Source organism: Cupressus sempervirens, chromosome 3, assembly GCF_028749045.1.
Source record: "Cupressus sempervirens isolate cs-2001-9-10 chromosome 3, ASM2874904v1, whole genome shotgun sequence".
NCBI lineage: Eukaryota > Viridiplantae > Streptophyta > Pinopsida > Cupressales > Cupressaceae > Cupressus > Cupressus sempervirens.
The window spans coordinates 880,399,184-880,543,362 of NC_143120.1; the positions used below are offsets into that span (position 1 = coordinate 880,399,184).

General features: G+C 33.9%; 1 protein-coding gene across 3 annotated transcripts; it reads left to right on the top strand.

Moving 5' to 3' along the window:
- Window positions 1-57,225: 57,225 nt before the first annotated feature.
- Window positions 57,226-118,380, top strand: LOC149569604 (HSP20-like chaperones superfamily protein). 3 transcript variants are annotated; one of them, XM_089822286.1, is made up of 7 exons: window positions 57,334-57,640; window positions 57,732-57,947; window positions 110,534-110,717; window positions 111,119-111,281; window positions 117,494-117,531; window positions 117,655-117,703; window positions 117,852-118,380. In XM_089822286.1, the coding sequence occupies exons 2-7, from the start codon at window positions 57,943-57,945 to the stop codon at window positions 117,884-117,886; spliced, it is 474 nt and encodes a 157-aa protein (XP_089678412.1). In that variant the 5' UTR covers window positions 57,334-57,640; window positions 57,732-57,942; the 3' UTR covers window positions 117,887-118,380. The 3 variants fall into 3 exon arrangements, with proteins under 3 accessions (XP_089678411.1, XP_089678412.1, XP_089678410.1); XM_089822284.1 differs by adding an exon at window positions 72,668-72,744 and having other exon boundaries at window positions 57,568-57,947; XM_089822285.1 differs by having other exon boundaries at window positions 57,226-57,947.
- The last annotated feature ends 25,799 nt before the right edge of the window (window positions 118,381-144,179 follow it).

The following is a 144,179-nucleotide window of genomic DNA, read 5'->3' on the forward strand; positions in this document are numbered from 1 at the left end:
TCTTAAACTTTTGAGCGTAACTATCTTCAAATTCTTGTCAAACTTGAAAAATTATTAATTTTTGGAAAAAAAGAAAAAAATAAAAAAAAAGTGGCCACTTATACCCCCCTTTTGGCACCACAACTTTGTGCACTTACCCAGATAGTGTGTCAATTCCTCCCATACTTTAGATTTTTTGGGTGAGGAGATTGGTCCATAAACATTAATGATAGTGAAGGACATATAATAATTTATACTTGGCCACTCATCTAGTGAGACTGATTTGAGTTTGATGTAAAATGAATTATTTTAGGGTTTCAAATACAAACAAGTCCTCTATAAGCTAGAATGATCAGATGAACCCACACTCTCCAAAGTCCCAATTTCCTATCCAATCGAGCAAGTTCGTCAAAATATAGTTTAGATTCTTGTAGAAGGATAAAGTCAAACTCAAAAGACTTGAGAGGACACTTTAAAAGTTGTTGTTTTATAAGAGTATTGCAACCCCTGATATTCCAAGATGTAATCTTAATAGTGAGAGTGGAAGGCTCTTCCCCTTCCCATTATTGAAGATAGAAGTGATTTTTTCTTGGTTGCCAGCTTCACCAACTCTTTTCCTTAAGTCAGACTTAGATTTGAGCCCTCTTTTCCCAGATATCTTAACATAGTTGGGGGATTTACCACACACAATATTCTCAACTAATCTAAGGGTATCCTAGAAAGGTTGGAGTGCTAGCTCCCATGATTTAGAGCATGGATATAATTTAGAGGAATGATCCAAGATTTGATTACAAACTTCCAGATTTGGGCTCGAGGGAGAATTGACTAGCAAGTTGTTTTCCATATTAGACATCTGGTTCAACTTGATCATGTCATAGATCGCTTCTAGCTCATATGAATTATTTCAAAAGAGATATTGACATCCTAGTTTCTTTGGGGGGAAGAGTCTAAGATGTCAGGGAATTGATCTTGGATTTCCTTCCATCTAAGTAATTATTTTTGTGCTTCCTCATGAGTGTAGGTTAATTCTTTGATTAGGTCACCAATATGATGCATTTTGGTTTTAAGAGTGTTTATAATAGTTGCAACTTCTTTCTAGCTAACATGATCTAATCTATTAAGGGGAGAAGTTGAATGGATGAGAGGATGTACCAAGGGAGTAGGGGATATGAGATCCATATCTAAGAGTAACAAACCACATGGGAGAACTAGAGGTTGGATATATAGACGAAGTGGTAATATCACTACCATCTAGATCAATGAGAGGAGGGGGAGAGAATACAAATTTGTTTAGGTTTGAATTTGAGATAATAACTAAGTGAAGGTTTGGATAGGGAGGAGGAGATACTAAATTTCCATTAGGAAACACAAGAGCCAAGGGAGAATGTGCAATCATATTTTCATGACCAAAGATGATAGGGAGTTTCTGAGTTGAAAGATCATGGGCAAGAGGGTATAGATTCAAAGACTATAATATTGCTTGAGGGGAAGAGAATTATTTCAAAAGCCAAACCCTACTTTCATTAATTACTCTGTGATAAAGGATTGGAGAAATTTTGAAAGAAGTATTGTCATTTTATTGCGAATCATGCAAGGGTTGGACAATAGAAGAATTTTTCATTCTTTAGTCGGAGATGAGGGATTTTTGTAACCCAAGAAGAACCAAGGAAATTCCTAATACCTTGGATAATTTCCTTTTTCTGGAGAGAGATCAAGAGGAATCCTAGGTTGAACCAATTTACAATTCTAAGCAAATTGCAAGAATAGGGGTTGGAATTAGTAAGAAGGTCAAAAAAAAGGAGTGGATATCCTTCAAAGAAAATTGTGCCTTCTTTTATAAGATAATTCCAAAGTGATACTAAATAATATTCGATGTAAAGAAAGTTACATTAGGAAGGACTAATACTTACTTGGCCCATGAATGAGAGTTTCTCCATTCTATTAATCTTGAAGGATCCATACCATTCCAAAATGCTAATAATCTAAAGGAGCTTGAAGATGCACTTAAGCCTAAATGTGACAATGGTTTTGGTTCCTTAGTTCTACGAATGGGGGGGATAAGGGTTTTGGGGAGGATATTTATTTATTGAGTTAATGGATTTTCCATTGGATTCCAGTGATCCACCTAGAGGAATCTTGTTAACACCTGATGCAATTGGGGAAAGAAAGAAGACAATGGGATTTTCCAAATCTCTTCAACTCTCCTTGGGAGGGACTAGTTTAGGGGAATGGGGGACTTGGGGGGACTTAGTTCACCTCTTGGAGCTATTATTCTTCTCTTTCCTTGACATAATTGGAGGGTTGGGCTTTTTATTGGACCAAATTGATTGCACAATGGTGCTCCTTGTGTTGTAGAAGAAAGATTTCTTCCACCATTTACTGATAACTTGGAACCAAGGAAGTTCTTTCGTAGAGGGCAGCAAGGGGTAATTTGAGGGAAAAACAAAGATCTTCATCCTCCATATAGAGGATGAATACTTGAACTAAGGGAGAGGATTTGATACAAGTCTTCAATTGACATTGAATTGAGTAGCTAATTTGCAGAGAAAGTTTGCATATTAAGGATAATTAATTTTAATTCACAGCAATGACTTTGTATGTGGTTGATTTCATGCTTTAATTCAAAGAATTAATTAAAATTCTTGAATATTCACTATAGATTTATAGGATTATATTTAAGGATTTTAAGTAGTGTAGCCCATAATTTAGTTAAATACCTTGCAACGCAATCTGTTTCAAATCACAAACTTATTCATCAACAACCTTGCTGTAAGATGCTAACATACATCAAATTATGAGAAGGCCAATGGATAGGGTATTGATTGAATACTGAGTTTTATTTGGTTCCCATGTGTTCACTCACATGATTTCACACCAAATTTTAATTAATCATGAAATAGTTGAAAATCTAATGGGAAAGTGAGATATTGGGTTGGGGGGGTGGGTGAATCAAGATCTTTAAAAAATTTCCAACTTCAATCATGAATGATTCTCAAACATGATTCACCACACATATCAACCTTAAAGCTTAATCATGCATTATCATGAAATAACATGTTCTATTAGATCTACCATCTAATAACATAAATAACACGTACAAGCAATAGATCAACACATAACACAAGATATGGTAATGCAAAAACCCTCTAGGGTGAAGGTAAAATTGCGGTGGGGATGAAATCCACAAAATCTTCACTACTACAACAATAAAGTATGCATGTTAGGGTTGCAATTTTGATCACTTCTAAAAATCTACCCTGAGAGGGGTTTTTCTTGCTAGGAGCTTACAAGACTATTAAGTTTTCCTTGATCAAAGGAATTTTAGATGACAATAAAGTGAGCACTCTGTTAGGAGATTTATAATAGGTCTATTAGGACCACTTTGTTAAGATATTCACCAGATACAATGTTTAGAATGTAATTAGTTCCATGATCCTTTAGTTTTCATTTGATTGCTGATGGCATATCTTCTCTTTCCAATATTTAATTACCTTTGTGTGATAGATATGCAATATTTCCTCTCTACACTTCTTGGTCGCCATAGTCTTTTAACCTCTGATTCATATTCAACTACACAATCCTCTCTCTAACAACTTCAAAAACATGAATTAGGTCTTAAACCTTTCTTAAAGAGTCATCTATAGAGGTTTCTAGATCTTGATCAATACTTAGGATTCATCATTTTTTCTTCTTAGTCATTCCATTTTTCAAATTAGTTGATCTCATTGCATAGGGATTAGTGATCAATAATTACAAGCATAATTACCTCCATGATTAACTCCTTAATCATAAAAATACACATCATGTTCAAAAAATGGTTTACATAAGAGTTTGTGCCATTTCAAACTCATATACCAAAACTATGTTACTCGGCACTTATACCTCCTGGCACTTGCCTTTGCTTGTTCTTTCATGTTATCCCTCAACATGAAGTTGTCTCGGCCATAATTGAAGCTAATTTTTGAATTGATTGCCACATGTTGCCTCCTAAATCACTCGACAACCATTGAAATGCTCAGTGACAATGGATTTTTCAGCAACACTTATGTGCACTTGACAACTATAACTACCTTGACACATATTGATGGCTTGACATGTATGATGGCTCATTCGTAGTGATGACCAACTAATATTGCCTAGTAAATGACTAAGTGTTTTGTACTAATATACAAACCTTTAAGATCAACAATCTCCCCCTTAGGCATTAGTGGAGAAAACACCTATCATTATAAAAAAAATTATATAATAGAACTTCAACCAAAACTTCAAACTGGAACTCCCACTTTGGGTGTGCTTCATACCTTAGCTCGGTAACTATATACATTTCCATGTTTCTCGGTAAACAAATATTTCTCCCTTGTGATCTCTGTACAATATTATTTCCCTCTTTTTTTGTCACAGTTTCCTTCTAATAGTAAGTTGGGGACCAGGAACTATACTGAACTTGGCTAAAATGATGCCATTTACTTACAATATATAATATAGTATCCCAATTTATATTTACTGTTTCAAGAACATGGTGGTCAATATCTAATCTAGTAGCTAAGTCCACCATATTATCTACAACAGATAAATTTTGATTACTCTAAATCAAATCCTTAGCAATTTGCAAATGTTTTTGCATTACCTCCAAATGAGGTGTCAACAAAGCTTGAATTGTTGTAATCTCTGCCTTTATTTTGCACTCTTCTTGTATCAAATCAAATTATTTTCATTGAAAAAAATTCAACTTGGAATAATGTACTAAGCTTGAACTTGCATCCAATGTCAATGTGTCTCCAATTTGTTGCAAATCATCATCAATAGTGTCCATTTGATCTCTTATTTCTTTTGTAAATGATGGGACATGATATAGTTTCATAAATAATGTATTTACATTTTAAACTATTTTTTCAAAATATTTTATAAGGGTAGAAAGTTCAACTTGTTTTACTCCAATTTATGTTGCAACTTTCTCCATTACCTTGTTTACAAATTTCCTCTCTGACCTCTGCAATATTTTTTCTCTTGTATTTATATTAGGATCATTTCAATTCTCCACAATTTGAGCTAATTGTTCAATAATAGGGATGTGTTAATTAAAGTTTTCAATATCAACACTTTCAAAAAATATAGCCTTGATGTCATATAATACATATTTTTGTCGATGATCTCTCCTCATCTCTACTTGCTTAGCCTTTCTTACTAAAAAATCACTCAGTATTATCATATACTCTTCACTCAAATTTGTTGTGTCCCAATTAGGAATTCTAATTTCCTCATCCAATGTAACAAGTTTACCTTGAATTACCATTGGAGACTTTTTATTTTTATTTTTTATTCTCTTCCCCTTTAAGTTAGGGGTGTTGGAGCTCGACATTGTCATTTGTAGACCTTCAGTTTGTACATTTATGTTTGGTCTTTGTATCTCCTCAGTATGAGTATGCTCCACATTTGTTGTTTTCTCCTCAGTAGTAGTCACATGTTATTCAGTTGCATTCTTCTTTTCCTTTTCAAAATTAGTAGTGAGTTCACTTGTGGAACCTGGTAATACAACCTCATTTGTTCCCTCAATCTGAGGTCCTGAGGCACTCGGTCTCTCACCTAAAATAGACTAATCCACTTGATCATTCTTTTCTTCTTCAATATTGACATTAGTATTTCCCTTATTGGCATCATTAGATTATTGTGGTACTTGTGTATTTTTTCTCTTTAGTGGCTAACACATTCTGTTGCTCGACATGACCAACACTTACATCTCCTTGTCCTTGACCTTGATTATCGGTAATAACATGTAAATTAGAGGTAAAATGTGCAGATTCTACCTATTGTGTGGACTCTTGTGCACCAATCTTGGGGTAGTCTTTGACTTTCATGGTCATAGGATTAGGGTCCATCAATTTATCATGAGCTGACATCTCTCTGGCTCAGCTGTGACATTCTCCTCACTCAACACATTTAGATTTGGGCTCATTTTAGATTTAGCTGTGACAATTATGTTTGAATACCCTTCACTTTGTTGTACCATATTGTGAATTGTATCAACAAGATTCTATTTTCCATCATAAATGTCTTCTATGTTGTCCAATTATATATGTTCATGTTCATCCTTTCCTTCCTCATCTTTCTTTTCATCATCAGAAATTAGTCCATATATCTTTTTTCATATCACTTTGCTCTCCTCTATAATATTTTCCACTTTATTCTTCAAAATCAAGAAAACCCTCTTAGGAAAAAAACTATTATTATACTCTTTCACTACTTTCGAAATTTGTTTCTTGTTCAATACATGCATCACTTGAGCAACTATGCCTTCTCCATTTTATCTTTTAGTCATTAATGAAAACTTCCATTTCTCATATAATCTGCCATAGAGCTTGTTAGGTATCATGTTTCCTAGCTCTAATGGTGTGTATTTCAAGTTTTCCATCATGTCTAATAATGCTTCTTCTACTTTATTCTTTTCCTCCTTACTTAATTGATCAAACTTTATAAAATGAAATCTGGATAATCCTATACTCCCCCCTAATGTTTTCACATAACTCTTCTATTGTTTGGGGTTTTTTGTTCACATCAACCCTAAACTGGCTTGTATCCTTGGATTCAATTATTTCTTTATCATCATCTTCCTTTGCAACTACAAGCCTTCTCCTTGGTTTCTTCATAGGCTTTCTTGTCTTGGCTTTATCTGGAGTATCTTTTCTCTTTGCTAAACTCTTGCCTTGAGTTGGTCATTTGACTTCAACCACTCCCTTATTTAGTGGCTCGGTAACTGTAGTAGTAGTTTCCCTTGTTCTATGTCTGGTTGTTCTCTGAGTATTAGGGTAAGGCTTTGAATCTTTCTTCTTTCCTTTCCTAGTCAGTGGCTCAGCCACAACTATCTCTTTCCCTTTGACTTTAGCTTCCTCTTCCCAATGACCTTTTTCTTCTCCATTTCCTTCTTCTTCCTCATCATCATCAGATAGATCTTCACCTTTTCCTTCATTAATTTGCAGGTGTGCCTCTTGCTCGGCTCCTTCACCTAGAACTCTCCCCAAATTCTCTATCATTCCTTTTCTTTCTTCTGCATCTTAGGGACCTTTATTTCCATCATGATTTTTACTTTGGAAATTTCATATGTGTCGAATGGTTGAGCATCCTTATCTATGGGTTCATCAAGCAATGTTGTGATTGTTGCAACTTCTTCATCAATATTAATTTCATAACCTAATGGCTTTAGCCATGTAATCCTAGGTATGAAAAATTGGATATAGGTCCTATGTGTGTCTATCAGAAAAAAAATGTTCTTATATTACTTGTCAACCAATGACTTGGGTATCCTTGACCTATTCTTCATTTTCTATTTAAATTCTTCAAAATAACCATCCATGACAGACTCAAAGTTATCTCCCAACTAACTAATAAACTCATTAATTTTTTGGGTAACCGACTTCTTCTTACTCCAAGTGATGTTGCCTTTGGTAGGAAAATAATTATGTACATAAAAGAACAAGAAAACTAATAGTGAACAAAATTTACACATTGTATTCTTGGCCTTTCTAATGCTTCTCAAGTTTTCATCCAACTATTGTAATTTCAAGTCAAAAAGGTCATAGGTATGTCCTTTCTTCATGGTATTCCAAGCAACATCAACTACAACACAGAGGATGCTATCTAGTCAGCTTGATTGATAGAACTTGTGAGCTACAAGCCTCACTACAAAGTTTGTCTTGATGTCCTTGATGGTGGAAATCCTAATTCGATGCTTATTCCATATTATCATAGTGTTCACTTCATTACATCCTTGCTTTGACATTGAATATTCTTAACTTTATCTTTCATAGAGTAACCAATCAATTAATGAATAATTTGTTTTGTGATCTCCACTAGTCCATCCTCTAGCCACAACTTCATCTCATGCACTCATCTTAGAATGATCTTAATCCATTCTACTTTGAAAACCTTTAGAAAATCTAGGGTACACTTGAGTCTGGCCTCAACAATATGATTGTGCTCCTCTTTCAGTTTCCCATCAATGCACAACCTTTCATATGTATTCCTTAGTTCAAAATCACCTACTTCACTAATCTTGCACATATAGCATGACCTAACATCATGAACCATGATAAACCTGGGTGGGATTGATCACAGGGCATAGAAAGAGTCACCCTTCATTGCAATCTTTGGATATGCCTTAAACTTCAAGGGTTTAAGAGCTTTATTACAAATCAGTTGCACATCACTAACCTTTGATGCTTTACCCTTATTGACAGTCAAACTCAGTGGCATTTTTACATTTAGGGTTTGAAACTTGAACTCTGCTTTGCTCAGTGTCAACACAACCTTCAAATCACTCCTAATTATTGATGATACAATATAAGATCTTCACACAGATCACTCAACTTCACTGTGAATTCACTCTAACTCTACTAGCTCTTAAAAAATCAAATGCAAGGCATTCTAAATGATTTCCAAAATTCATTATAAGGGTTAAAAATTCAGTTTTAGGGCCTCATAAATGTTTTGTAAACATAGTGGATGCATAACAATTATCTTGGCCTTCTCTACAAAACTCAGCAGCCACACTTCTTTCAGTCTTCAACTTTGCTAATATGCTAACTTGGTCAATACTAGTAATTTTTCTTGACCACTTAACTCTTTCATCCTCTAATGTCGACACTCAACAATTATTAACTTTTCAACTCAGCTTCCACACACATTACTCGGTTCACACTTCAAATCTTTCCTAATACATTTGATCATATGCTCATTTGGACTTTTGCACTTTTAATATTAGGAATTGATGTGGAATTTAGCAATTTAAAATACAATTCCATACATACCTCCTTATTGAGTTTGTGATGGGGGATCACTGAATCCATTAGTTTGGGTGATCACAACTTCACCATTTCAACTGTTGTCTTCATCAATTTTCTTCTTCTAGAATTGATCCATTTGGGTTCTCACTCTTTCATCATTAACCTTTTCTTTGCTATTATTTTCTTCATTTTTGGATGTTGGTGCTAAGTTCATAAAATTTTTGCTTAGGTGATCAACCTTCTGATAGACAAAACATACTAGACCAAAATTTCTTCAATTTCTTGATCTTCCTTCGAGGTGTATCCTTGCACAATTTTCTAGAATATGTCCATACTTACCACATAACTAACAATTGACCCAAGTATTGTAATCCCAATTTATAGTATTGCCTTGCCTAGTTGCTTTGCCTTGAACTTCAGGTGTTGAACTATGTTTTGCATTAGATCTACAATCTTGTGCTTTGTGACCATACTTCTGACATGTGTAGCAATAACCTTCTAATCTAGGTGTAGATTGTGCCTTGCTAGTCTTTGATCGACATTCATGTTGCTAGTCTTTGATCTACATTCATGCTCTTGGTATGTCCATGCTTGTTTCAATTGAAACAATTACCATTGAATTTAGGCTTAGGATTTGGCTTACCAATTTTACTCCTGCAAAAATTTGTTGTATTTCCTAGTTTTCCATAGTGATAACATGTAGACTTCTTGTTCTTTGGTTTTTCATTCCTTTTTTCTCCATGCTTTGATTACTCTCCTTGCTCAGTAGATGATATGAACTCAGTCTATCCTAATCCACTAGTGTCATGAGGTCTTCTTCGTGCCTTTGACTGTTCATCAAGTTGTCTCATGGCCTCTCTAGATCTGTTCACTCTTTCAATGATTTTCTTTTCATCTGAACTCATTTTTCAATTGATTGTTCTCAGATCTCATATTTGTAATCTCTTCCACCTTCCTTGTAATCTCATGATTGATACTTAATAACTAATTGACCATGTCAAGTTGATTGTGTGTCAACCTTTTTACTTCATTGATCCTCTCATTGATATTTGTAGTCATTTGTTGTTCATCTTCATTAGCCATTACATTGTCTTCTTCAACCTTTTTCTTTTGTTTAGTATCTTCACACAGCCTCATTGATTCTATTTCATGTTCTCTTTTTACTACTCTTACTTCTTCATTCAGAATGTTGTTCTTCTCCAATAGATCTATTATTGTTACATTAGTTTCACTTGATCTGTCTTCATCAAATAAGTCCTCAATGCTTCCTTTCCAGTATTGTGTGTCATTTTGTTGGATTTTCATCTCCTTCCTTCTCTTCAAGGATTTCTTCAATTCCTCCTTTGCAGTCTTAACTTATTCTAATCCAAGTTGCACATCAAGCTTATGATTCTCAATCGTCTTTCCCAGTTTGTAGGCTGCCATCTCTAAGATCTCTAACTCTCAAGTGGTTAGACTTCTTCTTAGAGAACTTGACTCTGATACCAATTGTTGGAAATATAATAGGAAAGTGAGAAGTTGAGAGGGAGGGGGGGGGGGGGGGGGTGTGGTAAATCAAAAACTACAAAACTTTTACCACTTCAATAATGGACCACTCTCAAACTTGATTCACCACACATCTCAACCTTAAACCTTAATCATGTATTATCATGAAACACATAATATTAGATCTAGAATATAATAAAATGAATGACACATATAAGAAATAGATCAACACATAACACAAGATATGGTAACATAGAAACCCTCCAAGGTGAAGGTAAACCTGCGGTGGGGATGACATCTAAAAAATCTTCACTACTACAGCAATAAATTATGCCTGTTAGAGCTACAATTTTGATCACTTATAATGATCTACCCTATGAGGGTCTACCATGATAAGAGCTTACAAGATTGTTAAGTCCACCTTGATTAAATGGTTTTTATATCACAATAAAGTGAGCACTCTATTAGGAGATTTACAATAGGCCTATTATGACCACTTTATTAAGAGATTCACCAGATAAAATGGTTAGAATGTAATCAATACCATGATGCTTTGGTATGCACATGATTCTTGATGACATATCTTCTCTTTCTAATATGTAATCACCTCTATGTGACAAATATGAAATATCTCCTCTCTGCACTGCTTTGTTGCCTTAGTCTTTCAACCTCTGATTCACCTTCAACTGTGCAATCCTCTCTCTAACAACTTCAACAACAAAAATTAGGTCTTAGACCCTTCTTAAACAACCATCTACAAAGGTTTCTAAATCTTGATCAATGATTAGGATTCATCCTTTTTGCCACTTAGTTATTCCATTTTCTTATTGGTTGATCTCATTGCACATGGATTAATGATCCACAATTACAAGCGTAATTACCTCCACGATTAACTCCTCAATCATAAAAACATTCTTCATGTTAGGAAAAATAGTTTACATAAGATTTTGTGCTATTTCAAACTCATATGTGAGAACAATGTTACTTGACACGTATACCTCCTAGTGCTCAGCTCAGCTTGTTCTTTCATATTGTCCCTCAACATGAACTTGTTTTGGCCATAACTAAAGCTACCTTCAGAATTTCTCAGTGCATGTTGCCTCCTGAATCACTTGATAACCATTGAAATTCTCGACGACTATGGACTGCTCGTCGATGCTTATGTGCACTTGAAAACTATAATTGCCTTCACACACACACACACACACACACACACACACACACACACACATATCAACCTAGATGATGACTTGGTTGTAGTGATGAACGACCAACATTTCATGGTAAATGACTAAGTATTTTACACTGATAGACAAACCTTTAGGGTCAACATAAATCTCATAAAGTTTGTATGGTGTGTTTTGAAGAGAATCAATAACCTCCATCTCATGCTCTAATTCAAGATGTAGATCAATGAATAATTAGCTATTATTTAGAATATTCTTAATTGTGTTGAGTTTTTTGTGAGGTGATATGCTTAAATGTTTATGGATTAAAGTTTGGCATAGAGATTATGTAGGAATTATAGGAATACCCTCCTTGTGTTGTAGAGCCAAAAGTGTAGAAGGGGTTGAGAGTGTCTTGTTAGTTGGTTTAAGACCATTAGTTCACAGAGCATATAATTGAGATCTTATTAGATAAATAAGTGAATGGTTTGATTTCATTAATATAAATAAACCCTATTTTTCAAGAATCAACAAAAGGAATGGTTCACTAAAGAAGTGTGTTCAATTGAAGTAAACCCTTGGTAAGATGATTGTTAGTCCTTCCTATAAATAGGTAGAGACCAATTTTTTTGTATCTTTCTTAACAATTAATTCATTTCTTGAAAACTATGTGCAGTTCTTTTATCCTATGTTCTGTAAAAACATTTCATTAAAATGAAATTTTTTTATTTAATTCTTATATTGTGATTGGTCAGTGCTAATTTTTCTAGTGATCTTTTTTATTTTTGATTGAAAACATATAAGAAATTTTATTTAGAAACATTTAGACATCTATTGAACTGTACACATACCATGAATCATTTTACCCATGGTAACTTTTTGTTAGCTCCTTTGTTTGATATTTTTCAAAAAATTTAAACAATCCACATAGCTAAATATCATGGGCAGGTGGCAACCTTATAACACTTCACGTGGTTACGTTCTCTTCCACATTTTGCATGGAAACCATATCAATGGAACCTTGTAAAGTAGCGCAATGTTGGGCATAATTTAGATGGTGAAACAATTGAATGACTTTTGTAGAAGGGAAAATCATTGCCAATGGATTAGAAACACCATTTATGGACTGGCTATGTGCAAGTGAACACTTAATTCTAGTAGCTACACCCTATGTCTGCAGAATGTTATCAAGATCATAAAAGAGTGAAGTGCTTTTCACCACAAGATGGAAGGGCTCTTAAAGTCAGTTGCTATCGTTGCTTTCTTCTCCAACACTTCAATGTGTAATTCATTGCAATATTTTTAGTTCTTTTAAATCATATTTTATTCCAAGTTTGTCAAATTGCCCTAATTTTTGAAATTTTCATGAAAACACTTGAAAATGAAAAATTTAGAAATAATGAGGATATTAGGCTGTGGAAATCCATAATCTTTTAAGTTTATTTTTTAATTATGTTACATGTTTGATAACATTTGGCTTTGATTGTTGCTACTATAAGCCCTTTGAAGACATTGATCATCTTGATAAGAACCTGGGGGGTGGGGCTCTCCATTACTGTATTGTGGTTATTGTTTATATTGAGACATTGTCTCCTAAAGTGATGCACTAAAATCTCGTCTAATGGAAGGCAACATGAAGAAGTAGGTAAAGGAATATTGTTCTTCCACAAATTAATGGGCTTGTCAAAGCTTTAGATTACGATTCATATTTTATTACATTTTAAATAATTCTATTTCAGGAAGCTTTGTAGTACCAATTGTATAGTAATGATTCAAAGAGTTCTATTTTTTTAAAAAAATTGAGAATCTTATTAATAGGATTCTATCCTAAAATGATTAGTAGAATTTTATATTTGTCATAAATTGATGAATTCAAGAAGTTTTACAATTTTTTTAATTTTTTTTATCGATAAATGGCTAGGGCCTTGATTAATTTTATTAAAATAAATAAATAAATTATAATAGCTTTACTTTGTTCAAACCAGCATTGGTATGAAAGAACGGAGAAGAAAACCTCTAGTCTAGCCCGAGACAAATGTCCTATATTATTACATCTTAAAAGGGGCATACCCTAGTCAAATCACAACATATATATACATTTTTAAAAAAATTACAACATTTGAGGGGGCAAACCCCTAATAGTTAACATCATATTAGATTACATTTTGTCAATAAATTTTTCAAGCTCTATCTGATCTAGAAATGAATACTGCCTTTGAGCAAGTATACCTCCCACACCAAACAATCATTCCTCTAATTAAGCTTTATCAAACAACAAGGTTATAAAATGAACTAAACAAAAAATAGAATTAGTCTGCCGTCCAGGGTTACCACAAGAAACTAGTTTCCAATCCTAGATAATAATTATTTACCTATATTATAAAATCCATAAAACTATACTTAACATGGTGAATAATCAAAAATGAAAAGAAACCCTAAAATAACTCCTACAAAAATAAGTTTAAAAAAAAACCTCTATTTCCTCTAGAATCTAACCACATTATCTACATCATGATAAGATTGAGAGCTAAGAGAAGACATTGAACTGCATCATATAGTACCATCCTTTAAATTTAGACCATGCTAAATAACTAACCATATTCTGGTTTCAAAATTACGAATAGAATTAAGATATGATAAATCATATAGAAAAATAGGCATACTCTGTCAGGGCCAAAACCTTTACATACTCCAAATCAGAGCATTCAAAATGGATGAAAGTAATAGATCCACAGAAAACAACCCAATTGAGATACTTATCTCAAGCTAATGCTCCATGATTGACAAAACACACTAAAAGCCAATGATTGAACTCAATCAACTACTAATAGAGCAATACTCATAAGAAATGGAATGAAATGCGTCAAACCTTATCATAAAATATGATTGAATTTCAAACTTAAAGAGATCTACGATCGCTATAATACATTGAAATGACATATTGCTTAATTAGATTACGAACAAGTCTCTTATTTAAGTCATCTAAAAAGTAGAGATAATACAAAGTCATGAAGGAAATAAAATATGTATAAAAACTACATAAACTACTAACAGTAGAAAAATCTACAATGAACATACCACAATTCAAATACAGATCATCTCAATAACACTGAACAAACAATAAGAAACTAATCCAGGAATACCAATCTAGTAAACCATAGACATCACTATTAGTAACAAAAATGAAGCTATAAGCCTAAACCCTAACAAAGGAATGACTTTTGATAACAGTCCATTTACAAAAATAAATCCCAATAATTGGAACAATCATCAATACATAATAATGACCTAAAAATGGTGAAGATGAAAATTGTTACCATCCAACCCGATTTAACATCCCAAGTATGAATTAGCTATGAATACGACAAAATATTTCCCTTAATCAAATTCAAAACAACAATCTCCATTTGTCTGGGTGATTTCGATGACGAAGTAATTCTGAGAATCCAAGCTAAACTATAGTCTATCTCATTAATTTTCTATTGTGAAGCAGATGCATATAATCGAAAAAACTCCATAGTCTTGAACAATGTTGACATCCAGTAACTTATAGAATTTTCAGCAATAAAACTTATTTACTATCATTCAATGGTTGGTAGACTAAACTAATGAACATGGGTCCTAATACATTCGAATCAAAAAATCTGATTTAAATATATCAAGAATTTAAATAGAACCAGAGCCATCAATCAATACTAAAACCAATATATATATATATATATATATATATATATATATATATATATATATATAAAGATAATATGTCAATTTAAAAGTAAGTAATAAGGAGAATAAATTGCTAATTTCCTATGAGATCCTGTTACTTAAAACAAAGTACTTTAAACAACTAAATACACTGATTTAGAACCCAAATTGACAATAACACAAATCCCCCAAAAATAGGGTACTTGCCCAAAAAATCAAAACTATGAACTTGTGAACCTACCTGCTTCTAGCAACCCTACTTTAGGAAAACCATAACAATCTCAGAGATGTCATTAGGGTTTTCAACCTAAAAGTTGGGGGAAGTTCAAACTCAGCTTTAAACCTACTAGTCTTTTTCGCGTTGGGAGTGCAGAAGATCAGAGTGTCCAAATTATCAAATGATACTCCTGAATGAATGTATGCATGAAAAAAATAAAGATAATCTGTGAGCCAAACCCTATTTACCTTTTCCACTATGCCCCTCCAATGTAGTAGGAACTGGATACTCACTGCCATTTTTGGCCACTTTTTGTAAAATGCAAGATTCTCATGAATAATCAAGGAAGGACAATGATATGCCATATCCAACTCTAGGGACCTTGGTGGGAAAGCCATGAACTTTTTTGGTAGCGTAATTCATAGGTTATCATCAATACTCCTAACTGCATGTTCAAGGCCCTTTCCCCATGTTGGTTGGAAGATGTCACAACAAAGTTGTATGATTATCCCATGCTCTACCTTAGCTCTCACCAGGCAACCAATCAAGGATCTGATGATATTGTTGTTTTTCCTCCAAGTATACTTATAATCAAAGACTTCTTCCTCAACAAACCTCCCCACAACAATCCTCAACATATCATCTAGTGGATTTGGTAATATGTTCCAATGTTTTGGTTTTATTGTTCCATGAAAAGCCATCATGCAAGATTCCTTGGACTGGAACACATAAATGTTGGTTTCCATTATCATAAAAGGAAAAAGACAAAATCACAAAAAGAGACAGCAACATAAAAAACAAAACACTAGAAGCATCTAGATGGAGTCTGATGTGCCTATTAATGATGATGACAACATCAAACCGAGGCATGAGAAAAATGAAAGAAGAGAAAATGGTAAAAAATCTACTAAGAACCCATCATGGCTCAGTCAGATTGGGAACTAATCATCATAGAAAGACCCCTAACACTATGATAAACTTTAAATGAGACATAAAAATCAAATACCTTCACTAAATGCACCAAAATCTTATATAAGGAGTTCTACCTAATAAAGGGCAAACATGTAATAAAAACTAAAAGCTATAACAAAGACAAATAGAACATAAGACAAAGGAGAGAAGAATCAACCACTATTAATGTGATATATCTTTAGATAAAAGAAACCTCATTAACGAGATGGAGAGTAACACCATCAGTGCCTCTATTTGCTAGAAGATCCACTTTTTGATTAGCTTCATGATAAATGTGATGAATTTGACTATCGTTGAAATAATCTAGAAGATCAAGGACTTCACCTAGACAGGAATTGAGGACCCAGTTGGGGGTAGAACATTTCCTAATCACATTTAAGATGATATGAGAATCACCTTCTATGACAATTTTTGTCACCCCTACCTCCTGACATAAATGCAACCCCTTTTCCAATGCTTCTAATTCAACCAGATTGTTGGAGGTTGGTTGAATAGACATAGCCTTTTTCGCTATTCATTTACCAAAGTCATTTTTAATGATACATCCAATACTATTGTACCTAGATTGCCTCTGGCAGCCCCGTCAAAATTGAGTTTAAACCATCCCTTCGGAGGGGGAGACCATTTACAATTCAGTCTATTTCTTTTCTTTTTTTGTGATATATAAGAGGGGGATTGATCAGATTGGCCCAATTCTTTTTCACGAGGCCATCCCAGATAGAAAAGGATCCTTCTTCCTTCATACACTTTCTGAGATGGGAATTAGTAACTTCCACAATGCTCACCTCAATTTTTAAGATTATCTACTCAATCCTTAGTCTGGAATCTTGAAAAATGCACCTATTCCTCTCCTTCCAAATTTCCCAAGAAATGATTGAAGGGAAAATGTTCCAAAGTTTACTATAAACACACTTGACTGAATTAGTAGGCCAACGTATAACGAGGTCACAAAAAGTTTTTGGTAATGGTGTGGACCATCCCAACCTAAGTCTAAGCCATTCCCAACATATTTGTGAAAAAGGACATCTATATAGTAGATGGTCCAAATCTTCATTATTTTGTTTACATAACACACATCTGGATGGAACTTGAACTCCAAACTTGCCAAGCCTATTTGCAGTCAAAATCCTATTATGGAAGGCTAACCATAAGAAGAATCCTACTTTAGGAATACATGCTACATCCCAGCATAGCTTGAGTGGGATATCAACTATGTTCCAACTTTGAGAGCGTAATAAGGCTTTGTAGCCATCTTTCACTCTATAATTACCATCATTTCTAACAACCCAGATAAGTACATCTTTCTTCTCTGACTGCTTAACAACCCTATAAGACAAAATCTTATCATAAGCTTCTACTTCTATTGGATCTACTTCCATCCCTTCCATCGATTTCCAAACCCATTTAACAACACCTTTCATTGTGATTTTTGTTTTATAGTGTGTTGGATACATTTTTGAAAGAAGAAAGCCTGAAAACCTATTGGATACAATTGTTCAATTGTGTTTTCTCTTTGATATCACACAAATGTCATATCAGTCATCAAACAGTGTCTACCAAGCTCAGAAGATCAGTAAGGCAATAGAGAGTGTCTACCGAGCTCAGAAGGTCAGCAGGGCAATAGATAGTGTCTATCGAGCCCAAAAGGTTAGTAAAGATAGATTGCAGTGTCTACCAAGTAGACAGTTGGTTACCAAGCCTTCAAGGTAATCAAATAAATTTAGTTCTTATCAAGCTCACTCGGTAATCGAAGAAAATATGACAAAATCAGTTCTTACCAAGCTCACTCGGTAATCGAAGAAAATATGACAGAAACAGTTCTTACCGAGTTCACTCAGTCATCAAAGGTAATTTGGTAAAAGTAGTTCTTACCAAGTAAACTCGGCAGCCAAAGGATTTTAAGATATTGTAATGTTAACCAAGTCAAGAAGGTTAACTCTGGAAATTCTTGGAAGCAGTATTTATCGAGCAGGGTCAGCCAGTAACGGACATTTATTTGTTTAAATAATAATATCTATAGCCAACTGTTGAATGGTTTATTGGTAAATGTAACATGTAAATGAGTTGACTTGAAAATCTGAATGGTATAAGTAAGAAGTCAAGTTGCGAATTCAAAGATGTATGGTATGGAGATATGAGAAGTTAATGTGATATGAAGACTGATTATTGTGGAAGCAAAATTGAAGAATGATCAAAGATCATTGAGGAACACCAGAGTCATATCTGATCAAGAAGGATCTAATGATGCTGAACAGAGACCTGTATTCAGAAAATTCAGTTGCATCTTGTTTAGGTCAATTCATTGTTGCTTTCTAACCATTGTAGCAGTGATTTAAAATCTCTTAACAGAGTTCGTTTAACAACCATTTTGTAAATCCTCTAACAAGGTAATAGTTCAGTTGAATTGTTCTAAAGACCTCTAGCAAGGCCACTCCTAACAGGGTGATTAAATCCTCTAACAAAGTCACACCTAATAGTGTGTATTGTAACCTTTAACAAGGTTGGCTCCTAACAGGGATCACTTCAAAAGAGTGAAAAATTGATGACTAGTTACTTGGTGATTTTTCCCATATTGGGTTTCCACGTTAAATCTGGTGTCTCTTGTGTTCACTTTATTTTTAGTTACATGCATGATTGTAATAGTTTAATTTACCTAGTAACAGCAGTTATTTATCAAGTAAAAGTAGTACCTAGATCATTAAGACATCTAAGGGATTTGTGGATTAATTTTTGTAAGTAACTAATTCACCCCCCTCTTAGTTACTTTATCTTTAATTCCAACAATTGGTATCAGAGCTTTTGGTGCTTATAGGAAAAGATTTCAAGGATCTAAGCTAAAGATCAAGATGTCTTACAAAAGGGAAATTCCAAGACTTAACAGGGACAACTTCTTAGCATGGCAAGGATTGATGAGGCTTCATCTGGCTTCCATTGGTGATACAGGGCTGCAGTACCTTGATGAAAAATATGAAGAACCTTCTGGTACATTATCTGTCAATGATATTGCTGAAAAGAAGACTCACAATAACATGATGATAGATATAGCATCTGCTTTGAGTTATGAAGAATTTGATGACATCAAGGATTGCAAAACTGCCTTTGAAATGTGGAACAAGCTGAAAGAAATCTATGGAGGAGATGATAATGTGAGAAGAGCCAAAGTAGAAAGTTTGAGAGGGCAATTTGATCAAATGAGGATGAGAGAGGATGAAAACATTGCAAAATATGTTGAAAGAGTTAAAGCATGTGTTAGTGCAATCAAAGCATATGGAGGAGATATCAATGAGGAGACAATTATAAGTAAAGTTCTTAGAACTCTACTTCCTATTTATGCAATCAGAGTTTTTGCAATTCAAGAAAGGAGATGTGAGGTAAATCATAAAATAAATCTAGAGGCCATAGTTGGAAGATTGACTGCATTTGAGCTAGACAACTATGACAACTATGTTCTAGCAGTCAAGAATGTTGAATCAACATTTGAAGCCAAGCTTTCACTCAAAGAAAAAGGGAAAAAGATGAAGGAACCACAATTAGAAAGTGATGAAGAATCAAAATAGAGTTTAGACAGTGATCTTGAAGTGGTTGAAGCTCTACTAGCAAGAAAATATTCAAGAGGCAAAGGAAAATACAAAGGTAAAGTTCCTCTAATCTGTTTCTCTTGTGAAAAAATTGGACATATTGCTGCTAGGTGCCCAAATAAGCAGAACAAAGATGAAAAAAAAGGTCACAAGTACAATGGTAAGAAAGACTTCAAATCATTCAAAGATAAAGGTAAGAAAACATGTTTTATGGCAAAAGATTCCAATGATTCTGATGATGAAGAAGAAGATGAGATTGTCTACATTGTTGTAAAAGATGAATTTGATAATGATGAGGAAATGGCACTAATTTTTCATATGAGCAAAAATGATACATGGATCATAGATAGTGGTTGTTCTCATCACATGACTTGTGATAAAACTAAGTTTGAATACTTTGAATATTATGATGGTGGCAGTGTAAGATTTGGTAACAATGAACCTTGTTGTATAAAAGGAAAAGGAAGAATCTCACTATCCAAGGAACTTGTATGTAATAATGCATATTGGGTAGAAGGACTAAAGCACAATTTGTTGAGTGTAGCATAGCTACTCAATAATGGATTCAAAGTAGAATTCATGCATGGAAAAGAAAGATTGTTGGATGGCAAAGGAAAGCTGATTAGATCTGGCACTCAAACAAAAGGTAACTTATTTTATCTTGAACTTGGTGAATGTTCATATTTCATTGCTCAAATTGAAGAAAGTTGGTTATGGCATAGGAGGTTGTGTCATGTAAACTTTGACAACTTAACAAAGATCAATAAATTTAAGAAAGTGAGAGGTATTCCTGACATTAAAAAACCTGAGGTTGGTCTATGCAAGAATTCTCAAATTGGTAAAATGGGAAAGACTAGTTTTAAAAGCAAGAACTATCTAACTGAAGAAGTTCTAGAAATTATGCATACTAATTTGTGTCGACCTATTGGCATTGAAAGTTAAACTGGTGAAAAATTCTTCATTTTGTTTGTTGATGATTATTCAAGAATGATGACTATCATGTACGTTAGAGAGAAATCAGAAGCATTTGAAAAGTTCAAATGGTAGTTGGCCAAAGTAGAAAAGGAAACAGGCAAAAGGCTGAAATTCTTAAGGTCTAATAGAGGTGGTGAATTCATTTCACATGAATTCAATAACTTTTGCATTGAAAGGGGAATCAAAAGACAGGTTTTAGCACCTAGAACTCCTGAACAAAATGGAATAGTAGAAAGAAGGAACAAATCTATAATGGATTGTGCAAGAATCTTAATGATTGAGAAAGGCATTGCTATCAAATACTGGAAGGAAGCTATCAGCACTGCAGTTCATACCTTGAATCGAGTACAGTTGAAAAAGGACTCATTCAAAACACCCTATGAGTTGTGGTATGGCTACAAACCCAATGTAAGTTATCTAAAGGTATTTGGAAGCAAATGTTACATTTTGAAAGAATCTAGAAAAAGTAAATTTGATGTTAAAAGTGATGAAGGAATATTTTGCGATACTCTTGCAAAAGCAAAGCATATAGATGTTTGAACTTATCCACTCACAAATTTATAGAAAGTGCACATGTGAAAGTTGATGAATTTGCAAAAAGAACAAAAGAAGAAAGCAAAAAGGAACCTGATACAATACCAAGTATACCAATCAATCAGAAATCCTCAACTCCAGAGTCTTCATTAATCGAGTCACAAGAAGTTCAAACCGAGTCAACATCTACCGAGCTGCAAGAACCCGAGCTGCAAATAGAAGCTATTGAGTTAGCATCTACCGAGCCCGAGCAACCTGAAGATGAGAGATAGAAGGATAACAATGCAAGTCATTCAAAAGGCAAGGAGCCCATGTTAGCCAAATATGTCAGAAAGCATCATACACCAAATCAGATCATTGGTGATAAATCAGAAGGAACAATGACAAGAAGTTAAAAGGCACTTGTTTACTTGCTGATTTTGAACCTAAAAATATCAAAGATGCACTAGACAATGAAAGTTCGATTGAAGCTATGAATGAAAAGATAGAACAAATAGAGAAAAACAAAACATGGACTCTTGTATCGAGACCCAAAGACAAGAATGTGATTGGAACAAAGTGGGTATTCAGAAACAAACTAAATGAAGATGGTAAGGTATCAAGGAACAAAGCTATACTAGTATGCAAAGGATACTCTCAAGAAGAAGGTGTAGACTATGGAGAAACTTTTACTCCTATTGCAAGATTGGAAGGTGTCAGAACCTTACTTGCATATGCTGCATTCAAAGGATACAAAGTTTATTAGATGGATGTCAAGTCAACATTTCTCAATGGCATATTAGAGGAAGAGGTTTACATTGAGAAACCTAAAGGTTTTGTTGATCCATACAAGAAGGACATGGTCTGTAAGTTGCATAAAGCATTATATGGTCTGAAACAAGCCCTTAGAGCATGGTATGAAAGTTTGCATAACTATTTTATTTAGATTGGTTTTCAAAGAACTAATGACAATAGCAGTTTGTACAAAAAGGAAGGACCAGATAATAAGATTGTTTTGGTAGAAATATTTGTAGATGATACTTTGTTCATAGGTGTTAGTGTAGTTTTTTTATTTTTCCTATTTTGCTAGGTTTTTCCTACACTTTTAATAATCTCGCTTAGGTTAATAAAGCATGTTTTATTAGGTGAATGGTTATGAGGTGTCACCTTCCTACATGTGAGCATCCATTAGCTATCTTGGGAAGATACTTTGCTATCTTTAGTCCAATAGATGGTTGCTCCTCATTGGTTGGTGTTGCCACCTCCTCCCTCTTCCTAGCCTATATAAGCATGCTACCTGGCTTGTATTTGTATCTCTTCTTTTTGCATCCTCTTAATGCTATTTTGCTTCCAGCATTTGCATTACTCTCTTGGAGACTAACTCTATGATGCTATTTTGATTTTGTATCATTTGCATTCATAGTTTAGATATTTACTTTTTGCACTAGTTTTCTGGGTTATTAATCTTTTCAGATTCTAACATGGTATCAGAGCTTTTCTATGTGCAAGAGTAGATTTTAGTTTCCTTATTTGAGAGATTCGGGGGGGGGGCTAATAAACTTTATTGTAGTTTTTTAAAAAATGAAGTATGTTCTTCTCTTGCATCTTTGGATGATCTTGAGAATCAGAAAAGTTTTGACAAAAACAGTTTTTCTCTGGAGTTTCAATCTCAAATCTGACAACCAACTTGCATATTTGGAGTTTTCAATCAGTATTGCAGGTTCCAGCATGCCATTGATGGACTTAGGAAGCTGATCCAGCATTTGCATGTCATATTCTGGTTGCTGGGGTCATTTTTTGATTTTTGGAGCCATTTTTTACTGTTAAAGGCGTCTGATTTACACTACAGCAACATCTTCTGTACATCAGCAAGAAAAATGTTTTTCTGAGTTTTGTTCACAGCCCCAAAAAACCATTTGGGTATCTTTTAGATTTTGCATGCAAGCTGTATATTTTGCAGAATCGAGCATGCAAAGCTACAGCCATACCCCTCTCCGTTGGCAGTCGCAGATTTGAACGCAGTTTTCAAATGTCTCATTCTTGCTCATATGGACTCCGATTTTGATGATTCTTGTTATGAACTTCGCTATTTTTTTGTGCTCTATCCACTAGTGGAGTTGTTTTATGATTTTCATGCATGAATTCTTCAGAAATTGCAAATTCTCAGCCGTGACTATGCACAGTTCTCGTTTTGGAAACTTCGAAGGATCATAACTTTCTCATAAGACCTCATATCGAGGTGATTCTCTTTTTGAAAGTGCATGATTTTTTGAGTAGATCACAGTGGTGCTATTTGTTTCCTTGATTATTGTGCCCAAGTTTCACTTTTAGCATATGGTCTTCATGAGGAAGCCCTGTCAGTTTTTCTTCCGTAACTTGAGCATATGGACGTATTTTTTCAATCTGAAAAATGAATTGGAAAGCTGGTTCTGAGATGGAGATAATGGTACAAGTTTTTTTGATTTTTTCTACAATCTAGTTGCCTATTTTGGCAGTCAAAGCCAGATGTTCTATTTTGTCTTCCAAGAGCCATATCTCGCTCATTCAGACTCTTTTCTGGGCTCGCCAGATATCGTTGGAAAGCTGTTTATGTGAGTTATTCAGTTGCAGAGGTCTTTTATCCAGATTCTACTCCAGGTTCTTTCTCCTTTGAGTTTTGCACTTTCGCACTCTGGCGGATTACTTGGATTCTACAGGTCCTGGAATCTCTTCTTCTGTTCTTTTGGCTCACTTTTCTTTCTGACTTCTGAGCATTGTATGCTTCTATTCTGTTGCATTCCTTTTTCTGTAAACGCACTGAAATAAAGTACCTTCTTTTACATATCTGGGATCTTGTACACCTTGTGTTTGTTTGTACTCGCACTCAGTTATAAAGTGCCATGGGGGGTCATGATGTTTTGCCATTTTGTGCTCATCCACCTTTGTCAAGTGAATTTTTCTTCCATGACATTAGCCCATGCAGTGTGTCAGTGACACCGCCCTTTATCCTGTGCTTGTACTTCTATTGCACTATTGGTGTTCCTGATTCTTCTTCTTGCAGATGTTTTTGGCATTGCATTTCAGTGTTCTTGTCACCCCTCTCCCTGTTCAGCATTATTGGGGGGGGGGGGGGGGGTTCACTTGTTGTTCTATGCTTCTTTGGCTGATGGTTCGTGCCTTCTATTTCCATGGAGGTTCTATAGATCAGCATTTTGACAGAGTTTGCAGCTTCATGCTTCAGAGATGCTTCATGCTCTTTTTTGTTCCTCTCTTTGGGACATTTCCTAGATTGGAGGCTTACTTTCCTTCATCTAGTTCTTTTTCTTGTATTGGGTACCTGATCAGGCCTTGTTGCCGGGACCCATTTTCTTCCTTTCATAGCTTTGCTAGGTTAGCATCCACCTAAGCTTTGCTTATGGGGGGGTGTTAGTGTAGTTTTTTTATTTTTCCTATTTTGCTAAGTTTTTTCTACACTTTTAATAATCTCGCTTAGGTTAATAAAGCATGTCTTATTAGGTGAATGGTTGTGAGGTGTCACCTTCCTACATGTGAGCATCCATTAGCTATCTTGGGAAGATACTTTGCTATCTTTAGTCCAATAGATGGTTGCTCCTCATTGGTTGGTGTTGCCACCTCCTCCCTCTTCCTAGCCTATATAAGCATGCTACCTGGCTTGTATTTGTATCTCTTATTTTTGCATCCTCTTAATGCTATTTTGCTTCCAGCATTTGCATTACTCTCTTGGAGAATCTGAAAAGATTAATAACCTAGAAAACTAGTGCAAAGAGTAAATATCTAAACTATGAATGCACATGATACAAAATCAAAATAGCATCATAGAGTTAGTCTCCAAGAGAGTAATGCAAATGCTAGAAGCAAAATAGCATTAAGAGGATGCAAAAATAAGAGATACAAATACAAGCCAGGTAGCATGCTTATATAGGCTAGGAAGAGGGAGGAGGTGGCAACACCAACCAATGAGGAGCAACCATCTATTGGACTAAAGATAGCAAAGTATCTTCCCAAGATAGCTAATGGATGCTCACATGTAGGAAGGTGACACCTCACAACCATTCACCTAATAAGACATGCTTTATTAACCTAAGCGAGATTATTAAAAGTGTAGGAAAAACCTAGCAAAATAGGAAAAATAAAAAAACTACACTAACAATAGGAAATGATGATCTTTGCAAGGAATTTTCAGAACAAATGAACAAAGAATTTGAAATGTCAATGTTTGGTGAAATAAAATTCTTTGTTGGTCTTCAAATTCAATAGAACAAGAATGGCATCTAAATCACTCAATCTAAATACATCAAGGAGATACTGAAAAAGTTTGGTATGGAAGATTGCAAACCAGTTGGGACTCCTATGTGTACTAGATTAAAACTTAGTAAGGATGATGAATCAAAGGAAGTGGATCAGACACTGTATAGATCTATGATTGGAAAGTTGCAATATGTAGTGCAACAAGACCAGACATTGCACTTGCAATAGGGATTGTAGCAAGATTCTCAACAAAACCAAAAGAAAATCACATGATGGCAATCAAAAGGATCATGAGATAGTTGAAAGGAACTGAAGATTATGGATTATGGTATAAACTTGGAGGAAAATTGGATTTAAAAGTGCTTACTGATGCAGATTGGGCAAGAAATATTGATGACAGAAAGAGCACAAGTGGAGGAGCTTTCTTTCTCGAAAAAAAGGTTGGTTTCTTAGACAAGCAAAAAGCAGAATTGTACATCTCAATCCACATCAGAAGCTAAATATGTTGCAGCAGCAATAAATTGCTCAAACATTGTGTGGTTTAAACAATTATTGAAAGGTATGAAGCAAGAAATCATAGAACCAATTGTTATGTTTTGTGATAACACCAGTGCAATTAACATCTCCAAGAATCCAGTGATGCATTCAAAAACCAAACATATCGCCATAAAGTATCACTTTGTTAGAGAATTGGTGCAAGAAAAGGAAATAAGATTAGAATATGTGCATACAAAGGAACAAATTGCTGACATATTCACAAAGCCCTTACCTAAGGATGCATTCTTGTATCTAAGAGGTAAGTTAGGGGTCATTCCCCTATTTGAAGTTCACTAAAATATAGTTTTAGTGATGCACCAATAGGAACAGAATTGAAGATCTATCAGCTGATGCAGCAAACCAATGAAGACATTGCATATGAATTAGTACATCAGGTACAATGCTATTTAGTTATTTTGAGCTATCTTTTTCATGTGTTGTTAAAGAGGGAGAATATATATTTTCATATCTTTCTGAAATTTGCAAATAATAAGAGTTTGTGTAAGAGGGAGAGATTATATGAAAGAGGGAGTTTTGTGATTAAAAAGGCTTGTTTTCAAATTTCATTCTGCTATGACATGTTGTGTTGCCATCAATGCCAAAGAGGGAGATTGTTGGATACAATTGTTCAATTGTGCATTGTCTTTGATGTCACACAAATGTCATATCAGTCATCAGATAGTGTCTACCGAGCTCAGAAGGTCAACAAGGCAATAGACAATGTCTACAGAGTTTAGAAGGTCAGCAAGACAATAGACAGTGTCTACCGAGCCCAAAAGGTTAGTAAAGATAGATTGCAGTGTCTACCAAGTAGACAGTTGGTTACCAAGCCTTCAAGGTAATCAAAGAAATTTAGTTCTTATCAAGCTCACTCGGTAATCGAAGAAAATATGACAAAATCAGTTCTTACTGAGCTCCCTCGGTAATCGAAAAAAATATGACAGAAACAGTTCTTACCGAGTTCACTTGGTCATCAAAGGTAATTTGGTAAAAGTAGTTCTTACCAAGTAAACTCGACAGCCAAAGGATTTTAAGATATTGTAATGTTAATCGAGTCAAGAAGGTTAACTCTAAAAATTCTTGGAAGCAGTATTTACCAAGCAGGGTCGGCCAGTAAAGGACGTTTATTTGTTTAAAGAATAATATTTGTAGCTGACTATTGAATGGTTTATTGGTAAATGTAACATGTAAATGAGCCGACTTGACAATCTGAATGGTATAAGTAAGAAGTCAAGTTGTGAATTCAAAGATGTATGGTATGGAGATATGAGAAGTTAATGTGATATGAAGATTGATTATTGTGGAAGCAAAATTGAAGAATGATTAGAGATCATTGAGGAACAACAGAGTCATATCTGATCAAGAAGGATCTAATGATGCTGAACAGAGACCTGTATTCAGAAAATTCAGTTGCATCTTGTTCAGATCAATTCATTGTTGCTTTCTAACCATTGTAGTAGTGATTTCAAATCTCTTAATAGAGTTGGTTTAATTGTAAATCCTCTAACAAGGTAACAGTTCAGTTGAATTGTTCTAAAGACCTCTCGCAAGACCACTCCTAATAGGGTGATTAAATCCTCTAACAAGGTCACACCTAACAGTGTGTATTGTAACCTTTAACAGGGTTGGCTCCTAATAGGGCTCACTTCAGAAGAGTGAAAAATTGGTGACTAGTTACTTGGTGGTTTTTCCCATATTGGGTTTCCACGTTAAATCTGGTGTCTCTTGTGTTCACTTTATTTTCAGTTACATGCATGATTGTAATAGTTTAATTTGCCGAGTAACAGTAGTTGTTTACCGAGTAAAATTAGTACCTAGATCATTAAGACATCTAAGGGATTTGTGGATTAATTTTTGTAAGTAACTGATTCACCCCCCTCTTAGTTACTTTATCTTTAATTCCAACAAAACCATCAGGGCTAGGAGATTTATCTAAGTTCATATTAAATACCACCGATTTCATCTCTTCCAAGGAAAACCTTATTATCCTCTGATGAGATTAATTTAGGGATAAATTTGAGCAGCTTAACTTGTGCCTCTCTATTTGACCCTTCGTAATTATTTAGAATTTCCTAAAAGTGAGCTACGAAGGTATCCGCAATTTCACTTGGTTTCTCAACCCGTCTACCCAGATGGTTTTTAATACTAACTATTTTGCTCTTTGATCTATTATATAAAGTAGAATTATGGAAAAATTTGGTGTTCCAATCCCCTTCGTCTAACCATTTTTCTCTAGATTTCTATCGTAAAAAAAATATTTCTTCTTTGGATAGTATATCCTCTGTTTAGCATGTAATTCTTTTTCTAGCAAATAACTTTCTTTATTCATCCCTTTCTTAATAATTTCTAGATTTAGATTTCTTAGTCGGTTTTCTATATCTATTTTTTCTTTGAAAATATTATTAAAATGTTCTTTATTCCATCTTAAAATACACTCTTTTAACAACTTCATTTTGGATACGAAAACAAACATCTTGGAACCTTCAAACTTGTCTAACACCCACCAATCTTTAATGTTCTTAATAAAAACATGATCTAAGAACCACATTTTTTTAGATTTAAATGGATTCCTTATAGGTTTTATAGGTTCTATAAGTTCTAAATGAACTAGGTAGTGGTCAAACCCAATGATTGGCAGAATAGAAGATTGAAAATTAAAATTGTTATCATCTAGATCACCTATAATAAAAAACCTATCCAATTTCTCTACAATATATGCAGAATCTTTCCTCCTATTATTCCAAGTAAACTTCCCATTAATGATAGGAACATTAATCATGTTGTGCTTTTCTAACCATACTTTGAAATCTAAAGATGATTGTGAAAGATGATGAATACCACCTGCTTTTTCTAATAAATCTAAAATAGTGTTAAAATCTCCTCCTACCAAGAAAGAATTATCCTTATAGTTAGCGATAAAACTACTAATTTCATCCCAAACATCTTTTTTACCCATATAACTAATTGGACCATATACGTTAATTAGAATGAATTGTAAATTTGACTTAAGAGTTTGGACACTAATACTAATCCAATTGGTGCTACATTTTAGATAACTTATGGATACCTTCCTAGGATTCCAAAATACTCCTAAACCCTCTGATGCACCTACAAATTCTTGGAGAATGGAACCCCAAAAACCTAAAATTTTATCTAATTTCATTCCTTCTTCCATCCTTAGTTTCTTGTACTATTATAATTTTTGAATCAAATGATTTAAAATTTTGTTTTAATAACCTTTTCTTGCTATGGGCGTTTAAGCCCCTAGTGTTCCACGTTGTGATCTTCATGTCTCTTTAGGAAGACACTTCCCCTTCCCAATATTAAGTAGTTGATCTATCTTCTGTCATTCTTTGTTGAGTCCATCTACTTCCCTTTTTTGCTTCAATGATCTTCTGGCTCTTTTACCCTTCATTTTGCCATATTTAGGTGAGCTCAAACCTTCCTGATTCATTTGAATCCCAAGGTGCTCTAGATCTTTTCCTGAATTTTGAATACTGGTAATTTTCTTGTCAATTTTTCCTTCCAAATCTTCAATTTTGAGTTCTCTAATGATTTGGTTAATTATACAAGGCTGAAAATTCACTTTAGTCTCATTACCTTTCATATCATCAGGGTTGATCCCATTATCTTTTGACTTTGGACTCATTACATTTCCATTGGTCTGAGTCTATCTCATAGTATTATCTTCTACCTCTATACACATCAGATCTCTTCTTAGATCTTCGCATGAATAATTTTTACCTCCTAGTTTGAGAATTCTCTGAATCAGTTCTGCCTTCTGAGCCTCTATACTATTATCAATATCCTCAAAACAGAATACCTGGACTAATTCATCTATTAACTATTCTAGATCCTCATCTCTTGCGTTCAGGTTATTTAAATCTGACTCCATATTACCTTCTTTATTTATGAAGTCTTGCACCTCTTTTAACAGGGATCTCTCTACCCTATAACAATCCACTTTATTTGGATTGTTTATTGGAGTGAATGGGGAACTTTTGGCAACTGATGGGGTTTGCCAAAACTTGGAAGACTTGGTAAAACCTTCTTTGCTCATGGTTATCTCTAATGAGTCTTGTTTCTAACATTGTTTCACTTTAGGTGTTTCCTTTGGATATTTGAGAGACTCACTTATATTTGACTTTGCTTCAAATAACAAGAAATTCTCTAAGTCCTCTATATTGTCCTTTTTAGAACCCCATGAATCCTTATTTTGTTGAGGAGTATGAAACAAACTGTCTGGATCTTTTTTACCTATGAAATTTATTTGCATATCTTTAGAAACTTTGTCAAGATCATCTTTCAATTCTTATTGATTACTTCCTTTAGAGCTTGTTAATCTCAGATCCCTCGCATTAATGTCTGATTTTTCTTGAACCTGTTGTGGAACAATCCCATTTGTTTCCATATCTTTGTCTTCTTCAAATGATGGTCTCTGCTCTGAGTTATTCTTGAGAACTTCTTGCTTACCTTTCTTTCTCTACTTTACTGCTACATCATTTCCAGTTAAGGAGTCTGACCTCTTCATGTGTTCATCCACAATAACAGATTTAAGCCTTCCCTCAGACTTCGAGTTAACTTCATTGATAGACTTACTACCATTTCGAGGATCTAATTGAATCTTGCATTGTTCAACATCTGAATCAGAAGAATTCAAATTAAGAGATCTTACCCTCAACTTCTTTCTCTGAGCTCTAATCCTTGGGAACTTGTTCACAAAGTCTAATATAAGGGGTAAAGTTTCGAAACTTGTTTTCTTGCCCTTCTCAATCTTTATAATTTATGCTATCTCTCCTTCGAATTATTGCAGATTACAGTCATATGTCGTTTTAGTAACCAGTTTCCTTTGCCCTTGAAGTGATTGATTATATTTTGTTCTTATGAGCAATTTAACATTATTATAATAATAAAAAGATGAATCTATGCCTATAAGCTCTCCCAAACCAAACCCTAGTGATTTAAGAATCTCTATATGATTAAGCTTTGGTGGCAGAGATTGAATATTGACCCAAATTGGACACATGAAATCTAAACTGTCTAATTTGAAATTTAGACGCCATTCAATGAATTTAACAACAGGACCATTAAAAAAACATTTGGATACATTAATGAATTCTCTTTTAATAACCTCATCTCTATAATGTAAATAAAGAACAATATCCAAAAAGTAAGAGATACTTACCTGTGATCCGCAATTTTCTCCTAGCCAATTTGAGAGAAATAGCACATCATCCTTACAGCCACACCAGATTGCGAAGATTCCAAATTTTTGGTAGTCATTCCAAACATCTTTGATTTCTTCAATATGTAGGGAGATGGAATGATCTGCAAATTTTGGAGAAGCCTAATGTTCAATAATGCCCTTGGGATTTGTTGAAACCATTGAAGCTGCAACCTTAGGACGATGGTGCAGAGGGATATACGAACAAGGATGACCATAGCCAGGAGAAGAGACAGGGCTAGATCTAATGGAGGGTAGAAAGGATGAAATTTTAGTCCTATTAGACTTTGTAAGATGAATAGATGGCTTGCAAATGTTGGGAATGGGCACATTTCGTTAGGTTAAAAACCCTAAATTGCTCCTCCAAACTATCGATAGTGAAAAATGATAGATAGCGATGGTAGCTTATCAAATCTAAAACATTATTTGTGGATTTTCCCTGAAACATATTTGAAAACATCAACCTATGATTTGGAACATTCTGCTGATGATTCGCTTTGTGATGACAATGCTGATTGCACCTTTCTCTGTCTTCCAGATTCTCCAAAATGGAGAATTTGTTTGAAATTTTAACCTCATAGCCAGATTTGGATCTATTCTGATAGCTCTTCAAGGATGGTCTGCAACATTTCTTTGAGGCGCCTTTGGATTTTTTACCAACATTCGACCAAGGGTTTGATTCCTTGGTTTGATAATCTGTATTCTACTCTGAGTTTTTTGCTTTTTCGCTGCTATTCACCATTTTTTTGTGGATCATTTTTTCTTAGAAGTTTTACAATATGACTCATATTTAGAAATTTTATTTTGAGAGTAGGATTTTGTATTTTAGAATGATTTTAGGAATATTAGTTTCTTTTTAAAATGATTTAAAGAATATAATTTTCTCAAAAATGGATGAAGTTCAAGATGGCCTATAATAATTTTTTTAATCTAAAATAATAGAGAGAAATGTTGTTTTCTCAAAATTTGATGAGATTTATGAAATTTATAGTAAGCTTCCTATGTAAAATTACTCATAGAATGTCATTCACAAATTGATAAATTTGAAGATGCTTTACACTATGTTTCATATTGTAAAATGATTTAATGAAACTAGCTTGATTAAAGACGTTGTTGTTTGAATATATAATGTGTGCAATTGGTTTTAGCAGAGGTGTACTTCATTGCCAAAGAATATTATAAGTAAATCAATATTTCTTTAGTTACAATTCACTTCAACCTTCAACTAGAAAATTCTATTCAAATATGAAGATTGGTGAAGGAGGATTTAGAAAAGTTTATGAGGTATTCAGATTATATGTCTTTTAAATCTAAAGAGGAGTCTAAATCCTATTTTCTAAATTGTTTACTACTTAGACAAGTCTATTAAAATATTGAAAGTAATCAAGGAAAATGAAAACCTTGTTGGTTATGTATTTATCTCCTACTCTTGCTTAGTCTGTTATGTCAACTCTTCTATCTATGTTCAGACTGATCTATTTTTCCCATTTCATTATGTTACTTGGAGCTTAATGTAGCTATTTGTAATATTATTCTTTTGTCCAATTAAAAATATACACGTCTTTAGAAGAAAGATAATAAATCAACCTTAAACAATAGATCCAAGCATTACTCAAAATATAAATACCTTTACACTCAAGAAAGAAGATTCATAGTTGTTGTGGAGCATTATTTCTTCAGATATGGTTATATCGAGGATTGATACACTCAAAAAAAAAAAAAGTTTCATTTAGAATACACTTTAAAAAATCTACATTGGTAGTGATGTAAATTCAGTACCCAATTCAATCTAGGCTCCATGAAAACACCAAACCTGGCAATAGAAGAAATTACATCACAACAACTTTTTGCGAAGGAAGGCAATTTAAATTTCAATAATATGCCATCAACAAGCATTGCATTTGTTATTGTGATTGACAATATATATACATTAATTTCTTGTGAAGTTAGAAGCTTGCAAAATATACTTTATTTTTCTATCACTTTGATTTGACTAAGATACCATCAGATCCAACAATTATGACAACTATAGCCATGTTGAGAAAAATACCGTGCTCCACAGCACCCTCAAATCCTAAAATTAAATAGTTGACATCCCTAGAATCCTTAATTGGGGTCTTGAAATTCAAATCTATAATATAATTTGAATTATCTATCATATAAGGCTTTTCACCATCCATACGCAACTTGGCCTGCCATCAAAAAGTGCTTGGAGCCACTGAGCATTGTACTTCCAACAAAAGGGCACCATTTGTACAATCTCATTGTGTATTAGGCACTTGATATACATTAATAACTAAATTTAGTGAGACAATCTTCAAACATGAAGAAAAAACATTCATTAGACAGAAAAGAATCCTCTATTTTCCTATCAGAGCTAGGTTGTTTAAAGTAAAGTCAGTTTGATGGCTTGCACACAAGGTGGTATTCCTTTGTATAAAATAGCTCACCCAACTATTGCAAGACAACAATTATTATGCAAATTGAGATTACATAGTTAACTGCATTTAGGAGAGGAATAGAATGAGTGTTTCGACATATTTGAACATCTAAATCCTGTATAAATATTAATGTTGTAAAATCAGTGTGAAGTAAGATTGTAATGACCCCTTTTGCTAAGCCAATGCATGAGACCCATGTGCTTCTCAATGGGCAACAGATAATTGCTAGAGAAGTATATATTGGTGAGGATTGGTTTTATTCCTTTGTCCCTTGTATTCTTAGGAGTTTTGGAGTACTTCCTATTAATTAGAGGCATTTACTAAGTCCTAGAAGGTATTTTAATGAGTTTTGGACCATTAATCTCCTCGTGTGGAGTCTATCCTGAGGAGAACTCTTTATTGTTAACATTTTTCATGTACTATTTGTGATGTTTCTATTTTGTGGATTCAACTACTTGGGTGCCATTGAATACTGGGTAAAGAAGTTTTTGCATGTATTTTTTCCTACTTTGGTGAGATGATTGTAGTGGATTCACAATATTATGCATGAAAGTCTCCCAATTGGCTACTATTTACCAAGTGTCACCATGTTGAATTCTATATGGGGAGCTTGAAAGGAAAAAATTTGATATGGAATCTAGCCATTTTAAATTTATGTTCTAGTAAAAGAATGACAAGGAAATGGACACTACAACATGCCCATGTTAAATTTATTCTCACTAATTGTATGTACAATGGCTGATCTATGACTATAACCCTTAGGGATTAGTTGAGGTGTTGAAACTTGTATAAGCCTTAGAATGACACAACTGAACATATGTGATTACTTTTACATGAAAACATTTGATCTTGTATGGCCAATTCAAGCATAATTATTTTTATTATATTAATCTTGTAATCCATAATATGGATAATGCTTTTTATAAGATACCATTTTTCTCGCCCCTTGAACCATTTTTTCCATGCCCATTCCCAAAAATTTATGTGTGTGTTGAAGTTGATTTATCTTATGATCTCAAGGAGACCATTGATATTCAAGTGGGTGGTCAATGCTTCCCTAACAAATGTTTTATTTGAACTTACCCAAAACCTACTATTGTAATCAATCCTCAAAGCATAAGATTAAGGATTGTCCTTTAGCCATTCCTAGAAAAAATTAAAAAATTCTTATATATTTTTTATTTATAAACATTTAATATAGTTATTTGAAACTTATTGTTGTCAATATTAAGTATCTATTATTAGTTCCCGCCATGGCAGGAAACTTATGCATTCGTTAAAAGCGAATGATCTTATTAGTTTGTCCAATCAGGAGCCTTTATTTATTTTTATCCATTTTCCACTATAGACATATCTTTTTCTTGACATTTTTGCAAACTTAGTCAAGCTTATTTTCATGCAATTTGATTGGTCTATGTGTGCTACAGTCATGAGTTTGAAAGTTTTTATTATTATTATTGTTTTGTGCACACAAAATAATTTTTTTTTTTTGCAAACTTTAGATATCAATACTAGTATTGTCAAATATTTTTAGATTGTGGTTACAGTTGTATTTAATTTCTCAAAAATCAATATAAACAAACAAAACAAGACAACATGATAAGGATTTATAGAGATGACATTTCTTGTTGTTTATTATTGTGGTGGTTACAGTTGTATTCCATTTCTAAGAAATCAACACAAACAAACAAAACAATATAACATGATAAGCAATTAGAGAGATGACATATCTTGTCATTTATGATTGTAGTGTTGCATAAGTTTCTTTGGAAAAGATGTTTCTTTATAGTTGTGGCTTATAAATTATTTATAGGTCAACATTTGTCCTGTGAGCATTGATTATGGATGTCAAGGAATATATTTCTTTATAGTTGTGGCTTATAAATTATTTTTCGGTCAACATTTTTCCTGTGAGAATTGATTATGGATGTCAGGGAATATATTTCTTTATAGTTGTGGCTTATAAATGATTTTTAAGTCAACATTTGTCATGTGTGAGCATTGATTATGGAATCTTCTAGAATTGTTATTTGCTTATTTATAGCATTGGTTGATTACTTTTAATTCACATTTCTAAAGGCTTGGCTTTCGTCTCTTTCTACTAGAGTACAAGGTATGTCAGAGATTTCTCTATTCTTTTTATTTGAGATTATATTGTGTTCTAGTTGTATTGTTTTATGTGATGATCATGTTTACATGGAATCTTGTCCAAATCTATTGTTTAGAACATATTGTGTTGTAGTTGTATTATTTTTTCTGATCATCATATTTATATGAAATCTATCTATGGAAGCTTGTCCTAGTCTATTGTTTAGAATCGATTTTTTGTAAAAGAATTGAGTTTTTTGTTTGAAAATTTGAGATCCATTGGTCAAAATTTGAAATCGATGATTTATTGTGTAGAATCAAATTTGTTGTAAAAAATTGAGTTTTTTTTTGCGAAGATCTGTGCAGATATGTTAGATCACAATACTTTTGTGCATGAAATGTTATTAGATTTTTTATGTTTGATGGTGTTTTTGTAACTTTGTTGTGTTGGTAGAAAAAGCCTTGAAGCTTTTGAAATATATGAGCTTGGCTACTATAGAATGAACCTTGGTAATCTTCAGATGCATATTCCCAACAATTTCTATAATTTAATCTACAAAATGCTTCAGGAGTTTATCAAAATACAATCACAAAACATGGATCTTGTCAAGTTGTTGGGGAAAGTCCCCTGAGAAAGGGTGTAAAGCCAAACTCAATGAACTAATATAGCATCACTAGTAGTTTATTGTGATTCCAACTTTCATCCCAGCTTTCACCTGCAACCTACTTACAGATAAATTAGATGCTGGCGAGAAAGGATCCCAACTGAATCCTCCATTTTCAATTTCAATTATTATTCCACTTGTTCAACTGCTTGATATATTTGCACAATTAAAACAATTGTGTATCAATGTGCTCTGCACATTGATAGGGAGCCACGGTCCTGGCCCTCTGTGATAGGGAGCGAATAAAATATATCATCGACTTTAGAGTAGAAGGCAACCAAATTTGGTAAGTAGACACAAGTAATTAAATGTTCCACAAGTATACTAGATAAGCTAGGTCAAAAGTTTAACGATATGATCCTTCGAATGTTTATAGAGTAGATCATTTTGTAGAGGATAGAGAAGTGATACAGGCATGTCTATAGAGTTTTGTAATCGAATAAATATGAAATACATGATTTTTCATATAAAATACATAAATAAATAAAAAATGAGGAATAAAATTGAAATTAGAAATGAATTTTAGAACCTTTAAACATAAAATGGTTTAAATATTTCATAATGTTCTATTTGTTTAAAAAAGAATTTGGATTATGTATTTTGAAGTATGAATTTTTATTTTTATTCAAATAAGAGATTTTCAAGTAAAAGGTGATAATAATATATTATATCATGTAATATATTATTACTTTTATTTTGATTTAAATAAGAGATTTTCAAATAAAAGGTGATAATAATATATTATATTATTTAATATAGTATTACTTTCGATTACTCATTAAGATTTTCCAATGTTTTATTAGATTCATATATTTAATCTATTATTGTTGATGACATCACAATTATAGCAAAAGAACCAAGCTATGACTTGCCAATAGTAACATTCTACATTCCACTACTTAATGTTTGTTTCATTAAAATATGTTGACTTGAGAATAGACAAATGCTACATTCCACTACTAGTATAACAAATAAATGAGAACCAATGGTTGTGAATACATCATGACTAGAAGAGTAGTGCGATTACTCATTAAGATTTTCCAATGTTTTATTAGATTCATATATTTAATCTATTATTGTTGATGACATTACAATTATAGCAAAAGAACCAAGCTAGGACTTGCCAATAGTAGCATTCTACATTCCACTACTTAATGTTTGTTCCATTAAAATATGTTGACTTGAGAATAGACAGATTCTACATTTCACTACTACTATAACAAAAAAATGAGAACCAATGGTTGTGGATACATCATGACTAGAAGAGTAGTGCGGCTTAAGTGTGACCTATAGTAAAGGTCGCTTTTAAAAGAGGACTTTATGCAATTGAAAATCGAATACATTGCTTATTGACTCATTCCCAATAAGTTCTCCCTTCTTCATTTTCCTCTCCAATATCCAATAGTAAGATTCTACATTCCACTACTTAATGTTAGTTCCATTAAAATATGTTGACTTGAGAATAGACATATTCTACATTCCACTACTAGTATAGCAAACAAATGAGAACCAATGGTTGTGAATACATCATGACTAGAAGAGTAGTGCTCCATAAGTGTGACCTATAATGAAGATCACTTTTAAAAGAGGGCTTTACAATGGTTCTAAATACATCATGACTAGAAGAGTAATGCGCCTTAAGTGTGACCAATAATGAAGATCACCTTTAAAAGAGGGCTTTATGCAATTGAAAACCTTATACGTTGCTTATTGAGTCCTTCCCAACAAGTTGTCCCTTCTTTATTTGCCTCTCTAATATTTCTTGTAAGTCCATAACTTTTTTTGCTTTCAAAATAAATTTAGTTATTGCTTTTGTTTCTTTGATAGTTGGGAAAAGCTTGAAGTATAGATTGAGTGGAGGTTCTTTGTTTTGAGGTTAGAAATTTTTAGGTGTATAAGACTTTGGGGAGTTTTTTTAGCAAAGGGTTTATAGTGTTCAAATATACTTGTGGTGAGTAATTTTATGGGTATCAGTAATTTTTACATAATGTTAGGTCTATTATGCTTCTGTTTTGTTAGTGTTTCGCATATGCTTTACACTTGGATGTTTACTTGGATGCTTTTTTAATCTTTTGATAAATCTAGAATTGAATCTGTTAGGAATCTTATTTGACTAGTTGTATCTACTATCAAAAACCTCTCTTTAATTTTTACCTCAAGATATATTTATGTTTAGAAAGTAAACTTGCTTTTAGTTTTTCATTCAAATGGATTCCTTTTCATCATAACTTGATTTTTGTTTTAATTTCACCACTTTGAATTTTTTTGTAAAATTATATTATATATTCATGAAGGTTTCCGGTTGGGTAGTGTTTGGCTAATATTCTACACTTGGATGCTTCTTTAAAATTTATTTCCTGAGATGAATATAAACTAATCTATTTTTCTGGGATCGGTGCCCAATTTGTTTATATAAACTCCTATCCAATGCCTCCCATAAATGATTCATAATGCCTTCTTATATCTTTTATCTGGAGTGATGAATCCTGTCATATAATTCATGACTCTCCTTAATCACTTATCTTTCTTATGCTTAAAAGTTAAATGCATTGTTTCATGACAATATTACTAATCGCTGCATATGTAATCCAGGTGGGTTTATTATCTCTATTACCATGCTTCATACCTTTTTATTTATTATCTCTATCAATTACCATGCTTCATACCTTTTCATAATTCAATAGGTAAATAATAAACTCTCATTGATAAGTTGAGTTGTAGCTGTGACTCATGGTATTATTAATCAATTTATCACATATCTCTTTTAATTGTCAATTAGCTAGTCATCTCCACTAAAATTAATAGCCTTCTTCTATCCATAAGATCTTCGATATTTGTTGTATACAAAACACAGCTCTAGTAAGATCGATATTGTTGTTAATTAGTCTGCTTATATTTCAAGCCTTTAGAATGGCAATGGCAGCTTTATATATTTTCCATCTCTATTATGCATTTTATATTGTTTCCTTAAGATTATATAGTCAATGCTAAGATTCTTCCACAGCAACCATAGGTTTTAACATTTTCTTAAAATTCTCCCTATTTGGCCTGAATTCCATTACCAATATAGGTCTGCGCCTGATTCCTCTTGCAATTCATCCACATCCTTCCCAGGAAAATAGATTCCCTAAGGATTCTGCTAGCTGGACCCAGTGGAATTCTGAGAGGACTCTAGAGCAATCCATATAAATCGACAGGGACCCATGACCATGGATGCTATAATATGAGGACCTTAATGATTTTGATAATGATTTAAATCTGATTCTTTCTCCTTTAATGCTTGCCTTGATTATATGAGTGTACTAACATATGGATGCTATAATATGAGGACCTTAATGATTTTGATAATCTGAAAACACACACACACACACACACATTTGCAGCATAATTGACTTTTGAGCAATTAAATTCACATTACGAGATGATGTTCTGATTGGAATGTGGATTTAGATACTATAATAATGTGCTCATGAGAAGTTGGGACTAAAACATGATGAAACTAACATTTTTCTTTTACCATTTATGTATGAATTAGATCAATTCCAAAAATTAAAGCTTCATTTGTGCTTGGGCTCAGCATCCATAACCATATATCCTGGTGGATATTTTTATATATAAACCAGCTATGCACTCATTCATAGAATCATATACAAACAATACATCCATATTGGAATTTGAAGAAAAAGATCTGAATTATATATATTGATCGATGCGCCTGATATCTTCCTTTAAGTGATTGATGTTGATTGGTCTTCTACAGAGCTTAACGAATGTTTTGTTTGCTTGTTTAATAGAATATCTTTTATAGTGACTATGTTCAATGATGGTCTAATCCAAAATCTACTATGTTTTTTTCAAACATATTATTCAATGTTTTTGTGAGGATTAGATCACTAATCATTATTTTTATCGTTGTGCTTATGGTTCTTGTTTTCGGACTTCCACTAATGTCCATAAGTCATAGAGTAATATAATTCTCAATGCCTACCTTTATCATTATCGTCAACCTTATGTTCTTGGATAAGTATAAACAGTTCCAGGGCTTCAATAATATATTTTGTAAATAATATGTCCTTGATATAAACACTCTTCCTTATAAGATGTGCTGATATTAGTCATTGGATATTGCATCTTATCACTCTCCTTAATATTAAGGTATGCCTTGGAGATAATAGTACTTAGACCAATGAAATATCTTGATATTAATTGCTGATTGGATATTTGTTGTTGACTGAGTATGAAGGGCTGTCTGAACCGGTTTTGAATGTTGATTATCTTTTCAAGTTTGATTCCATGTTTTGTTTCTGATTCAACTTCATGATTATATGTGCCTAGCTCGATGACCAGAGAAATTGAATGGAATGTATTTGTAACGTCCCCACTTCCACATTGAGTATTTAATGCTAAACCTGTTATGATTGTCAGTAGATTATAATGATAAATATAAATGTGTGTGAATAATAAATCAACCAATTGTCTGAACATGTAATAATTTTGATCAGTTATGAATGTAATCATTGACCAATGATCGAATTCTAAATGAATTTCTTTGATTTTTCTATGAATACCTTCATTGGAGGATGATACTGTATGACAAGTCAAATAACATCCGTTCACAGAGGAATAATAGATGATGATCATAGAAATGCTAAGTTGTGTCGAAGACAATATTTTAATGTATGGCATTGACTTTTACTAATGCGATGTGACTTTGAATATGCGATTAACTAGCAACTTTCTGAATAATACAGCTGACTTTCTTAATGTGCAGCGATGACAATCAATGACTCATATTAGGAAGACTTAAACCAGAAAATATAAATATTTGTGTTAGATAAGAATAGCTACCATATTAGTCTTTGATATGTCAAAAACCTAAGAATAGCTTTGGCAATAGAATTAAAACTCACAGCTACAATATAAAACTTACCATACTTTTATTTCTTGAATTTTGTTTTCCAATTAATGCTCTTCGTCGTAGGTTGCAATTTAATGGCTATTCATTCTCAGCTGTCTCCATGTGAGACTAGTCAATGTGATGTAGTCCTACTAGGCTCCAAAATATCCTACCTTTTGTTTTTGGTTGGTTGGTGCGTTGTCTATTTAATGAATGCTTGAAATAGAGATTATTTGCAACAGATTGTGTGGCTGGAATTTCTTTAGATGGTGATTGGCATTGGAGCGAATACTTTCAAGTTATATTTTAATCACAATGTTTGTGTTTGTTGATAATACATCGAGTTCTCTTTTGAGTTTTCAAGTCGAATATTATAGGCAAGAATATGTTTTTATTTGCATAATATGAGTTTTATCAAATGATTGTAATTTGCTTAAAAACATATATGTTATCTATTGAATCTTGTTGAATCTATTTTTTAAAAATGCCGATTAAGGATTAAACTTGGTAAATCTTTGAGGAACATTGAGTGGTTTCTACACGAAATGTAAAGAATCGTTTAGAAACATGACAATTACCGAAATGTTCTATTTAAATTCAAGGTAGAACCACAAACAATTCACGATCAGAATGGAAAAAATGGATTGCAGGAAAGTGTAGATTTAGCGGATCTAAGAAAATTCCTCAGTAGATCAATATTTTTTAATGAAAATATACTATTGCTATTAAGAGTTGCATTGTTATATATATATATAGATTTAGTAAATATTATATAAAAAATTTAAAATAATTAATTTTGAAATTTAACTTATGTATTAAAATTTTAAAAATCTTAAATTTCTTGATTAAAAATCTATTAATTTAAATATTGTGATTTTACAATGCATTACATTAAGTTCAATATTATTTTTATAAAAAATTTAAAAATTAAATTCCAAATGTAACTTTTATATTCTACATTTAATAATTTATAATAAGATTTATGACAAAATTACTTTTAGTTTTATTGACTATTTTCATATTATATTTTTATATCATGTTTAAATTATTAATCAATAACATATATGATATAAATTGATTTAATATTGTACAATAATTCATACGTTAACTTGGTATTCTCTTCAATTACTCATTTATCAGTTAAATATAATCATGTAGTAATAAAGATATACTATTCATTTTAACTAATAATGATGTAAAAAGCCCCACAAGAGAACTTGAAATAGCACTCACAGAAGAGTGGCAATTTGTAGTAGTGAAACTTATATATTATTATTATTATTAGGTATTTGTGTTGTTTTATTTTAACTGCACTATGTATAATATATTATTATTATTATATATATAACTACATTTCATTATGATACCTATTTAAGATGTTTTAATAATAATGATTCACTAAAAACAAAGAAAATTAAATAAGTTTTCAAGTATTGTTTTTGGATTTTTATATAAATTTTTTTAAAATGTTATAATTCGTTTCTATGTTTCTATGTTAATTGATTGCTATAATAAATAAAACATAACAAAATAACAGAAAAATAAATAGTATTATTGTGCATCTTGTTGATTTTTCTTTTAAATCAAAAAAACTTGTGCTATAGACAATACTTGCAACATGTTTTTCAAAATCTTGAACAATTACTTTCTCTACTAGGAGAATTATACTAGTGACTAATATAACTAGCTTTAGAAATTCAAAGCACTATAGAATCTGATAATTGAAAAGTTGATAACAGACTTGACAACTTGAAAATGGATAAGCCAGTATGTATTCCAAGGCCGCAGTGGGACTATCCTATTATAGGACCAATTGAATCAACCACAATGCGACATGTCTTCATATTTGACTGTTCATGTGTCGAGCAATCTCTAAGGACACTGATAGGCAAGGACTTTCTGAAAAATGCTTCAGGAAAAATTTTCTATGCTAATATTGTTTCACGATTCTTATCTAATTGTATGGACTTCGTACAAGAAGCAACAATCGTTGAAAAAGTAGCAAATGCTTATGTACGAGAGTACTTTGTACCACCGACAAGATACCATGAAGCAATTTGTGCATATCGAGGAACTCCATATGCATCTATCACTGGCAGCCTCTTTTCTTATAAAGCAGTTGAAGAGTGTGAGGTTGCATCATGCATTTATAGTGTTGTGCGTTTAGCTATTACTAATGAATGTGGTCTTGTTCTAGTTCATGCGTTAAATGCACACGCTACTCATTTGGGTGAACGTCTTGTGACAAGAGTGACAAATTTGTACAATGCATTCATGTCTTTGTACACAAATCTACCCAAGGAAACTAGTGTTCCATGTGAATAGAAGCATCCAAGTGACAAACAACTCCCAACTGAAGCAAATCTCACTGCTCCAACTATAGATTTGACTGCTCCAACTCCTTCAACTGCAAGCTCTTCATGAACTGTTTGATTGTCTAGTAGTACTATAAACTGACTTTTGCTCATAAATTGGAAGTACTAATGTCAAAGTTCAATTACCACATCGTCCTTGTCCTATGGTTACATGTATGTATGAAGTGTGAAAAATAACACATAGACTATTGTGCTTTGTGTATTGTTACATGTATCTACAAAGTATGAGAATACTGTAGAGACTAGGTGCTCTATCTAGGTACTTTATGCTATGAATGAACAAGTATGTACAAGTAATGTGAATATTATATCGATATATGAATAAAAAGATTATTAAAGTAATGTCTCTTCGAGCTTTGTTATGAATATAATTGGTTCTAAACTTATGATACTATTATTACTATAGTGAAGTTTAGAACTTGAATACTAATTATACTATTAAGATGCAATGAATAGTGGAATTTATTGATGAAAAATTAAACATTGTAATTGATTGTCATCAGTTGCACATTTATTGAAAAGTATACTATTAACATGCAATGAATAGTGGAAACCATTGATGGAAAATGAAACATTGTAATTGATAGTCATCCGTTGCATATTTTTTCAATAGTATGTATGGAATCGTTTATATTAATGATATTTGTATGATTATTGCCATAAAAAGTATATCCATGAAAGAATGACACTAAGTTCAACATATATCTTAGAACTAACTGATGCTCAATAAATTCTAAGAAATGTTCCTCATTGAAAACAGGTTTTTCATCTCCATATTACACAAGAATGGATTTTCTTGATGCATTTGTTTCATTGGAACGTGATACACATCACCTCTCTAAAAGTCCAATATCTAGTATTCTTGAAAAAATTCTAGAACTTCCAGAGGAATGCCAAAGGAAAATATTGGAAAGATATTTTTATGATAAGCATGTTGTCATGTTCAGATATGATGGATGGGGAGACATTCAGCCAATACCACACACTAATCAAATTTGTGTTCTATCCCCATTCATGACTAATGGTGAATTGATTTACTTAAAACATCTGGTGCGGCAATATAGGGAAGCTCATATCATAGTTCATTGTGAAGATATCATAAGACATTTCCCTCCTAGAAATCACACTGCACAAGAATTAACAGCCATTTTCAATCCAGCATGCAAGACACTATTCTGTGAACTATCACCATTTAGCACGGTTGTTGAAGATGAAACACTTTTGTCCATAATAAACCTTGTGGTAACATATCCAATGTTTTCACTTGAATGGATTATAAGACATGACAACATAGAAATTATTGGGCAATGGTATGATAATGATACAGGAGCGTTGGCAGCTAAGATCATAAAGCATCATTACTCATGTCATTTTTTGTTTGTATTTGAGAATAGTTTTGAGCCACTTGGCATTCATCTTGTAGCAGATATTGGGAGATGGCGCTTTCTTTATTGATGAACTAATGATTACAAGATGACAATTACCACAAGAATATAGTGATGATGTATAAGTTTATGCTTACTATGAATGAAAGTTCACAACTTGCATGTAAAAGCTATAATATTTTTTACTATGATATAGTATAATATGTATTTGGTAATTTCAATGTCATTTTCTTCTTAGTGAAGTATCCCTTGAGGCTTCAAAAAATATATTACAATATGTATCTAGTAACTTCCATCTCACTTTATAATATATTAGAAGTCGTTTTGAACTTTGATTGTTGCAAACATGCAGATAGCTTTATTTAGCTAATCATTTTTTTACAAAGTTGACTACGAACTAGTAAAAGTTTGATCTACTGTGTTTAATTTGTGCACAATGATTATGCCACACAATACATTATTTTTCACATATGTAGAATAAGAACTAGTGACCTAATTAATTACATCTAATTTTGTGAAGGTTTGATTATGCTTTTCTTAATACGAAATTTTGATTGCAAAGCAGGAAAATCAACAAGGACCAAATACACAAGCTTGGCAGTTGAGTGAAGAAAAAAATAGTAAGTAAAGTTATACATTTGATTAGAATCTAGAAATTTCAAAGTTACAAGTTTCCAAAATTTGCTTGTTTCTTTGTGTATTATTCCCTTAAGATCCATGTTAGCATTTCATAAGATCTCTATTGGCATAAGTTTCTGTCTTCAAAGTAATGATTGCCAACAAAAGAAGTCAAAGACACAGTGTGCTTGAATAGATCTCAAAGATGCAAAATTACTAATTGTATTGTCTTCTTGACTACAAAATCTATAATCAAAACCTCATAGAATAGATTAAAACGCATATATACATTTGTAAGTTGAGACCACCCACAGTCAAACAATTTGTTTTCCACTTTTTAAACAATGTCTCTGGATTGCTGACCCCCTTGCAGTGAATGGAGCATACCCACAGAACATGATGACTAAGTTGGCTGAGAACAAAATTGAGCATGTGCCTACCTATGAAGAACTTGTAATAAAAGCATGGATGACACTAATCTTGATAACATTAGTAGGTTTTACACTATTCTTCACAGTGGACAATACTCCATGGTTTGTAACGTTAATTGTACTATGTACGGTAGCCATATTGTATGCATTTGGCATGTAACCAAGCAACATACAATAATAGTAGTTTCACTAGTCATGACAGTAGTAATAAAAATTAGTATTTATCGGTTGGTAGTGTTCTAATTGATCATAGTATGGAAATAATGTTTATAATGGAGATAAGCTACAAGTAACTACTGACAAAAGATGATTATGAACAATATTACAACAGTCATGTTTGACCTACTATTTTCTGGAATTGCATATCATTTTCATTTTGTTATAATTGAAATTTTTGTTTGAGAGGATTGGTCATTTGTAGTGTAATGTAAACATGTGTGTATTGAGACATGTCTTAACAAAAGTTTAATTGTGCCATAGAAACACAAAAGAAGAAATGGAGAAGACATACAGGGGTGTTCGCAAGAAAGCATCTGGTCGATTTTCAGCAGAGATAACATTTCCCAAGCTACGAAGACAAAAATAGCTAGGAACATTTGACACAACAGAACAAGCAACCTTTGCCTATGATATGGCCAGCATGTCAATGAGAGGCAGTAATGCATACACCAACTTTTTCCATGTCAACTATACACCTCATAATCAATCTTCCAATGTGCAGAGCACTCAGATCTCAAATGTAATGAGATCAAACAGGAAGAAAACTAAATACATGAAATTGTCTAAATTGCAAGAACGTTCTAAAAAAGTTGAAGAAAAAAAAGGACATATGTCATTTTGCAATGGATCTAAAATCTATCCAAAAGAAAAGTCATATCGAGGTGTATGGAAACGTTCAAGTGGTCGTTATGTTGCACAAGTGTGGAATCCTATACAACAAAAGCAAAAATGGCTAGGAACATTTGATACCAAAGAGGAAGCTGATATTGCATATGATCTAGCTGCAATATCCTTCAAAGGATACAAATCCATTACAAATATTGTGCATCCAAATACAGAGATACATGAAACAAAAAGTATCTCTCACTTTGAGAAAGATCAACTTCGATTGACCGTTCAAGTTGAACGATGTCCAATAGAAATAGATAAAAATGGTCCAATGTCAATGGTCTATACAAATGATCATTTTGGTCAAACAATACCCATCACTGAGAACCAACACTATCTAACCATGATGCACATGAAACCTAACATTCTTGTAAGTTTTCATAGAAATCTAGTACAAGATCTTCCATCGAAAGAACATATCAATTCCATATATGCTACTAGCATAGATAGCATGTATTCTTCAGAAAGTGACACAACAATTCACTATCCATTATTTCAATCAACCTATCCTACTGCAATTCGACTACCCAATTTTGAAACAAGTTATCAGAATATACATCCCTCAAATTTGATAAACTCATGCCCATTGCAACAACTGGAACAAGTTGTTTCCCCCATGCACTTGTCTCATGAAAAATGGAATTCTGCAATTCTCAACATGGATCCAATTATAGAAAAATATGATAGTAATGTTCCCAGTGAAAATGTTCCTTCATTTCTAGACAATCTTGCTGCCAATCCTAACAATATAGATATGCGTCGTGTTAACCATGACACATTTGACTTCTCCAGTTTCCATGTGACATCAGAGAATAATGTCATTGAGTTTCACCATTGAATTTATGATTCAAATGGTACAAACATAGAGCAATCTCAACATTATTTCTATTGCTTGATGATATAGTCAACATATCATATTTGATGTGGAGATGTGAAGAGAAGGTGGAAAAAGCAAAAAATATAATATGGAGGCATGATTGAAGAAAAGCATAGTAGCAATTTGTGTATTCACTACTTGTGTTTTGTATTAGCATTTTTCTTTACTTCATCAATGACTATTTAATATTGAGGTCACAATGTGAAGAGGAAACATGAAAAAAAACATAAAGATAACATGGAGACATGACCAAAAAACAAGAGTATCAATGTTTGTACTTGCTACTTGTGTTTTCTATTAGCATTATGTTTTTTGAATATTTCATCAAGGAATTCTAATGATGCAATATGTTATGTGTGTTTTAGTTTAGTATCATAATATATCTTTTTCTAATATGCTATAGTAGAAGAGATAAGAAGTATAAGTTTTTGTACTACCTCGTCTTCAAGTTACATTTATCATTGTGAAATAGTGCATGCAATTATTCCTCTATAAAAATATTAGCATGTTGTTTTTTGAATATTTCATCAAGGAATTCTAATGATGCAACATGTTATGTGTTTTCTATTCTAGTATCATAATATATCTTTTTTTACTATGCAATAGTAGAAAGAAGTACAAGTTTTTGTATGGCCTACATGTCTTCAAGTTACATTTATCATTGTGAGATAGTGTATGAAATTATTTGTCTATAAAAATATCAATGTGGAAGTACACTTTCTTGTCATGACAACCATAGTGCAAATCTAAATCATTCTATGAAAGTTGAATTGTTCCATACTAGATACTTCTGAAAAAATGGGACTACATATTGCAATGTATAGTATAGTTTCTTATGGCAAGTGTAATTTTAAAGAATAGAAAAATCAAAGTAAATAATCCAAGATAACTAAAAATAGTATATTGAAAAGATGCATCTTGTAATGCAGGAAAGCAATATCCACATGTAGAAAAGAATCATAGTGTAAGTATACAAGTGACAAGAAAACCAAGGTGGTACTAGTCCTTCCTGAAACATAAAATGATACAAAATCAAATAGAAATTATAGACCTAGAGCATTACAAGCCAACACGTCAAGATAGAACTTGCAATATTGACATTGCACTAGAGAATGAAGGACTATGCAGAGTACCAACATTCAAGTACAACATAGGAGACTTCTTATTTGATGCCTTGGAATTCCTACTAAATTATAGATATACATCACTTGAGCTAAGAAATGGAACCATTGATTACTTCTTACAATGCAAACAAGAAGGTGAATCAGAAGCATTGCATTCGTATAGTACAGAACTTCATCCACAAACTCTATATGAATTGCACCGAGTACATGATCCAGAAACATATTTGCGTAGAATGCAACTTTTTGCAAAGCAAAACATACACAATGGAGAAGTCGGACTATGGGGAGATATATTCTACATTCACTGGTTATCGAAGTGGTTAAAAATACAAATATGCATTTGGTCAACAACAACAACAAGAAAGTACTTGCACTTCAATGAATCAATAGAAGAAGAAGCATACTCAATCCTCTTTCATGATACAAATCCTACTACTGGTCACTTTGAACCACTACTAAGATTACAGTCAGAAAGAGTCATTCATCGAGCACAAATGCGATACAACAAACTGAAGAGATTTATAAAAGAGCATAACGCACAACACATTGTAGAAGTTGCAAACAAAAATAATATAGGACATTACAAGGTGCACATTAAAAATATCAAACTAGAGAGCCCTAATAGAAAGCATGTACTTCGACTATGTCACCTCAAGAGATTTATCAGAGATTCTCCAAGTAATACTGGAAAAAATACAACAAATGCACTTCGACTATGTCATCTTAAGAAATTTATTAGAGATATGCAAAATAATACAACGAATAATGCAAATCAGAGCAAGAACACTCAAAATAAGTCAACATGGACATCTAGAATCCAAAGAACAAAAAAAAGAGGCAGGACAGTGTCATCTGGTAAAAAAATAAAAATTGGATTGTCACCAATAGAGATATTTGAAACAACAGTCCAGGATACACCAAAACACACATGCTCAATTTCTCAACTATTGTGTTTCATGAAAGACATTAGACCAATGAAACAAAAGGAAAAGAACAACTATTATACTCTGACGCAAATAAAATATGAATTGCCAAATAATTTCATCTGTCGAACATGCTTGTTTGCATTGAAACACTTCAAGCTCCCAACATATAGTACACCAAAAAATATTAGAATTAATGAACCAATAGAAGATGTGCAAATATTGTCACAACTAGAAGAACGACTAGTGTCAGTGAGAATTGCATTTGCTCAAATATGGGAATTAGGATACAAAAGATCACAAGTGGGATTGACAGGTTCTGTTATCAATGTTCCTGTGAACATGAATATCATACAAAATGCACTACCACAAACAACCAATAGCACAACAACTATTGCCGTTGCTCTCAAAAGGCGACTAGAATACAAAAATGCATTTCAAATAGGAATGGTGTGGCCAAATGTAGTCATGCAAGCACTCTCAAAACTCACAAGTAAACCACTATACATAATGGAAAATGTTAAAATAAAAGAAGATTGGAAAGAAGATCTTGAGATTAATGTTGAGAACGAAAGGACATATGCAAGTTGCGAAGATGAAACATCCTCTCTATTCAGTGAAAATGCAACATAGTCAGACGATGACGAAGAACATAATGAGCCTTCAGAAACCTTGGTACATGGATTCACTGAATCTAGATCGATACATAAAATGCAAGACAAGATAATTGACGTCGCACCTGCACAAGAGCACCACCCAATTGGAATATTCAAAGACAAATATGCTGAGGAAATGAATTTTCCCACATTATTCTTTGGTAAACCACATGACAAAGACATCATTCAAAGATTTTCTTACCAAAAGAGTGCACAATGGGAACTCCTACAATCAAAAAGGTACTTTGCATAGCACACAACAAATATATTCTTCAAGACTATCAAGATATTGGTGCAATAGGTACTCTCTACAATGTGGATAAGAATACGAAAGGGACAATTGAAAGGACGCAAATTACAAGCAAAAGATGTTAAGCAAAAACCCAACTTGGAAAGAATTCTCAAATTAGACATTGGATACGTTGACTTTAAAAGAATAAGAATATCACCAGACTACGTACACCAACTTAAGAAGAATGTTTTTGCAATGATACGCCAACTAGGGCCTCCAACTTTTTTTGTTACTTTTACTAGTGCAAAACAAAATTGGGATCCACTATTAACTGTACTCGAACAATTGCACAATGTGCATCAGTCAAAAATTGAACAACAAAAAGAGTATGAAAAAAAAGGTGACAAATTCAATCTGATAAAGAAAGACCTAGTGACTTGTGCACGATACTATAGGCATAGAATAGATGCAATGAAGAAATTAATTTTAACTGATGAATCGTTCTTTGGAAATGTTGTGGATTACTTCTCTGTAACTGAATTCCAAAATTGAAGAAATGAACATGATCATTTCCTACTCTGGGTAAAAAATGCACCAATATATGGAACAGATAGCAATACATCCATCATAGACTTTATTGACAAGTACATTACTTGTGCAACTGAACATATAGAGCCTAGTCTTCGTACAATTCACAAGCACCACCACACAAAGCGATGTAGAAGACTAAGAAAGATTTCATGCAGATATAATTTTCCTTTTTCACCCCTCCAAAGGACAATAATACTTGAACCATTGTCAGAGAAGAATGAAGCAATAAGTTCAAAAGCAACAAGTATCTTTGCAATATTAGAAAAGGCAAACTATGACCTGTCATACACATTTCAAATGTTCTTAGATGAAATTGGAACGAATGAAGAAGAATATATCTTGGCTCTAAGATCAACTCTACAATGATCAACGCTCTTTTTGCGATGAAAGGCATCAAAAATTTGGAACAACTTTGCGAAGAGAATTCCACAACTATGGAGAGCCAATACTGATGCACAATTTGTACTGAACGCATATGTTGCAGCAATGTATTGTAGCTCATACATGACAAAAGTGGACAAAACAATGACAAATACATTTAAAAGAATACGTAATGACCACAAACAAGATAGTATTGATGCAATACGAATGATAACAAAGCTAGGAAATGCACTACTAAATTTACAACAAATGTCATCACAACAAGAAGTACACATAGCTCTATCACTGCTACTAAATCATAGCTCAAGAAAGTGCATATTCATAGACACAAGAGATGATCACAATTGCACATTTATACTGAAAAGCAATAAAGATTTACTTAAAGAGCCTGATGAGTCAGAAAATGTCCTCTTAAAATCCTTAGTGGACTACTATTTAAGTCAATCTCCAATCCTTCATAGCATATGCCTTGCAGAATTTGTCTCCAAGTATAGCAAAAAGGGCACAAAATACACACAAAAAGCAAAACCGGGTATAATACAATTTATCAACTTCACCAAACACATAGACCTAGAAAATTACTGTAGAGAACAATTAATACTATATGTTCCATTTACAATCAATGAGAGCACATTGAAACAAAGTTTTACATCATGGGAACAAGCACATTTATACTATCAGCAAATAATCATAATGAATCAAGCAAAGTTTAACCATAACACAGCTCCTGCATGGGGTGACATGGAAAAAGCAATCAAGGATCTAGATACTGAAAATGACAAAATGGATAGCCAAACCCTCATAGTCAACAAACACGAGAAAATTGAGCAATATGACATCCAACACAAGGTACAGAAGATACAAAGCAACATATGTTATAACACTTTTGAAATAAGCCACCATCCACAAATTATGGACAACGATGAGTACTACAAATTGAGGCAAATGCTAAATAGAGAACAACAAGCAATTCTCAAAGATATTGTTAAAAAAAAAATTAAAAACAACAAGAACCCATTGCATCTATTCTTGACAGGCGGAGCCGGAACTGGAAAGACTTTCACTGCAAAAGTTATATACCAAGCTCTCCTTTGGATCTAAAATAAGTACATTGATAGTGATCCCAACAAACCAAAAGGCCTAATAACGGCTTACACAGGAAAGGTGGCACACAATGTAGGTGGACTCACATTAGATTCAGCATTCCACATACCTTTTATCACATCTGACTTCTTGCCACTCAATAGCGACATACTAGATGCAATGTCAAAGCACTATGATCAGTTACATGTACTTCTCATTGATGAGATATCATTAGTTGGTGCAACATTCCTACGTTACATTGACAAATGATTGCGTGAGATAATGCAAATGCCTACCATACACTTTGGAAATGTCGATATAATTTTTTGTGGAGACTTGTACCAAGCACAACCAGTACTTGATGCAGTCGTATTTCAAAATAAAGAAACTATGTTAGAATTGATGCCTTATAATTTTTGGATAGACAACGTTAAATGTTATTCGTTAACACGCACAGTAAAGCAAAACGATGAAAAATTCATTAATGTTCTCAACAAAATACGAATAGGCATGCAAACAAATGAAGATTTGCACTATATCAATGAACAATGCATGAGAAAACCACCATTGGACCCAACACTGCCATTCCTTTTCTATAGAAGAATCAATGTCGATGCTCATAATACAAAAATGCTTGCAATAGTTCCTGGTGAAATGATTGTCCTCGATGCCATTGATGAACATGATGAAAATAACAATGCATTACGTCTACACACACGAACAATTTCACTCCCACATCAAATTCATCTCAAACCAAATAAATTGGTAGAACTATATGCAGGAAACTACAACACAAAAGATGGCCTAGTAAATGGATTAGATGGAATATTCAAAGCATACACAAAATATAATGATTTTGACATAGTTTGGATAAGATTTAACGACAATACAATTGGACAACAACAACGCAAGAAACTCGTACAATGCTATATAGAAAAAATTGAAAATGACTGGGTACCGATACTACGCATTATTTGACCTATCCAAAAGGCATCGGTAAAAAATAAAATTATTGTACGAAAACAATTCCCTATATAGATAGCATGTGCAAGAACAATACATAGGTCACAAGGACTTACAATGGAGGCAATGGCTTTCGACCCCACAAGCGTTAGACAATGTGGATTAACATACACAACACTATCATGAACTAAAACAATTGACTCATTATTCCTTTTAAAACCTCTAACACCAAAAAAATTTAAAATCAAAGAGAGAATACATCTCAAAATGTCCTGCCTAGAATCGAGTGCAAAATGGCAATTCGAGAATGATGATACATGTTGTCATAACACACCATCCATGCTATTATGCACACTAAACACATGTAGTTTAAAGCCTCACATAAATTATATAACTAATGACTATGATTTAATGTCATCTGACATCATGTGCATTCAAGAAGTACACATGCAAATCCCTAAAATAAATGATGAATTCCAACATTTCAACAACTTCAATGCCTACCACATACATGGTATAATGACACTAGCCAACAAAAACCTAGTCATTTCAAAGATAAAGCAATATAACACAACAAATATAGAACCTATTACAATAACAACTTTGATCAAAAGCAATGAACTAAATATATGTAATGTTTATGCAAGACCTAACACACCCATTGAAGAATATGCCACTATTATTCAACAAGTCACCGCATATGTCAAACCAATGACTAATCTATACATTGTAGGTGATTTCAATATTGATATGTCAACAAGAAATGCTAAGAAAGAAAATCTTCAAAAATATATGCAATACCACAAAATGAATTACATCACAAAAAAAACACAAAATGTATACAATTCATCAATTGATCACATCTAGACAAACTCAAGTAATATATGTTGTTGTTACAAAGCAGAAGCATACTGGACTGATCACCTTGCTACATTCATAAGGTTCCATACTCCACTCTAGATTTCTAATACATAGACAACCAAACACAAAATTAAATAGAAGAACACATACAAGAATGCAAATACATCTTACACCTAAGAGTTTTATGTATCAAAGATAATAACTCTAATATAATAGTATATATTTCAATGTTCTACATTTTTGTGTAGCACAATAATGGAAGGAAGCAAAAGAATAGGAAAGGGAACACATGTCAAGCAAGAGCAAACAACAAAAAGGTACTGAGCTTTTCTCATTTCCAATAACATGAATTCCAACATGAAAAATACCAAATCAATACATGAATTTCTAGTATTTGAAGAAATGTTAAATATCAAACCACTACAATACTAGACTAACACCATAATACTTTGTGCAGGTCAAAACTAGGAAACCCCAATGCAATATCAATTGAAGACTTGAATGCAAGAAAATCAGGAAACATTTTTGAAGGAGACATACTTGTCGTATATACAACAACACTGTATAGAGAAAACAAAACATGAGAGGTGCTACGTGTAGACTTGACAGACTCTAAAGGAGAAATGATAATAACTTTGAATGTGACAGGGAACTTAGTACAAGAGTACAAACACAAGATAGTTCCAGGAGCATCCATTATAGTGTCATGATTTCAACTAGGACACAAAACAACCTTTGACTATGGAGATTCAAATTGCATCTTGAAGCTCCAAGATTCAAGAACAATTGAAACTATACCGCGACTTTGCCAAGAATACAAATTCATACCAAGCTCCACAATCAAACATCTACTCACAAGCACAAGTACCTATGCCATTGGTACAATAGGTGCATTAGTAGTTGCAGGACGACAGACTGGCTCCCAATATGTTGTTGACATAAAAGACGAAAATAATGATGATGACAAAGTATAGGTAAAAAACACACTAAATACTTCTTTTTATGCAACATGTATAGTAGTCATGTTTCTATTAAGTATAGAGTTCTAAAAGTAGAAGATAAAATTGTTTTGTCAATTACTAGCTACAAATCAACTCTGCATTCCAAGAAGAATCCATGCAAATAGCAATCCAATTACAACGAGGTGAGACTCCTGCAATGTTGTTTAGAAACATTGTTTGACGAAATGACATGGATAGAACATTTCGCACAAGGGTTGCTATATACATCTGTACACTAAAAGACAAGAGAACATTGGATGCCTTGAATGCATTGCTACAAACAATACTACAGGTAAGCAAACTCAGATAATTCAACACTTCAACTATTAATTAATTCTTACACAAGCTAAATTAATATCGAAACATATCTTGCAGGTTGATGGAGTTCTCAAAGTAGCCAACGCATTCACAAATCCATTTCATGCATTTTGTTCCCAATGCAACTTAAAATTTGAGAATTATGGAATGTTAGAAGACAAAACAACGCATTGCAATAGATGCAATCAAGAGGTTCCATATGTATATTCATTATACCTAAAGACTATCATCACAACTGAAAACAAACAAATTATCCAGTCTTCAATAGACAACTGCATTGTTGAACGACTACTACCAAGCCTAAAAGACACAAAAGTTGAGGACTACAGACAAGACAAATCAAAGTTCATTTTTATCCTTCGAGATTTCATCGTCAAAGGTCAATTCACATTAAACCAGAACAATGCCATCAATCATGTTGTGACAAATGGAGATTGAACAATTTCTCAGAACAAAAGGTAAACATGACTAGTCACTAATTAGCATTTATTTAAAATATTAAAATCAACTTATTATGAGACATAATCACAATATACTAACATGCACGAAATGAAATTTGCAGGTATCATGGATAGCTATAATGACATATCAAGCTATAATTAATGGTAGTTACAAAAGACACTAGTCAATACAAAGAAAGGTGTGCAATCAAACAATGTATACGCATGAGTTTCATACCCAAGTACACTCTCTGTGTCATATATGTATAATGAAATAATGTGTATACATTGATATGCTATAAGACATAGTTTTTCTCTATCAAGTTGCATAGCATAATTGAGTACATGTTTTGCTAATGTAAATTATTATTGAAATACAATAAAAATTGCATAGTTTGCTTTATCCTATTGCATATCCAATGTATAAAACACTATCTAAACTGCTACATGTCATAAGCAAAAACTATACTAAGGCAAGAACTTTAACGCTTTGCGTCCTTGTTATAATTCATAAAAATCACAAAACTATTATATTGTTGATTGATGCACATATTTCTCAATCCCAATTATTTATTCCATTAAGGGGGACTCTAGCTCTTGTTTCATAAGGAGACATCTAAAGCTTCCCTTAAAAAGCGGTGTAAAATCACTTTATCCCTGTGTGGAAATGTGAGCCATGGCTCCTATAGATAGGTTGTACTAGCTTCGATGTTCTAAACACATGCAGTGTGTGGTATCCGACTGTTCACCACCATTGCTCTTTCAAATCTGTTATAATATTACTTAATACGGCCCTTAATGGGCCTAGGAAAGAGGAGCCCTGTTTTAGGCGGGCCTAGGAAAGAGGATCTTGAAAAGTTGCCCTTAATAGGCCTAGGAAGTAGGAACGAGGAAAGAGGAACTTGTAGGGAGCAAAGCAGTAGTATTTGTCCAAAGCCAAAGTACATGGAACAATGATTCAAATGCACATTAAGTACCGACAAAGCAGAGGTGTCCTTAGGGGAAATATGCATAGAACAACATTCTGTAAGTACAACATTCTAACCACTTTGTATGATCCTATGTTGTTATCAGTAAGGTAAACATCCCCCAATCATCAACCTCTTGTTTTACATAGAAATGGAATAATGGCCTGACGACAACAAGAAATAAAGTTTAGGCACACTTCAATCCCCCGTGCCTTTTTCAGATACCGTACCCTGCGTGTCTCTGCTTGCAAAAAGATTCCTGGGAAACAGCTGCAAAAGAGTGTAGTAAACTTTGGTTGAGAGAAGGCAGTTGTAGATTCTTTTGAAACGGGAAAAAAAAAAACATTCTTCTGTGCCACAATGAGGTACCCACTTTGCTCTGATTGCATTTTGCCTTTCGTAATGATCAGTTGTTGTAGTGGTCTCTGCGAAAATTACGTTTAATAGTCTTTGAAAGTTTCAGTTATTTTGTACTTGTTAATAAGAGTTTGTTGACTTTGGCAGCCTCCATTGATCTCATGTTTATGCAGTAGTCCAGTGCTTCAAAATTTGCAGCCCTCTTTTGAGTCTTTTATGGGTGTTTTTTCCATTGATCTAGGATTATAATGCGGTTTGGTGTTTTTAGACATAACATACTAGGATAGTGGTAGGCTAGTGAAATTAGTTTTATTTGTAACTTTGACATAAATTATCTGGTTGGAGCTTATCAAATAAACTAGATTAAAGAAAACATGAGGCTAAAATAATTGACGACGCCCCTCTTAGTTTCTCTGGATCGTATGTCCTTATTGAGTTCAAGAGATAGGAAATAGTGGACTATGGTTTAAACAGTACAGTCTTGTAGAAGTCACCAAGGTTGAATTCTTCTGGAAATGCAATGTATAATTAATACGTTCCTCTCTGCTCCCCTCCCCAGTCCTCAATAAAGTGGGTTACAAGTTAAGATTTATTTGAGTACTAACTGTGCGCGTGGATTGTAAGGTTGGGTATACTTCCAAACTTGGTCAGAGGTCTAAATTCAGGGGTTTAAAATTCGGACAACACAAAAGGTAAATGGGAAAAAGTTAAAATAAAATTAAAAATAACCTCGCTAGCTTCAGGTGGGCTAAATCAACAGAGGTTGACTGGGACCTTAAAAACTGTCGATTTGCGCAGTTGTAGTAGGAGTGAAATTCAAGTATGCCCTGTGCATGTTATGTTGCTTTTGTTAAGATGAATCAGTTGACAGGATGAAATCTGAAGATGGGAATAAAGGAGATCTCTGTGACTTATTCTATTGTTACAGTTCTAAAAATTTGCCCATGTGGGTGGTGTATTATGAGGGTTTATTTTTGAATTTGACAAGCACAAGGCTTAACCACAAACCGAACCATGCCTTAATCTAATGCCTAACTTCAAAGCTTGTTGCAGACCATTTGTCAGCAGCCAGTTGCACTAGTTCTCAGAATTCAGATGTCCCTAGTGACCATCGGATCACATCTATTGCATTAGGAATTATCTCAGCTTTACTAACAATAAACCCACTATTGTCATCTCTCTGTACATTGGAAGAGATCTAAACCATGTTTTTGAATGAAAATTCAAGGTGTTTCAAATTAACATAACGTCCACTTCAATTGTGTCCAGCCCTAATTCAATTTAGATTCTAGAATCTGGGGTTCCCTTGTTTATATCATGTTTTTAATTTTCCAATATTAACCTAGTTTTGACTTGTTTTCATTGAGTTGGCTATAGTTTATTAAACATATCAATTCTCCACAATCCATCATGTATAGCAGCAATTTCTGGAAGAGATTGTGTTAGAGTTTTTTGTGTTAGAATCTATTCTTACTCATCCTTTAGCTCTCTTTTGTCCTGATGATGGATCACAGAGTGTGATCCGAAATGTTGACATAAAAAACTCTAACACAATCTCTTCCAGAAATTGCTGCTATATAGTTTATTTCTTTGTTCTGGTTTATTTCCCAAGTACCCAAAATTCAAATAAATTTTTTTTCAAATTTCCAAGTTACTTTTTGTCAGGTTGGCTTGGTGATTTTTCTAGTTTCATTTGACCTCTTCATTTATTTTATCTAGGAGAAGTTTGTTTAAATTAAAAACTAGGTGTTACATCCTGTTTTATTATTTTGAGTGAAACATGGGACATGTTGCGCCCCCACCCTGGCCCCCTTGACCCCCATTTTTCCTAGATGGGGATGTCTTTGAGATGTACGGATGTGGATGGGACGTCCCCTGCTTTCCTGCCACCACCACGAGGACGTTTGGAGATGGTGGAGACGGCTAGGTGTCTTTAGGACATCTAGGAATCTCCTGTCCCCAGATGTCTCAAAAGGGTTTTTTTTGGGGCGTGGGGGGGTTTAGGGTTGAACCTATGTTGTTTTCAATCTTAGGTTTCTATTCTTCCGCTGCTCAGAGGAATCAGTCTACCTATAGCTCCATTCATAGTACTTTGTGTCCCATTGATCTTAAGACACTTGTATACAAAGAGAGTCCAGCAACACGATGGGATGTAGAGCCAGAGGAGCCATCAAAGATTGATGAAGATGCCACAATTTTAGATGCAAGGCTGGTTGGTGTTAATTTAGCGAATCTTGACTACGAGTCTAGTAGTTGCAGTGATGAGGAGTTTGGGAATGAGTGGAGGATTCCTTTCACTGTATTATGACATCTTGTTCTTTTTTATCACGTACTCATTGTAGTTATCTTTATGATATTTTCAACAATAACATCATTTTTAAAATATTATTTAGCATTAAGTATTTTCTAATTAAAATGGAAATCTTATACCTTAGTATTTAGTATTTGCAGTTTTGCTATTTTACTATTTTGCCAAAGTTTCATTTGAAATGTAATTCTTGTAGATCTTTTCATATCCAGTTTTTCAAGTAAAATCCCTGAACTTAGGCCCTTTCCCCCCCATCCCTGAAATCCATCCCCCTCATCCCTCCATCCTGGATTTTTGTGGAACATTGATTGTTTCCCTGTTTTTCCTTAATTTTGGATTTCACAAAGAATTATCTAGGTTCAAATAAAGATTGCCCCCGGTTTTTGGCCTCATAGGAAAATCCTTCCCTTTCTTATGTTTTGTCTAAGGTGCTCTTTTGGATCTGAGCTGGTTTTAGATTCTAATTTGTTTGCCTTACACATCTAGTATCTCATGACTTTACCTGGGTTTCTTTATTTGTGAAATTGAAATCTGTTGCAAGTCCAGATTTATGTTTTTTCTAGTCTTGAACCTTGGTTTAATCTGATTGTATCTTGACTTTGCATTCAACTTAGCTTCACATTACTAAGTTTCTCATTTTTCAGCTTTGTTTAACTTGAGCACTGTTTGGACCCAAGGTTTATAGTTCAGTAAATTTCAAATTTGCCTTTTCCCTTTGTTTTCCACTGTCTTATTAGAGGGTGTTAAAATGTCGCCCCATCTCCTTCTCAAAGACTCTGAAATCTTTACATTAGCCATCTGGACTACTATAGTGAAAACCCAGGCCCAAGGTTTAATACAGAATGGTTATCCAAAGTTCCCATCTAATTCCATCATGCATCACAAGGATCTTTGGAGAGCATTTTTGAGTGTGAAAAGCTAGGCGGTGCAGAATGCAAACACTTGCCACCTCAATGATCCCCTATAGTTAACAAGATGTTGCCAAATGTCACCATCAAACTTCACTTGTATCTAGAGCCTTATGCTTGATGTAAAGCTCAGCCTCAAATGAAAATTAAAATCAGATTTTGGATGGCTTCACATCTAGATTTTCTTATCTCCTTGATGGCCAATTATTAACATAGTTACACCACCTTGGGGGACGGGGGGACGGCGAAACGGGGGGACAAGTTTCTAGGACGGGGGGACAAAGGGGCCTTAATTTGGGGACGGCGGGGGGACGGTGGGGGGACGGTGGTAGGGGGCAAGAGGGGTGTATATATCTATGCATATGGTATTTAAAAATGTTAGTTATGAAAATATGTATTGCAATATAGGATGTAAAGATGTAAAAGAGTGAATACTTGAAACATTGCATTGAATTGGAACATCGAACATTAAACATAAATAGTTGAATTTGCAAATAGTGAATAGTAGGATGTCCCCCATCCTCGGTGGAGGTGGTGGAATCTAGTGGCACCGCTGGGGACGGGGAGACGGAGTCCCCAAGTCTCCGGTGCGTTGAAGTCTCCGAGACGTCGGGCAAAAAGGGGGGGGACGCGTCCCCATGTTACTATGATTATTAATTACTTTCTCCTTTGAGCTCTCTTCGATTCAAATTAGATTTAAACCAGATTTATTTTTAAAAAAGTTTGCTTTCAATTGTTTGTTTTCAATTGCAAGAATTGGGTAGCCCCCTATAACCTACAGTGTGCTATGTAAACTTTCTAACATGATTGGTGATTGTTTATGTATTTTTAGCATCATTGTTTCAGATCATAGTCCATGATCCCTCATCATGATGTGATCCCCGAAATGTTGATGCTAAAAATACATATCAATCAACGGCAGAAGCTAATGAATTGAATTCAAATGGATTGTGGAAATCTGATAAATTTGATGACTGGTGGTGCTGGCACGACATGACTTTTGTTAATACATAGGTGTGGGTGAATTGGACCTCGTTCCTATCACAAGAAGCTCATGCCCATTGAGCCAGATCTCAGCCCCTGCATCCAATTTTAAAGAAGAAATGCATGTTTAGCCCATTTATGGACCATGACCATATTGAAATATTTTAATATTGTCTTTTGATGTCAAAACATTTTTAAAAAGATCAACTAATATTGCTAAGGCTTTAAATTACTAATGAGAGGCAGTGATAAATATAGGTGGATTAGTTACCATTCATAAACAGCAGCAATCACTGTTAGAAAGAAGAAATGGATTAGTAGGTAGTGATGTCATTGTTGAAAATATCTGAATTTGTTATGAAAAGTAATTTTTATATTTGATAATTACAAAACAGTGACTACACTTTATTAAGCAATGTTTATTTTCACTGACTTCATAGTACAAATCAGTGTTCCTTCAAGAAGACAAATTTGACTTATTCATCTTGTCTCATTCACAAAAGTGCAGTGATTAATAAAGTGAATAGCTGCGATCTAATTTGAGTTTGATTTAATTTCTATTTGTGAAGAGGAGCAATCGTTTTATTGAAAGGTATTAATCATAATAAAATATCATCGGTTGTATTAAATGTTTCCAGAAGGGAAGCAATTAGTAAAAAGAAGGAAGCCTCTCTTGTAAAGTAATGCATCTTCTATGAAGAGTTGTATCCTTTCCTAAGACATGTAGATACAAAATGATCACTGTATGAGAGTTGGAGGTGTGTGTAAGTGAAAAAATAGATAGATCAAATACATACACCAGGTCTAGAGAAAGCATTATATAAGACAATAATTTCCGACTTGAAGAGAAGGATATGAGGATTTTGTAGAAGATTTTGAGGAGGTTGCGGTCACCTTGTGGCAAACTCATAATCAATTCATGGCAGATTTGTAGAATAGATTATAGAAGATTTGTGAAAGAGATTATAGCACTTTGAAGCAAGATTCGTAGCAAAAATTGTGGAGAAAAAAGTTATCCATCATCTGTTATAGAAGCAACATTGATTAGGTGTAAATTTGAAAGAGGTGTCAGTTTCTCTAAGTGGATGAGGGGTTGGCACTTCTAGTGTGCTGGTGCTCATACATTGAATAAGGGGTTGGTGCCTCTACAACTTGTAATAAGAGATTAATACAAATCAAATTTTCATAGTACTTTTCTCCCACTAGGCTCTACATATAAACCCTGCACTACCCTCAGTGCCCATCATGGGGAGTTGAGGGGATGGGGAAATTAATTTTTGCCATTTTAAGGGACGAAGGAGTCGGCAAAGGGGGGCAGCTATATAAAAAGTGGTGAAAATTTAATCTATATAGGGAAATTTGTAATTTCAAATATATTCATATGTTAACATTCTTAAATCTAAAATCATTCATCATAAACATATACATTATACATAACAATTGAGTTGAAATTTGAAATGAGAGTTCGAAATTCAATTTCATACATTCATACTCATAGATATAATTCATTGAGTCTGGAATCACTGTTGATATGCATGAATAATGAAGATCAAAATGCCCAAAGGCTGCAAGTTTCAACAAATTGGAAAGTTCATACCATATATCATTGCTTCAGTAATAATGTCAAAAGTATCAAAGACTCAAAAGTAAAAACTTAAATATAATTCATTGAATCTGGAATCACTGCCAATATGCAGGAATAATGAAGATCAAAATACCCAAAGGCTGCAAGTTCCAACATATTAGAAAGTTCATATCATATATCATTGCTTCAGTAATAATGTCAAAAGCATCAAAGACTCAAAAGTAAAACAAAGATAGTATGCTGCTGCCCCTAATTCTGAGATTTCTGTTTTTCCCTCTAATTCTAGACATTAATAGGAATCACAATAATTTTTATCAACCAAAATATTTGTACCATTTAATATTTATGATTAATATTTACAATTCAGAGATGTAGACTAAAAAGTGAAAACAGATTGAAGTTGCCATGAGCTTTTCAAAACAGAATGATATCTTCTCTGTAAACTAATCATGCTATACCAAGCATCAAAAGATAACTTTATTTATAGGAAAGATGAATAATTATAGTGAATGCCATGAATGACCAAGAAAGTAATCATAGGATATCAAATACATTATTCTATATGATACACATGTTCCGACTTAAGCCTTCATATAACCATAGACTAGTGAATATATTATTTTGAAGTTGGGTATTTTATTTTACAAAATGGCATTGGCTTTTTCTAGGGACCGTTGGTCATCTCTAAGATGGTTCGGGAATGTCTCAGACATCCCTGGCTGTCCTAGAGATGGTTTGTTGTCCCCTACAAAACTCAATCGTGTCCCTGAGTACCAGAGATGTTCCATTTATTTGTCTGATTGAGGATGGGTTGGAAACAAGTTTATTTCTAACATGTTAGGGTTTTTGCAGCTTTTTGAATAAATCATTTGTTTTAAATTAGATAAAGACCCTACCTATCTCTAGATTGGCCGGTTGTAAGTTGTGTCAATCAAAAACTGATAAGAATGCACATAAAATCTAGAACTGTTTTGGGAATGATTTAGTCCTAGTTAAATCCGATTCAAAAACATTTCAACAAGGAAAAATCAGTTGACAATTGTTAACCATGATCATTTTAGGGAAAGAATTGCCAATGGTCGCAATTCCTTCTTAATTATGCTTATTCATGATTTTTTGGTAATATTTTTTTTTGAAGTTGCTTTGTACATGCAAACACATAGGATAGATACTAGTATGACCATTTTGTATGCCTATATACATGTCCTTGTGTTGTTCTTTCACCATGGCTAAAAAGCTTAGAAAAACATGTTGAATACTAAGATCTACTTGTGGATGTGTCTCTTTAATTTTTCCTTTCAGGACCTATTTGAGGTCTTCACATCACCCCATTGCAAATGGGGACCCCTTCTTTACACTTGTAGTTGTAGGGTTTTGGCAGTTGATGTGTTGTCTCAGAGATCAAAAAGTTAAGCATTTAAGTTGTCAAAATTCCAAATGCAAACAAGAGAATAGGCTTAGGATCCTTAGGGTCAAGTTGTGACAGTTTGAAAGAACATTTCTAAGTATTGGAATATTTTGGCTAGTGAATTGGTCTGAAATATGTTATAATGACTTGTTAATGACAAAAGGACTTCACAATCCTTATGGAAATTGATTTTGCTCACTTAAAATGTTCAAAATTCTTGTGAAAATCAATTCTCCATGCCGAAAATGAACCCTGTCCCTGTGAATGATGACTTTCCACTCCAAAAATGAGCAAAGTCCCTATGAAAAGTGAATTTCTAATTTCAAAATGCTAAGTTACTAGTTTGAGTTCAGGTCGAAGGACTAGTTCACCACTAGGACAAATTTTGAAAAGGGGTTTGGATCTTTTTGGGTTCATTCATACAAAAACATGTAAAAATCATATATATACATATTTATGAAGCCTAGAAACATCAATTAAAATTAGAATGTCACATAGTGTCATAAAATCATATGATTTAAAGCAAAAAAAACCATGAACTTTAAAACTTGGAATCCTAGCATCATGCATCGTGATCATACCATCATATATTTCAAGTTCAACATAAAAGACTCAAAACATCAAAATTAAATCATAACAACAAGTTCAAGTATCATTGTTTCAAGTTCAACTAATGGATTAAAAATTCATTAATATTATTCTTCTTCGGCATTAGTTGACTCAAAAATAGAGCTAAGGCCAATGAGATCAGCAGTAGCAATAATAGTATTGGCATCAAAATCTTCAAAACCATCAATTACAAACCACAAATGAGAATTAGAAGCCAACATAACCCTTTCATTTCCATCTTTTAGGATTAAGGGTGTCAAAACTTTATGAAATTTGCAAAAAAATGTCACTTAAATGAGGAAAGTTCCCATGGATAGGAAGTTTCCATTTGACCATATCCTTGTGGAATTTTTACACTGTCCTTGAAAGGCCATGTTTTCCACTTGAAGATTTAGAATCATAAATTGTCCTTGTACCCATGAGATTTTCTTTTGTCCCCAAGGAGGTCATTTTTCACCTTGAGGAGTAATGTGAGTGAATGAGAGAATAAAGAGTAGGTATCTAATTTGTCCTTGCACGGGTCGAATTTCCTTTGGACTTGGCTAAGCTGTGACAAAGATTAGTCCTTGTATATATCGATTTTCATTATTCATGAGAGTTCCTTTTGTCCCTAAGGAATTATTATATCCCCCTTTAGGAGTAATGTGGGTGAATGAGAGAATGAAGTGTGGGAATCTGATTTGTCCTTGAACAGTTCAAATTTCTGCTAAGTTGTGACAAGGATTAGTCCTTGAATGGATCAATCTTCCCTATTTGAGAGTTAATGGACTGGAATTAAACTAATTTGAGGGATCTCTCAAGTCCCTATGTGGTTTGAAATTCCCTTTGGAAACAAATAAACAGTATGGATGAAATGCTAAAAGGGGATGACTAGTTCCTGTGCTGGTCGAGTTTCCACAAGCTAAGGAAGGTAAATTCGAAGGCAAAAATGTCTGTGGTGATGTGAGGGGATTTTCCACTAGAGGGGAAATTCTAAAGAAGTCGAAACTTTGCAGGGATTAATTAGTGTCTACTCACATCAAATTCCCACCAAGCTGAAAATGAAGAGTTCTGAATAGGTCATGGTATGGGTCAAATTCGCATTTGATGGACTTGGAAAATAAATTTAATGTTGGCTGATATTATGCTTGAGGCCTTCGAACTTACCTATTGAGGCCATAAACTGAAATTCAATGAAATTTTAAGAGAAATTATTGAAATTCAACTTGCACGAATTCCACAACTTTAAGAGGCAAAAAAACTTCTATCCCACATTGGCTGTGTGAGTACAATGCAAAGTGGAAACTACTCTAAAAGACCTCCTAGCAGAAACAATAAAATAGAATACAAGGAGTTGACAAAGTTTAAAGTCAAAATATGACAAAAGGGAGCTGGGCGGTCATGAAGATTGGCAGTCCTTGACTTGAGGAAGGCTGAAAGTAGACCAAAAGTTGTGCACACCACAGTCCAACCACAACTACCATAGGGGCGGCCACCATTAAAGAAGCAATCTGAATTTTGAAAATGCTAGAAGGAGGATGATTCAGACCTTGAAGCTGAAGTCTGATTCATTTTTTTATTTTATCAGGACATATGAAATTATAAGAAGGTCAAAAACAAGTATCAAAAGGCTACCGAATACCTAGTTTGAACTGCAGATCTGTGCTGTGATTTGCAAATAAAAACCAGAGGTTCCAAGAAGCATGTGACGAGTATTTGAAAAACAAAATCAGATTCAGACCCAGGTCTGAGACAAAACCCAAGCAATTAAGACCCTGTAAGTTTATGATTTGCAGACTTAAATCTGAGAAATTTTTAGAAGGCACGACATTTTTAAAACCTTTAAGGGAAACATTTTTTTCAAACAAGGAAACCCTTCGATTTTAAGGAAAGAAATAACCAGGTAGGCTGACTGCTGGGGATGCCTTCAGAAAATGAGAAATTGGTGTATCCAGAAAAAAGTTTGATTTTTGCTTGTAGGTCTAAGTCATGTTTTTCAATGTTTTATCACCCTGATCACTTCATATCTGCAGAACTTTGTCCTCAGACTTTGGTTTCGGATGTGTGTCCTCAATTTTTTTTCAGGTTACATGACTTCAGGCATTCTGGTTCTTCTAAGTTTATGGTGGCAAGGGAGTAATTCTGTTCTCTTAAATGCTAGTGTCTTTATACTTGTCTTTGGACAAGTCTCCAGACTTAGTTTTTTCAGCCTTGTCCTCAGAAATTCAAACTCTTGCATTTGGTTCTAGATTTGACTTGCAACCTTGAGCGCTTGATTTTTTAAGGTTTAGAGGTCCAAGTTAATAATGAAACCAAGGGAATGGGGATCTAAAGTTAGTTTTCAATATTAATTTTCTTATTACCATGCTAACTTTGAGTTTCCAAATAAGATCATGACTGAGAATAAAGGAGCAGCAACTGTGAAGATACAGATGAAGAGGCTGATGGAAGGTTACTATCCTGAGTCTCAGATCTCTTCCAAGCGGAAGAAAGTTGGTGACACCAATCTTTAACACTTCAACATAAGGAAGATGGAGTGGAGAATGTTTGAAACTAAGGACCAATTGCATTCTCCTATGGTAGTTAATGTCACGAGGAATGGTATTCATAATGCAGCTGGGTTCCTACCAGCCATCCATTGCAATGAACTTATGGTGGAGTGTGCAAATATTACAATCCACAATTTAGGACAGTTAATTTTAAAGAAAGAGTGCTTGAATTCCTAGGGGAGGAGGTAGCAAGGGAAAACTTTGGAATTCTTTATTATCCAAGGATGAAAATACAGACTATGAGGCACAATCCAAGTTTGAGAGGAAACCTAAGCTTGTATGGACATCATCAACAAGGGTTGATCAATGAACCAAGAAGATGTCACTCCATGTTGCCCAAAAAGCTTATATGGATTTTAAAGATGAATATAGTGACATGATTTTGATGCTAAACAGGGTTATAAGAACACTCCAAGGTGCTTTATTTGAAAAATGGATGTTTTATTTTATAGACGAGGTCTCAACAGGAACAATGATGATTAATTGGGCTAGAATAATATGTGATAACTTGGACATTTAGTTAAGGAACCGAGAAAGCACAGAGACAATCTATATGAACTCCTACATGATTTACTTATTATCAAGGAACATCCAGTATCCAGGTCTTATACGTAGGGTGAAGTGGAGAATAAGAAAAGACAATCCAAGGTATATGACTATCATCCTGAGCTTTAACTCCATGAAAAGGCGAGCTTTAAAAGAGTTAATGACACATTTCCCATACACAATGCATGCTCACTGCAAGGAGGGGACTGCATAGGATGTTGTCAAAAGAGGCAATGACATTGATTGATCATATATGTTTTGCATAAGCACAGCCCCAATTCCTTCACCAGAAGCATCACATTGTAATTCAAAAGGTTGTGTAAAATCAGGGACAGCTAAGACTGGGCACGAACTCATTCTTGCTTTTAATTCTTCAAAAGCCTCTTGTGCTGCTTCATTCCATCCAAAGTTTCCTTTTTTTGTCATGTCTGTTAAAGGAAATGCTAATTTTGAAAAATTCTTCACAAACCGTCTATAGTAGCTGCATAGGCCCAAGAACCCTCTGAGTTGAGTTAGAGTTTTGGGTTTTGGCCATTCCCTTATTGCTTTAATCTTTTCCTCATCCATGCTTACACCTTTGGCACTGATTTTATGACCGAGATATAGAATTTCTTCTAATCCAAATTCACACTTTGATGCTTTTGCAAATAGGGATTCAGATTCCAATATACTCGAGACTTCATCAATGTGTTGGAGATGTTTTGCCCATGATTTGCTATAGATAAGAAGGTCATCAAAGAAAATGAGAAGGAATTTCCTGAGTTGTTTTCGGAATATGTGATTCATACATGATTGGAAGGTGGCTGGAGCATTAGTTAGGCCAAAGGGTAGAACTAGAAACTCAAAATGCCCGTAATGACATCTAAATGCCATCTTGGGAACATCCTCCTTCCTCATTCTAATTTGATGGTATCCTGAACGTAAATCAATTTTAGAAAAATATACTGCTCCATGAAGTTCATCTATGAGTTCATCCACCCTAGGAATGGGATAGCGAATTTTTATAGTCTTCTTATTTGGGGCTCGATAATCTATACACATCCTCATTGTCCCGTCTTTCTTTTTCACAAGTACTACTGGTGATGCAAAGGGGCTGGAGCTAGGTTGTATGTGCCCCATTGCTAGGAGTTCTTTAATGGTCTTTTCAATTTCATCCTTATACTTTTGAGGATGCCGGTAAGGGGTGGTGATTACTGGTTTAGAATCCTTTTCCAATTCTATAATGTGTTCAAATCCTCTTTTGGGAGGTAATCCTGGGGGAATCTCTTCAAACACTCTTTGATGTTTCTTAATGATAGGCTCAATGTCAACATGGATGACGGATTCCTGTGGAGTTGATTTATTTAATACTAAACATTGTGCAATCCATTCTCCTTGATCATATTGTAGTATTCTTTCTATTCTTTTGCATGAAACCAGTTTCGTGGAATCATCAGGTATTCCTTCCAATGTTATTTCTTCCCCATTGTGCTCAAAATGGATTTTTAGGTTTGGAAGGTCGAACTAAAACATCCCAGAGAAAATATCCATGGACTGCCCAAAATTATATCCGAGTCTAGTGGAACCACATGGAGGTCTTCTCTGATGGTGTGCTTTCTTCCTAAAGTGATTTCTTGTTGTGGAATCACTTTTGTGCAACGTACCAATGATCCTGTGGCTTGAACAGCAGTAAAACCTTTGAACTTCTCAGTTTTTAATTTCATTCTATTAACCAGTCTTTCATTAATGTAGTTATGGGATGCTCCACTATCCACCAGTGCAATGACTTTTTGTCCATTAAGGGTGCATCTAATTCTTAAGACCCTATTTTTGGAGGGTTGAGTCATAGTGGCTATTACTCCGTATTCTTCTCCTTCTATTTCTTCTTCATTGCTTTTGTCACATTTTGCCTTTTTGCTCACCCTTTCTTCCTCATCATCATTTTCCATTCTTTGGATGCGGCCTTTCTTTCCACATCTATGTCCAGGCGCCCAGTCTATTCCACAATTTCTACAAGTGTTTCTTTTACAGTTATGGCTTGGCTCCCATGGCTCTTGGCATTTAAAGCATAAATTCTTCTTCTTTAGTTCTTCTCGTTCCTTTGTCGGAATGAACTTTTTGTAGGATTTATCTTTTTTGTGATTTTTAATGGTAGGCTTATTCCATGATTTGTTGCTTGTGTTTGAAATTTCCAATCTTAATGCAATTTCAAAAGCGTCATTTAAGGATGAAGGTTTTAAGGCACTTACTAGGCCTTTTAATGAATCTTTTAATCCTTCTATGAACAAGTAGGTAAAGTGTTCATCATCTACTCTGGTGACTTGGACAAAGATTCTTTGGAATTCTTTAATATAATCTTCCACTGTCCCTTGCTGCCTTAATTGAGTTAATTTCTTAAAGTTTTCTTGAGGATGCTTCCTATCAAATCTCTTAATGAGTTTTTGAGAAAATTCTTCATAGGAAGTAATATTTTGGTGTCCTTGGGTGACAAGGCCATGATGCCACCAATCATGTGTAGTACCTTCTAAGTGCAGGATTGTGAATTGAAGTGCATCTTCTTCCGTCATTGGACTAAGGGTAAAATAGTATTCAATTTTTGTAGCCATGCGCGTGCTGTAAATTTTTCCGATCCATCAAAATTTGGAAGTGTCACTTTATTTACTTTACTTCTAAAATCTTGATTCTAATGTCTTTTTTCTTTCCTATGACTTTCTTGCCTGTTGGCTTCACAAAATTCCCTGAATGTTACTAACTTCCTGATTTCTGGTTCAAGATTGGCATAAGCCCTAGCATTTTTAATAGTAGTATTGGTTGCTTGACCTTCTTCTTCCCCTGGAGGGCCTTCCCTTGATAAGAAAGGGGGTTTGGGTACTTGAGATGGTGAAGCTCTATTATTTTCTGAATGGTTTGAGCTTATGTCTCTTCCACCAGAATTATGGTTTTTGAGATTGTTTATGGAATTTCCCATATTTTGCAAGGCTTGAAGAAGTGCTTGATTTGATCTTTCTATTTGTTTTGCTAAGGTTTGGTTTGTCTGTTCCATAACATTTCTAATTTCATTAGATAATTGCTCATTCATCTTTGCTCCTCTTGTCATTTACTATATTTTCAGGATGGCAGGATCAGGCTCTGATACCAATTGTAATGACCCCTTTTTAATTCTTTGACCTGGTAATCAAAATTTAGTATAAGCTTAGGAAGTCATTCAAGTTAAACACGCCTTGTATCCTTATTGTTATTCAAAGTTGAGGAATTGAGCATTATAATTTAATTAATTTAATTTACTTAGGAAGCTTCACCCTATAATGCCAAGCAATCTTCTCTCTTCTAGTTATGACTATCTAGAGACGGTAGATTGATGGTGCAGAGGGTGCGTGAAACAAGCTACAAGCGGCTCCCTGAAGGATATCGTTAGGTGCTCGAATTTACTCCGCCTCTCCCTCCACCAACTCCCTACCTGAAGATGTCATAGCTCAAATGAGAGCAAGGCTTCCTGGGCTATAGTTTGAAATACATTTCAATGTAATCCTTAAGATTATTGTTAAATATAATGTAACAATATCTCTTTATTATCATAATTACATTATTACTATATGAAATATTTACCATTGTGTACGTGTGTATATATATATATATAGTAACATATGTTTAAATATTTATATTAATCTGATTTCATGCTATGCATATTGATTTAGGTTGACATATGAAAGAAACTTTTATATATAATTAAGTTTTATGTGGTGTGCAAGTCTCCAATTCATAATGCGTGTGACCATTACCATCATTCATAATACATCCAATATTGATGTTTGCTTGTAACTTAATAGTATTTAATCAGGATTCGACATCGTACCTGATGATGAAAACTTGCAGGTTGACAGTCCATGGTACAGTGTGGATACACGCTGCATGACCAGTGGTCTTAAAAGATATTTCGTGCGCCGAGCAAGGTATAAACGTAGCACGTTATTATTATTTCCCTTCTTTATCGCTGGATTGATGTATTGTATTCTACCGCTTCCCTTTCTTATGACCTAACCCTAATAATATATATATCGTTGGATAGTCACGTATGTAAAGTCGTGACTTTATAGCTTGGTTTTAACTTTTTCCTATTTGTATAATTCAGTGCATTGCATTACGTTTATTAAATAAGTTTTTTGTAATCATATGTAAGTGTCAAAATTAATAATAATTAATTGATTAGGGTTTCTTTCAAAAGGGTGTTTATAATAATCAAATGATACTTATTGAACATAGATAATATTGGTAATAATAAGATTAATATACATGGAAAGTTTAGTGTATAATAGTATAGTTATAACGTGAATGTTTATATGGGACTTGGAGATTTTGGATTTAATATTTATTACAACTTGTATGCCATTTAATTGAAACAATTCAAAATAGTACCATTAAAGAAGTAAATTGATTATATCAATTTTTTTGTAAATATTTGAACTTAATACATAATATATTTTGATAGAGAAAAACATATTAATCCAGGTTCATTACAATGAGTATGCAATTAGGATTTTGTGATCCAAAATGTTAGTGGAATTGATGATAAAATGTGGCATCTTCCCCATTCTAGATCAAGTTAAGGATGATGAGAATCATATACATCCTCAATATGAGCATGAGAAAGAAAAGTCAACACAAGCACCTATTTGGTCAAAAATAAAATAACTTACAAAGGTGGACATATTGATGAGAGAGGTTATGGATAGATCAAGAGCATGGTTGGACAAAAAGTTTGAGAAAGCAAGGTGTCACCTTAATGTATGAAAAATGCAATAATGAGGAGTCTTTCTCTAAAGGATATAAGAGGACAATCAAAATTTCAGGATTGAACAATAATGAGCAAGGTCAAGCTTCAAAGAAGAGAGATAATGTGCGTAAGGGATCATGGGCAAGTTCCATGTCATCCTCTAACTGATCCTTCTCAATAAGTCCTTGTTAATTTGAAATGATCTCATCATCAATGTCATGTGTGTTAGGATGAAGTTGTCTCATATCATCCCCCAAATCAAACACCAACTGTATAGTGGGAGATGCTAGCAATATATGTGTCCCTTGTTGTACTAATTGTGATAAGTAAGATTCTCCTTGACCTTCCTAAGGCATCATCTTTGTGTTTCCATCTTGTTTTGATTTCCATTCCTTGTCTTGTATATCTACTTTTCTTATTGATGAAGGATTGGCAATGAAAGGATTTGTGGTAGACCTATACCTTTTACTCCTAGAATCCCCATTGATAGTTCTCGTGCTTATTGTTTGTGATTTCTCAGCCACATTATTCCCCCTTCTTTGAAATTTGTCTCTTTTCAGTATTGTTCAATCCTGGAATGTTGATTCTCCTTCCATCATCAATAGGGGAGGATTCTTCATTCTACATCCTCTCATATGTGAAGGTAATACCTAGCCTTCTTAATCTGTTTATCTATTCACCCATGCTCTTAATCTATCCACCACCTCCTTCACCAAGATATCTAACTCCATAGGTTACTTGACTTGTGACCAATTAGGTGGTTGAATGGGTTTGTTTTCCGTGTGCTCATATTTTAAATGTATATGATTGTCATCATCTTTGACTTGATCAGGAATAGGGAAAATGCTACACTTCCTCATGAAATCCACTAATATCCTTGACCACATGTTCCTCCTTATTGCATATTCATCTACTAGATTGGCCCACTAATCCTCTATATCTACCTTGTGTCTATATTATTTTTCCTTGTAGGTGTGGATTTTATGGAATGGATCAAACTCTCTCCTTTCCTTAATGCATCCAACCTGATAAAATTGCAATTCTATATTAATTTTTTGTTGTTTCTTGTGTTGAAGGGCATGTCACAGTCATTTTCCCTAATGTGATAGAGGAAGGCATACCCTATCTATGTTTCTTTTTGAATTTGATCAAATTTTGTTAGTAGTTTTACCACTTCAAGAAACACCATCCTATCCATAGGATATTTTGGAAGTTGGTAAGGTTTTGAGGTGAATCCCTTAATTCTTATGTAAGCGAAAGTAGGGATCTGAGCGTATTAGAATCCATACTTCCTCCACCAATGCCATTGCCTCCTTAGATAATCTACTATGTAGTCGTCTTTGTAGTGAGCTGTGATATACATGGAAAAAGCATCATTGACTCTTCTTTAACTTGCCCTTTCATGAAGTTGGAGCTCATAATGGCAATCATATACTTTGAATTGTTCGTTCTCATTCCCCACTACACCCTTTTATAGAAGTCTTGGATATAGGACGTTCCTTGCAAACAAGTAAATCACATAGGAATTCATATTGAATTTTTTAGTATTTCCAAGTTCCTCAATTGGATGTCTAAGTTGTTAGTAATTATCGTGGCCTAATTAATCATCACCATCCCTACTGAAATCTCCTCTATGAAATAAAACATACAACTCTCGAACATGGCAGCCTATGGTGTTCCCATGACCCTATTCAACCTAAAGATCATATGTGATGCAACGGACAAGTGTGATGTGGCCCAACCAAGTTCACAAAGGTGAAAATGTGCAAGGAAAGGCTATGTTCCCCAAACCCACGAAACAACAACTATCCACTCTACAACTCCTACACCCTCCCAATGGCTATGGTGGATGTTTTTAGCCTATCTAAGATGGTTTCAAGAGGTTCCAAGTGGTTTCAGACCCCCAACCTAATCCTAGCACTCAAATCCCACAAAATTGCCTAGCAGGCCTAATTGCCCCCAACTAGGTTTCTAGCGAGAAAGATTTCAAGTTTTCTCCAAACTTTTCCAAAGGACTCTTCAAAAAAAATGGTTTTCAGATACCCATTTCGGCCTTCTTCAACATATTTAAAACTCAGTATAGGTTGTTTTGGACCAACAACTAGATCCCCAAACTTGGCACCCTTTTAAGGCATAAAATAGGGTGATTTTACAAAGCAAGTATATGCTGCCCGTACTCCCAAATCTTCAGGCTTTCAAAAGTCCTCCAAAATGATCCCAATCAAAGGAAAATCAAATCAATTTGACTCCCTAACCTCTGCAAATAAGAAACCCCCAATTTGGCCTCTTACAAACCCTTAAATCTAGGGCTTTCTCAATGTGTGACCTTCCAAGCCAATATCAACCATATCCAAGGTATATGTAGATGGTATCTACCATAAAATACCCCTCTCCAATGGATAGATCTCTGGCTGCTACACTCTAGGCATGCATTTCATGCACCTACAGCCACCAAAAACCCATTAGAAGCCTCCATTCGTGCAAAATCCTGCCCAATCATTGTTAGAATGCTTATTTATGTTAGAATACAGGTTCATTCCATGGGAATCAAGTTCCTACATCCATGGAATGAACAAATGCTCTCTAAATGCCCAAAACTTGCACAAATTGTTGCAAAAGTTGCTTGCAATCAGCACTTTTGGCTAAATGATCTTCTACTTGCCTTAATGCCCCAAAAAAGGGTTACATATCATTCCAATGGATTCAAAACATCAAAACAACAATGAGAAACTAATCCAAACAAAAGATCTAATGCAAAATGCTCAAAAAATGGAGTTTTTGTTGCATTCCAACAGCGAAATCTGTACAATGCTGATGGAATCCGTGCAATGCCTTCAATCTGCTGATCCTATGCCTTTACCAGGCTATATAGGACGAAATACAACTTCTCAAACTATATTCCATTCGGTTGGAATCATTAACAAGGTTTAAAACTTTCAAATACTAGTTTTCCCTCCTAATTCAAAATATAGCCGTCAGGACTTTAAATTTGAATTTAAAACCTTATTAAAATGTTTTAACTCATACTTTATTGGTTTCTACCACTTAGGACTTATTTTAATACTCCCCCAGGACCTATTTGATCCCTCTAACCAATCTAGATCCTTTGTTGGCACTATTGGCCACCCTTACATCATTTTTGTGCCTAAATCCTTTATCATGATCTTTAGGACTTTTCATGCTTATATTAAATTGTTCATTACATATTGCCATTATAGGCATCAATACATTCCAATCAATCTTCAAGGATACCATAGATCCTTTGCTTTTTCTTGCATCCAAGGTGTGCTTGGATGTTTGCCTAGGTGCTCCTGCACCAATATGACTATATCCATTTGTAAAATATGTACTTACAAGCTTCTTAGGTAGCTTGGAATGGTGTCTTCTTGGTTCAATTGGTCCAACTTTTATTGATGATGTCCATGTAAGCCACAAGTTTCTTTCCAAATTGGGATTGTGCCTCTTCCTTAGTCCTTATTTGCATCCTTGGATAATAGGGAATTTTGAAGGTGTCCCTTGCCACGTCTTCTCCTAGGAATGCAAACACTTTCTCCTTAGATTTAATTGTCCTAGATTCTGGATCACGATGCCTCGCAACATGGCCAATGTGGGATAGTTGTTTTTCTTCTTGGGCATTGTGCATATTGAATTTTAAGTCATTTCCCTCGCATTTCACGAAATTTTATCTTATTTGCTCCAAGGGGGAAAATCGATTTGCACATTTAAGTGAACATTGATTGGTGTAGGGACTACTGCCATTTCATGTTTCTAATCTTCATTAGCTCTCATTATCCCTCCAAAGGGGTAAATTGATTTGCAATATGGACACTTGAAATCCCCCACAAAATTTTCATCATTTCCTTATTTTCCCTCAAAGGTAAAACTCAAATGCCTCTGGCACTCTCTTTTTTCTCATCTATTTCCACAAAGGGGAAAATTGATTCATGTAGAGACAAATCCAATCCAAGATTAGATATTTATATTCATTCACAATAGGCTTGATGGGAAAAAAAAAACCCTCTCAAGGATTGGGGAAATTCTATATGCACAAGGACAAGTGGAGATTCATTAATCATAAGGACTTTCCACTTTACGTTCAAAAATATTCTAAGCATGGGTCTAGTAGAAAATTGATTTGCTTATGGACTCTTTGCACTTCATCACTATTTCCATGTCCGAGAGGGGAAATTTGATCCCTATACAGACTAATGGTCCCAATAATTAGTTTGTACTCATTCTTATTTTCCAAGAGTGAAAGATTAACTCCTTCAAGGACATTTATAATTTCCCAAGTGGAAATTCACCATTCACAGGGACTTTGTGCATTTTTGCAATGGAAATTCACCCTTTCTAGGTTTTCTACCCATTTTTAATTGGAATTTTTGTTTTGACAAGGGAAAAGCATAATTTTGAAGTGAAAATTCAATTTTTATAGGGACAGTGCAATTTTGTAAAGAAAATTTGATTTTCATAAGGTTTTTGTATATTTAAGAATGGAAAATTTTAATAGGGATTTTAAAGCCCTTATATGTAAAACATGACATTTAGCATATTTTAGACTATTTGGCTAGCCAAAATATTCATGCAATTAGTAAGTTTACCTCAACAATTGCAACTTGACCCAGTGAACCTTAACCTTGATGCTCCTATCTACACTTACAATCCCAACAATTTAATCACTTAGCCACTCCTCAATTTCTAAGCTCTGAATTGTCGTCTCAACTTCTAAAACCTCACTAGCCACTCCTCAACTTCTAAGCTCTGAATTGTCGTCTCAACTTCTAAAACCTCACTACTACGAACAAAAATGAGAGGGTCCCCATTTGAAGAGGGCAATGTTATGAAGACCTCACAACACTACTCTAAAGTGATAGGAGATATGTTAGTGTCCAAGATAAGTCTGTGATAGAGGCGAAGACTATAATGAACATACATAGGATCATTCAACCTTTCCGATGCCAACTAGTTGTGCTTTTTTGAGTGTATATGCTCAAACATGCTCCCATTGCACTTACATCTTGAAGCACTACATGGCTGGCTCAAGAGACAAATTACAATTATTTTGTAACTTTGGCACTTGAGTAACAACCATCTCCCACCATGCATCTAAAATGAGAAAAATTAAAAATTAAATTCTATTCTATAACTTTGATTTTATCAATGAAAAATGGTGACATAATTATGGATAGAAAAGTTCAAGATTTAAATTTCAAATTATGCCTTGGATAGAATTTTACTTGACATCATTAGTGGCAGATTTTTCTTGCATATGTTTCATGAAAAGAAGTCTCCTTGTGAATTCCTAAAGATATCTATCTCATGAGTTGTGTTCTCCAATTGATGGATTAGAAGACATTTACTCTATAACTTCATATAGCCCACTCGACACCTATTCATCGATCTTGAAATCTTGGACTAAATTAAAACGCTAGATTAAAGTACCGGGCAACTGCATGTATAGGCCTATGAAGCGGATTGTGCCATCATCGATCAATGAACCTGACACAGGGGATCATATCTATCCTAATTCTCAAAATAAATTGATCTAATGGTCCCTTTCACCCTATCTATGCACTCATAAGTGTTAGGATAAACCACGGACATAAATAAAAACTACATGCAAATATAACCAATAACAGAAAATAATAGATCACACAGAAATCAACACAAGGCACCAAGATTTAACGTGGTTCACCCAATCCCTGGGCTACGTCCACCAAACAGCAAGTCTGATCTTATTACAATCCAGTGATTACAACCTGATTACAATCCGTAATCCTTTACAGCTCAATACCGCCGCAAGAACTAATTTCGCATCACAACATAATGAAAAATACCCAACCCTAAACCCTTTTATACAAGTATTAAACCGCTTTAGGGTTATAAAATGTCGGCCATAATTAGCTATAACTTTAGTGGCGAATCTACGAATGGCGAATAGTACCAAAATAAAAAAATTTCCACTAATTATGAAGTATATATAGTACTTTCCTGATCAGTCACCACAATCTAATAATAAATGTATTCCATTGCAAGCTTCTCTCCATCAACAATTTATAGGAGAACAACAATGGGCTTTATGAACTACAATCATTGTGATAGTCAAAACATTAAGCTTTAATTTTTACTTTTTAAAATGATAATGAACATAAACAAGTATGAACAAAATGAGGAAATGGAATGGAAATGAGCAAAAAAAGGAAAATTACCTACACAATCACCTTGGTCAAGGCAATGAGCAACACAAGGGGTCCAAAACAAGGTAGAGTGCCTCTCCATAAGAAGTCTACTTGCAGCAGCATGATTTGTTGCATTATTTGTGACTACTTGCACCACATTCTCCTCACCCACCTCTTCCAACACTTCCTCCAAGACCTTACAAAGACATTGAAGATTTTTTTTTTTGTTTTTCCTAAAGCATCAACAACTGGCTTTAAAAACATAGTGCCACTTGAAAAAGAAAAAAAATAGTAAAATAAAAATTTAAAAACTTAATCACTAAATCAAACATTGAATATAGTTTACAAAGTCGTAAGTACAAGTTGTACAATTACTTAATGAGGAGACAAGCAAATTCAGCAATGTTCTACTTCTTGTGTTAGGACAACCATTAGTTATGATGGTGCAACACTTCCTCCATACTTCATGTTGCTCAACAATTGTGGTTTTGATGTCAAACACCTTTCAAGTCAAAATAGGACCTTTTAGCTCATAATTTGGAGCTTTGAACCTTGCACCACAAACAATAACATCTTCCATATTTTGCAAGTGAGGAGACCTAAAACAAATCAATTAAACAAAATAAGAATCAATTTTTTCTTTATTATTTTAAAAATAAAAAAATCAATGTGGCATACTCTTGAAATCAAGAAAATCAAGATAAAGAAATCAAAATAATAATGAGTACCTTGTTGCATGAAACAAAAGGTGGTTGTAGAACCAAAAATCTCCAATTGCAATTTCTGCAGCATCATGCTTCTCTTTATTCCAATCCATGCTCTCAAGTGATGGTTGGGTACCCAAAGTCGTGTGGAACAATAAGGGAATCTAATGTATATTTCTTTTTACAAATTCAAGGCCCAATGGACACACTCGTAGTCTATTTGCAGATGGAAGAAATAGAGGTCAAGGATTTGAAGAGGCCTCTCCACCAATCGTTACATCCCAAATTTTTGCTACATAAAATAATATTCTAGCCGTTGGAAAATTTCATGTGAAATCAGTGGTTTGGTAATTTCATTGGAAAAATAGTTCTTGTAGAATTGGTTGTAATGATAAAATTGTTGAGATATACTGATTCATGTGAAATGGAATAGCGGTTATTAGTTAAGAGATATCATGTGGATGCTAGTGAGCCATTACAATGGAATTCGAAGAATGAATATCATAGAAATTTAGAATGACTATGTGATGTATTTTATTTTTAAAAATCTTGGAATATGTTATTACTGGGAACCATATCTATTTTGCAGGAGCATGATGACGAAGGAGAAGCATTTCCAAAATGAGAGTTAGGAAGGGAACACCCAAATCCATCGTCAAAATAACAGATATGAACTTAACCACCTAGACCAAGGATTTGAACGGCTAGATAATCAAGGAAGTACAGGGATTACCATGAGCTATTTAGTTAAACAATTAAAAAGAAGCATTAGAAGTAACTTAAGTAAGAAAATTACCTTTATCATGTATTGTTTTTTTTTCTCTATGCAAGCCATCATACCTTGGTATAAAAATGTCTCGTCTATACTCATACTTGTGTGGGTATGAAATATGTACGTATGTACACACACACACATATGTGTGTGTGTGCAAAATAATCATTAGCATATATATATGTATGTATGCATATATATATTTATATATACCTACATATCAGAGGACTCAGGCAAGCATGAATATATGGAAGGTGATATTCTTATACCAAGATATGATTGGATATATGTTTTTGCACCTTGCTTTTATATTGTATTCTTTGGCACGGGCATGGTCTTTATTTAATTTTGCTTGATCAACCTTATTACTCACCACCTTGTGGCATCAGGCTAATAGTTTTGCATATATATTTCTTTTTGAATTTTTAAAAATAATCTTGCAATGTTTATACCGCGTTCATCTTGATTTAACTGAACCCATGTGGGAGGTCATACCATCTTGACCGATACATGTCTATTTATGCCTTATGATCCTAGTGGGGAAAGCGCCCTTAACTTATATTCTTCGATTCTTCTCTCTATGTTCTTTTGCAAAATTTCCGAGCATTTAGTACTTCCTGCACCATAGTATAGTATTTACATAAATTGCATTGAGGTGGTGAAATTGAAATTTATTGCCAGAGCCGAAACTTGTGAGTTCGAAGGTGTGAATTTATGTCATGCCCAGATTTACAAGGCAAAACACAGCGAACAAATTTTTTTGAAAGTGAACTAAAGGATAGTGCATTAACATATACTTATATTTTGTTATGAATATTCTATCGAACTATGGAGTGCTTGAGGCATAATAACTCATATCCCTTGAGAATATCGGAATGTTACTTTATTCGATCATTGATTTGGAGATAATTAATTTTAGTTGATGTGGATGAATTCGTTTTTCATTCGAAATTCTGCACTTCAAGTTTCCATGGGAGGCCAATAAGTTTTTCTAACATTCGTTGGATATCTAAGTTATAACATAAAAGCTAGATGATATTAACATTTCAAATCCACATCCTATCCTTGAAATAAGACATTATGTATGCAAAGTACAAAGTTTGTATCAATGTAGTTGCAATAGTTTTTCAATCGTTTGCGAAAGTGAATAAGTTTATAACTGTCCTAGATGTTCCGAGTACAATTTGTATAACCTTAACTTGCTTTGTTCTATGCCCAATTCTATTCTAATTTATGATGATATAGGTGTAACTATTTTAATGAATTTCTTACATATTATCCTTTAACCAACCTCAACCATATTATTATTATTTTTTAACTAGGTACTTCCTACTAGATTATTTAGTCAATCATTAATTGTTTGTTATCCCAAACCGCTACAATATATTATCATTCACTAACCCTCTTCCATCAATCAATATTAAGGTTTAACGGCCTTACACACGACCAATAACCTTTATTTATTAACAAGAGATTTCCCCTAGCTTATATGAAATTTTTTCAACTTTCTACTTACTAACTGATTGAAGGGTACCATGAACTATCCGAGGGTTATGTTCATGCGTTTTATATCTGTAAGTTTAAATATCATCAAAGATATATTTATCATTATTTATTTACTTATTTAGTTTATTTATTTCAATATATCCTAAGTTCATGTTATTATTAGATACTTACTTACTACATATATCAAATAATAATCAATAAATAAAAGAACACATAATTACTCCCCTACATACCCTTTTATTTTCTAACTTACTAGCATTTAATCTCTTAAATATCATAAAGCTTGCCCTACACCTTCCTATCAACTATTTTATCTTACTCCCCACCAACTTCCCACTAAAAGGATTCTTACACTTTAATCATAGCATAATTACTTATCAATAACTAAGTGTCTTACTCCTAGCTTTATGTGAATACATTTCTGCCTTACCAACATGTTTTTAGCTACTAACCATTATACGTTCCATTAATCCTACTAACTACATTAATACTAATTATTTAGTATGGACACTATACTTGTTAATAGTACCTAACCAATCTATATAGTATGGTTTTTTTTGAAAGTACAGCTTCATAACTCTCTCCCCCTTTATTTCTTATTAATTTATCTAACACTAACTAAAAAAATACATAAACTATAACATAATTTATTTATTGCTGACCACACATCTTAATACTAACCTTAGAAAATTACATTGCCCCTTTACTAACTCCTTTACCTAGTTCCCCTCCCTAAACACCTATCTACATCCCCATTTCAAATCGTGGCCCACCTCATCTCAAGGCTCACGTGACATGGGAGGAGGCTTCTTGTTAATAACTTCATGCTTATGCATTTTCCCCTAGGTGTATGGTGTTGGGTATTGTTCATATTTGAAAGGTGAAACTTTTGACTTTATCCCCATCAAATCACCTTTTTAAGAGCTTAGAAACTGCACTTTCCACCTTGGTCAATTGGTCCTTTGACGTGTGAGGGGAAAAAGGGTTGTGGAGGCGTCCAAGGTGGTTGGCCTTGGGTAGACTCCCAAGGTTTTTAGGCATGTGTAAGTTGAAAGTTGATGTGAGATGTCTCTGGCTTTATTTTATTACAAAGGGAAAAGTTTTGTTTTAACACTTAGTGGGGTATGTGCTTAATTACCCAAGACATACCTAGGCTAGGTGTTAGGTTATTATATTTTTAGGTGATTGGATGTATTAATTTAAGATTTATATATATTGTCTCATAGGTTTTATTTGTATATATTTTTTTTGATGTGGATTGTGACATGGAGTCACATGTCTGACATTACCATTACTACAAAATTTTATGTTCTACAACCTTATTTGGTGGATCCCTTTAGCTGATAGGACATGGTACTTGTTTTGAGCTAATGATTATTTATTATCTGTAATTGGGGAGAGGAATTATTTCCTTCTCCCATACAATTTCCAGAGAGTTAAAATGTAGCTACAGGAGGATTTTCATTATAATTTTAATGCATTTCTATCCTTTCTCATTTTAGGAGGCCATGTTTATGAGTTGTCAATGTCTGATTTTGACTTCCTTACTAATTTCAATTTGCAAATTTGATATTACCATAGCATCTATCTCATCTAAGGATATGTTAGAACTTGAAAACCAAATGAACCAATTTCCATGCATATACAATGAACTATCAAAATATAATAACTTTCCTTCCATTGTATCAAATACATAACATATGATTCTACAAGTCAATCACTTATGTTTCGAGTTGAGTCAACTATATTAGTAAGCATCTCCCACACAAACAACCTATGAAATATTTCTACCAATTGATTTGTAAATCAACATAAGAAGGAGTGTCTCATTTACATAACTTCTCCATATTACATCAATTCACAAAATGTGAAACTTACAGTGATTTTACTCAATCTACCTTGCATAGTTGTTACAAGGATTATCCTACATGAAGACCCCATAAGATTAAACTAAATGGATAAATCTTCATGTGTGCAAAAGCTTGATCATCTAATTTTAACATGCCTTTCCTCACAATGAATATTTCCATGCAAGGACAACTATATACAATTTTCTCAAACTCCACTTTACACAATTACAACAATATACAATAAGAAGTAATCCCTTTTTGTATTACAATGAAACAAAAAAGGAAACTTAACATCACAACACATTAGGAGATGACATGGGTAAGATTAGTCTCTCCACACACTTGACTTTCAACATTTCCAAGAGTGAAACCCTAATATCTTCATAGGAACCATCTTTTCAAAACCTACAAAACAACACAAAACTTGGAACCATGGAGGCTCACCTCCCATCCTAGGCTTATATGAAGTCACCCACCGAGCAAGGGAAACACGATTCAAACCGGGTTCCATTCCAATCTCACACATGCATAAACATCACATTACAACACTTGAACAATTTCATCCCAAGGGTATTTCACAATGGTTCACCACTAGAACCTTGAACGTAGGGTGAAGGTTTGCTTTCAAGTAGGAGACTTGCCATATCATACCATATCTACAACAACAATCTTCAAGCCCTTTCGGGGCTTTCACAAATTAACAATTTACATGCCCTTTTGGGGCTTCCACAAACCTCCTTCAAACATACTACCATCAATTACAGCTTCCTTGAAGCCCATACTCCATAAACTTCCTTTTTACACCATCTTTCCCTTATCACCCCCAAAGCAAGATATGCATGAATATGGCATACAATGGAGCCCATACTCCAAGGTTCTTAACTATATTTCAAGCCCAACTAAGCCCTTCACCCTAGACTTCTCTTCCCTTCCCAAAGGGTGAGTGAAGCCCTCACACCCATAACAACACTCATGCACGAAGTCATGGAAAACTCAAAAAACAAGAGGACAATGAAAATCCAAACTTCATGCTCATCACAACATGATACAAGATGATATCACACATTTTTCTTACAATGTCATTCTCCATACTTACATACTTATGAATGCAATACCAAGATTCAACTTCAAAATGGAAGAAGTTAACTACATGGTAAGAACACCAACCTTGAATATCCTTGCAAAATGGTAATGAAAGGTTGTAGAAGAGCTCCCTCCAAGCTTCCAAACCCTAAGAGTCTCTAAACTTAGAGAGTGGGTGAACAGCCCACTAGTTTGTCCAAGACTCTCTAAAAAGGCCTTCCCACTAACTATTCTAGCAAAAACACCAAGCCACTTCCTCTTACAAACTTATCTCCCTACAAGTTTGCTATTTTTGACTTAGTGGAAACATGGGAAAGAGCTCATGTGACAACTCCATTTTCGAATTGATGGAAGAAGGCATTGGTAAAGGGGCCCCTAGGCTGTCTAGGCACTATCATGGTCAAAATTAGGTCCCTAACATGTTATACTATCATATGGGTAGCTTATTTTCACACAAAAGACACTTTGGGATCACCTAATCACCCTTCAAAACCCTAGTCAAGTCTAAATTCGAATTCCTTTGATTAAGACCCATCCTTTCCCTTGTCAAGTGGGTTTTCTTAATCATTAACAAAGTAATTAGTTTTAGGGTAAAATGCTACCATGACCAAAACCCTAGATGACATGTCATTAACACACAAAATCCACAAGTTTCAAGTGACACATAAAAGCATATTCCACATCATCATGACATGTCCCTAATGCATCGTTGAGGTTACAAATTTCACACACAAGCAAGCTTACATTTACGAAATAAAACACAGCACAACAAGGCTTTTGAATCTTCCAAAGATTCGCCTTGGCTAAACCGTGTTCACATAGGTTTGGATCTTGTTTTCCCCAAAAATTTCCATAGTTCCACTTCCTGCACACTAAACTCCAGTATCAGTAGTCCAAGGAGGTCATATAAAATACATATCATAAATGCATATAAATTCAAATGTTACGTAATCCATATTAACATAATTCAAATAAATTTATTCTCCTAATCATTTCCAATAAATCATTTGAAATGTTAGAATATCAAAATCTGCATATCGCATTAAATCATAAATCATCATAATCAAATTAACCTTTCACATCACATCATAATCTAATTTCTATCCTGCCATGTGTAAAGCTGCATTCATATTTGTTTGATCATCCCATTAACAATATTAGGTTCTTAGTACATATCATAAATGCAAAACACTACTGTACATGTCAAAATCAATAGATAAAATAAGCCATTGTCCATTTAAGTCTTGAATAATGTCAAAATATCCAAATCCTGAATATCAAAATGCAAGTAACACACATCCACTTAAACATTACAATTTCACATTACAAGCATTTCTACAATTCAGCTTCTATCAAAGCAATTGAAAAAGGTTAGAACATGAATGGAATCATTAATTATATCATTTAGGTCTTAATATGCAAACATAAGTGCGTATCATCAAAATGTACATACTAAAATAACATAACCATATAGTCTCGAAAGTATATCAAAACATCAAATTAGAAGTATCATAATGCAAATATGTCATCTATACTATGACGGATCGGGTGAGGCCTCACAATATACATCGACCCATTCAGAGGTCTTGGTGCCAAGTCATTCTGTAGTATCCAAATACTTCAAACTGATACCAAGAATCAGGTCATGCATTTTCTTTCCTTTGTAATGATTGTGCCATGTCTTGTACATGTGATACGTCTTGTTTATCAGCTCTGCTATTACTTCGATACTTGTTGCAAGATTCAATGCTGCACATATATTTAGATCCAAAATGATCTTATGTTGATTTGTTTATGTATTCGAATAGTTCTATACTATGTTGTGAATTTTCTTAATAAAAAGATTTGATTAAGGAGTTCCATACAGGGACATAGCCGATATGTCCTTGAGATGGAATACTCTTTTTTGTAATAACATAACAAAATTAAGAGCGTACTATCTTATGATGTCATTGGCCGATACATGATATTTGGCAAAAGAATAAGAGATCGTGAAATCATGAGAATTCCTCGAAGTATTAAGGACCATCATGGTCGAGCTTAGGGAGGAAAGAGTGGAAGCCCTACAGTAAAAGGGAGTAAACAAATCAGTAATAATAATACCTTAAAAATAAAACTTATACAAAAGCTCATGGTAATCCGTTTGTATTTTCTTGTTGTCAAGTCAAGCGGTGGGTGATCGGGCACATGAGATCCCCATCCGAAATCGTTGGCCAAGGTAGTAAATGGCGTTTGCCACCATGATCACCAAAGATCAAGGTGCTAGCAATTGTAAGATAGGCTAGTTGGAATGTGTCCACAGTCTTGACAGTTGACTAGTCGACACTCTAACACCAGGATGCTTAGTGGTTGGATAATGGTATCCCAAGCCAACTCCCAGGGTAGGGAGGGCCTTTCTTGTTGGAGATTGTGAGGGGATACTAAGGGTTCACGGTTGGGAGGTTCAGCCCATGGCAATGCTTCTCCTCTCTTCCAGAGTCCAAGATTTGTACAACTCTATCTCATTTACTGCGTTTACTCTAGTAATTCTTTTAAGTTTCATTGGAATCATATTGTATCTGATTTCACCCTTGTTGAATTCCTTAACCACTTGGTGATATGTTATGTGGTTTCGATTGAGTGGAATCTTCCTCTGTGAAGAGTACTTGTGTACTTCTAGCCTTCAAATTATATGTACACACCTTTACTATGTGACCCATCACCTAGCAAATCACATCATTCTAGGACAATTATCTTTCATGTCCTGCTCAATTTTGCACTCAATACACCATGGTTCGCTAGTTTCTTTATTGGTTCCTTTCGCTTTCTTCAATTCTTTCATCATTTTCATCAAGCCCTGGTTTAAGGCCCGAATATTTTGAACTCTTTGTCACTGCTACCCTGCTCTCGTCTTCCTCTCCCCTCGAAAGGATATCTTGTTCTACCCTCAATGCCCATTGACTAATTGTAGACATTAGTGTATGAGCATAGATCAGTACTTTCATCTTCTTGTGTAGTGAAGGAGTTGGCCCCGCAATGAGCCACTACTTCAACCAATTAGCTGGTTGATTCTCCAACTTGTCCAACAATTCCTTGAGCCTACTGTATGTTCTCATTCTTCCCTTGTTTGGTATTTTGATCTTATTTTCGTCCTTTAGCAATTTAAAATCAGTTTTGAATGCCTTAATTAGTGTGTCCTAAGAGGCTATAGATGAAGCATCCAGTTCTGTGGTCTAGTCAATGCCTATACCCTATAGCTTTGATGGAGATGTTCTCAACCAATAATTTTTATCCTCTTGATCACTTCCAATCTCTATAGTATCACATATCTTCTTGTGTACTGTAGGATTTTCTAATCTGTTCCTTATGAACCTCAACAATTTCTGCCAATCCACATTCAAACTTTCCAAAGGAGTCACCATCTTTCTTGCCTACTTTGTTCCCTTATGTTAGTGCTAGATGGATTGTTTCGACCACTACGTGTCAGTGCTTTCCCTACACTCTCAGCCACATGAGCATCCTCTACATGTCCATCTTTAGCATCAGTAAAACTTTGGGTACTTGGCTCTAACTTATTCCTGTCTCCTTTTGTCCAATTTTTGGTTTTCCTAAGATGGATAACGTCTTCTTCTTTATTCTATTTGTTCTACAATCATTGAAAATTGTTTGATCACTTGATCTTGACCACCTTGTGGCCTTTTCTTGTCTTTATTGAGATCTAAGGGCATGAAACATACAACTCTGACCCAATTTATTTTAGGGAAACTACGCCAAATGTTTCTACTACATCTAATAAATTAGATACATGAAATAATAATAAAATGGCTGTTCGTACTAGATACATGAATAAGATGTGTTTGAACCAAGGATTCCAATTCATCCAACTATACCATACTAAAGTATACACAACATATTTAAAGGGTTTGATGGTTGCCAAGAAGAACACAATTGCCAACAACTGACACATATAATTACTTCAGAGTCGTAACAAACTTAATATTGACAATTAATAAATTGGCGGATAACCGATTATCACACATAATAGTAGGCATTGTGCATTAACCACATCCATCTACAACTAGTTATGGGTCTACTACTTTAGCCATCAATGCTGCTGCTGATGCTATTTTCATAGCCTTCTACATTATAAAAATATGGTCAGGTCCATTTGGATAATTGGCTCTATAATGCCTATGGACTGGAAACTAGATTATATTGAGCAACAAGCTTAATTTTATCGTTAATACTTTCTGTGTAGCTGTTGAAGTTCCTTTAAGGGCTCTTGCTTATCTAATAAATTGGATTGTTGAATCCATCCATGCAATGTTCATTGCTTGTTGGCATGCATATAAATATGTTCATTTTTTGCTCAATAGCACGTTGGCCTTGTTTTTTCAAAACAATTATCAAATATTGTACATATTTTGTTTTCTTATTCCTCATACATGCTCTTTTTTCCACAAGTCAAATACTCACAATTTCTCCAGTACAAGCATGACAAGAAAAGGTACTACTTTATAATTATGTGTCATGATTGGGCTTTCATGTGTTAGGGAACCATCTATTGCTAGAAACTTCCAACAATTGTTAGAGGGTTGTCAATCATGGTTGGATTTATGGACTATACATGAGGTTAAAATTTGTGAGTAACACTACACACTATCTCATTTGTTACAACATCAATGTGATATAACATGATGTTGAAGCTATTAAATGACAGCCTATAGAGATACAATTGTTCAGATTGTTTCTTTGAAGAGAAGTGTTATCTATTAGATTATTATTATATTTCTATAATGGTCATCTTTTATATATTATATAAATTAGGTAGATAAGATCGTTTCTACGATCTTCTTTAGTTTCTTGGTAGATTTTTTATTTATTTTGTACCTATTGAATTTTTTTTATAATGATCTCTTTGATCATTTGTTAATAGATCAAATAATTTACCAATTACTTCTCAATACTATGGTATTAGAGCTAAGTTTCATTTTTTTGGAATTTTATTTTATAATTTTGTTTTCAAAATTATCTCTTCAACGAGATTTTTTCTTGGAGATTTTGCTCTTTGCTATACAAACCCATCTAGGGTTTTAGCTCGGACATGGATCATTGGTGCTTATTGCTCTCGTTTACAAGAAAATATATTTTTCGTGTGGCCACTTTTTCTTCATTTTTTCAAGCCTGACGACTCAATCCAAGCTTCTTTCTCTACCTGTTTGTAGGTGAAGCTACATGCGCCATTGTTTGCAGACCACTCTAAGCTTTTTTTTGTACACAACTCTTTTGCAACGACGTCTGGTTTTTCTACAACCCAGGCGACCTTACAACTCGCAATGATGGTTTTTTGGGCATTTGTTTTATTCACGTCGGCCTTCGGTAACTTAGGCTCGACACCACTATTTCTATCTTTGCAAATGACCCTTCTTTGCCCTCTAATATGCCTTTCTCAGTCATTTTTGTTATAGACAATCCACCATTATTTTTTCAAAGAGTCAGCTAGGGTTTTTATTTCAAAACTCTTGGTTTTCATGTCTGATTCAAATTTTGATTAAAGAGTTCTTGGTGGGTTTTTTGAGATCTCAACTGGGTCGCTTCAGAATTTCGCGGGTGTCTCCATTTTTTCATTCCTCAAATCCTGTACCAAAATTTTATTCTAATTTCAAATTCCTTTTGGGTTTTTATAGATCTCCTATTCGTGCTAGTTGGAAGATTTTCTGGCAATTCCTTCTAGATGTACTTCATTATTGTTTTGAAGTCTATACTTGCATTAGGATTTGTATTTTACATTCTGTATTATCACCTCTTCTTTGATTCTTTTTTTTGTGCATTGGGAAATGTGCAAGATGGTGTCATTGACCAAGAAAGTATTGGAAGACAATCAAAGATTCAATGACAAAAATTATAACACTTGGAAGCAACACATGTTGACAATCTTTGAATATCTCCACATTGATAAAAAAAATTTGGGAACAGAGACTCGTCCCACCATCGTCCAAGGAGAGCAAGTCAAGTTTGATCTCTAGAATCGAGAAGTTTTTATGCTTCTCAAGCTCTCATTCATAGATGATCACTTTCCTCAAATTCTTTTTGGCAAGTCAGCATTAGACATTTGACAACATCTTAAGGAGTTGCATGAGACATTTGAGAAGAGTCGAGCATTGTTTCTAAAGATCTAGTTCTCCATTATGATTAATGAATGCATGTCCTTATAGAAACATCGCACGAAGATTAAGGACATCCAATATTATCTCAAAGGTATTGGTCGAAAAATGGAGGAAGAAGATATGGTAGTCATCACCTTGAAGAGTCTACCTAAATCCTATGAGCACTTTATTGAGACTCTCAACATTACTTCCGCTAATATTGATTTGAAATTTTTTGAGTTGTGTACCAAACTTCTGTAGTAGGAAAGAATAGTTTGGTAACAATTCCACCTTGTCCTCCTGAGAGCAAGCCTTTGAAACTAAATCCTTTCACAAGGATAAAGGAAAATCTCAACAATCTTAGTCATCTGAGCAGAAGGGTCAGGTCTAATTTAGTCTCATGATGGTTTGAAGAAGAAGGTGGTTTAGTGTAACTATTATCACAAGTTTGGCCATTTGTTCAAGGATTGTCGTGATAAATTGGCTTTTGAACAGTAGAAACAAGGAGGGTCTTAGCCCAATGCCAATGTTGTTAAGTATACAAAGCAAAAAGAGTTTTCTTTTTACACCTTCGTGGCTAAAAGACCTAAAGACCATGTGAAATCTTCTGCTTGGTATATAGATTTTGGTGCTTCTTGGCATTTTACTCCCAAGTGTGATTGGTTTACATAATTTTCTCCCTTTATCGATTCAGTCATATATTCTCCCTTTATTGGTGTCACCAAGGGCAACATTCATATATAGTCTGGTGCAAGGAATCTCATTTTCCTCAATGTATACTACGTTCCTAGCATGGAACTAAACGTACTCTCCGTGAGTTAGATTATGCTGGATTCTTCTCAGCTTGATGTGGTATTTAGCACACTCAAGTATTCAATTGTTGATCATATGACACACTATTGTAGCTGTTGGCATTGAGGATCATGGTTTATATAGAGTTGGGGATATAGGTGATTCTCTTGAGCATGCCTTTGCAACAAAATCATCTTCTATTAGCTGTCTCTAGCCTCATCAATTTGTTCACCTAAACATTCACTATCTACTCACCTTGTTCAGGATGATATAACACTTGACCTACCTGAAATTTCAAACCTAAAATCAATGAGTTTGTGGAGCTTGTTAGGTTGGAAAGCATCTTAGGACTTCGTTTAAGGATGATGACTTATGTTGAGCCTCTAAGCAGTACAACTGGTCCATGCTGATCTATGTGGTCCAACAAAGGCTCTTGTTACTAGGTGTAGGTATTTCTTACTTTTTGTTGACAATTTTAGGCGTAAAATGTGGGTGTACTTTCTTAGATAGAATTTAGATGTGTTTTTGTATTTCAAAAATTGAGGGCCTTAGTTTAAAAAGAGTTTGGTTGTTCTATTATATCTCTTAGGTCTAATAGTTCACCCCTCAACAAAATGACATTGTAGAATGTTGCAATCACACCACTGCAAAAATGACCAAGTCTGTGATGGAATACAAAAATGTGCCTAAGAAATTTTGGGCAGAAGCTGGGTTAATGTGATCTATCTTCTTAATCATTTTCCCGCACATACAACTAAGGTTAAGACTCTTGAGGAAGCCTAAACTGGTCGCAAACCTAGGATGAACTATTTGAACTTTTTTGGCTCTTTAGCATATGTATGGATATTAAAACCCAATGCTATAAGCTAGATTTTAGGAGTTAGAAGCGTATTTTTACAAGTTACAGTGACAACCATAAGGCTTACTGGCTAATTGATGTAAACACTTATCTTCTTATTTTAAGTGGAGATGTTGACTTTGATGAAGAACGAGGACCATTACATCTTTCCTCGTCTGAGAAACATTTAGAGAATTAACATTTGAAGGCTTTTGATTTGGGTGTTTGTCTTCCTGGGTTCATTTGATGGGAGGGATGATGTAGATTTTGAATTTGATGATGCACTACTTGAGTTTCCTCCTAATCTTCCACCTACAAATCCTCATCCTCCTCCAGCACCAGTGATTACTCCATTTGATGTTGGCACATCTACTCTCTGACCTAAATGGTGGGCTAAGACCATTAGTGGTCTTAATCCTGATGAGCTTATTGAGGGTAGATCTTCTAGAAATAAGGGCAAACAACATAATACAGTTATTGTTGCTCTCATGGCCAACCTTCATGAAACTAACCAGCCTCAAACATTTAAAGAGGCAAAAGGGATTCTAGAGTGGGAACAAGTTATGGATTCAAAATACTAGAGTCTTGTGAAAGAACTACACCTAGGTTCTCTTTGATCTTCCCCCAAGGAAGAAGTCCATTAGCTGCAAATGTAATGTCCCCTTTTAGGGTCCATTATTATAAATGATTATTTAATCAATCCGAATGTTCATAGTAGTTATTTTATTTATCAAATGATAAAGTTAATAATAGATCTATTTTTATAATATGCAATTTAATTCTATTTCTCTCATTAACCTTCTCATATATTTTCTTCCATTCCTATTTTAAATATTAGGATTTGTGAAATCAACATATAATATTTCTTTATCATAATTAGTAAACACTAACAATGGTAAACTATTCTATTAGGGAATTTTCCCTTATACCTTTCTAAGGAAATAGTTGGTGCTACTATTTACAAATTGGCTAGCTAGGTTAAATGGGTCAGTGTACTAATCATTGGTTTCATTTAATACTTGTCACATAAAACAAAGATCATATCCCATGCAATCCCATGTGTTCTCATTAATATTTTGTGTTCAAAGGTATTAAAGGGTGGGTTAAGTTTATTTATAATCATTTTTATATATTTCCATTGGTCATTGGGTTAATGGATTCAGATGTTGATGCATGTATGCTGTCTTGATATATTATTCTTATTTTAATTTCATAATTGTTAGATAAGGGGTCATGATAGTCCTACCCTCTCGAAATTGCTTGTCTTCAAGCAATTACAAATTTTCATTTCATGTGCTAGATATAGATCAATCCATAATTCTTGTATGAGTTCCGATTTTAAGTGAAATGATATAATCAATACTTTACATGATAAATTGATAAGTGTATTCTATGAGTGATTCAACTTGTATTATTGATTTGTGTTTGATAATCAAATGTATATGATAATTGATAGATTTCATGATGTCAAGGTTGGTGAGTCTCTGAAATGATGCCAGTCATAATTTGATTGATATTTTCATAATCTATTTATTCATTTTCATAGTTTCAATATCTTTTCTTGTTGTAGTTGATGATTCATTTAATGGTCTCTTCATGATCATTAGTGTTCATTCAATTGAAATAGACTTAAGTCCCCTTTTTTGTTTCCTTCTGACATTACCTCTTTAGAGTATGGAAATTTCATTGTCATAGGGTGCTAGATACTCGTTCATACCCATCTTGGATTCCTTCCTCAGGGCTTTTGGAATCATGTTCTTACCTATCTTGAACTCTTTCCTCAAGGCATTTGAATCCATTTCCTCAACCATCTTGGAATCTTTCCTCAAGGCATTGGAACCCATGTCCTTACCTATCTTGGAATCTACCTATCTCAAGCGGATTTACTCTGCCTCTCCTGTCTTGACAATAAATCACTGGTATATTCATCATTTTTTCAATCAATTGTCCAAGCTTCTTTATTAGTTGTAGTGAATAATTTGATCTTTTATTGGTTGAAATATTAATAATTGCACTTACCCTACATGATGGCAAGATCATTGCTCTAATACCACTGTAATGTTCCCTTTTAGGGTCCATTATGATAAATGATTATTTAATCAATCCAAATGTTCGTATTAGTTATCTTATTTATGAAATGATAAAGTTAATAATAGATCTATTTTTATAATATGCAATTTAATTCTATTTCTCTCATTAATCTTCTCATATATTTACTTCCATTCCTATTTTTAACATTAGGATTTGTGAAATCAACATATAATATCTCTTTATTATAATTAGTAAACATTAACTATGGCAAACTGTTCTATTAGGGTATTTTCCCTTATACCTTTCTAAGGAAATAGTTGGTGTTACTATGTACAAATCAGCTAGCTAGGCTAAATGGGTCAATGTACCAATCCTTGGTTTTATTTAATACTTGTCACATAATACAAAGATCTTATCTCCTGCAATCCCCTATGTTCTCATTAATATTTTGTGTTCACAAGTATTAAAGGGTGGGTTATGTTCATTTATAATCATTTTTATATGTTTCCATTGGTCATCAGGTCAATGAATTTGGGTGTTGATTCCCCTCGTTATATGTTTCGTTGATAGTATATATTTCTTTTGTGTTAGCTTATATTCATTTGCCACATTTGATGGAAATGTAGAATGATGCCTATCTATAAAGTATCTTCCTCTAAATTTGAATGAAGTGGATAAGGGGTCCGACCAATGTGAGCTTCCTTGTAATTTTATAGTCCTTTTTTCGGTGTTGTTTTTGCCTATTCAGTGGGTGCTTCCCTATTCATCGGCGATGTGGTACTTATAGTACCCTTCCTAAGGAGTCATGTTTGTATGAGAATGAATGGGCTTAGGGGGTCGTGTCAATTTATAAGTATTTTCAAGTGCTTAGGAATTAATGCCCTTAGGAATGGTATTTTTGGTCATTAATATTAGTAACGATATTATTCTTACTTGATCTATTATATTATTAGATAACATTATAAATCAATAATAAATATATTAATATATATGTTTATTCTATAAGTCATAATATTATATATTACATCTTTCAAAGTATATCATATAATTTTCTCAACGATGATTATAGTAGATTTGCTAGCATTTATGTTGTCTTGATATATCATTCTTATTTATTTAATTTCATAATTGTTAGATAAGGGGTCATACAGCAAATGGGTGTATAAAGCCAAGTATCATACAAATGGTATCTTAGATAAATACAAGGCTAGATTAGTTGCTTGAGGGTTCATACAATAGGAGGGCATTAAATATGAGGAGACTTTTTCTCCTATTGCCAAGATGAGTACAATTCATCTTCTTCTTCCCATTGTAGCTCAATTTGGATGGAAAGTCCATCCGATGGATATTAAGAGTGCCTTCCTAAATGTTGAGTTGCAAGAAGAACTCTACATGATGAAACCTCCTGTTTTTAAGGTTGCTTGTAAAGACCACCAAGTATGTCAAGTCTAGAAAGCACTCTATGGACTCAAACAAGCCCCTTGAGCATGGTACATCAAGATTGATTAGTGCTTGGTTGCTCATGGTTCTCAGCGTTGCCCTTCTGACAATAATTTCTATATCAAACGCTCTGTTGATGATGTTCTCTTTCTTGTAGTCTATGTAGATGATTTGATCATTATTGGTAGTTCATTACATTTGATTGCATAAATGATGCAAGAGCATCTTGGGTCAATGAGCAATCTTGCATCACAAAAAAAAAATTCTTATTTTTTGTACCTGTTTGTTGTTTGTGGTGTAGCCGTTTCTACCTTGCGTTTTGTGCTATGCATAGTTAGCATGATGTTGAGGACCTATTTTCAGTCCTTAACCTAAGAGTGCAAATGCCAAGGTGTCATATTTCTGGAGTTCTGTGTCGTTCTTTCCAGTTTCCGCTTCCTGCTGATTTCATCCTGTGAGGCATGTTGTTTTGCTTTGCACAGTTTTCAGTGATGATGTGGCATCTTGCGCAATTGGGAGCCGACTCCTAACGTGTGTTTGGACCTATCCTTAAGAGCAAGGGAACAATTGATACCCATTTCTCGAGTTATGGTTTACATTTTCAAGACTGGACCTATAATGTAATTAAATGCCTGACTAGCTGACTTCTGGTCTAGCAGGCTATATAAGCACTTGGATTTGTGGTAGGAAAGAAAAGAGGGAGAAAGATAGGAGGAAGTAGGAAGTAGCATAAAGCAGAAAAGACTTCGTATTTGTAATCTGATGTGATATTTCTTTGTATAAAGCCGCAACTTGGAAGGCCTCACAACTGGGCATGTTGGTTGCTATTATCTTATCAAATGATTCAGTAAATCTATGAGTTAATTGGTCTCTTTGCTGCAACTTTGTGCTTGGCTTCCATGTGTACTCTTGCCAGGGTGTTAGTAGGTTTAGTTGAGTTTATTCCATCTTATCCTCCTTGCATGCCTACACCAAGTGGTATTTTGCTTGAGTTCTTTCTGGTGAATTGAGTCATGGAGAACCTTAGTTGGAGTGGTTGTAGGGTGGCAGATTTGAAATCTGACCTATAACTTGTAGTATTAAGTTTCAAGGATCATTGCAAATGTACTAAGCACTACCATAATATTTGGTATGTGTTTTCCACTTTGCAACAATCTCATATTTATATTGATAATAAATCAAGACGAGACATGTCCCTTCATGGGACATGTCTATTCATTAAAATGGTAACAACATAATTATATATATAATTTATTATTTGATTAACTATACACACACACATATATGTAACTTCAGTTTAGTCTCAAAGTTTACTCAACTGAAGCTACCAAACCTTAACACTCCCTCTTAGCTAGGAAGGATAAGCACAAGAAATATATTACACCATTGGTAATATTAGGAATGACAAATTTTAAGGATATCTTTGATCAGAAGATATCCACTATTTTGATATCACATTTTATATCATGAGTATTGGTCTCCCAGAATACGTGATATTCACCAATTACTCAAATGTTTGATATCACATCTAATATCAAGAGTATTGCCTCCTAAAATATCAATGATATTCGCCAAGTACTCAAAATAAGGTTCGATAGGACGTCTCACATCAAGAGTATTGGCCTCTCAAAATATCAATGAAATTCACCAAGTACTCAAAATAAGGTTCGATATCACATCTGATATCAAGAGCATTGGCCTCCCAAATATCAATGATATTCACCAAATACTCTTTGAGTAATAGCCTTCCAAAATGTTGAGATGCAAGACATTATGTACTCAATTTGTTTAATCTCAAGTTATTGTAAGATCTTCACCTTACAGTAACTTCTACAAATACAAGTGATGTCATTTGGAAGTCTTCACTTCCTCGTGATGTACACAGGGGTTAAGCCCATTAAATCACAGTCACAAGATATATTCATCAATTACAGTCCTCTTGACTGCTCCAATTTACTAGAGAATCCATCTCAAAATGGTTTACTCCCTCTGAATCAATATGATCGAGATCACTGAAGGTTAACTGAATCATATTCTCTATATGCTCCCTCTCTTTCAAGGTTGCCTCTAATGAAATGTCAAGCTCCCTGTGAATCTCAATCTCCCTCTTCCTGCAATTACATTCTTGGAGGAAAAGATCAAGGCACATAACTCTTATAGAACATACTGAACTATAAAATAAGAGATTAACTAAATAAATAAATAAAGGTAGTTCTCAAGTTATAATAAATAGAAGATACTTATCTCATTTAATATCCTTAATGTAAATTGCTCCAATGAGGGTCCATATGTCCATTTAGCTCTTTTACTTGAACCTCCAAGATTCTGATCAATGGTTGATTGTAAGTTGTATACTTCGATGAAATACAATACTCATGGAATCCACTCTAAGGTTCATTATGTTTACTCTTATTGCCATCTTTAGTAAAGAGACTCCTCCCCTTTATTGATTTCATATATAAGACCATGCGAAAGATATTTCAATCACTTGGAATGCTATTATTCTTTCCAACAGACCAATTTAATTAAGGCCAAATAATATCATTCTAGATTGTGAATAGTATTCTAACAAGCCTTAAGGAAATTCAATGTTTCTCCAAACACACCCAATGAATATACTTAATTGAACTTATTAAGGCTCATGACCTGCCTCAACATATTCTTCAATTCCGTACTCTCTCTAAATGAATGGTTGATTATTGTCAATGTGGATACTATTTTGTGCACCACCTTGGCTAGTCGTACTTCCCTCAATCCTTTACTAATGTGTTCACTTATATATATATATATATTTAAAATTCCCTTAAACTTTTTGGTTTATGCATTAACAAACTCTCCCTATCGATGGTTGATGATGTAACTATTCTCATAGACGAATCGTCCTTGGATTCTTCATGTGCTTACTGTAAACTCTTCAAGTAAATGAATATCCACATTAAATGATTCATCATGTTTAACCTTCATGGTCCCGTAGTACATACTTGCTCTCATTTCAATGAATAAATATCTTCTCTGATAATAGATTTGATGTTTCTCAATTTTATCTCAATCACAGACATTATTGAAACCTCCACATAATTTCTCCCACATAGACACATAACTCTCAATGTTGGTTTTCGTCGATGATCCTATACTAACATGGTCAAGTCCATTTTAGTGGAAACAAAAAATTCCAATGCGCTTCCTTAGTGATCTTTACAAGATCTAACTATGATATTGCCCAAGGTCCAAGCTTTTCATTACAATGTGACTGGATCACAAAAATGGGCTCACAAGACTTTAATCTTGATAGTGCGAGCTTCCATTAAAAATTATAAATAGTGTGGTATATAGTCTTCCTCAAATGAAGGCTTCAAACAAAATTAAATTTACTTCCCAACCCACCTATATAGTCAAGTATGAACCGACTTTAATAAATTTGCCCATCTTTGATTATTGATATTGACATCTTTATTGCATAAGTTAGTGAGTTCATTTATTTGGAAATGCATTTGACAGAAAATAGAGGCCAAGCTTCCATTCAACATCATGACAATGACCCAACACAACTGACTGATTCTCGAGACATTCCTTCCTTTGCATGGCTTCTAGTCTCTAGTTTGTTATGCCTGACTTTCCTCTTGCCTATCGGGTCCCTACATGTCAATTTAAAAATTTATTTTTCGATGATCACTAAAATATATTTCTCTCATTATGCCTTGCAATGCATATTTAATATATTATATCTATTCACTTATACATTTGCAGTTAGGCTCTGATACCATGTTAAGTTTCAGGAATCGCTGCAAATGTACTAAGCATTGCCATAATATTTGGTACGTGTTTTCCACTTTGCAACAATTTCTTATTTATTTTGATAATAAATTAAGAGGAGGCATGTCCCATCTCTCCATGGGACATGTCTATTCATTAAAATGATAACAACATCATTATATATATATATATATATATATATATATATATAATAAAATTTATTATTTGATTAACTACACACACATATGAATCACATATATGTAACTTCAGTTTAATCTCAAAGTTATCCAACTGAAGCTACCGGACATTAACATGTAGAAGGTTACGATCTTGCAAGAACTATTGTCAAAATGGTTTGAGGCAGAGGTAATGCAGACAATGCTATAATGGATATGTTGAGATAGATTGTAGCGAGACTTGAAACAGTTTAGATAGTCCAGAAAAGAGGTGTAAATCTTGAGGATGTTAGTGATGATGAAGAAGCAACACCTAATCCAAATCTTGAGCCTAAGGTGGAATGAGATGAGGAAATACTTCTTAGAGTCTTGTCTTGGGAAAATGCTAGAGCTTTTGTTGAAATTGCTTGTTATGATGGAAGACTTAAGACTAATGCAGTATTGGATTGGATCTCTGAGATGGACAAGTACTTTGAGTATGAAAGCACACCTAATTACAAGAAGTGGAAGATAGCAGTCACAAAGTTGAAGGGTCATGCTTCACTTTGGTGGGATCACTTGCAGATTGAAAGGCAGAAAAGAGGAAAATAAAAGATCAAGACAAGGGCGAAGATGATTAATAAAATGAAAAAGAAGTTTCTTCTCGAATATTACCAAGTTAACCTATTGAAAAGAATGCAGAATCTGAGGCAAAAGGACATGAGTGTGAAGGAATATACTGAAGAATATTACAAATTGGATATTAGATCTAGACATGTGGATGATGAAGTTGAAAGTGTAGCTAGATACTTGAATGGTTTGAGGACATCAATTCAATATGAGATCAATTATGTTAAGATGGATAGTGTGGAAGAAGCATATCTATGCACTCTAAAAGCTGAAGAAAGGTTGGCAAAGAAACATGACCAAAGACAGAGGTAGAGGTGGCAGATTTCAAAGCTATGGAGAAGGTAGTAGATCTAACAATGTAATGCAAGATAAAGGAAAGACCGAATGGAAAGAACCTCCCAGGAAAAGAGGTAATTATACTAGAGGTAGCTATACTGGTTACTCTAGCAATAATAATGGTGGTAAAAGAGAAAAGAGATCTTGGTTTAAGGGCACTTGTTTCAAGTGTGGAGAAGGACATAGAGCCTTTGAATGCAATAATTCTGCTAGAATGGACATGTTGAGGTAGATTGCAGCGAGACTTGAAGTAGTTGAGACAGTCCGGAAAAGAGGTGTAAATCTTGAGGATGTTAGTGATATGAAGAAACCACAGCTAATCCAAATCTTGAGCCTAAGGTAGAACGAGATGAGGAAATACTTACTTAGAGTCTTGTCTTGGGCAAATGCTAGAGCTGCTATTGAAGTTGCTTGTTATGATGGAAGACTTGAGACCAATACAGTATTGGATTGGATCTCTGAGATGGACAAGTACTTTGAGTATGAAAGCACTCCTAATTACAATAAGGTGAAGATAGCAGTCACAAAGTTGAAGGGTCATGCTTCACTTTGGTGGGATCACTTGCATACTAAAAGACAGAAAAGAGGAAAATAGAAGATCAAGACAAGGACGAAGATGATTGATAAAATGAAAAAGAAGTTTCTTCTCGCAGATTACCAAGTTAACTTGTTGAGAAGAATGTAGAGTCTGAGGCAAAAGGACATGAGTGTGAAGGAATATACTGAAGAATTTTACAAATTGGATATCAAATTTGGACATGTGGATGATGTAGTTGAAAGTGCAGTTGGATACCTGATTGGTTTGAGGACATCAATTCAATATGAGATCAATGATGTTAAGATGGATAGTGTGGAAGAAGTGTATCTGTGCACCTTGAAAGTTGAAGAAAGGTTGGCAAAGAAACATGACCAAAGACAAAGGTAGAGGTGGCAGATTTCAAAGCTATGTAGAAGGTAGTAGATCAGACAATGTAATGCAAGATAAAGAAAAGACAAAATGGAAAGAACCTCCTCGGAAAAGAGGTAATTATACTAGAGGTAGCTATACTGGTTACTCTAGGAATAATAATGGTGGTAAAAGAGAAAAGAGATCTTGGTTTAAGGGCACTTATTTCAAATGTGGAGAAGGACATAGAGCCTTTGAATGCAGTAATTTTGGTAAGAAGATTGGAGGTAGTAGTAGAAATACTTTAGCTTATGAAGAAGTTGTTGAAACACCTAATGAACCTGAGCATGGTGAGAACCTAATGATAAGAAGAATTTTGTGGAATGAGGAAGCTAATGAAGAACCTGTTTTGAGAAGAGGTTTGTTCAAGACCAGAGGTAAGATCTCTGGAAAATGTTGCAAGGTAATCATTGATAGTGGAAGTTTTTGATAATTTGGCATCTGAGGAACTAGTTAACAAGTTGCAGTTGCAGAGATTGAGACATGCTAAACCCTACCATGTTGCTTGGATCCAGAAGGAGCATAATCTACTTGTAGTGAGCAATGCCTTTTTAAGTTCAAAATTGGAAATTATCATGATGAATTTTTGTGTGATATTATGCCTATGGATTGTTGTCATATTCTGTTGGGTAGACCTTGGTAGTATGATGGACAAGTTTTGCATGATGGTAGATTGAATCAATATACTATTTGGGTTAATAGGAAGAACCAAATTTTGTTTCCCTTGGTAGATAAGCCTAATGAGAACTATTGTACCATAGTTAGAGTATGTTTGGTTGAAGGAAAATAGTTTGCTAAGGATATGAAGGAACATAACATTTGTTTTTCTTTGATTCCTAGAAAGACTAAGAAACAAGATGAACTAGAACATGCACTTGAGATTGGATTTCTGTTGGCAAAGTTTCAAGACATTATTTTTTGATAATATACCTAATGGTTTACCTCTCGTAAGAAGTATTAGTCACTGTATAAATTTGATACCTAGAGCTAGTTTCCTAATAAAGGACTACATAGATTGACACCTACTGAAAATGTTTAGTTGAATAGAAAAGTGCAATTGCTTGAGAAGGGTCTAATTACAAAAAGTTTGAGTCCTTTGCAAAACCTTCTGTATTGGCACCTAAGAAGAATGGGGAATGGAGAATGTACACTGATTCTAGAGCTATCAATAAGATCACAGTGACGTATAGGTTTCCCTTGCTTAGGATGGATGACATAATGGATTGTTTGAGTGGAGCAAAGTATTTTACCAAGATTGATTTGAAAAGTGGCTATCATCATATTAGAATTAGAGGAGGAGATGAACAAAAATCTGCTTTTAAGAAAGGTTTGTATGAATGGTTGGTTATGCCTTTTGGTTTAACTAATGCACCTAGTACTTTCATGAGGCTGATGAATGAAGTTTCGAAGAAATTCTTGGGCAAATTTGTGATTGTATATCTTGATGACATTCTGACATTTCATAAGACTAAAGAAGAGCACCTCAAGCATATCAGACAAGTATTGCAGAGATTGAAGGAGGAGAAATTACTAATTTACTTGAAGAAATGATCATTCACAAAGATTGTGTATCTTGATTTTGTCATTTCAGCTGATGATTTGAAGATGGATCCTGAAAAGCTAAAAGTTATTCTCGATTGTGCACTTTCAATTTCTAGATTTGATTGTGTATATTTTTGTTATCATTGACATTTCGGATCATACTACACGATCCATCATCAGGATGCTAGAGAGAAAAGAATATAAGACAATAGATTGCAGATCCACAAGACCTTAAAAGGAGGAAGGGGAAGGGGGTAGCGAAGGAGAGAGAAGGTACAAAAAGGAGTTGACAAGACCCAACCCCAATCTTAAATGACAATAACAAAGAATGAAGGTAACCCCAATAATAAATGAGAATAACAAAGAATGAAGGTGTCTTCTTGGTGCTCCTATTCATTCTTTGTTATTATCATTTATGAAATCTGCAAATTCTTCAACTTCAACACTTTTCTTTACCTTGTGTTTAAGTTTCTTAATTCAGTAGTTCCCTTAGGTTTGAATCCATTAACAATCTCACAAGGTGTAATAGGTTCAGTAATAGGTGCTCCTATTACACCTTTCGAGATTGTTAATGGATTCAAACCTAAGGGAACTACTGAATTAAGAAACTTAAACACTAAGATAAAGAGAAGTGCTGAAGTTGTATAATTTGCAGATTTCATGAAGATTTTACATGATGAAGTGAGAAAGAATTTGGAAAATAGTAACCTTGGATATAAATAGAGAGCAAATAAAAAGGGAGAAGATATAAATCTTTTGAGGCTATAGATAAAGTAATGGTTCATTTAAAGAAGAATAGATTTCCAGTTGGTACTTAAGAAAAAGAAATTTGGTCCTTGTAAGATTATGAGGAAGTTTGATAGTGGAAATGCTTTTGAAGTTGAATTACCTGGAGACATGGATATTTCACCTATATTCAAGATCGTAATACTTTGAAGTAGATGAGGAATTAAAAGATAACCTAGATTATCCTAAAAAGAAGGCTGACATCATTGAGAAGGTTTTGGATAGCAGAATAAGCAAGAGTACCAAAGGAAAAGACTGCATGGAATACCTTGTTCAATGGAAAGATAAACTAGATTAAGACAATTCATGGATTATGCAAGCTGAGTTGAATCTTTATGATTCAGGTTAGAATATCAAGGTTGCTTGATGTGGACATCAGTTCTTGACTTACCTTAGGAGTCTGATGTAGGAGCATCTTGGGTCAATGAACCCTCGATGTCTAATGCAAGAGCATCTTGGGTCAATGAGCAATCTTGCATCACCCAAAAATATTTCTTGTTTTTTGTACTTGATTGTTTTTTGTGGTGTAGTCGTTGCTACCTTGTGTTTTGTGCTATGCGCAACATGCATGATGTTGAGGTCCTATTTTTCAGTCCTTACCCTAAGAGCGCAAATGTTGAGGTGTCATATTTCTCGAGTTTTATGTCGTTCTTTCCGATCTCTATTTCTTGTTGATTTCATCCTGCGAGGTGTGTTGTTTTGCTTTGTGCGGTTTACAATGATGATGTGGCGTATTGCACAAATGGGAGCCAACTCTTAACATGTGTTTGGACCTATCCTTAAGAGCATGTGAACAATTGATGCCCATTTCTTGGGTTATGGTTTACATCTCCAAGACTAGACCTATAATGTAATTAAATACCTAATTGACCGACTTGTGATCTAGCTGGCTATATACGCACTTGGATTTGAGGTAGGAAAAAAAAGAGGGAGAAAGATAAGAGGAAGTAGGAATTAGCATAAAGCAGATAAGCTTTGCGTTTGTAATCTGATGTGATATTTCTTTGTATAAGGCCGCAACCCAAAAGGCCTCACAATTAGGCATGTTGGTTGTTGTTATCTTATCAAATCATATCTATGAGCTATTTGGTCTCTTTGTTGCAACTTTGTGCTTGGCTTCCATGTGTACTCTTGGTAGGGTTTAAGTTTAGTTTATTATATCTTATCTTCCTTGCAAACCTACATCAAGAAATCAAACAAGACCTGTGCAAGGATTTTGATATGAGAGATTTGGGACTTCTTCATTATTGTTTAGGTGTTGAGGTTTGGCAGGCTAATGGTAGCATATTTATTTCTCATTCTAAGTATGTCAGGTACTTGCTTGACAAGTTTCGTATGCAGGATTGTAAATTTGCTTCTACGCCTATGGAGAAAGGATTGAACTTGTTAGCCAAGTTTGTCTCTCCTCTTGTTGATGAAACCACTTATAGGCAACTGGTGGGCATTCTCAACTATCTCACTACCACTAGACCTTACTCACTTTTGCAATGACCTATGTTTCACATGTCATGACAATCTCCAAGGATGACTGTTGGGTAGCAGTGAAGCATATGCAGCATTATGTCAAGGGCGCCTTTGACTGTGGACTTCTTTACACTAGGAGTCATGATTCTAGACTTAGTGGGTTCATAGATTTAAATTGGGTAGTATCAGTTGATGATAGTACGTTAAACTCTAGATGTGTTCAGTTTGGGATCTAGTGCAACTACCTGGACTAGCAAAAAGAAGCAGGCAATCTCACTCTTCTCCACAGAAGCAAAGTATTGAGCAGCTTGTGAGGCAGTTTGACTTCGTCGGATTCTTGTAGTATGAATTTATCTTAGGAAGGTCCAATTTCCTTTTTCTCTGATAATCAGGGAGTTCTCAAACTTGCAAAGAATCCTGTGGACGTTCATTGTCATTACATTCGGCAATTTGTTGAAGACAAGACTATTCAATTGTAGTATGCTCCCATAGTGGATCAGACTACAAACATTCTCACCAAGCCTTTTGGTCCAGATAAGTTTGTTAGATTCAAGGGGCAGCTTGGTGTTGTTGATAGATTGATCATTAAGGGAGGGTAGTAGAATGTTATTATATTACTTCAATGGTCATCTTTTGTATATTATGTAAATTAGGTAGATAAGATCGTTTCTACAATCTTCTTCAGTTTCTTATCAGAAACTTTCTATTTTGTACCTATTGTAAGTTCTTTATAATCATTGCTTTGATCATTTGTCAATACATCAAATAATTTACCAATTACTTCTCAGTAATATTATCTTTCTTTTTTGGGATATTGTGTCATTAATAATGAAGTTTTCATGATATTGTGTAAACTTTAATGATGCTGAACTACACGTGGGGTGTCATAAAACTTAAAGGCACCTCATTGGTTGTCTTCTAGAACTTCTAGGTCTTCTCTTGTATGTAAGTTATCTTAAAAAATATGCAATTGTTGATTCATCATCAAACTAAAGATAAGAATTTCACTTTTTATGTATTCAAGGCTTCTAACCTTTGTTCAGATGTGAAATGGATAATCAATCATGGTTGTTTGTTAATTTAATTGCATATATGACTCATAGAAGAGGGCTTTGCACTGAATTTGGATTATTTCTTTTAAATGTGGTTACACAATTTTACCTACATCAACTCATTTAAAAATGTGCGTGTGCTCCCTTTTACACTTTTCTTATGTTCCTGCTAGTAAATTTCTTATGATGCTCATATTTGATGGTTGTTATGTATAGTGGCACTGTATGTGTTGTGATTGGAGAGATGGTAAAGTGTTAAATTGTTTTGGTTACAGAAGTTATAGATGCTCTTCCCTCATTCACACAATTCAGAAACTATTTTGATCTATAATTCTGTCCAAACCTACCGTATTTAGGTCTGAAGATACATATCTGCAAAAAAATTTGGGTGTTAAGTTGACCAACATGCCTCTCTCTTTCTCTCTTATACAGACACATGCACACACGATATTTTGTTCTTAGATAGTTCTATTTTCAGCAGGGTTTCCCTACAATCAAGGTTCCCGTAGGTCAGAAAAGTGGAAATGGGACCCAACTGAGGTCTGTGAAGCCTTGTAGGGGGCTTTGTGAGCACGAGTGTTCCTATTTTATAGGAGGATATTAAGAGTTGGCTTGCTATTTTTAGACATCACTAGGAGACCGCGTGCATCATCAATTTTCAATTGAAGGGGTATGGTTTATGCTTTGAACATAAAAATAAAAATGGTAAAATATTAACTTTGATCTTTTGTTTAAGTAGTTTATTATAAAGTCACTTTATAATAATTAAATAAAGTAATTTGATACTGTATTAAATAAGTTGACTTCATTAAAAGTTGCGAGTTTGAAAAATAAAGTGGATGCTCAAGGAGGAATTAGAAGAATTTTAATGAAGTGAAAAAAAGAACATTTCATTGAGGGAAAAAATTAAAGTGTTGCAACCCTAATTTGGGCTCCCGAGTTGGAGAGATTAAAAGGGTTTTTGGAGGCCATTTTCATTCATTCATGAAGTCTCGTATCAATGATATTTGCAGCTCTGAAATGCTGTCTTTTGATAGGTTGAATTGTGGAGACAAAATCCTTCATAGTTTTGTTGATTGCTTGCAGGAGTGAGAGATCTCTGAAGGATGATTGGAAACTCTTTTATTGGTTACAGGAAGGAGTTATCTTAGATTGCTGGAAAATTATTTTTTGCAGAATTTTTGTCGGTTTTAGCCTTCATTGTTGGCTGTATTGCTTCTTCTTTGGTCATACCTCATCTTGAGACTGGCATAGCAGTTGAGATTTAAGAGGGTTTGTGAATATGCTCTGCGGTTCATTCACACGTGCCACATCTAATCAGAATTTCAAATTTTAATTGCAACCAAAAACCTCACCAGTTTGGGTGCCATACTTGGAGTTGCTTGCATATAACCCTTGGCAATGCAAATTTGAGGTTGGGGTTTCATTTCCAGCAAGGAGAATTGTTTTAATTTTCTGTTCATAGCATTGTATTAGATCTGAAACAATTTCCAGAATTTATATTAAGTGTTTGCAAGTGGCAGGAGAAATTGTTATGTTCCAGAATTACATTGCGAGAACAAAAAAATAATTATTTGGTCTGTTATTTCCAATTAGCTTCGTGTTTTTTGTTGTAATTCAACTTCCAGCAATTATTTCATGTTATGTGCAAAAAACAAAAGAAAGACCAAAACTCCTAAAAACAAAAAACAAAAAACAGAAAAACAAAAAAAATGCAAAACAAAATCAGATTCTTGGTTTTCAGATGATTGGTGGGAGTGTATGAGAATTGGAAAGCTTGAACTTACTATTAGGCTTGGTGATGAGGTGAAAACCCGAGTCCAAAATTTGAGAATTATTCAAAGTAAATATTGAACGGCCTCCTGTATATGTATCTGTGAAGTTAGCTTTTTTAATTGTTTTTGTTACTTATGTTGTTCTGGAGCCATAACAATTTATGTGGACCACAATATGAATAAACATATAAATGTTATGCCAAGTTTTATCCTTGTAATGGATGAAAAGTTAAGAACATAACCAAGTGCAACTTCCATACTGTTTATGTTGATTGTGCTTGGGTGGAGGCCTTGCGAATGTTGAGATGCTTGCATGTATGTGTATGGATCTGTTACTGATCTTACTTCTAGATTTTGTCCCTACTGATGTTGAGGCTCTTTCTGGATAGAGTGAGCTTTGGATAAGGCCTCTGGGAAGGATGCATTCCCACTACTTTATTCTTTGGCCCAAGTTGTTTGTGACCACGAGTTTCGTTGAACTAAAAATAGTTCTTCTGATATCAATTCTGAATGTAATTTTTTTATCACTAGATATTGATATTCTTATTTATACATTGTAGAAATAATCAAGTGTAGCCCTCGCACCTTCAGTACAGGATTGTCTCTATGATTTCTGGGGATGGTTTTGGTCAATTCTTGTTATTCAGGAAATGCCCAAAACAAATTTTGCAGACAGCCCTTGCAAATATGGATTTTTAGGCATCCCATATGCTGTTTAGTTTTTCGAAAGGAAGATGCATTTGTTGTGCTGTACAATTATGGCTCAAAATGGTTTAGTTCAAAGGGGACCTGCAAAACCTAGTAAATTAAATTAGTAAAAGTGCTGTTCATAATGGTTGTATTCTGCATAAGATGTTTGTGAATAAGGCATTCCTTGCAAGAATTAGCAGAAGTTATATTACTTGTAAGCTGGAAGTTGACTCTAATATCAACATCAGCTCCTCGGCAGCATCAGAGACAAATAAGACTAGAACTAGACCTACCTCTAGTTCAAAAATGTAAACAAGAGCAAATTTACAGGATATGAGACAAATATGTTTTTGTTTGATGTAATGTTGAAAATCTTTTTTAAACTCATTTTATGGTGTAAAATTTTGAATAGAAAAATTTGATGTAATATTGCTTCTGAATAAACTTTGAGAAAGCTAATAGATTAGTTTCAAATCCAATGAAAAGATGGTAATTGATAATGCATTTTTTTTCATGCAGTCGCCACCCTGAAGTGCTTTGGGCACAGCGGTCTGACAAAGTTTACTTGACAATTAGTTTGCCCGATGCTAAAAATGTAAATCTCAAGCCTGAACCTGATGGCAAGTTCAGCTTTTCTGCAAAGGGTCTTAATGGTGAGCCATTCGAGTTTGAACTCGAGCTGTTTGGAAAAATAAATCCCGAGGTATAAGTTGCTATTATGAAAGATGCTTCTTGAATCTCATGTTTCTGTTGACTGCATCAAATGTACTTCACTATGTTTTTAGTGCATTCGTTTTGGCTATGATTTTGTTTTTCTTAGAGGTACTTAGTGATGACTTTTTGTAGATTTGGTAGAATCCTTTGTCTTCATTTAAATTTTAAACCATTAGTCTCACTGCAAACACAGGTTGATACTTATAATCCTCATCTGATTGGGCCATTAACACAAGCTTCCTGGATGGCTTTTTTATTTGTTACCCATTACTTAATTCACTTGTTTCTGTTCTTTGCCTCATTTTTCATTAAGTAGATGGTAAACATTTACTAGCCACATATTTCTGTTGACACATGTTGTGAACCTGTCTTGGCATTTTTACCATGCAGGAAAGTAAGGTTAACAGTGGACTTAGGAACATAATTTGTGCATTGCACAAGACTGAAAAAGGCTGGTGGAAGAGACTATTGAAATCTGATGAAAAACCTGCTCCGTACATCAAGGTTGATTGGAACAAGTGGTGTGATGAGGATGAAGAAGATTCATCTAAGTGTAAGTTATTAAGATCTGTGCTTGTTAAAATTTTCTTTATTTTTTTGCTTTTTCAATTTGTCATCATGGTTGTCACATCATACCAATAGTCGAACTGACATGGGCCTCTATGTCTATTTTAGAGAGCAATTTCTGACTGGTGCATGTAAAATGTTTAGGAGAATAATGATCTTGAATTTCTAGATGAAGATTTATGGTTTTGTGGGACTCATTCAAGAATTGATTACTTATGTATTGGTAGAGTTTTCTGGAATAAGCTGTGTTTGTATTGTTATCACTTATTTTGAGTTCTGTACTATAACTATCATCAATGAAAGAAACTGATGCAACAAAAGACTGCCAACCTTCTCCTTGCAGCAATACCACACAACCCCTCCAAATTGATTTCAACACAAAGGCTAGATAACCCACACACAATCTGACTTTTAAACAGTCTCAGTTACACTTGCTGACATAAATGATAAACCTGATCTTAAACACATCAAATAAACATCAAACTTCTCATGGAATTCAAATTACAAAAGCATTGTACTCACAACACGATTCGCTGATTTTATTAACCAGGTGTTAACTACATCATACTTAAACTTGTTGGATGCTTTCAATCAAAACTATGGAACTATATATCGGATTCTTTTCTTTATAAAACTTACTAAAACCATCATTTCAATCTGACGAATCAGTTGGCAACATTAACATCTAAATATGACGAAATTTTGACAGAATTTATTGTTGTAATTTCAATATTTTAACCTACAAGAACAACACACAAGGCCAATTCTTTAAGTACGACACCTGAAACAAACCCACTTTTTTGGGTGCTACCCAGTTTTCTCGCCTAAGCTTCCAATGAATTGCAAGCAAAGAGATATCCTAGCTCCTTATATCTATCAGACGGACCAGAAGCTAATGAATCCAACAAGTGAGGTTTTATCCTCTCTCCAAGTGGCATAAATCCTAGAAATTTGCATGAATTTTGTTGAATTATAACTCTTCCCAAAAGAGGCAGTGACATTCTCCAAGGGGGCCTAAGCAATAAACTAGGAAACTCAAATGTAACTCTCAAAATTTGAATCCCCTCCAAATGTGGCATCATTTTTCAAGAAGGTCAAAACAAGAGTCAAGGAAACAATTTGTAACAGCTTCAACTTTGACATCACAATAAAAGAAAGGCATGCGAGATTCTTCTCAAAGAGAAACTTCCCTCTTAAATAGGCACTCCAATCAATGACAATGGAATCAACAACATGCAAAGTGGTCCACCACTGCAAGCACCTTCATACAACTGCGACTCCTCGGCATTGGGGTGTGTTAAGAATGAAAGAAACATTGGGTTTGTTATAATCAAGGGTACCAGTGTCAAATCAGGTGGTCCTCCAAAGATTTCTGCCAAGTTGGATAAAGCATAAACTATTGCAGAAATTCCTCCAATATTTCACCAACAATGGATATAAATCCTAGTTAGTTGAAACTCTGCACAATTGAGAATTATTAGGCATATACAACACAAGGAAATGAAGCATAAAGAGAACATGACACCATGTAAGATGGCTCCCATATCTTGCAGAAACCCACTTGGGATAAGTACTGCACCTAATGGTGAACAAACTCTCACTTAACTACTTCAAAATGGAGATTACAATAGTTGTAATCCATAAAAATAAGGAATGTATTTTTTGATTTTTTCTCAAAATTGTGGTTGTTTTTACTTTTTCCTGCAAACAGAGTTGAGGGGTTTACAGATTATGGTTTTTTGAAGGTCGAGCTGGTTTTGTTTTGTGGATTTTACATTCTTCCTCAAAAATGAAGTTTTGTATTCAAAATGTGAGGACATAGAAGGTTTTTTCTTGAATTCTTCCCAAAGAAGAAACATGTTTAATGTTGCTGTTAGAAGGATTTTTATAAAAAAATTCCTCGAAAATAATATCTGGGTTCTGTTTGATTTTCTTCAAAATTTGAGGAATCTTTCTCTACAAGAGGGGTTTCAATTTTTTCCAGTTAAAATCATGATTGGTGTTTAAGTGTCCGGGTTTTGATCAATCTTTAATTTTTTTGTCCTAAAAAATTGGGTCTAGTTTTTTATTTTGCCCTCAAAAACTGTTTTTTTTTTCTGGGAAAAATCTTGACTTGTGTTGCTGGTCCCAAGGTTTTTCGATTTTTCCCCCAAAAAAGTCATTAGAGTTGGAGGAGTTGGATATAATGAGGATATTTTTGCAAATCCATAGGATTCTGATTTGGATTGATTAACATTGAATCATGAACTATATTTTGATTTTGTAATTGTGATGATTTTCTGATTTGCATTAAAATCGTGAACATAGATGTATATGATGTGGCTTATAATCTTATTGAATATTCAATTATTAGTTATAACTTATTTGAATATGTATTGGTGAAGTATCTTACTACCAAATGATTTAATGTTGTATATTTCTTGCATTCATTTATGTGTGTGTGTGTGTGTGTGTGCACGTGCGTGCATGTATAATTCACACATCTGCACACCCAATTCTTGCATCCACATCCAGATCCACACCCAAATCAATAACTTAGCTCAAAATGAATTTACACAAAAATAAATTTGCAAACACAAGAGGCATTAATGGACTAGTTTAATTTGTTAGATTGATCTAGGATGCAAAATGGAACACAAGTTAAGGTTGTCCCTAAATTTATAGTTCAAGGGAAATAAACCCACAAGTTAGGCCTTACATAATCCTAATATCAAGTTGTGTCTAGGTACACAACAAATTACTTCTATAATTTTCTGTATGTTCCTTATGTAAATTTATATTTAGATTGTAGACCTATCTCTACTCTCGCTTCTTCCTCCCTTCCCCCTCCACCCACCCATCTTCCACTCCAATGTCATTTATTTTGCAGTGGCTTACTCAATTTTGATCCTGACTAATGGTGCAAAGTATATACAAATCAAGGTTTTTGTTTAGTTATGTTGCTTTTGAGATTCTTAATATGCTGTTTGTTGATGTTTCTAACTACTTGGCTACTTCTATTTGGAAAACTTTGGAAGTTGAAATTTTTGAAAAGTCTCTAACTTTGGTTCGGCTCCCCTATCCTGGCATTAAATCTATAAATAATAAAGCTTTGAAGAGAAAAGGGTGAAAGGAATCCAAAAAGGAAAATAGGCATCTGGTATACTACATACGAAGGTAGTTTTCGACCTTTGAATTGCTAACCACTAACCACATAGAAATTGGGATCTACAGCATAACTAAACATCTTAAGCCAAAACAAAGGAAGAAAAAACACCAATCCAAAATATTGTAGAAATGATAGTTGAACACAGCATATAGAATAAATAGTAATTATTAACATTATTATTCAACTATCAAGATCCATACACAAAGTTTCAACCTTGAAGGCTTCAAAATGCTTACAGCAAATAGAACTAAGGTTATGATCTTACCTATAACAAACGAGCTCAATGCTGTTATTCATAAATAGAATACTCTTAATGCTACACAAAATCTGGAGAGAGATAGTTTTCTACTGTGCATGCATCTGAATAATCCAATGCCCTTAGAAGGCTCTGCCAACTTTGATTGCCATTTTCAGCAGTTCTTACCCTGGATTCATCAAGGCATAATTGTTATGTGGAATATTGTTGTAATGGACCGTTTTTCCTATTTTGACAGAATGCCATTTTGTGATTGATTATTCCTTGATCCTCCTCCAATTTTCATTGATTATGATGTTGATGGAGTAAAGAAGCTTGAGTATCCATTTTGACTAGTTTTGGAAGCAATACATGAATGGTTTTTGTTGCATTTTTCCACGGATATTTGTTGAAATATCCATTTTTTTGTTGTTGCTGGATCTAAGCATTGAGCCATTTCAAACAAATGCCAGAACAGAAGTTTAAACTTATTTACCTTGTAGATTGGGGGCCTTTGCGCGAGACACGTACTGTTCAGAACGCCTAATGATTCATATCATACTTTCCGGGTGTGAATTGCCATCTCCGACCTCTTTATTTATCCATTTTGTGTCTTTCAGAAGCATGACTTCCATTGGATCCATCTTAATCAATGAAATCGACAAGTGCATCCTTCAATCAGAAATATGTTTGATTCCGATATTCTAAATGATTACCACTTGTTCACCAATCAGGATCGCCGTTGCAATTCTTTTGTCAGACCTCAAAACCCGTGATCACCATTGGATTAGGTCAAATTGATTGCTCCATAATCTTTTACTTCCTCTTAGATTGGTGTGAAGGCCAAGTCCTGCAAACACTTTTGAGCCGTGCATTCTCATTAATCAATCCTTTTCAGAACATGTCCATATTCATTAAGTTTTTTCAACTTCTTTTTTAAAGCCACTGTTGTCAATTAGATCAAGTCAACAATGACTGGAACTTTTATTTTGTTTAGGATTTGTCCTTATCCAAGGCTTCCAACAAATTGCATAAGACAAGGAGGGACACACCACCTTGAAGAATTCATTTTTATTCAGTTATCTTTTGAGTTTGACTTTTTGTTGGATTTGTCTTGAGTCTTGATTGATTATTCTTTCATGTTCTTTCTTCTATTAGAATAGTGTCTTAACCCAACCTTTCCAGAGGTTGCCTTCTTGTTAATTTTCATCCATGTTGGCTTCCCTTTATTATACCAACTTTCATCATGACAGAAATGTGGTTATGGGAGGAAACCAATGGATCTGCAGACTCTGGAATTTTCTATTTGCTTAATCTTTTTGCAAATTCTTTCTAGCCTTATAGAATTCATCATCATTGATAACTGGACATATTTGGAGAGTCTGAATTGAGTTGAACCTGAATTTGACCAATGTTGTTCTTGAAATGTGCTTAACACAGTATCTGTATCTTCTGTCTTGAGCAATCTTTTGATATTATTTTTCACAGGACCATCAAATCTCTTGAAGCTTTCACCATGGCACCGATAACTTCTGCTGTGTCTGACCAACATGAATGCATGCCATTTATTTTTCTGCCAAATAGCTTATGCATCTTATTATGGTTTAAGTGCTTATGCTTCTACATTTTATATTGTTTATTATCTATATCTTGTTTCACCCACATAATAAAGTGTAGAGTTTGGCATTCTGAAACAAGGTAGAGAAGGTAGAAAATTGATAATCAGCCTTGTCTCTCAATTTATTTTTTGTCCATTTTACTAGGAGCCTTGATATTTATATTAATAGAATAGAATAGATGTCTGTTCTACTTTTACTATTGCTTATCAATTATATTTAGAAGAAAACTTGAGTCCATGTATCTTATCAAAGATTTATCTATATCACTATATATGGTCTAAATGTACGCTAAAATAATAGTATTCTTACATCGATATTTTTCACACGTAATTCATTTCATTTATCTGTATCACTGCATCGAAAAGGAACTTGAGAATTTAGTGTAACTTTCAATTTGCAAATCAAATTTTCCTTAACTGAATAAATATTACAAAAGAAAAGCATCTTTACTTAGTTGCCGGATTCATCCTAGACAGGTCAGATCCGGATTCGTACTTGGATCCGTGGCCCGCGGATCCTGATGGATCCACAAGCAGAATCAAGGATCCGTGCCCGGATCCTCAAGGATCCAAGCCACATCCCGAGGATCCTCAAGGATCATAATTTCATTTTGTAATTCAGTAATACAATGTGAATGTGTTGATTTTCTTTATAATCATGAAAATAAATCAACTATCAAGTATAGTAGATTCATAGATCCATTCTAGAATCATAGATTCATACTATGAAATGATTTAGTTTTAGAATTATGTATATTTCTCTTATATTTTAGTACACACACACACACGAATCCTCCACAAATCATAATTGAGAAAAAAAAAATGTCAAATCCATGGATCCGATTCATGTGCCCGAATCGGATTTGTTTCACAAATAGGCAACTAAGCATCTTTAGAATGAATAATGAAGTCAAATCATTGTAATGTTTTGCAAATGAAATCATGATACGATTCGTGATCTATTCACTTGTCTTTTTATGAATATGTAAATTTAATAATTTACCTTGAAATTGCTGAAAAAATTCAATCCATTTTTCAAAATGAGAAATGTCATCTTTAATGGACTATAGCTTAGATGTGAAAAGAGTTTCAAATCTTGATGCAAAGTGGAGTAGAGATGAATGCTCAAAAGTTTCTGCTGTTGCCTGTAAAGAGATTGTGTAAATATGCTTATTATATGTGGGGTAACTTTTGCAGTGGATGGATTCAGCTTGGACGACATGGATGATATTTCGGTACGACTATTAAACAATGTAGAAGTTGTTAGTTTCTCATTTTTGTGTTACATATTTCTTTCCTTGTTATAATCTTTCTCTGCATTTATTCATTCATTTATTGTGTTTGTTATTCTTGTATAGAAATCTGAAGATGTTGATGATGATACAAGTGATGAGGAAGGCATGCTCTGTAAGTACTATGCTCTACTCTATATTAGCCTAATGCTTTGTATTTATTTTGTGATTTTGTTTTTGATCTGGAACGTGTTTAGATGAACTTGTATGACTTTAACGTAGTGATACTGACTGATATTTATCTTGATCACATTCTCTTCTAGATCTCCCAGACTTGGAGAGAGCGAGGAATAAGTGATTCTGGGAATTATAGAAAATTTGATGTGTGAACTTAGGTTGAGGGAAAAGGTATATAAAAATACTAGAAGTAGACAAAAGATCTAGTTTTAGTTGTGGTCTTATTTTGTTTGAAGCTAGAAAGCACGATGAGATGCTTCCTGATTTGGGATAACCAAAGAAATGTCCAATACTGAATGCTGGAGCATGATATTTCTTTGTATCGAGATAAGAATATGCTTTGAGCTTTCTTTTTATCCTCTTCAGATTTTTTTAGAGAAAATGTACACTAAAACATACAAATGTCTCTTATTTTAAATTATACAATGCATAGAGCATGCATGCATAAGCCAAGTGTATATTTCTATTGGGGCATGGTGTTGAACTCATCAGTGTTTTATTGATTACAAATGATCGAATTCGAGCTACTATCCTTTTGAGGAACTTTTTAAATGTTAGAAGATTGCCACATAGTTAACTTGGGGCAAATTGAAAATTTTTTTGCCAAATTCTCCATTTTTTGACATTGCTATTGGAAGTTGTAATCTCCTTAAAATGTCAAATCTAGGAAACTGTCCATTCAACTGAATTGATAGATACAAGCAGTACTGTAAACTTTGGTCCTTATTTTTATTTTCAAATATTGGAAAATCAAAGTAAATGCTCTTGAGAAAGCAAATGATTGCAGAATATTTTTTAGCTGTTGAAGATGCCAAAAAAATTCAATTATGTGAACTTCATGACAGAAAGCAAATAATTGCTATCATACTATCATTGATCGTCAAATAAATTACCTAGAAAACATAGCATGGAGGACTATTTGGAAATAGTGACCTGCCAGTTGTATTTGGCATCTTTGAAAAGCAGGATGGCATGATTTAAAGGACGCAAAGTGCACTGTTGAAGGAAACTTTTAGCACCAAGGGTTTTGAAAGGGCTAACTTGCATGAACTTATGCTAACTTGGATTAATTTGCACTATCCCAAACAGACATCTGAACAGTAGGATTGTATTTCCACAATGCTTTATCTTGTTTAACCTGCTTATTAAGGCAATGATGACACTTCATTATGTTTTATACATGCATGAATGTGAGATTTTTTGTTATTGCAATTCCTCTTTGCAAAGATTTTAATATGGTGGGATAAACATTTGACAAAGTCCAATGTTGCATTAGTATCTCAACCACGGCAGTTTCCAACATTGCATGATAAGTTGATTAGCACCTTGGTCTTGACCAATGTCAATTCACATCACTTTCTGTAGAATTGACAAGTTGCAATACAGCGTTTGAACTTCATCTTAATGCAGTACATAAAGATCACTTATTTGATTAAAGCACGTGGATATTCTTTTAATTGCTAGTCATTAATGTTGTCTTTGTCATTGTGGACTGAACTAAAAGGTTTGTAGCGTTGGCTTTATTAGGTGTGGTATATGCCATTGCCTTAATTAGATTGCTAGCAATGATTGAGTGTGAAACTGTATTGGTGGCTTTCTTCATCTTCCTCACCTTTAAACACATTTTCAGATTTTCTTTGACAACCTAAATTTCATTGTAGCATCTCTGGGCTTCTTTTCATCCATCTTAATTGTTTTGAGAATAATTTGAATGCTTCTCTCGATTCTGTAAAAAGTAATGTATCGGGCATGGTGTTACCTAAGCTCAGAAGCATGATGTTGCCTAAGCTCAGTAGGCTGCTTTCAGCCATTGTGTCAGGACAGGAACAAATCTCTCTGTAATAATGTCACCAAGTACAGCTGTAAATTCAATGACTTTATCAATAATGATAATAAATATGCTTGATGTAGATATTCAATCAGCATTTTTGCACAGAAACTCTCTCTCTCCTACTTGCTATGTACAAATAGGGAAAATCTAGATGGATAGAATTTATATGATGTCTGGCAATTTGTTGCAGAGTATTGAATTGGATCCATATAAATCTTTTTTGACGTTATTGTTTAAAAACATTCTCCGGATCTACAGCTGAATTCCATGCAAGTCTAAGGCTCAAACAATTTCCTACGTTACTTTGAAGTTGTAAATACCCATATAGAATATTATGTCATATTTGAACAAATAATCTCACTTCACAAATTTGAACTCTTCCTGATTGATTTCTTTTTGTCACAAATCAAGATTTTGGAAATGAATACTAAATTTCTAGAATTAGATGTAGTTGTAGCAATGACATGCAAGCCTTATCAAACAAAAACATAGTGACCCACACAATCCATCACTTTAATTCCTTATTCAATGAATTCCCACTGAAAGAAATGAATTCTGGAATTGCAAATTATTATAATTTCCAGAATAAATCACAACAATTAATTGCATTATCCCAGTGGCCAACTTTTCCAAATTGGCTTTTGCTGCCAGTCTTAAAAAAAACAGTTCTAAAGTGGAATTGGAATAGCTATCCAAGTTCTACAAGAATAGTTTTCAGTTAGCTGCAACATGTCTACTTGAGTTAGCTGCCTGTTGGTAAACAGATTTATCACTGTCAAAATAATCTTCCAAATTGACCCTGTTTGCCCTGTGAACAATGAGAACTGTGCCAACAATTGGAAAGACTACAACTGATCACTATCAACTTGCAATCTGCATTTGAGAGGGGCAGCTCTCTCATATGATGGGTGTATTTGTGATTTTTGGGTACTTTTCACTTGAAAGCACGAAATGAGAGAACAAAATTAAAAGGTAGGAATATGAACTCCAATAGTAGACATATGACTACTGATTGAGATTTATAAAAGACAACGATTTACAAAGAGTTTTGGGAATCCAAATGTAATGATGGTGAAAGCAATGTTATAGCAAATCGCGACATACGAAGTGATAAGCTATAGAGTACATCCAAATCAAGATACCATGGAATGAACGTATTTTTTTAACATCAAGTTAAATGATCCACATAAATGCATAAAAGATTCACTAATTAACCTACGATAAATTAGTGATCATAACTAAAAAAGACATTTCGGACAGACGGACAAATGTATTCTTCATTATCATCTTGAGAGCTTACAAATTCAAAAAACCTCATACATCGTATGAAACTAACATTTCTTGAAAGTTTTCTCTAGAGTTTCCCCTTTGCTGAAAAGTGTTTCCCTCCCCTATTACATTGAACTCGCCTTGTATTTATAGGCCCCTTTGTCATAACTAACTTTCCAGGTTCATAACTACCTTAAAAGTTAGAGCATAGAGGTTATCTATTCTTTTCATAACCAACTCTAATTTTTATGAAAAGATACTCTAAACCCTAACTTTATACAATAATGGAGCTTAAATACTAACTTTAGTTACAATAAGTGACATAGGTCACTTTTACAAAAAGAGAAGCAGTAACTAGTAATTTTGAAGTTATGAGCTAGATTGAGATGCTTTATCCACGTTGATCGATGTCTTTTGTACTTGCAACTCACAAAATGTTTCTTTTTCTAAAATGAATGAATATAACAATTATCAATATTGTTCAAGGTCGATATTTCTTATCCTAATCCATTTGATGACAGCTTGTCTTTGAATTTATGTACTTTAACCAAATTTGTTGACCAACTTCTCTTTTTCACAAACCACATGGCTGAATATACTTCCTTTACAAAATTCCCACTTTGGATCATCATAACTATTCGCCAAACTCCATCACGTTCACAAGTGTATCCACTACTTCACTACATATAGCCAAGGAAATAAACTTGCCATCACTTTTTCCCCTTTTTAGGAGGATGTGAATGAACCCAATTGAAATCTCTCCAATTTCCTTGTTCAACCTACCAAGGTGTTCTTTTGATGTGATCAAAAGTAGTATTGTGGGTTTTTGAATCTTATCTTTGGCCTTCCACATTCTGCATGTACATCGATCATAGGAGAATTATGCTTGAACTCACAAGATGTCATGGGACGATACCTCTTTGAAGAGATCAACGCTCTGTTAATGATTCCACACTCTGCATTTTTTTTATTTGCATGGGCTTGAGTTTCTTTACTGGCTAACGATGAGGTAGGCATGCCACCCACTACTAGAATGTGTATATTGTGCACAACATTTGGTCTTAGTCCTTCCGGAGTCTCTCATTATTTCTGCCAACTTCATTACCGTCTGCGCTATTAATAACCACCTACCTCCATAGTACTTGGCTTCGAGATTCCCAAAGCTTCTACATCAAATCCATTGGGCAACGTCTCTATGTGGCATTGTGTCGATCATGTGGGTGACCTTTGCATCAGCTGATCACCCATGGTTGCATGCATACTGCTTTGGTGAGAGCACATAAGTGGCTAGTGCCATGTGTTCCATTCGTAGATGAAAAACTTGTCAAGCGACATAGCACATAAATGAAGCAAAATGATAAATGGATGCGAAAATGGGATATCAACATCCATACTTGCTCGGATAGCATTAAAGAAATAAAGAAGTTTGTCATAGAAAATTTTTGCAATATTTTACAGACAAGGCACATGGGGTGGAAAAAATCTTATTAAATTAAAGAATTTAACCCCACTTCTAGCCATGATGAAAAGGCCTATATAAGAGCACCTATTAATTGGAGAGCAAAAATGTTGATAGTGCAACTCAAAACTAGTTCACACCGGCTGCAATGTGAAATTGGTAGATGGCAAGTTCCAAAGGAAGAGTAGGCAGACAGAACATGTTTATTCTGTACTATGGGAGCAGTAGAGACGGAGCAGCACTTTGTCAAGGATTGCTTGGCATACAATGGCATCAGATCTGGTTATACAGAGAGATTACAGAACATGGACTTCAACTACTTATTCGAGGAAGATCAAGTGAAGAGAACAATGGCTTTGATTATCAAACTTCAGAAAACTTTGCAGCTAGATTAGTTCCGCTCCTGTCTTGGGGGGGTGATTGTGTAGGTTCCATAGACTACTTTAACCTCGTGGACATCATTAAAATCTATCATATCATTCATTATATATGTTGCATCCTTGGCTTCATGGTTCCCCATGTTACTTATGCTTTAATCAAAGCTTCCTTAACTACAAAATTTGGGTTAAATGGTTTTCTTCGATGCACCTTAAGAACGTCACCTCATGCGTGAGCATGGAGAAACTTTCCCAAATATGGTAGAATTTAGGTTTTACACCTACCATCTCTGCATTCAGATGATAGTCTCGAAGCGACTTCCAACATACTTCGTATGTTCCTTAATAAGCCTTTAAGGCAAGCCGTTCTGAGCATATTCTTGTATCATTTTATTCAGCAAGATGACATTTCACAGAGGTATTTTGTCGAACAGTTGGAGCTAAGTCAAAGTTCACATGTTTTGCAAGCATGTCTTCCTACAGCATTTCCAACATGGAGGTGGCGTTTCATCGACATCATTCGGTCGAGCACATCTTTGGCACCTTCTGTGTGTTAATGCATACTGAATGGAACTCGCAGTGATCGATGACTTTAGCTTTATACTTGTTTAGCTTAATGAAGCTATCATACTTTTACCATCCAAGACTCCATGTTAAGGGCGGTTGCAGAGAATGTAGTTGGAGATATGAGATGCCACCCCCTGTGAGGCATTGAGTCAAACACTTAAGCTGCAACCTCCATGGTTTCACATTTTGCTCATTCCCACATATCCCTCTCCGCATTATGTCGAACAGTTAGATGATTTGAATAACGTGGGCATTTTGTCAAATAGTTGTACAATTTTAATGTTTCAACGTTTTAAAAATATGTTTTACGGGGTTATTCACGGCTAAACAAAATATTTTCCTCCAACTCGTGTTCATGAGATGAATATCTTTGTGATATTATATCGAATACTCAATGACATTCGGTCAAACAACTCACTTCTCATAACTTTCATTTTCAAGTTTCACAACTTATTTTGATGAAGGGATTTTGTCAAATGGTTTAGCGGCTTTCTCATGACTCTGTATTTTGTTTGCATTTCTTCGAGAGGGGTCATGGTGTCATCATTGGCCAAAGGATCTGATTCGGAAACCATGACATAATGTTTGTTGAGGAATGCCGCCCTCAATTCACACGAGCTTCTTATGATTTCATTATTTCAAACGCATACGCTTGGTACAATTCTCACAGCAGTAGAATTTCATGAGATGACATTTCTTGAAGCTCTACATTAAACAATTAAACTGAAATGTTCATAACCCGACAATTTGCATGCATGTGATTTTAAGTGTTCCCACTTTGTGCAGTTGTTGAGGACGCTAAGAAAGCTGTGGCATTTGCACTTTATCTGCTTTTCGTATCATTTCACTGAATCTGTGAATGATTTGAAGACCTTCAATCCAATTTTCATCTTGTATTCGCAGGTTTGAGAATTGCAATCCCACATGAAATTTGATCTGATGTCATGGGCACATCGTGTAAACGTCGATTTCATATCTATCCTTTTCTTCAATGTATGCTACAACCATGTCATCTGATACTTAATGGAGTTTTGATGCCATCAAAACCTCTTTCAAAACTGGTTCAGATCGTATCTTTCAACTTAGTTTTCAGTTGGTAGTTGTTTGAAAGCTGGGGTTAGGAATCTTGAAAAGTACAGGTTAGGATTAGATTTTTTTTTTTTTTTTTTGGGCTAAAATTCAAATTCCAATTCTAACTTTTTAGAAAGTTAGGGGCTGTTTGGTTGCTGGAATACAACCGGAATAGGAATAGGAAATTAGAAAATGATTTGTATTCTTTGTTTGGTGCGTGGAATAGGAATAGGGAATAGGAATACGTATTCTCATTTTAGCCCCAAAATGAGCTTTTGTCCATTCCAAAAAATACCTGTAATTAGAATTGCTATTCTTGCATTCATTTTAACTTTTTTAAATTTGATTAAATTTTCAAATCCACTTTGACCTGGGGTGAGCGCTGGAACTCTGTTTTCAATATTTTCAAATATTCTAGTGATTTTGCAATGGCACCGATTGCATCTTCAGAAATATTTTCAAATATTTGCAAGAGATGCTGCTATCATTTTGCTAGGTAGAGGTAAATTTCCACACTTCACAATATCACAACCCACCTCTTCCAAGTCCAATGAACAGATCCCAGTCGGAAAAGTGTAGAATGTGAATAGATCCCAACCATCGTCATCTGATAAAATATTCATCTTAAAAACATGAGCGTTTGAATTTTGGGCAACCTCCACATTTCTCGTGGTCACCACAACATTGCAATCTCTATGGGCTGCCAGACCAAGTTTATCCATGAGATTATTTTCTATTGAAAGCTCCCACAAATAATGAAGGACTATAAGACATATTTGCCCTTGCAGACAGTCATTAATCAACTCGACCATTGTTTCTTTAGAAATGGCGTCGATTGCAAGTTAACCCTATTCAAATTTAAGCTTGCATAACCAAACAACGGATAAACAAGATTGGATTGCAGTTTTCCATTCCTATTCTTTATTCTCCATTCTCATTCAAATTTTCTATTCTAATTATCAATTCCTACGTTTGCAACCAAACGGGCCCTTAAGGTTTGGATGAAAATCTAAATGTTGATCAAGTTGGGAACGTTGAGCCTTCAATTTTAAACTTGGTCTTTTGAAATCCCAACTCCAATGGTAATCTTAATTTTTGGACCAAAAATTGTGGTTTTAGAGAGAGAATGTGCACCGATTTTGAAGAGAGAAGGAATATTGACTCAAGGTGGAAAAGTTAATCTTAAACCATTAACCTCTTTTAGTTAACATCTTAAACTTTTAGTTAACCCACTTTTTGTGTGTTAAAATTGAAAAATAGCATTTCATTGTTATACTCACATAACTTTTAGCTCGGGATTATGATTGTAGAAATTTGAAATACAACATGGAGATGACAAAGAGTCGGATGATTTGAAATCATGAGACTATCAAAAACTAGTTAAATCCCTAACCATTTTAAAGCTTGAACTTAGATGTTCTTTTGCACATTTTGACTAAAAACTTTGAAATTTGGAACATGACAAATATCAGGGCAATGCTGCCCAAACCAACACATGTAGTGTTGTAATAGCCACCAATAATTGGCAAGTTTGGTGCTTATGAATGCCTCCTGAACTTAGTAATATGATGCTATGAAATATATTTTATTGCCACAAGAATTGGTGATATGTGAGCTAACACAGATAAGGAATTTTTCCATTAACAAACTCCATTCTAATTGGCAACTTTGAAGTTCAAAAACCTTTAATTCAATTATGTAAATTGGGGGGCTTTTGTCCTTCGATGTCCAATGATGGATGTAGAAGATATGCAATATGCATTCTCTAGGCAAAAAGCTTTCTTTAATGCATAGAACCCTGGGCACTCAACTTTCCCTTCAAAATCACAGTTTCAAATTTCCATGTGCCTCTTCTAGCACCATATTGGAAGATGAAATAATTTTTGTCTAATTTATGAAGAATTAAGTAGATTTTTGTAATCCATGAAATCAATTGCTATTATTTCTCGATAAGGAGAGAGTCAAAGCAAGGACAAAAATGAATAAACCAAAAAAAAAAAAAGATAAAAACACTCAACTAGAAGTAAAAATATATATGTAGATAATATACTATATCACTTGAAAACAAGAGTGTGTGTGTGCACGCGCGCACACACACACATGTTTGTCGTCATTTTATATATATTAGTGATTTATAGATATAATTTTGTCTTCAAGTGATATATTAAATTATCTACATATATATTTTTACTTTTGGTCGAGTGTTTTTATCAATTATTTTTTGTTTTGTTTATTTATTTTCTTCCTTGCTTTGAATCTCTCCTTATCCTCTTGTATATCCATATTTCTAAGAGTTGGCCTGCTACATGATTCACTTACTCCTTATACTTTGTTTTACTCATCTTGATAATGGATCACAGACTATGATCCAAAATGTTGATGCAAAAAAAGTTATACAATTGTATCCTTGATTCTTTGCTATGTTTTATTCACTTCTCATGTCTCCACTTAATTGTATCTCAAGTTTAGTGCTACCATAACATTACTTGAGTTGTAGATATCATTTTTTATGGCACTCCCACTTTGGTTTGAAATGTTTTTTTTGTTAAAGGAAAAAGTAGGTTTCAAAGGGACTTGAAACCCTTTACAACATCAATACATAAAGATATTCAAAGAAGACACCAAGACAAAATGGTACCCGAAACCTAGAAGAGCCAGAAAACCAACAAAGATGAGATGACCAGCAATAATGAAAAAAAGGAAAATAAGCAAAAACCCAACAATAGGCTAGGTCCTTAAGGGTACCCACCACCTCCAATTGAATCTTGTACATCTTTTTAACTTCAACCTATAGGTCCAGAATATCCTTAGGAGTAATAGAGGGTTTCTTTTTCATGTTTGCTTTAGTCATTTTCCCAACGCCAGATCCCTAACCAGAAGCATCAATAGGATAGACTCTAAATTCACAACCTTTTTTTAATAGTAAGAGTCTTCAAACTTCATCACCAAAGTATTGAGATTATGTGTAAGAGCCTTTATGATATTATTACTATGCTAGAGGATCTTCTTTAGAGAATCTTCTATTTTCTCCACCATAATACACATCCCCACCAACATCTTCTCAATCAATCAAGTAGGCTTATATATAACCACAAAATTATTCTCTTGAAGACCAACACTGGGGTATTAATGTTTACTACCATATTGATCCTATAAATTTATCTCTCTAAACTTTTGATCTTCCAATTTCCTATATGGCTCACTATTTGACATGACTAGGGTTTGTAGCTTGTTCAATCTTATACTTCTCAAATTCCTCTTGAATAACAATTCTCAAAATAGATAACATAAATGGTAAGGTATTAATGAAGTAGTTTAATAATGTATTTATTTTTCAAAAATTGTTTCAATAACTAGTTATACCAAACATTGAATGCAATTAACTGATTAGACTCGGTGGTTAATTTTCCCCACTTCATTTGGTGTATTTCCCCACCAAATTTCTCTACAAGGGTTTGGGGGCAACACCCCTTGTGGGGTCAAGGGACAACACCCCTTCTGGGGTCCTAAGGTAGAGTCCCAAGCGCGCTCCCTATCTTGATATAGGGAAGGGTCGAGGAGCAACACCTCATGAGGAAAAAAATGACTTTATGATTATAAAAGGCATTAGGAGTTATTTTCCTATTGGATGACATATTATATCCCTAATTTTGTAAGTGGTATATATCTTGTATAAAATGGCTTAGGGTTGGGGACTTTAAGATGTATGATGATTTAGTAGATCCTTGTGATGGTATTGAGTTACAAGGGATTGCAGATTGTAATCAAGTTGAAATCATTGGATAATAATATTGGACTTGTTGTTTGATAGACATATCCCAAGGATTAGGTGTGACTATTATTTTTGTCTCTCTAATCCTAAAACTAAGTATGAATATATACCTATTTCAATCTATGACTCTAAAGTAGCCAGATCAATATCAATTCTTGTGCTATATGACTATTATCATCAATGCATTTGATTATGCTAATAGGTGTTGAAGCTCAAGTAATCTAAGGGATTGATTGATAAATCAATGATATTTTAAGTCGCTAAGAAAATAAGTATTTTCTTAGTTAAAAGGTGAATCCCCTAAGGCAGAGGATAGAGTCACCTAATTGTAGTAATTATTTCTTCTTTCTTTACCCGAACTTTATTCATTTCATCTCTTGCCTATTTTTTATCAATAATTATTTTTCCTTTATTATCCTTGTTGATAAAGAATTGGTATCTGGAGTTGTATGCAACATGCCCAAACTTGTCACATATGTAACACGGAAAACTATTGCTTTCCAAGGTTCATAATTACTTCCAATATTTCCCAATCTATAGTTAGATATTAGATGTCTTGTTTTTCACATGTAAAGCTCATAATAAGGTCGTTACCTTTGTTAGTTTGTAGGATTTCCTTGGTAGTAGTCCTTTTGTTATGCAATTCTTAGCTTTATGTCCATACTAATTGCATATGTAACAATGCCCATCAAAGATTCCTCTAGATGATCTACTATTTGAGCTTGATTTGCACTCATGGGATTTATGACCATACTTATTGTAATTATAACAATAAACATTGAATGATGTACTCCTTGGAATGTTTACTTGTCTACTTCTAAAAACATTTGTTGTCTGGTCATACTTCTCATAATTGTAACAAGTAGGTTTAGTAAGTACCTTACCTTACATAATGATAGGATCATTTGGGTTCAATAGATGTTGTTCAGCTCTAGATTTCAATCTCTCCAGCTTCAAATTTGTTGTTACCGGAATATTCTAGTCCAAATGTGTCCCCTGGTTTTTCGACTCTTTAGTTGCTCATCAATCTTTCGCATGCTCTGCTCAAATATTGTAAGTCTTTCATTTATTTTTTCAACTTTTAGATTGTCTTTTAGTTATTCATTCTCCTCTTTCATTCTTTTGTTCTTTGCTTGTATTTGCAATTTTTTAACCTTTCAAACCTTAACTGATATACTTTGAACTTTTAGCTTACTGTAATAGAATGAAAGTTTACCTATTATTGTAATGTAAAATTGTAAATTAATAAACATGAACATAAATCATCAACACATTACACCAAATTTGGTCTCACAGGAAACCCTTGATTAGAGGGGAAAACTATGGTGGGTATGGTACCCACAACTCATCACTACAATAATAAGGTTTCCTTGTTAGGAGCTACAATGGTGTCACCTTCTAAGTGACTCACCTTGCTAGGAGTGATTGATACCCTATTAAAAGTATCATTGTTTCTATTATAGACTACTTTAATAATATATTTTATCCCACTTTACAATGTTTTCCTTGCTAGTGGATTTACATTAGTTCAATCAAGAACCTTCATCCTATTAGGAACAACCTTTTAAAAGGATTTCAAAAATGTATTGCAAACTATTAAGTATAAAACAAAAAGGGTATGACCTATAAATTCTTTCAACAAAATCTTATCAGATCCTTTAAGATCTACTTCTACACCTTCAAATCTTCATGTAATTGATGTGTTATGTTCTATTATTGCTCCTCAATTTTCTACTTAATTCATTAAATAATTCATTCTCTAAAAACTTTCAGCAACATATAATAACTTTACTTAATGATCTTTTTTATTATGATCTTGCCTTCATATGCAAAACTTGCACACCCTAATTAGGGTTTCCTTAGCTTCCTCTCTAGCCTATCTAGCTAGTTTTCAAAATATTCACGATATGTTTGAATATTTTGGTTATCTCTTGATCTTACTAGAATTCCTAAGGTGGACACTAATCTTATTTCCATTCACTAAACCTTCCTAAACATCATCACTTAGATCTCTTCACAAATCTCTATAAACCATTCCCTTTGATTCCTCAATCTCTTTCCCTTTGATTCCTCGATCTTTGTAATACATTTTTCCCTATGTCCAAATTTAATGTATCTCATTCCTTCATGATTGCACATCTGATTTATCAAAACTATTATTCCATTTACCTATTCCCTTCATTTTTTGTTTATCAATAATTTTAGTTCATCAATAGTTGACTTAGCTTCTATCTAATTATAGGATGTGTCTTCATCAATAAGGTGTATCTATTTATCTGTTGTCTTGGTCTATTTACTTGTTGGTCTATCTTCTCAATAACGATGTTACCTATTTAGTGATTTACCAGCAATGACAAGCATGCTCCAAAATATTCATCAATAACCATGTGTAATAATTTTAATCAACACTTAGAGAAAGGACTCATCAAATATGTACAAATAAAACCAACAAGATAAATATCACAATAACACTAGTGATAGATCTTGCTACTAGAACAAGGTTAAGGATGTTGTAGCAGATGGCTTCATAGACACCAAACATGTGCATGTGGTAGTTGCTACACCAAGGCTACAAAATTAGAGCTATCAATAGAAAGATTATTGACAACCACAATTTTGACAATAACAATCCTATTAACATCAAAAAAACAGCAATCATCAATCAAAAAAATAAATCTACCAATGAAGTGCACCATCATTTCAACAACAAGCACCAATAAATCAAACCAATGTTATCTTGATAACACAAGGATAGAAGTCATGCATCCATAATAATCAAAAGAGAATGTTTACCCCACTTGGTAGGCCACTAGATGTCATGTCTGATAGAATGGCTAAATAAATCCGATGGTGTACCCACAAATGCAATTGTTTGATGAAAGTCAACCCAAACCAACATGGTACAAAGAGAATAAATATTGTTCTTACTATCATGTTAAGGGACATGTGATAAATAAGTGCATGAAACTTAAACATTACGTACAACATATCATCAATAAGAAAGAGATCATTGTGGATGCATCTACAAAAACTTAACCCAATGTAGTACATCTACAAATATATCAAAATGTGTTTCCTAAACATGGTGTGGGAAAGGCCCTTGCAAACAATAATAACCAAAAAAACGAATCCACACCCAACAACAAAGGTAAACACAAATAAGATGATTTTGGTGATGGTAAAGACTACACCACTATACATATTGATTATGACAAATTTGTTGGGTGCATATCCCAAGTTGAGCCTATGAGATAATTGAGGGGTCAAGGGGTGAATCAATTATGTCCAGTTATCTCACAGTCCCTTCAAATATTTCAACACCATTAAAGCATCATAAACATTACCAATGTTAACTTCAATACATTCAATCACTCACTAGACAAATCCAACTTAATACTTAACTCATATATCCACTTCTTTCCAAATTGTTATCATATTGTTCCTTGCATTACTGATTGTCAGTAAATTTTCAATTATTTCCTAGTGATATCTTATTTATCACTAAGATGCAGTAAACTATTAAACATGTAAAACAACTTGCAATACAAATAACATTCACATAATTTGACACTAATATTTTAATGTGAAAACCATGTGTAATGTCCCCTATTTTCCCCGAAAAGCATTTAATAATAAATATAATAAAATAATAATAAAATGAATAAAAAATGCTTTACTTTGAAAAATTAAATATTATAATATATTATTATATTACAATATAATAATAATAATAATGATTAATCCTATTGTACTGATACAATAAAATACAAGGCTATAAATGATTATAAGAACATCATAGTTGTTATATTATTATTATTAGATAATAATATAATATGCATAAATATAGTAATAATAATATGAAATAACCCTTTTTAAAATAATGAAATAACTCTTATTAAAATAATAATAATTCTCTAAGATGACTAATTACTTAGGAATCAGAATCAGACATCATTAAGATTGAGAATGAAAGTACAAGTAATAACAATACCCAAATAACGCAAGGAAGGGACATGTCCTTCACTAGGGAATTATGTTCCAGATATAAGGAGGAATCGATGGAGGAGTTTTGAAAGGAAAAAGAAGTCGTCTCGATTACAACAAGTATCGGAGTCAAGCATCAGACAGAGGAACTAGAGGTAGAGCACACTAAGCATGCAGGACACAGCATTCACCATCGTAGAATGCAAATAGCCATCGCCCCCAGGACAAGACCACCAGAGTCTTTGATAACACAGACAGGGACTTCACAGAGGAAACCTGGAGAAGTAGACATGAAACAAGAAACCTTAGCAAGAACGTCAGTCTTGGACGCATTGTGGAGAACACTAAGTGCCAGCGGAGGTAAAATAAAAATGGCAAACAATGAGTAATCGAAGTGGAGATAATTAAGAAGAACACTGCATCGAATTTGGGTAGGACATAAAAGAAAACGTGGAATAGAGTCAGCGATAGAGATAAACTTGGTCAGATATACCATTAAACATAGATAACACTCTATTCATCTTCATTATTATGTGAAAAGACAATTAGAGGAGGCTTTTTCCATCTACAGGTAGTGACAACAGATCTATGAATACAAATAAAGAGGAAGGGACATCGAATATTGAGGAGGAGATTTGAGTGCACAAATCTGGTAATTATCGAATTAATAGAAAAGGATAGCATCAACCACTCCACGAACAATACCTTAAATGGAAATCTATTAAACTTTGATTCCATGCGTGGATATATCAATCAACATCTCATTTGTGTACAAATTGTAAATTCAATCTATAAAGTTTGTGAATGAATAGGAGGAAGGAAACCACTATTGAATGAGAACAAACAACTCACTTGTCTTTTGCAGTTTATATATATATATTTGGTACTCAATCAGCAAGTCATACATAGAGCTGCGGTCATAGACAATACTAATTCCACAAATATACATTCAATATATAACATAAAGTTAACAATTAATAAAAACCGGAAGATTAATGATATTTAATGTGCAACAATAGAAGCCTCAAGGATATCATTAGTGCAAAATATACTTGAATAAGAGCAAGTCCCTTGCTAAATTTAGATTATCAAGGATTCCAATAAGTAGAAGATAGAATAACTTTGTTGCACAGATCAAATATTATAAGAGAAAGAAATTGAAGTTATTGTTCTAATATTCTTGGAAATATTGACGTCGATATGGCAACAAGTCTGATAATCAATTAACAGGTCATTGGTTGAGGTCAGCGTCCACTTTGAATTATATAATTCTTAGTATGGAGGACACAATGTACACTAACATCATAATAAGTCCATCTGGAAATTCATATTACAGAATGACAAGAATTAAACAATAGGGAGTTATGAAGATATATTAGATATTGATCATATAGATCAGAGAAGTCCCATGATTAAGAATTACTATTTATAGAATATCATATATGATATGGAAGAATGAATGATACAAAAGGGGATGAATGATATTTTGTTACGAAACATATATGATGGAATGTAATCATATCTGATTTTATCAAGGATAAAGACTAGAAATACATATTAAATATGGAGCATACGAACTCATCAATAGGAACAAAGCACGATCCAAATCTTAAATAAAAGCTATTGAGTAAGTAATTTGTATTCTTAGGTGGGAACATTACACCTTGTTAAGGGAAAAAACACCTGGGACCAGCAACCCAAAAATTTCACTCTTCTGAAGTGATCTTTGTTAGGAGACAACCTTGTTAAAGGTTACGTACACTTTGTTAAAGTGACCTTGTTAGAGGATTTTACCAAAAGATCATTTAGACCTTATCAGTCCATATCCTTGACTAAAAAGAGTGGCCTAGTTTAAAGGACTTACAACACCACTAATTGATGTTACCATATAGGACTTCACAAACTTGTTAGGTCTGCTCGATATTTCTGATATTTTTTGCTACAATGGTTAAACAATAACAGTGTAAAGTGGTCTATTAAGAATAGCAACAACCTTTGCTTGTTTAGATCTATGTTCTTTCTCTATCTTTCACTCACTCGGATGATTTTTACTTTCACAAACTCTTCTTCTTTTCACTTTTCTCTGCTCAATTCACTTGGCTCAACACTTAGCTCTTCACCTTCAACAACTTCTTTCTTCATGGCATTCTTCAATCATGTCTCTTTCAAATTCATCAACTCTCAAACAACATCACAATGATATCATCATTATTTGATCATTTTTTGAGGTAGCAATCTAAATTGTCTCATTCTCCTCCTTAAATAAATTTCTCAATGCTTCCATATCCTTCCATCTTTTTCTACTTAATCAGAATCGTCAATCTTAGGTTTAAAACAAAATTTCTTCATACAATGAATTTAGACACATAGAAAATATAACCTTACATAGAACTTTGTGTCCATCCTTATCCTTCTTCAATTTTCTTCATTAGATCCTTCTTGATTTTTCTCCATCATTGATCTTGCAACAAACATTGACTCTCGCATTAGACCTTCTTGAGCTTTGCATATTTCCATCAAAAGTTAACCTCAGATTCCAATTTCTCAATCTTGTTCATCTAGTTGTCACTCGGTAAACATTACATTTACTCGAGCAACATATAACTCAATTAATACTGACTTGCTCCTGAAACATTGTGCTCTTTCTTCTTTACCAAATGTTTGAGCAATATTGCAGTCACTCGGTGATAACAATCTCCCTTTATTAACCTTGTGACTTAATTAAGCTTGTGATCTTCAATACTTCTCAATAATACATGATCGTAAAATGATAAACCAATATTACATAATCATTGTCCAACTCATTCAAGTACCTATTGAATACCTTACATATCAACTCTAACTTCATCATATTTCTTCAAATTCTCTTCATCAATCAAATGATATGGTACTTTCATGAGGTAGCATGATGTCTAGCCAATAAAGACTTTGACATCAATGACAATATAACATCTAATATGACTCTTTTACATACATTCATAGTATCATCACTTAACAACCTCCTACTATTAATAACAAAATCAACTAGGGCTAACCATCTCCCCCTTTAACATTGATGGAAACACATAACATAAGATTTTACATTGCAAAACATTACATGAGATAATCAGATGTATGCATTGTCAATAATACAACTTTTTTTGTTCTAGTTCTTCAAACTGTAACTCTGTAACTTGGTTTATATCTTCAGCAGTAGAAAAACTCTTCAACTTCTTCAACATTACTCCCCCATTAGTTATGATCTTTGGATTCAAGTTCAGTTTTATGTCATCTTCATCTTCATCTCTATAGCACTCTCCCTTTGGGAAATCTTTCTTCCTCTACTTTTTTAATTTTCTTTTCTCTTTCTCTTTCATGGACTTCTTCATATTTTCTTTGCCTAGTATCTTCTCCCCGTCTAGTTATTCTCCATCTTTGACATAGATCTCTCCCCCTTTGACAACAATGGAGAACATCATTATAAATTTCAATATGAAACTTATAAAACCTTGTAATTACCTCTGTACCTTTCATGTACAACTTACATCAGATTCATCATATTTAAATTCACAACTTTAGAAATGCTCCTAAAGTGTGAACACTTCTACATCAACTCCATAAAGATATTTCAATTCGTATGTGAGTTGATGCAACATGTGACTTTATTGAGTGAACTTTGGATAGGGGCAAGACCCCTACTTTACCTTTGAGATACTCAAGAGCATCCTTGGGAAATGGCTTGGTAAGTATATCAACAATTTGTTCCTTAGACAATACATACTCAAGTCTTGCTTCCTTCTCTTGCACTTTCTCCCTCAAGTAATGATACTTGATTGATATGTGCTTTGTCTTTGTATACATCACTAGGTTTTATGATGTATTTATAAAACTCGTGTTATCATAGTAAATAGTTACAAGCTCGGTTACTTCTTGTATTTCTTCCAACAATTATTTGATCCATACAATATTTAAACAATTGATTGCAGTAGCAACATATTCAGCTTCAACAATAGATTGTGAAAGACAACTTTGTTTCTTTCTTATCCATGTAATCAACTTTTCTCCTAAAAAAAGATCCTCCACATGTTCTTTTTTGTCATCAGCATTTCCAACCCAATCAACATCAATGTAGACTTTAAGATTAAAGTCATCTTCTTGTTTATACCATAGACGATAATCTTCAGTTCCTTTGAGATATGTGAATATCTTCTTTATAGTAGTCATATGTGTTTCCCTTGGATTAGATGGAAACCTTGCAACAATTCTAATAGCTAGGGCAATATTTTGTCTACTCTATACAATATATTGTAGCTTCCCAATTATAAATATGTATTGTGTTTGATCAGCCTCACTAGTAGTATCTTCTTTGACAATTTCACTCCAGTCACCATAGATGTACCAACTAGTTTAAACTCATCTATCCCAAATATTTTTAGGATTTCCTTCACATACTTGGATTTGAGTGACATAGATACCTTTAGGTATTTGATAGACTTGTAAACCAATAAATTTTTGTATCTCTCCAAACATTAACATTTCAAATTTAGTACTCAATTGATCAACAAATGGCTTACTCCACATATCATTTCCTCCAAATATTATGTCATCAACAAAAATTTCAGCAATCAACAAATTGTCTTGTGATTCATTCTTCGAATACAAATTATTGTTTTCACTTGTTCTAGCAAACCCAATCTTAATCAAATAAGAGTGTAACCTTTCATACCATGCTCTCAAGGCTCATTTTAGTCCACCTAGTGCTTTGTTCAACTTGTAGACCATGTCCTTCTTTTCAAGTTTAACAAATCCTTTAGGTTGTTCAATGTAGACTTCCTCTTCAAGTATTTCATTAAAAAATGCAGATTTAACATCCATTTGGTATACCTTTTATTTCTTGTATGTAGCATAAGCCAATAGTGTTCTCACTCCTTCCAATCTTGTAATAGGTGCAAAAGTTTCACCATAGTCAATTCCTTCTTCTTGTGCATAACCTTTATAGACCAATCTAGCCCTATTTCTTACGACTTCTCCTTTCTCATTTAGTTTGTTTCTAAAAATCCACTTTGTTCTAATTACATTCTTATCAACAGGTCTTGGTAGAAGTGTCTAGTTATTGTTCTTCTCAATTTGGTTAATCTCCTCATTCATAGCATTAATCCAACATTCATCATTCAATGCAGCTTTAATTTGATCTAGGTTCAAAAGTATTCATTAAACATGTACCTTCTCTTAATTTTCTTCTTGTTTATACTCCAGCACTTCTATCTACAATTATTTATTTAGGTGAATGGTTCTTCCTCACATATTTGCCTAGTATAGGTTGAGTTCTCTGATTCTTAATGTTTTCTTCACTTAGTAGGGGTTCATCTTCATGCTCGAATTGTATTGTCGCGTGCTCGGTTATAACTATATGTGACCCAAGAACCACTGCCTGGTGCTCGATAGGCTTGTGTTGTAACTCAGATAGAGTATCAAGTTCCTCATCATAGACATAAAAAAACCTTTTGTAATCTTTAGGTTCCTTGTTTCTTTCCAAATGATTTCTCTTTGCAAACACATCAACATTTGCACTTTCAAACATCTTGTTAGTATCCTTGTTGAAATATTTGTAAGCTTTTCTCTTAGATGGGTATCCTAGGAATATATCGTCATCACCTTTAACATTAAGTTTACCATTCCTGACATCCTTTTGAATGTACATCTACTTCAAAATATTTTGAAATAACTTACATTCAGTGTATGACCATATCATAACTCATAGCGTGTCTTGTTTGTTCCTTTCTTCAATTGAACTCATTTGAGAGTGTATACAACAATACTAATTACTTCTCTATAGAATATCTTAGAGACCTCCTTCTCAATCATCAGTGTCCTAGAACAATCCATGATAGATCTATTTCTCCTTTTAACAATGTCATTATGTTTTGGTGTCCTTGGTGCAAATAATTATCTTTTGATACCACTCTTAGCACAAAAGTTAGTGAATTCATCAAACCTAAATTCACCACCTCTATCAGATCTTAAATATTTCAATGATTTACCAATTTCTTTTTCACCTCTTTCTTTGTACCATTTGAACATATCATAAGCATGATATTTTACTTTCATGAACATTATAGTCATCATTCTTGAATAATCATCCACAAAAAATATAAAGTATATGTCACCATAGTAACTATTGATTCCAAATTGACCACATAAATCAGTGTGCACTAGTTTAACAATATTATTTCAAGTGTGTGTTTTTCTAGAAAAACTAGACTTTGTCATCTTACCAAGCTAACATTCTTTGCACATAGCATTTTCACATTTTTCCAAATTTAGTAAACCTCTTACTCTTTTCTTTCTACTGATTTTCACCATATTTTCAAAGTTTACATGACACAACCTTTTATTTCATAACCACACATCCTCAACTCTAGAAAATAAACATGTTTCAATTGTAGGATCAAGCTAAAATGAGTTACATTTGGTTTGCATTCCTGTTCCAATTAGATTACCTTCATCATCAAATATTTTTACCTTCCTTTTCTTAAATTCTAGTATGTGACCCGAATTATTCAACTAAGAAATACTCAAAATATTATATATGAGTCCTTGAGCCCAATATGCATCATCAAATCTGATCTTATCATTTGCATTAATGGTCCTTTACCTTTCACTGAATATGGAACAACACTACCAAACTTAATAATTCCACCATCACAAATTTCTTCATATTCATCAAACTTACTTAGATCATCAATCATATGATGTGAACAAACACTATCAATAATCCATGAGTCATTCTTAGTAACATGTGAAATAAGGGTAGTTTCAGTCTCATACCTTTCACCATTTGGCTCTTCCTTGTTTACAATATAGACTAGTTCAACTACTTCCTTGTCATCATTAGAACTTGACTTGGAATGCTCTTCTTCAACAATATAGCATGACTTATCTCCTTTGTCTTTGTAATCCCTATTCTTCTTGTACTTGAAATATTTCTTGTCATTTCTATCAGACTTGCTTCTGTTGGGATATTTAGCAGCAAAGTGACCAACCTCATTACGTTTGAAATAGATCAAGAGCAACTTACCTTTGTATTTCCCTTTACCTCTTGATAACCTTCTTTCAAACAATGCTTCAATCTCATCCAAATCATCTTTAGATTTAAATTCACTTTCTTCTTTGATTTTCTTCTCTTTCTTTGGATGGTTGATGGTTAGTAAAGACTTAAAAGCATTTCCCATTATAACCATATTGTTATCATAATTGCTCAACTCAAATGCAGTCAACCAACCAACTAGACCATCAAGTGTTAGATCATTTCTAGGCATAGATCTTACTTCTTGAGTAGAAGAAACTTTGATAGCATAAATAGGAAATATAGTTCTCAAGATTTTACTCACAATTTCAGAGTCCAAGATGGTACCTCCAGTAACTTTGATTTCACTCACAACATCTTTGATTCAGTTCACATATTGTGCAACATTCTCACCTTCTTTCATTATCATATCATCATATTTACCTCTCAAGCTTTCATCTTTGGCTCTCCTTACACTATCATTTTCTCCATTGAAAAGCTTTAGTTATCCCACATTTTCTCAGCATTGGCATAGTTCTTGACATCATCAAATTTAGCATCATTGAGAGTTGATGCAATATCAATCATCATATTATTTTGATTCCTTTTTTCATTCATTTGATCCATACTCAAGAGACTAGCATGTGTAACATATTCATTATTCAACCAATGTGTGACATTATCTACAATACGAGAAAGATGTGATCTCATTCTGTCTTGCCATGAGGAAAAATTCTCCTTGTTCATCTTTTATGGCTCTCTCTTATACATCTTGATCTTTTGTTCAAGTACCTTTTTTCTTCAAGCTCTAATACCAAATTATAAAATAACTAGTGGGGTGAATCAGTTGTGTTCAATTATCCATAGTCCTTTTAAACATTTCAATGCCATTAAAGCATCATTAAAATTAACAACATTAAGTTCAATACATCTAATCACTCACTAGACAAATCCAACTTAATACTTAACTCATACATTCATTTCTTTCCAAACTATTATCAAAAATTTCCTTGCATTACTGATTGTTAGTAAAGTTCTAGTTATTACCTAGTGATATATTAGTTATTACCAAGATGCAGTAAATTGTTAAACATGTAAAGCAACTTGTAATACAAATAAAATTCACACAATTTGACACCAATATTTTAATGTGGAAACCCTGTTAAGGGAAATACCATTTGGCACTAGCAACCCAAAAGTTTTACTCTTTTGAAGTGATCTCTGTTAGGAGACAATCTTGTTAAAGGTTACATACACTTTGTTAAAGTGGCCTTGTTAGAGGATTTCACCAAAAGATCATCTAGACCTCATCACTCCCTATCCTTGACTAAAAAGAGTGGACCCTAATTTAAAGGACTTACAAACACCACTAACTGATGTTACCATATAGGATTTCACAGACTTGCTAGGTCCACTCAATACTTCTGAGATTTTCTTCTACAATGGTTAAACAGTAACAATGTAAAGTAATATGTTAAGAATAGAAAATAGCTTTGCTTGTTTAGATATTTGTTCTTTCTCTTTCTCTGTCTTTTAGTCACTCTATTGATTCTATCTTTCATAAATTCTTCTTCTTCTCTTCTCTCTGCTATGCTTGGTTCACTTGGATCAACACTTAGCTCTTCATCTTCAACAACTTTGCTCTTCACAATATCCTTCAATTAAATCTCTTTCAACTTCAGCAACTCTTGAATAACATCACTATGATACCAACAATATTAGATCATCTTTTGAGCCAATAACTTAAAATTGTATTGTTCTCCTACTTAAATAGATTTTTTAATGCTTCCAAATCCTTCCATCTTTTTCTAGTTAATCAGAACCATCAATCTTAGGTTTACAACAAAATTCGTTCATACAATGAATTTAGACATGTAGAAAATATAACCTTATATAGAACTTTGTGTCCATTCTTAGCCTTCTTTGATTTTCTTTTTCAAATCCTTCTTGATTTTTCTTCATCTTTGATCTTGCAACAAACATTGACTCTCGCATTAGACCTTCTTGAACTTTCCATATTTCCAACAAAAGTCAGCCTCATATTCCAATTTCTCAATCTCACCCATCTAGCTATCACTTCATAAATATTATATTTACTTGGGAAACATATAACTCAGTTAATACTAATTTTCTTAGGAAACATTATGTTCTTTCTTTTTTATTAAATGTAGGAAATATTGTAGTCACTCGATGAATACAGTCTCCCTTCATTAACCTTCTGACTTGGTTAAGCTTGTGATCTTCAATACTTCTCAATAATACAAGATTGTAAAATGATCAAACCAATATTACATAATCATTGTCCATCTCATTCAAGTACCCATTGAATACCTTACATATCAACTATGACTTCATCATACTTTCTTCAAATCTTCTGCATCGATCAAATGATATGGTACTTTCCTGAGTTAGCATGATGTCTAACTAGAACTTTGACATCAATGACAATATAGTAACTAATATGAATCTTTTATATACATTCATAACATTATTGCCTAACAATATCCCACTATCAATTACAATATCAGTTGAAGCTAACAGATCCCACAATCCAAATGGTTCATGTCAAGGGTGAAGAGAGTGATTGCATTATCACAAACCCCTTGATGAAGAATATATGTTGGTGGTTTCACCACCACTATCACTTCAGGTGCATAATACAACTTGCTAGAATACCTTAGGAATATGCTATCCCAAATCTCTATCCTAGATCTCCTCTACACAAGCCCAATTCATTAGGAGATCTAAAATAAGGTTCTTCAAGATTCATGTGTCCCCATTGCATCAACTCCATTGAATTCAAAAATCTATCGGGATACCTATTTGTCTCATACAAGTTATTATTCAAACCAACCGACATGCATGCTATTGAACCATGTCACAACCTACCACTCTACATTGCAGTCATGGTCATTGATGTTTTCAATAAAAAGGATCATGCTAGATAATGGTTTGGCTATGAATGTATGTATCTTGAAATTCATTAAACAAGTGGAGTACACAAAGGTCAACATCATGCAACATATTGATATGATCAAAGCATATGATAACTTGAAATAATTTCAAAATGCATCATCATTTTTCCTATCAAAGTGGGCTCAAAAACACATGAAATAGTTTGTCACATGGTTGATCTTGACCTTCCCTAAAACATCCTCCTTGACCTTAGATTCATTTGGTAAAGTTTTTTCCCTCCATATTTAACCAGTGCATAAAGTTCATGCATCATAGCACTAAATTCACCATCTATGTAGATCTAGAATCCCCTACATATTATCATGTATTGGACGCCTAGTATACCCATAACAATCATTGCCTTGGAATTGGCATCAACACATCCATCACCATTTCCTTAGGAACCTTCCATTATCCACATATTATCGTTTCATCTACCCTTTCCATGTTCAAGATCAAGAACCATGGTTGTGGAGCGTACATCTTAATAGATGTTTTTGTAGTTGGTGCCTTACCCCTCTACATATTATCATGTATTGGAGCCTAGTATACCCATAACAATCACTGCCTTGGAATTGGCATCGACACATGTATCATTGTTTCCTTAGGAACCTTCCATTATCCACATATTATCCTTTCATCTACCCTTTCCATATTCAAGATCAAGAACCATGCTTGTGGAGTGTACATCTTTACATATGTTTTTGCAGTTGATGCCTTACCCCTTGATCCGCATACAAGAGTCATATCAATGCCTGCCAAAAAAATGAAACCCCAACCAAATAGCTTGATTCCTCCATCTTTTATCCAATATATAATCATGAATACAAAAGAGATGGACCCATACATTAACAGGTGGTTATATAGAGAATCCCTACCAAGGGATAAAGAGCTCCTTGGGTACTTCAAAGACAAGTATCCAAAGTCACACAAACTAGCCCTAGAGTAATGGAATTTTCAAGAAGGCAGCTTAGGCCATGAAAAAACTAGTATATGAGATCTTTTGAGGGTTACATAAAATTGATAAATTTTGGCCTTGGCTTTGGTCTTCTCATAACTAGGGGCACTAAATTTCCTTTTTAAACATCCAAGGTGAACTTGTGGAAGTTGAAAACATCTTGGTAGAGGAAGAAAAGAGAGCCTTTGGTGATAAATTTGAGGATGAATTTTTTTTGGAAGCTTAGTCCCCTATGAGCTATCCATCAACCTAATCAACCTCCCTATCATCCATCCCAAACTTGTCAATTGGGGCTTACCAAGTACTGTACACATAGACAAGTTCCAAGATGTGGTTGTGCTCCTAAGATTCACTGGAGTTGAACTATAGCATAAATAGAAAGATCCAACATCTTATTCTATTTATAGATTGGACTCAAATACCTACTTTATAGAGGGAGAAGTCTCTTCTTACAGAAATAAAAACAAAAATAGAAAATAGAAAATAGAAAAATAGAGAGTCCTTTGGTGAAAACCCCTCCAGGGCACCTTTTCACTCAAGAAAAGAGAAAATAAAGGGTGTATTTGAAGGTAAAAAATCTTTAAAGTTCTTGAGGATGAATATTTTGTCCTTCCCATATATGATTAAAGACTAGAAGTGTCATCAATGTTAATAGAGGAGAAAACAATAGTCAACGTTGGGATAATATATTTTACAAAAATCAAGTACAAAGAAACTTCACTATCAAAAGCAGGAGATGAATGTCTCATCAAAAATATTAGAGAAAAAATCATTGATTTCGTATGTTCATACTCAGATATCCAAGGCTCAATCCAACATTACTCGTTTATCATCTTGTTGTAGGGAAAAATATAAAACCAGTAAAACAAAAGTCACAAAAGATGCATCCCAAGATCGCCCTACTGGTAAAGATTAAGCGAGAGAAACTATTAAAAAGTAAGATCACAAGAGCCAGCCTCTATCTAGAGTAGATCTTCAACATGGTCCTAGCATCAAAAACTACAGGTGAGATCTGAATTTGAATAGACTTTCGGGATCTCAACAGGGATTGCTTAAAGGATGACTTTCCTCACCCCAACTTTGATATGGTCATAGATATTATAGTCGAATATGAGATGTTATCCTT

Coding starts and splice junctions, on each gene's coding strand:
- LOC149569604 (XM_089822284.1), top strand. CDS start 72,704: ATGACCAGTGGTCTTAAAAGATATTTCGTGCGCCGAGCAAG. Junction 111,282..117,493: donor TGAAGAAGATTCATCTAAGT/GTAAGTTATTAA, acceptor TAACTTTTGCAG/TGGATGGATTCAGCTTGGAC. Junction 117,704..117,851: donor TGATGAGGAAGGCATGCTCT/GTAAGTACTATG, acceptor ATTCTCTTCTAG/ATCTCCCAGACTTGGAGAGA.